Raw genomic sequence first — 117,101 nt, forward strand, 5'->3', positions numbered from 1 at the left:
TTTTTAAAATGATTGACTATACCAAGTGTGGGTGATGCTGTAATCCCACTAGAATTCCATGTGCCACTGATGAGGATGTAGACAAACAAAGCCATTGAACTAGTCAGGGTTCTTCTTAGAAACAAAACTAATGGGATGTGTATGTGTTGGATGGATGGATGGATGGATAATTATCTTAAGGAGCTGGCAAGTCCAAAATCTGCGGGGTGGTCCAGCAGGCTGGAGACCCAGGGAAGAGTGCATATTACAGCTCAAGTCCAAAGACAGTCCTGAGTCAGAATTCACTCTTTCTCTGGGTTCACAGTCTTTTTGCTTTTAAATCCTTCAACGGATTAGTTGAGGCTCATCCACATTATGAAAAGAATCCACTTTGCTCAAAGTCCACTGCTTTCAACGTCATCTAAAAATGTCAGTAGATTGGCTTTACTGTGTGGCCAAGTGGACCCAAGTTTGGCTCCGTAACAATTTCTTGTGGCCATTGAAGAGATTGAGAGTGAAAAGTGGAGGCCAGGACTCTCCCTGAGAGTCACTGAAGATGATGAACAACCATAAACTGTATACAGCAGTTTGAGTCTCTGAATGGATCAAAGTACAATGTGAGGCAGTCTTATGAGCCCCACTTGAGTGCCAGGGGGTCTCCGAGTGCCAGGGGGTCTCTGGATGCCAGGATCGATGCCAGGATGTGTGATCTCTGATAGCCTTGAATGGAGAGAATGGTAGGCAGCTCGAAGTCAAGCAGGGAGGGGGCTTTCCAAAGGGGATGGAGAAGGTGGGAAAGGGAGTAGCCTGGAGTGATCCCAGGGTGGTCAGGGGGCCTCCAGCAACCACACCTACCTCATTGGTGGAGCCTTCCCCAGGAGTGCCACAGGTTTTCCCCCTTTTTTTTTTTTTTGCCACTTTCATGGCATGTGGAAGTTCCCAGGCCAGGGATCGAACCCATGCCTCAGCAATGACCAGAGCCAATGTAGTGACAATACCAGATCCTTCACCCACTGAGCCACCAGGGAATTCCAATAGCTTCATTTTTTTCTTCTCTCTCTCTCTCTCTTTTATAATGTGGATTCAAACTTCTTTCTATAATCATGTGACACGCATCTCCTGCTTCTGATATGCACTCCTGAAAATGAGAGGAAGGGGTGGTGTAGCTAGAATCAGGGCAGTGTAGTGTGTGTGCCTGTGTGTAGACTCAAAAGACAAGACTGATGAGTTCCCAGTGTGGCCCAGTGAGTTAATGATCTGGCTTGTCTCCGTGGCCTTGCCAGTTTGATCCCTGACCCAGCACAGTGGGTTAAGGATCTGGCATTGCCACAGCTGTGGCACAGGTCACAGAGGAGGCTTGGGTTCAATTCACTCCCTGTCCCAGGAACTTCCATATGTAGGGGGTGCAGCCAAAAAAGGAAAAAAAGAAAAAAAAAAAAAAAGGCAAAGTTGAAAACTACTTAACACCTTAGGAAGCTCAGTGCTAGGTGGGGAGCAGGGCAGGGGCCTGGCACTCAGGACTGCACTGAGAGCTCTAGCGGTGAGATTCAATGACTGAGAAGCCACACAGACTGGAGTGGATACACCCAGGGCCCTGGAAGCAAAGAGCCCGCCCTTCCCCAGGGAGCCTCTGCCTGGGTCAGCCTGGGCCTGAGTGAGCTAATAGGCAAGGTCGGGGGTGCTGCTACAGCAGGGGGCTTATGAAACAGAATTACAACCTCATGCATTCACTCACTCATTCGTCCATTTTAGCAATGTGCTTGGCACTGATTTCTCTTGATTGCTGGTCTTGCAGCCAAACTTACTAGTGGTGAACCAGAAGAGAAATCTCCAGATTCAGCGTACACATACTTCATTAAAATATAAATCTTGCCTGGCATTAGGATGAAAATATAAAGGGGGACATTCCTGGCACAGTGGAGACAGTTTTAGGGAGGTTCTCAGAAAGCCTGCCTTCTCTGCTGATTCCTAGCTATGTGACCTCAGGAAATATGCTTTCCCTCTCTGAGTCTCAGTTTTCTCTCTGGTGAAATAGGAGAGGCAGACTTAGAAGGCACACTTACAAGTCTGCCCCACAGGTGGTTGGAAATGAGTAAGTCTTGATAAGCTGCTCAGGAGGTTTGGCATTTTATTCCAGACTTTGGAAATGTGAGTTTCTTTGAGTCTGTCTCTGTAGCTATAGTGAAAAACATCAACTAAAACCAGGGTCAAGAGTTTTTCCACTGGGTCTGTTTGGAAAAGGAGTCAAGTGAACAGTTTGATACATTTGATTAGTCCTATCTTGGCCCCTACATTTTTGTAAAAATAAAATTTTAGGAGTTCCCGTTTTTGGCGCAGCAGAAACGAATCTGACTAGGAACCATGAGTTTGCGGGTTTGATCCCTGGCCTCCCTCAGTGGATTACGGATCCGAGTTGCCATGAGCTATGGTGCAAATCGCAGATGCTGGCATAGGCCAGTGGCTACAACTCCAATTAGACCCCTAGCCTGGGAACCTCCATATGCCGCGAGTGTGGCCCTAAAAAAAAAATTAATAATAATAATAAAAACAAAACAAAATAAAATAAAATAAAATTTAAATAAATTTTGAATCCTGGAGTTCCCATTGTGGCGCAGCAGAAATGAACCCAACTAGTATCCTTGAGGACATGGGTTCAATCTCTGGCCTTGCTCAGTGGGTTAAGGATCTGTGACCTGTGGTATAGGGCACAGACGTGGCTTGGATCCCAAGTTGCTGTGGCTGTGGCTTGCCGGCAGCTGCAGCTCTGATTTGACCCCTGGCCTGGAAACTTCCATATGCCACTGGTGCAGCCTTAAAAAGAAAAAAAAAAAAATTGAATCCCACTTATCACAGCTAATTCTGCCCTTTCTCCAAACACCTGGGTTTCCTTGGGAAGCTTTTATACCAACCTTGGAACACAGCTCCCATCAGAGGCCTCCTTTCAGCAAAACTAGCCAAAGAAGGCTGGCAGACTCAGGAGTTCTAGAAAAGTTATTCAGTCAAAGATTTAGTTGAAATTTAACCAGATTGTCCAAAGGAGGAATTTAGCCAGAGCTGGACTTGTTATTTTAAATGCAACCCCCCCTCCCCACACACACACCAGCAGATGGGTGATTTGTCTCACTCCTGCTTTCAATGGATGTGTGCATTTGGTGAGCTCTGCCTGCATCATGGAACTCTTCCGGGGCTATTTTCTTTTTCTTTCTTTCTTTTTTTTTAGGGCCGCTCCCACAATACATGGAGGTTCCCAGGCTAGGGGTTGAATCAGAGCTGCAGCTGCCGGCCTACACCACAGCTCACAGCAATGCCAGATCCTTAACCCACTGAGTAAAGCCAGGGATCTCCTGGCATTCTCATGGATACTAGTCAGGTTTGCTACCACTGAGCCACAGTGGGAACTCCTATTTTCTTTTTTCTCTCTTTTTCTTTCTTTCCTTTTTTGGCCACACCCACAGCATGTGGAAGTTTCCAGGCCAGGGATCAAACCTGCACCACAGCAGCAACCCAAGCTGCTGCATTGGAAACTTTGGGTCCTTAACCCACTGCACCACAACACAACTCCTGAGGCTGTTTTTGAAGGTCAGTGGGCTTTAGAGTTTCTATGAAATACTTATAAGGATATTGCTAAACAGACTCTGGGCTCTTTCTCATAGAGTTCTAATTACTTTCTCATTGTCACTCTGTGCAAGGCATTGTTCCTCTGCGTAATCAAGGATCCTGCCAGGATGCAAATGCTAAAAAGAGTCATCATTTGCAGGCAAAATTTGTGGCATTTTTGGTTTTTTATCTTGTTTACTCAGCCATTCAGCAAGCATGTCCTGAGTGTCTTCTATGCTTGGCAATTTGCTAAGCTCCAAAGATACAAATAAAAATAATATAGTCCCTGCCCTCAATAAATTTATGTCATAAAACAAAAGAAAACAGAAATAGAAATGCCATTACAAACCCAAAGCTTAGTGTCTGATTTTCTCACTATATCTCTGATTTAATATTATAATTGTTATTTCCTAAAAGTTGAAATCCTCCCAATCATAGATCAATAGACTGAAAGCAAGCAGTAGAAATTTTGCTTTAAATTTTTTTTTAATTTTTATTTAAAGAAATTTTTTTTTGTGGCCACACTTGCAGCATGCAGAAGTTCCTGGGTCAGGGATAGAACTTGAGTCGCAGCTGTGAAAACGTGGAATCCTCAACCGCTAGGCCACCAGAGACTACCTAGACATTTTGCTTTTTATGTTTTGTGACAACTTGACTGCTTAATCAACAGTTCACAATATCCTGGAATTCCCTGGTGGCACACTGGGTTAAGGATCCTGAGTTGTCATTGCTGTGGCTCAGGTCGCTGCTCTGGTGTGGGTTCCATCCCTGGCCTGGGAATTTCCGCAGGCCAAGGTCCACAATCTTCAAAATTCTAACATTGCAACCAGAGTTTGAGCCACTAGGGGAGAGATAGGAATTCAGAGAAAACCTGCCCCCAAGATTTTCCCTTTAGCCTCAGACTGAATGGAGCCTTGAATATCCCTGTGTCTGCTGACTGTGCTAGAGAATAGCTCAGCGTTACGTTTTGGAAGCTACGGCTCTTTGAAATACTGGTAGCCTCAGAAACTCTACAGGGTGTTGGGTGAGGTACCATTTATTAGGAAGCAGTCCCAAATGTTTGGAGGGTTTGCACCTTTGTGGGAAATATCCTGAAGGAGTTAACAGTGGTCCCGCCTAAGTGGGGTCACGCCTGGGCCGAGCATTTATAAGGAGAGCATCAGAGCAGTTTCGGCATTCATGGAGCCACCTGCCCTGGTTTCCATACAAGTTGTCTCTGCATTTGGTGAGTATAAATCCCTGTGGAGAGAGTTCCCTAGTGGCTCAGTGGGTTAAGGATCCAGACTTGTCACTGCTGTGGCAAGGGTTCAATCCCTAGCCCAGGAACTTCCACATGCCACTGGGGCAGCCAAAAACTAACTAAATGAATGGATAAATGAATAGATAAATAAATAAATAAATCCCTGTGGATCTTTACACACCTGGGAAATCGGATCAATTCTGGTGTCTCATCTTGAATTGATGTCATTGGGTCCAGACTCAGCCATGTCACTGGCAGGAAGGGCTCCATGTATTTGAATCCTGGCTTCCCTATTTCTCACCTGGGAGAGTTTGACTAAATTTCTTTACTCGGCTGTTCCTCAGAGCCCTCATGTCTAAAATGGGTTTTAGGAGTTCCCGTTGTGGCACAGCGGAAACGAATCTGACTAGGAACCATGAGGTTGTGGGTTCCATCCCTGACCTATTCCAGTGGGTTAAGGATCCAGCGTTGCTGTGAGCTGTGGTGTACGTCGCAGATGCGGCTCGGATTTGGCATTGCTGTGGCTGTGGTGTAGACAGGCAGCTGTGGCTCCGATTGGACCCCTAGCCTGGGAACCTCCATATGCCACAGATGCGGCCCTGAAAAGACAAAAGACAAAAAATAAATTAATAAAATAAAATGGGTTTTAATATATTTGTGACAATGAAATAATTCATATAAATGTGCTCAGAGAACAGTGAGTGCTCGCTCGGTATTAGGCATGTATAGCTGTGGTGATGAGGTGGCCCTACAGCCGTGCAATTTCGGGTCCTATAAAAACAAGTGACTCTGGGTCACAGGACAAGGCAGCCTCAATGATTTCTGCCTAACCACTCTCATCTGCCTTTGGCTGTTTCTGTAGAGCTGTGGACATCGCCGCTGGATTTTGCCCTCAGGATTTTAAAGGCACCACGGACCTGTGATTATGTACAAACAATCTATTAGGAACAGCGGAAGGGTGGGGAGAAGGGGAGAAGAGGTGAAGGCATGGCATCCAGGCACAAAAGTATCAGTCATTATACTATTACCGCCATTGCCTCCATCATCAAACATTTACTGACCCTGAATCTGTGCCAGGGACCATGAAAGCCTGGTAGCAGACATAAGGATGAATGCCTGCACCCTGCTACCGAGCACCCTGCCATCCGAGGGAAAGGAAGACAGGAAACCTGGCGAGGCTGAAAGATAAGGGTGGTACAAGCAGTAAGGAAAGCATAGTGACTAGAGTTCAGAGTGAGGAGGAAGTACTTCCAGCCAGGAAGGCGAAAGGGAAGGGGCCAGGACGGCTAGCTTCTTTCTATATCTCCCACCTGTGTGGATGGCTGCGACATCACCATGGGAACTCAAGCTGGGGCTTCCCAGCACGTCTTCAACTCCCATTCCCTCCCTCCCACCTACCAATGGTTTCCCCCAATACTCCCAGTTACAATCACAGAATAGCTCTCCAGTCCATTCCCTCCCACCTCCTCCCAAGTTCAGATCCTCCTCCTCTCTTGCCAGAATTTTGGCAGAAGTCTCCTAACCTCCAGTTCTCTCTCCATGCAGCCCATCTTTCATGCTACCACGAGAGTAATCTTCCAAAATTACAAATTTGATTATCATTCCTCTGCTTAAGAAGGTTAGGATCACCCTTTGTGGTTTAGCGGTTAACAAACCCAACTAGTATCCGTAAGGATATGGGTTAGATCCCTGGCCTTGCTCAGTGGGGTAAGGATCCAGTGTTGCCATGGCTATGGCATAGGCCCGCAGCTGTAGCTTTGATTTGACCTCCAGCCTGGGAACTTCTATATGCCTTGGGTACAGCCCCAAAAAGCAAAAAATAAAAAAATAAAAAATGAAAATAAAAAGAATATTAGCTGACGTTCCATCACCTAGCATAGCAATGTCTAAAATTTTATCACTAGCATAGCAGCCTCCCTCTTCTATTTTTTTCAAATCTTTGTACGTCCTTGTGGCCATTTTTTTGCCCTCATCTCTCAGTCCCTGTGTTTGGAGAGCTGGAGTCTACACACTGTATTTTCTAAATTCTTTTGGAAGCTGCTCTTCTGTTGGGATCTAGTGCATGCCAATCACCCAGCCAGAGGGAAACTGGAAATTGGAAGAAGGAAAAAAAAATCTTCCTTCTGCAGCAGTTGCTGGAAATTCTAGTGGTTGTTGTTGTGGCGGCAGGAGTGCAAGTGTCCAGATTACAGCAGCCTGGCTAGGTGTGGTACCTTTTCCGTAGTTTAAGCCTTGGCCAAGGCAGATCAAGAACTGAAAGAACCAGCAACCTCCTACATAGAAGCAAGTGTAGACCTCTGGGTTCCAGCCCAGGGGCATCAGCAGTTTGGAATCCTCTTCTCCTTTCTGCCATTTCAGCTCTTCCAATACTCAGGTAACCAGTCTCCTGTATTTGATTATCTTATTTGCAATTCCTTGAATAACATTTCTTTCTCATACTGAACTCTTGTACTATGAGTTATGTACTATTTTTTCTCTAAATGACTCCTTTAAAAAAATGGACCTTGGGAGTTCCCATCGTGGCTCAGTGGTAATAAATCTGACTAGGATCCATGAGGACTTGGGTTCAATCCCTGGCCTTGCTCAGCGGGTTAAGGATCCAGCATTGCCATGAGCTGTGATATAGGTCACAGATGCAGCTCCAATTTGACCCCTAGCCTGGGAACTTACATATGCCGCAGGTACAGCCCTAAAACAAAACAAAACAAAACAAAAAATTGACTTTGTCCAAAGTAATAATATCCATGAGGTTGGTGTATTTTTTTTTTTTAATTTTCGTGGTTGCACCATGGCATATGAACATTCCCAGGCCAGGGGTGGAATCTGAGCCACAGTTGCAAACCATGTGGCAACTGTGGTTACACCAGATACTTTAACCCACTGCACTGGGCCAGGGATTGAACCCACGCCTCCGCAGTGACCTGAGCTGCTGTAGTCAGATTCTAAACCCACAGTGCCACAGCAGAAACTCTGGTGTGTATTTTTCTAATACATATTAGACTAAGTGCAAAACAAATAATATTAAAATGGTTCATCCATGTCCCATCTAAAATAATTCCTAACCCTGATATATGCACCATTCCAGGAAACTAAGGTCTATGGAATAGAGTCCAGCCTCCCCTTCTCCATCTGGTTGTGGCCTCCCTCTCCAGCTCCCATCTCTGGTTTCCTTACACAGACTCTTCCATCCTCCTCTCTATCCTCCCTCCTTGAACCACATGCCTTTCTTCTGCAACAGCAAATTTGTTCACACATTTGCATGCGTTTTTCTCTATTTATGATTCCTTCTCTGGCCAGAAAGTCCTCTAACTCTTAATTCCATCATTCCCTACATTTTGAAATATTCAAAAGCCAACTTTGGCTTCATTCATGCTCCCTACTAGACAGTGAGTTCCTTTGTAGATTCAATGTCACATAGTAGGTCAGTGTCACATAGTATGCTTACTGAGTGAACAATCATCTGATGCCTGTGGCTTAAGTGGGACCTGAGACTGGGGAAATGCTACGCTGGAGGAGGGAACAAAATGATGCACATGATCACCATGGAGCACATGTGTGCTTAGAGTGGCCCCAGTGGGATATTCCAGTTAAGTCCACTACAAGAAGAATGGCACACCCTGGCTTTAAAGAACTAGAATTCAGTAAAATACACCTTGCCCCACATCTCTGCGGAACATGAGGGCTCAGCAGCCACTCAGGACCTTTCATTTCTTTGAGATCTCTCTTCACGCACATGGACTGTCCATTCCCTTGATCTAGAGAAATAAGGCATTCCTGAACAGAGAGTAACCCAACTCAAGAGGTCAATGGCACTTGGACTATTCTCTTACCAACATTTTCTAGACACGTGATCCATGGAAAGGGCAATGCTAAGCTCTGGGTTAGAAGAACTTTCAGGAGAATAACCAAGACAGAGCCTTAAAAATTGTAATACGGAAATAATGAAAGTCAAAAACATAAGTTTTGGAATCCAACAGATGGAGTTTATACTTCTATTTGACCACTTCCTATTTGGGTAGCAATTACTAACTTCTTCTTCTTCTCCTTCTCCTTCTCCTTCTCCTTCTTCTTCTTCTTCTTTTGGCTCTGCCCATGACATGTGAAACTTCCTGGGCCAGGGATTGAACCCTTGCCACAGCAGGACAACTCCAGATCCTTATCCCTCTGAGCCACCAGGGAACTCCTAACCTCTTCTCACCTCAGTTTTCTCCTCTGAAAAGTGGGGATAATAATGCTTATCACAGAGTATTGTTTTGAGAATTCAGCAAGAATTCTCAGAGAAACACCTACTTAGTATTTATTCAACTAGTGGCAGCTGTATTTTATCACTCTAGTATAATGGAATTAATGGAATTGAATAGAAATCGCTATTGGGGATGTGGGTCTAGAGGAGAGGAGCCCTCAGGAGGGCTGTATGGAGAGAGGCTGTGAGGCTGAGCCTTAAGGGATGTCAGCAGAGTGGCCAGCCTGGCTTGAAAGGGCTGCTGGTTCACGGCTCTAAGGCAGAGAGGATGCAGGGCTACAGGGCAGGGTAGCGAGTTGGCCAAGGGTTACTTGGAAGCGATTTCTCTTTGAAGTATCAGGCTAACTTCAAAGGCAGCTGGAAGTTCTCAACCCGCAGAGGGCAAGGGACATAAGGACATGGTGACACAGGACAAGCAAACACTATTAGCTTTTTACAGCCAAGGCAGGAGCCTTGGGAACCAGCCTTGCAGATAAGTTTTGAGTTCTCTCTTGATTACATCAGTCTTCAAGTTGGTGCCACTGCCTGACACGTGATCCACAGGATTTTTAACTTTACTGGGTCACAGGGAAGGAGAACGCATTGGGGGCCCCAAAGCAAATCACTGGAAGGTCTTAATTCCTCACAATAAGGACATTCCTAAAAATCATTGTGCAAAGGGAAATTTCATTGAGTACATTTTTCAGTAGAGTCTGTGTAAAGGGGATTCCTCTTACAGGGCAAACCACCACCCACAGTTTTCCTTTGGCATCTTTGTACTTTTGCCTCCCCTGCACCCCCATGCCCCCTCCAGTGGCTTCTGTAAGCAGGCAGACTTTTAAAATGCCAAGGATGCTGAGTGATTTTGAGGCAGATCCAATTTTATGTTCTAGACAGTTTTTATAGAGGGGAGACTCTTTAAGGATTTATCAGTGGTTAAGGAGACAGAATAGGCATAAGAAAAGCAAGGCGAAAGAATATCTTTTAAACGTTTTTATTGAAGGATGTACATCCTGACATCCCAACCATTAGCTTTAAAATAGCACATAGGAGTTCCTGTTGGACTCAGCAGGTTAAAAACCCCACAGAGTGTCTGTGAGGATGCGGGTTCAGTCCTTGGCCTTGCTCAGTGGGTTAAGGATCTGGTGTTGCCACAAGTTGAGGCACAGGTCAAAGATGTGGCTTGGATCTGGCATTGCTGTGGTTGTGGCGAAGGCCAGCAGCTGCAGCTCAGATGCAGACCCTAGCCTGGGAACTTCCATATGCTTCAGGTGTGGCCATTAAAAAAAAATCAAAAATTGGAGTTCCTGTCGTGGCTCAGCAGTTAACAAATCTGACTAGCATCCATGAGGATGCAGGTTCGATCCCTGACATTTCTCAGTGGGTTAAGGATCCGGCGTTGCCCTAAGCTGTGGTGTAGGTTGAGGAGGTGGCTCTGTTTCCGCATTGCTGTGGCTGTGGTGTAGGCTGACAGCTATAGCTCCAATTGACCCCTGGCCTGGGAAGTTCCATTTGTCATGGGTGGGGTCCTAAATTAAAAAAAAAAAAAAAAATCCGAAGCCGAGCCCATGAAGTGGTATGGTAGTCGTTTTTTTTTTTTTTCCTTGAAAGCCACTTGAACTTTGTCATTGCAATTAAGATTATCTCTTCTTGTGTTTGCTTAGCTGGAGGGCGGGAGATGTCATTACCCTTTTCTAATTTGATGGAAAACTACATATGAGTGTAAAATTTTGAAATGGCCACTCACCTTTGTGGCTTCAACATACATGTGTTCGTGTGTGCGTGTGCACACGCGCACACGCGCGTGCGCGCACACACACACAATCTAACCAAGAGGAGGCCATTGAGGGCTGGCTAAGAATCTCCCGTTCTCAGATCTGAATTGAATGGGAGCCAAAACTTCCAGCCCATGCCACAGCCATGGCAACACCAGATCCGAGCCACATCTGTGACGTCGGATCCTTATCCCACTGAGCCGCAAGCCCAAGGATCAAACCCCCATCCTCACCAACACTATGTCGGGTTCTTAACCTGCTGAGCCACAGCGGGAACTCCAGGATGTGGATTTCATATGCCTGGTATCCCTTTGTCTGAGGAGGGTGGTCGGGCAGGCGGTGGTTGCATGAGAGAGCGTGGTGTGTCCAGGGGACCGCCAGTAGATCCTCCCCATCAGAGCACTTGATGGTGGGAAGGGTCTGTGTGGGGAGTGTCTTCAGTATAAGCTGAATTTAGTCCAGGGGTTAACCACCACACAGTCACGACACATGCCAGACACATGCCAGCTCTTAGCCTGTGGGGACGTAATCCAGATGCCATCAGGGATCGATGGTGCTCTGGGATTTGGGCAAAACAGCTTGAATTCCCCCTGCAAAGCCCTAAGATTTCTGGGGATCCCCATGGGGGATGTCTCCCAAGGTCACTCAGCAACCTGTTACTGTCTTGATTGTACTGTCTCGGCTCCATCACATTAACCTAGAAATGAAACTCAGCCCCTCATCATTTTCCACGTATACTGACTCACGAATTCTGATTTACTGAAGCACTGAAGGAAGTTGGGGAGAAGATTAAAGAAAGATGGATGGGGGGAACCCAACCCTAGGTGTCCATGAGGATGTGGGTTTGATCCCTGGCCTTGCTCAGTGGGTTAAGGATCCGTGTTGCTGTGAGCTGTGGTGTAGGTCGAAGACATGGCTCGGATCTGGGGTTGCTGTGGCTGTGGTGTAGGCCAGCAGCTGTAGCACCGATTCAACCCCTAGTCTGGGAACTTCCATATGCCAAGGGTATGGCCCTAAAAAGCAAAAAAAATAAGATGAGGCTTCCCTTGGAAGCAAATGAGTAGCTTCTATTTCAACAGCAGGCCTCCCAGAAGCTTCCCCAGCCTCACAGCTCCCGGGGTGCCTTAGTGACCATCACCCCACACCCTCTTCCTGGCCCCTCTCCTTTCTGCCAGCCACCCCGCTCTCTCTTCTCTCCCATCATCCAAGAGGAAGAAAGAAGACCAGGCCTCTTGTAGTTTTCTGCTCATCACAGCCCTGCTTCCTCATCGGTTCATTGGCTCGGTCTTGCTGAACACGGATTCCAGGCTCCCTCACCCCCTCTCTCTCCCAAGCAGCTTATCTGGTAACCTCCCCTTTCTCTCTCTCTCTTCCTCTTGTGCGCACTCTTGCATGCGACGTGCGTGCGCGCGCACACGCACACAGAATTTCCTAAGACAAATTCCATTGCTAATCCTTAAGATAATGGATTTTGCATTTCCTTACATATTCAAAAATAAAAACTTGTCTTTCCACCTGTAGGAGATGAAGCATCCTCAGCACAATGGGACATGTTAAAAGGGCCATAATCAAGGCTCAGAAAGACACAAGAAGAGACTAAGGCTGTGCCTGTCAACCTCTTTGCCACTTTTCCCACTCCTGTCCGGGTGCCAGGGCTTATGTGGTGACTAAAAATGACTGTGAGTTCTCAGCACACAAGCCTGTCCCACATTCTCCAGGGACAGTCCTGACCTGTGGCCTGGAAAGCCCTTGGTGTCCTGGGCAAGGTCAGAGGGGGGTGGGGCAGGGAGGGCAGAGCAGAGCAGAGGGAAAGGCTTTCGGGCACCAGTTCCTGCGGACAGCACATCCACTCTCCGCTGCCCTCCGCCCACACTGCTCAGAAGGTGGTGAGATTTTTGTGGCAGGGTTTATGCTAAGGCACCTGTCAGAGATGCCAGAGACGGGCTCAGGCTTTGAGTATGTGGACTTCTAAGGTGTTTGCTGGATCAACGTATTTAATTCTGGAAGTTCGGGGAGTTCCCATTGTGGTTCAGTAGTAATGAACCTAACTAGTATCCATGAGGATGCAGGTGCAATCCCTGGCCTTGCTCATTGGGTTAAGGACCTGTCTGTGGCTATTCTACAGATCAGCAGCTGCAGCTCCAATTAGACCCCTCTCCTGGGATCCTCCATAAGCCACGAGTGTGGCCCTAAAAAGAAAAGCTCTGGAACTTCTGGAGAGTATTTTGAGAGGGCTGAAGTTAACAGAACACACCACTACTGTGGACTGCACACTGTGTCAATCTCCTGCTTTTCTTTCTCTGGCATCAGTGTCCCCTAACATGAGTCCTCACCCACCCACATGCCCTCTGCCTCGCACACAACCTGAGGGCTTCTGAGCTTCCAGAGCAGAGGCACTGGCAGCCCAGGAGTTCCAGGGTACAGAGCCAGTTTGGCAGATAAGGAATCGAGCCTCTTGATGACTGTGTATCAGGAAGGACCAGACAGGATCCACCCCCAACCCCCTGCAGGGGAGAGCACAGTCCAGCAAACAGAGAGGGCTCCCACCACCCACTCAGACTCAGGCTGGGAGCAGCCGAGCAGGACTGCAGAGGAGGGAGAGGGCACCACTAGGGACGGGAAGACAGGAGCAGGCTCTCGGACCTGGGATCGGTGTGGCCAGCCTATTCACATGCTCCCTCACTGCACTCTCAGCCCAGAGCGATGTCCTGTCCTCTTCATGCTTAATGAAATGTGTGTCAATTTCTCCACACCTGATTTAAATGTACCCTTTAGGAGATCCCTGATGACACAGAAATTAAGGATCTGGCGCTGTCATTGCTGTGGCTCGGGTCGCTGTGGTGGCATGGGTTCAATCCCTGGCCCGAGGACTTTTGTATGCTGCAGATGTGGCCGAAAGTAAACAAACAAATAAATAAATGAGTAAACAAATAAATAAATAAACCCTTTACCACTTTCAAAAGAACTGATTTGTACGGTGGAAGTGGCCCACGGCATTCCCAGAATACAAAACAGCTCTAGGGGCTGATGACGACTTTGTGAAAATTAGGTTAGTCTGATGATAAAGATGGGAGGAGAGCATAGGATTTGGAGCTAAGGGGAAGTTTTGTGATTAAAGGGATTCTTTGGTATTTTTCTGTGTGTCTAGATCTAGATCCACACACACAGAGCTGTCTACATGTATATATGGACAGCACACATATTCACATGCAGGCAGGCACATATGTGTGTATGTGTGTAGAGGCATGAATGCGTACACATACCCACACCCTCGGTTCGTGGGAGAGCAGCTCCTTAAAGGCTGCAGGGCCCTAGAGCTTTGCACTTGATTGACACCCATCCATGTTTGCTGAATCGGAGCCAGCCACTACTGTGCCCATCTTATCACTGACCATTGCTCTTGGGAGTTAATGTTTGAACCTGGCCATAAAGGAGTTGACAGCTGCTGACCTTGACCCACATTCAAAGGGGAAGGAGCCCCCTATAAATGAGCCCACAGTGGCAGCCTGGCCAGCAGAGCTGCTTGATCAGCTGTGGGAGTAGCCTCATTGCCACCATGAACTTCTCCGGCAAATACCAAGTACAGAGCCAGGAAAACTTTGAGGCCTTCATGAAGGCAGTCGGTGAGTGCTGGGCCAAGGCTGGGGTCACGCCAACGGGGGTCTGGCCCGGCAGGTGGTGGTCGGGCAGGGTCTCGATGTTGGGTTGGGAGGACTGGGGTCCCTGTGCTTCCCGTTACTTTCTCAGCTCATGCTATTCCTCCCTGGACAAGGCCAGGCCACAGGCCAGTGCAAAGAGCACTGAACTAGGGTCTGATCTGGATGAACGCCACCTGTGCTGGTATCTCATTGTGTGACCCCATTCATTCACTCGTGTTTGTTCATTCTTTTTTTTTTCTTCTTTCTTTCTTTGTCTTTTGTCTTTTTAGGTTTGCACCCACAGCATATGGAGGTTCCCAAGCTAGGGGTCTAATCAGAGCTATAGCTGCTGGCCTACGCTACAGCCACGGCAACACTAGTTCCGAGCCACACCTGCAACCTACACCACAGCTCTCGGCAACACCGGATCCTTAACCCACTGAGGGAGGCCAGGGATGGAACCCTCAACCTCATGGTTCCTAGTCGGATTCATTTCTGCTGCGCCACAATGGGAACTCCTCATTCTTTTGACACACATGGATTCAAGGGCAGCCCCAATGCTCAGCTGAGCCCCGTGCTGGGCAGACACCGCGGAGACAGACAACAAACAACAAGCCACATTTTCAAGGTCCCAATTTAGAAAGAGAAAAAGGGAAGAAATAAATGCAACAGGGAAGAAATAAATGTAACAAAGTATCTCCTAAGGTGTGGTAACCACTGACTAGGTGACTCAGCACCTGGCACTGTGTTAAACCCTTTGGAGGCAACATTCTGCGGACTCCTGGCCAAACAACCAGTGGAGTACTATTATTCTTCCCATTTCACAGTTGGGTCAAGCAAGGCCTAGAAAGGTCAAGAAATCCCAACCGAGGTCACATAGGTCGTCATCCTAAACCAAGGTGGGATGGGAAGCAGGCACTAGTTCCCAGAGACCCCATTTTAAATCCCCGGAGCCCACCCAGAGTCACTTACAGGAGGACGAGGGAGGCCGGCTGGCAGGGAAGGCGGGCTTGGCTGAACCTTGGAAGATGGGCAGCTATCTGCCACGTGGTTGGAGGAGGGGAGTGCACGCCAGATAGAAAGAGCAAAGGGGCAGTGAGACAAGGAAGGATGCTGAGAGGGAGAGGATGAGGAAGACAGAAAGGCAGAGAGAGGAGGCCCGCTGAGAGCTGGGTGCTTCGGTGGCAGGGCAAGTCACTCCCCTGCTCTGTGCCTGGCAGCACTCGCCTGGGCTGCCAACCCTCCCCACCGCCATCAGTGCACGTGGCTTTCATGCACCTCAATTCATGCAACAGCTTAGACATGCACCGAAATCCATAAAAGTCTGCATCTGGGCAACAGATTCCTGGGACTTAAAGGAGAGCGAGCGAGAACCAGGTGCTCAGCAGAGAAAAGCTTCTTCAGGACAGCAGCATGTGGGTTTTTATAAACCAACAGGCAGGATGGTAGGCTTTCAAGGTCAGGCCAAGCCAGGCCACTGACCTTCCCTTTCAGAGGAGAAAGTCCTGCCCACAGGACTCCAGGAAGTGCAGAGGCCACAGGGAAGCACAGCATCTCCCCTCCCCTGCCCCCTCCCCACTCCTTGGAGTTTCCCTGGTGATCGTCTCCCGCCTTGCAGTTCCCACACCTGCCCGCCCCTCAGCCTCCAATGCCTTTCACCAGGTCTGCCCGACGAACTCATCCAGAAGGGGAAGGACATCAAGGGGACATCGGAAATCGTGCAGAATGGGAAGCACTTCAAGTTGACCATCACTACCGGGTCCAAGGTCGTCCAGAATGAGTTCACCTTGGGAGAGGAGTGTGAGATGGAGACCCTGACTGGGGAGAAGGTCAAGGTAGGAGGGGCTCCCTCCCCCACCTCAGGGCACCCTCTGCTTCCAGAACTGTCCCTGGAGCTTAGCCCCAGGGCTTCCTCCCTCAAGGCTCCCACCTCGCAATCCCCATGGGGGTGGATCCCTAATCTCTGAACCCACTGTGTGGTGAGAGGCAGAGAGACAGAAGCAGTTCTTAAGGAGGAAGGTCTTAGGGAAGCTCCCAGTTTCCTGGAACTGAGGAGCCATGGCTGGAGCTCTCCCATGTGGAGCATGTGGGGAACAGGGCCCAGAGCAGGAGCCTAAGATGCAGGCTCTCCCAGGCACAGCAACTGGCAAATGGGAGTCAGTGCAAAAACCCAAACAGAGCCCAGAGGTCCTCCTTGAGCCCAAGGAAATTGGCTTTTGCTGAGCCTAGAGCTGGCGGCCATGGGGAGAGACTTCCTGGAGGAGGTGATGGCAACACCAGAGGACCAAGGCCCCAGCCTTCCGGGGTGGTACCTGAGCTCCTGGCCTTTGCTTTCTCATCTATGAAATGGGCACAGTCACCCTTCCCAGCACTAAGGCAGTGGGCTGGGCAGCATACCTCCGCTGGGCTGTGGCTAAGGTGTTTGAGGACAGCTGGGTGTGGCTAAGGTGTGCAATGAGAACATACAGGTGGTGGCAGGGAGTTCCAGGCAGGGGGGTGCCCCTCCCGAAGGGTCTCTCTTCTTCCCTCCAAACCCCCCCATCCCCACCTTAGCGTCCCCAGGGCCACAGAGGCGCCATGCTCACTCCCCACCTCCCCAAGATAGCTTTGTGCACTGGGCTCAGAGGGTTGGTCTTTTACCCCTTCTGATTTCTGCTCTTGGTTTCTGCTTCCCCAGACAGAACATTACAGGTCAAGAAATCGGTGATGCATTTTAGGAGGGACATTTTCTTCCACGCCCACAGTAAGGGGCAGGCCATGATGGGTTTTACCACAGGCCTTTTCCAATGGCCCTTTATGGAGGCAAAGCTTTAAACTTGGCCAGTGTCTTCTCCCTGCTGGGTTTCCGTTATCTCTTGCTGGGTGCATGAATAAGAGACCACAATAAGGAAAGATAAAGATGGTGGAATGAATAATTCATACCAACCAAAAATATGTGTCCTCCCAGCTGGCCAGTATTTTGAATTTTGCTACTCCCTCCCTCCATTTGCTTGGAGAATTGCAAGGTTACTAGAGTTTATTCTAATGTTTGCTTTTGAGACCACTTAGCGGTCCTATGTGGATACCTAGATCACATCCCATAAATGAAAAGCCTGACAAAGGAACCACCGCCATTTTCTTTAGTTCTTTATTATTATTATTATTATTTTTTTTTTTTTAGTGCTGTACCCATGTCATATGGAAGTTCCCAGGCTAGGGGTCACATTGGAACTGTAGCTGCTGGCCTACACCACAGCCACACCCACTGAGCGAGGTCAGGAATTGAACTCATATCCTTATGGATACTAGTGGGGTTCGTTCCAGCTGCGCCACAATGGGAACTCCAGATTTTCTTTAGTTCTTAAGGCCCCTCATTTCTATTCAGAGCCAGAGCACAGGGAGGGGCCATGTCACACAAAGCCGAGAGGTTTGGTTGCCATCATCAGAGACCTACACAGGGAAGCCAACCTCACTGGTAAGAGGTTTACCCTCTTGCAGACCCTTCCTCACAGTTCCTTTCTTCTATCCCCTGCAGACAGTGGTTCAGTTGGAAGGTGACAATAAACTGGTGACAACTTTCAAAGGCATCAAGTCTGTGACTGAACTCAACGGTGACATAATCACCAGTGTAAGTTGGTGCCCAGAGCTTGTGACTCCTAGCGCTGGGGGTGGGGGGTGGGGTGAACGTGAGGGAAGCCAATGTCCTTTGATATGCCCATGGCTCCTAAGCCTCCCATCTCTTGCGTGGGAGGCAGGATGGGGGATTTCATTGGCAAGTTGACTTGTCCAAGGTCATCCAGCTAATGAGTTACAGAATCAGGGGTCAAACATAGATCTTTCCTTTCCATTTCATTGCTGTTGAGGTTAAGAGGCTGCTTTTTTACTCTGATGACACTACTCCCTCATCATTGCCACAGTCTTATTCCAGAGGATCAGCAGGAGAGAGGGGCTGGGGGATAAAGGAGCATCCTTCAAAAACTCCAAAACTTTATAAATCAACTAAATTTTTTTTTTAAATAATGGAAAAAACCTCCAAAATCTATGCATCCAATGCATCTAATGTTTCCATAGTCTTCGCAGCTTTGGGAGGCAAATTATGCACTACTTACTGTGTGTTAGCATATGAGGGGCTTAATTTTCCTTTACAATTCAACCTCAGGTGAACGTTTCATGATTTCTTTTCTTTCAGACCATGACACTGGGTGACATTGTCTTCAAGAGAATCAGCAAGAGAATTTAGACAAGTCCGCATTTCATAGTCTTATATCATGTAAAATTAATGCAATAAAGTGAACTTTCTTTTTCAAAAAGATGTCTTTTCTTCATGATGGCTTTTCATTGATGGTGCTATTTATTGAGCACCTATCACCTCTATTTTTGTGAACCTTGTTGATCTGCATGTTCCGTCCTGCTGGGTCAGGTCTGAAGGGTGATTCTCGTCTTGAAAGCAGATCCCAGGCTGTCCATTGGGTGACCCTATGAAGAACACATGATGTGGCTGGGTGTGTCTGTAGAGTAGCTGTGGAATGACCTTTGCCGGTCAGGCACATGGCAGGGAGCTGGAGCAAGAGGGTGTGCTGTGTGTTGGGTCACTCCCGGGCAAGAGGGGGCGGGGGGAGTAGGAACACTAGACAGGCAAAGGGGAGCTATGCTCACAGTGACCCCATTCTCCAGGGGACATGAACAAAAAGAACAGGCACTGACCCACCAAATGAACAAGTCTCTTTCCTAGAGGAGAGCTGGTAGGGGAGCTTAGCAGAAGGTGCCAGAAGTGGACAGAGGAAGCTTGGCTGGAAATTCCCCCCCATGTTGAACTTCAAGGCCCCTTCAAGGGGATGGAACACAAAGCCTCTGGCCAAGACAAGAATTACCAGGCTCTTATCATCGCCCCACCCATCTCATTGTAATGCACCCTCCCACCTTGAGCAACTTGTCCCACTCCTTCCTACCCCTACTAGGAAAGGTATGTGGCCCACTCCTCATCCTGCCCCTATAGGGCCCTTGAACCCCCCCCCCCCACCCCGCAGGTAAGCAGCAAGTGTATTGTAAGACCCCTCTTTCCCCAACCAGTCAGCAGGTCAGTGGGTGTGTCAGACCTCTCCTCTCCCTGGGTTATACAAACAGACATGACCACATGCTTGGCGTTGGTTCTCCCTGATTGACAGGAAGTCATCCTGCTATACTTGCAGCATTTCTATTCTCAATAAACTGTTCTTTCTTTTCACCCTATCTGAATCCAGAAATTCTTCTTCCAACCCATGTGCAGAGCCCACAGACTTCCATACTGTGGACAGAGGCCAAAGGTGGGAGAAGAAGGATTTCTCCAAACAGCACTTTGTGCTGGGCTCTGGGAGTTGCTATGGGCTGAACTGCATCTCCCCAAAACTCACATGTCAAAGTCCTAACCTTCACTACTTTGGATTGTGACCTTATTCAGAGTCATTGCAGATGTAACTAGTGAAGTTAAAATGAGGTCATACTGGAGTAGGGTGGGCCCCTAATCCAATGTGGCCGGTGGTCTTAGAAAACAGAGAAATGTATGGACACAGAGACATGCACACAGGGAGTTCACCATCTGGAGAATGGAGTCATAAGACCACAAGCCAAGGAGCTGGTGGAAGCCAGGAGAGAGCCCTGGGGCAGACCCTTCCCTGCCTCCTTCAGAGGGAGCATGGCCCTGTCTGCTTGGTCTCAGACATCTGACCTCCAGAATCCGAGACAATACATTTCTGTTGTTTGAACTACCCAGTCTGTGTGGAACTTGGTTGTGACATCCCTAGCAAACAAATACAGGGCTCATTTCCCAGATCCAAAGGGCTGCCCAGCTCAAGCATTTCACCTTCTCTCTCTCTCAGGTCTTAGAACGGTGCCCATGCCCAGAGAATTCCCGTTGTGCCTCAGGGCATTAAGAACCAACATAGTGTCTGTGAAGATGCAGGCTCGAGCCCTGGCCTCTTGCTACAAGGTACGGTATAAGTCACAGATGTGGCTCAGATACAGTGTTGCTGTGGCTGTGGTGTACGCCTCAGCTGCAGTTCTGATTCAACCCCTAGCCCAGGAACTTCCATATGCCACAGGGGCAGCCATTAAATAAATAAATAAACAAACAAACAAATAAATAAAACACTGCCCTGCCCGCAAAAAACTCGCAGCAAAGATGCCTAAATGAATGAATGACTCTGTCATTTTTCCCACCTCCTCTCTTCCCTCTTCTGGGATTGAAACCCCATTGCTTGTTCCTTTGGATTGTTTCATCAGCCACTGTACCATCCCCCTGCCTTTCTCTCTCTCTTACCTTGGAACCTCCAGCCCACTAACCATCTTCTTCCCAACAAACAACATTGATCATAGTGTGTCCTGCAGGGAGAACAGACTGTGGCTGCCAACAGGGAGGGGGTTGGGGGAGGGACAGAGTGGGAGGCTGGGATGAGCGAATGTCAGCTCTTATTCCCCCCGGGGGATAAACAAGGTCCTACTGCATAGCAGAGTGAGCTATATTCAATGCCCAATGATAAACCATAATGGAAAACAATATTCTTTTAAAAAGAGCATATGTACATGTATTACTGAATTTGCTATACGGCAAAAATTAACACAATGCTGTAAATGAACCATGCTTCAAAATAAATAAATAATAAAATGTGTCCCATTCCATCACCTCACACATAAGAATCAAACCACTAAGAAGGCATTCAACTCTTTGTAACAGAAGTCAGTAAACTTCTTCTGTAAAAACCCAGAGAATAAATATTTTCACTTGTGTGGGCTATCCAGTCTCTGCCACAATTCCCCAATCTGCTATTGCAGCATCAAAGCCCACCACAGGTAATACCCAAATAGATGATGTGGCTGTCTTCCCATAAAACTCTATTTATTGACAGTGCAACGTGAATGTCATATCTTTTTCATATGTCATCAAATAGTATTCTTCTTTTGACTTTTTCCAACCATTTAAACATGGAAAACTATTCATAGCCTGCATACCACTTAGAACAGGTGGCAACCGGATCAGACTCCTGGACCATAGGTGGCTAACATTTGCTCCATCAGAGCCAGTCCCACCTTATCTAGCTTCACACCCTTCCTATAATATACATCCAACCAAGCTCAACAGTCTGTCACTCATAATTTAAGTGCCACCTCCTAAATTGCACAGCTGAATGTACTCTCTCTGAATGCCTCTCTCTGGCATTCTATCTGCACAGTCTATTGGATGAAGTTCTTTCTGCCTTGTGCTAGAGTTTTCTCTATACATCAGTCCTCCTTCTCCCAAATGGAACAGGACTTTGGGGGGAAAAAAGGGGGAAACAGTTATTTCAGGAACTAAGACAGACTTAAGGAAAGAGCTTCAGAGCTTTAGTAAGAACTCAGAGTTGGGAGATACTAGGAAAAATACAGCCAATAGAACACTACAATATAGCCATTCACAAAAATAAATTCCAGAGGAACAAAAGAGCTAAATGAGTAAATGTGAAATATTAGAAATAGATTTGATGATAAATAGCTTTAAGTATAGAAGAACTTCTTAAACAAGGTGCAACATCCATGAAAGGAAATTCATTCTAATTCATTTTACTGCTGTATAAAATTAAAAGTTTGTATGATCTGACTGGGTCACTATGCTGTACAGCAGAAACTGTAAATCAGATATGCTCTAATAAAAATAAAATAAATAAAAATTTTAAAATAGGAGTTCCTGCTGTAGTGCAACGACGATGCAGGTTCTATACCTGGCCCAGCATAGTGGGTTAAGGACCCAGGATTTCCGCAGGTACGGCTTAGGTCGCACCTGTGGCTCTAATATGATTCCTGGCGCAGGAACTCCATACGCCTCAGGGCAGCCATGAAAAAAATAACAATAATAATAAATAAAGTTTACATTAAAATAATAACGTTTATATGAAAAAAAGATACTGTAAAACACAGTTTCCCGAAAAAAGCAAGAACTTGGGAGAAAATATTTGCGGCTTACATAACAGAGGTTAATAGACAGAATAGAAAAACATCCCCCAAAACAAGAAGAAGACCAACAAGTCAATGGAAAAGTGGGTTGAGGACATTTACAGGGAATTCACAATATGAAATGTGCTTGGTCTCATAGTAATCACAGAGGAGGGATGTAAGATGAGCTATCATTTTTCAAATCAAACCAGCAAAATGTAAAAAGAATGATGATGCAAAATGATGCCAGTGCCATGCAAACGAGACATGTCACCATTGCCACTTGGATTCCTAGGGAACAGCATTGGGTTGAACATTTAGACTGTTAGCAGAAGCTCTGTTACTGCCCAGAGAAAGTGGGAAACTGGGAGCAGACGAAGAGGCCCGGGAAGGGATCAAGGTCCGCTTAGCACCACGGAGCTGACAAATGGCAGAAGAGAGTTCCTTTGACTCTGAAGCCACGGGAGGAGGAAAGTGTTAGAAACAAGGTCGTCTTAGCACAGCCTCTAGGAGATGATAAAATGCCCCATGTCTCCTCCTCCTCAGAAACAGCTCTGGATTTAGGAGGGGAATGTTTGCGTGTTTTTGCCTGAAAAGGAGGTCTCATTTTAGAGGCTGCATTTGGACTTGCAGAGGTGCCCTGAGAACTTTGGGTCCAAAGCCTGTTTGAATAAAGGGCTGTTGATCGATCAGCTATTTTTACCTTGACCCCGGGTCCCTCCTGACCTCTCCCCCTTCTCTTCACCTGTCCTGTGAGCAGCCCAGTGTCGGAGAGCCCTCTTTCCCTGTGACAGCCAATCGATTTGTAAAGAACTAGTTTGGATGTCTCTATCCATACAAAAGTAGACATTTCTGAGGTTGTTGCTTGTTTTTTTCAACAGATTGAATAAAGAAAAGTGACTTTTAAAAAATTTGGCCTGCGGACCATCCCATGATTTTCTAGTGTTTCTTCCCAGAAAAACACAGAGATGAGGAATTACGCGTATCCTGTCTGCAACCTAGATTCATTCAGCCAGATCAGGGCTGGGCACCGCTAAGCTCTGAGGAGACAATGAATTCCTGAGAGATTTGCTGTCCAGCCAGAGATCAATCCATAATCCATATGGCGACAGTATGATCTGTGCCGCAGCACTGATTAGTATAAGCTCTAGACCCTGCCTGCCTTGGAAAAATGTCTCAGTGGAGGTGACATTTCAGCAGACTCTCAAAGCATCCTTTGCCTGGCAGAGGGGCTGTGGTATAAAGAAGTGCTTGGCAAGGGACGAGATGGACAAGGGCACAGAGTCTCTGCCATGAATTTGCTGGCAAGGAGTTTAGACTTGACCCTGGAGACAGTGGGGAAATCACTGAAGGGTTTGCAGCTACAAGAGTAACACTATACTAAATGCATTGTAGGAAAATTATTGTGGCCATGGTGCCAAGGGTCAACGAGAAGGTCAAGGCCGAATACAGAGAGACCATGAAGAGAGACCCTGGTCCAGGCGAGAGATGCCGGGGGCCTGAACCAAGGCAGTCCCGTGAAAATGGAAAAGTGAAAAGGCTCAAGAGCATATAGGCATTGGGGTCAATGTGCTCTAAGTGACTGGATGTGAGAAGTGATTAGAAAGATGCATGTCAGGGAAATGCTGTATAATGTCATTTATATATGTAATCTAAAAAAGGCAACAAACTATGAATATGACAAAAAAGGAGACTCGCAGATACAGAGAACAAACTAGTGGTTACCGGTGGGGAGGGGACAAGACAGGAGAGAGAAGTAAAAAGTACAAACTATTACATATAAAATAAAATACAAGGGGTGTTCCCGCTGTAGTATAGACGTTAAGGATCCAGTGTTGTCTCTGCAGCAGTGCCGGTTCATTCCCCAGCCCAGCATAGTGGGTTAAGGATCCTGCATTGTGACAGCTGTGGCGTAGGTTGCAGCTGTACCTCAGATTTGATCCCTGACCATATGCCACAGGTACAAACAAAAAAAGAAAAAAAAAAAGCTACAGGAGTATACTGTACAGCATGGGGCATATAGCCAATATTTTATAGTAAGTATAAATGGAGTATAACCCTTAAATATTGTGATCACTATATGGAACCCCTGTAACTTATATAATCTTATACATCAACTATCCTTCAATCTGAAAAAAAAAAGAAAGATATATGTCTGGGATGTGTCAATAGGAAATAAGCCTCACTCAAAAGGTTCTCTTGATGAGAATTTAATGGAAGCTCCATATGCAACAGTGTGAGTGGATCCAAAGCCTTACAACCATGTCATCAACACTCCTCTCTCTCGTCAACTCCTTTTTTCCCTTTCAGTACCAGCTAGATTCTCCTAGAACTTTCTAGTCAGCATGAGTCTGCCAGCATCCCCAAGGTCACAAACCAAGAGCTTACATTCTCAGAGAACAGCAGAGACTCCTCCAATTCGGAAGCACTCCAGCAAGGGTCTGATTGCCTGGCCTGGGTCCCATTGGTGCTGTGCCAGAGGCAGGATGACCAGCTCCTGACTCAACATACAGCTTGGGAGCTTGACATTGGTCATGGTGGGCATATTTACACCATGAAAATCAGCAAATGTTATCAATCAAGACTCCTCTCAACATTGTTTTTAAATATTTACCAGGGTACCACTGTGGGTTGGGAAATGCCCATCATAGGTTCAACCTAGGTCCTGAGCCAACCTGTCCAAAGTAGCCCCCAAGAACCTATGGTGCAGAGGAGGGTCTCTCTGAGTTACCTGGTGGCTCAGTGGGTCAAAGATCCAGCATTGCCACTACTGTGGCTCAGGTCACTGCTGTGGCGAGAGTTCAGTCCCTGGGCCAGGGACTTCCACATGCCATGGGTGCAGCCAAAAAAAGAGAAGAGAAAAAGAAGGCTGTCCATCTCTGGAGGAAGAGTTGGTCTTGTTATCAGAATTGGGAGATGTTGTCTGAAGACAAGCTACTGAAACCCATTATAGGGAAACGTCTAAGAAAATAGTCCCAGATCTTGGGGAACAGGTGGTTGGTGACCTGGAGAGAAATGATGAGGTCAGGGATAAACAAGTTGAGTAAGAAGCACCTGAACACCTACCATCTTGAGTAAGGCAGAAACCTTCTCCTGAAGAAACAGATACTCAAAAGAGAGAGACGGTGAATCAAGTACAAATGTAAGTGCCACGGAAGGACACAAACCACATCCACATCGCTGGAATTCTATCTACTGCTTCAAACTGTAGTGCCCTGCACTTCTCCAGCTCTTTGCTTTACCCAAGAAGATGCTGGGTCTACAAAGGGAATCCACACACACCACACCTGCCAGGACAGGTGAGGAGAAGAGAAGCAGTGAGATCTGAGGTTTGTGATTAGGGCTGTGATCTGAGAAGTGAGAACTGACAAAGCCTGCCTTGGTGAATGAGGACAAGAAAGAAGGCAGGTTGGACATGGCTGTCCATGTGATGGATGGGAAGGAAGTTTCGTTCTCCTGGAGCCCAGAGGATTCAAATCCCAAGTCTTCTGCTCAGAGACGTACAGCTGTGCCTGCATGACCAGTCTCAGGGCTTGATGGCAGGACTGCTGAGGCAGGCAGATGATGGCCCCCCAGACCTATGAAGACGATACCTTACCTGGCACAATGGGGTTTGCAGATGTGATTAAGGTGAAATTGCAGATGTGATTAAGGTGAAATTGGGAGATTCAGAGTTCCCATTGTGACTCAGCAGGTTAAGAAACTGACTAGTCTCCATGAGGATGTGAGTTCCATCCCTGGCCTCACTCAGTGGGTTAAGGATCTGGCATTGCCGTGAGCTGTGGTATAGGTTGCAGACACAGCTCAGATCTGGCATTGCTGTGGCTGTGTTGTAGGCTGGCAGCTGTAGCTCCTATTCAACCTCTAGCCTGGGAAATTTCATATGCTGCAGGTGTGGCCCTAAAGAGACAAGAAGGAAGGGAGGGAGGGATGGAGGGAGGGAAGGAAGGAAGGAAGGGAGGGAAGGAAGGAAGGGAGGAAGGAAGGAAGGAAGGAAGGAAGGAAGGAAGGAAGGAAGGAAGGAAGGAAGGAAGGAGATTCTCCGGGATTCTCCCAGTGAGCCCAATGGAATCACAAGCGTCCTCGTAAGTAGAGGAGGAAGGCAGGAGAGTCAGAGAAGTGACATACTGCTGACTTGGAGTCACACATCAAGGAAGGTTGGTGTTTTAGAAGAAGGCTTCAAAAGCTGGAAAAGAAGAGACAGTCTTCCCTGAGGGCCTCAGAAGGAACCTAGCTCTGCTGATGGCTCAATTTTAGCCCAGTGAGACCCATTTTGGACTTCCAACCTCCAGAACCATACCATAATAAATCTGTGTTGTTTTAAGTCACTATGTGTGTGGCAATTTGTTACAGCCACAACAGGCAACAAACACAACTCTTAAAGCCATCAGGACAACTATGGCACTAGACCACACTCTTCTCAGACCAGGCCATGTGAACTGAGGACAATGAAGAGAACCAAATTCCTGCTAGGGTTTGTGGACCCAGAGGGTGGCCTGTGGTGATGCTCCGTGGTGGGTTTCCATGAGATTGAGGAGGTACTCTGACCTGAGACTGGGTTATCAGTATGCTATGTTGGGCCAGGAGGGGGCGAGGGAGCTTCCAGAAGTGCTGTTTACCTTCATGCATGGGGTGTCAAATTCCACCACGGTGCATCCCTTGGTCCAGGAGCTTGCACATGGCCTTCAGAAACATTGCCCTTCTCTCTGTTGTGCTGTGCTGTGTTGTGCCCCAACTATGTTGATTCCCTTCTGCATCCTTTAGAGAAAAAAGCCCCAAGCAATTTTCCCAAGGCATGGCTGTATCTGGCCTTTCCTACACACATCTGTTGAGACATTGGTTGGGCAGTGGACAAATGGCTCAGTCTGAAGGGTAGTCATCAGAGGTCTTAGATGCGTTTGGCGTAGCCTTGTGGGATACAGGCTTCAGAATGCAAGGTTCACTCCAGTAGAAGAAAAGATTTCTTGAATGGTCTTATTTTTAATTTCTTTTTTTATTACTTAATGAATTTATTACATTTATAGTTGTACAATGATCATCACAATCCAATTTTATAGGATTTCCATCCTACAACCCCAGCGCATCCCCTCACCCCCAAACTGTCTCCTTTGGAAACCATAAGTTTTTCAAAGTCTGTAAGTCAGTATCTGTTCTGCAAAGAAGCTCATTGTGTCCTTTTTTCAGATTCCACATATCAGTGAAAGCACTGATGTTGGTGTCTCATTGTATGGCTGACTTCACTTAGCATGATAATTTCTAGATCCGTCCATGTTGCTAAAAATGCCAGTATTTCATTCCTTTTAATGGCTGAGTAATATTCCATTGTGTATATGTACCACATTTCTTGATCCACTCCTCTGTTGATGGACATTTAGGTTGTTTCCATGTCTTGGCTATTGAAAATAGTGCTGCAATGAACATTGGAGTACATGTATCTTTGCGAGTCATGGTTTTCTCTGGATAGATGCCCAGGAGTGGGATTGCTGGATCACATGATAGTTCTCTGTTTAGTTTTCTGAGGAATCTCCATACTGTTTTCCACAGTGGTTGCACCAATTTACAATCCCACCAACAGTGTACTAGGGTTTCTTTTTCTCCACACCCTCTCTAGCACTTACTATTTGTAGACTTTTTGATGATGGCCATTATGGCTGGTGTATGGTGGTACCTCATAGTGGTTTTGATTTACATTTCTCTAATAAAGAGTGATGTTGAACATCTTTTCATGTGTGTTTTGGCCATCTGTATGTCTTCTTTGGAGAATTGTCTATTTAGATCCTCTGCCCATTTTTTGATGGGGTTGTTTGTTTTTTTGGTATTGAGCTGCAGAAGGTATTTATAAATTTTGGAGATTAATCCCTTGTCGGTCGATTCATTTGCAAATATTTTCTCCCACTTTGTGGGTTGTCTTTTCATTTTGTTTAAGGTTTCCTTTGCTGTGCAGAAACATTTAAGTTTAATTAGGTCCCATTTGTTTATTTTTGTTTTTACTGTCATTACTCTAAGAGGTGGATCTGAGACGATGTTGCTGTCGTTTATGTCAGAGAGTGTTTGGCCTATGTTTTCCTCTAAGAGTTTTATAGTGTCTGGTTTGAATGGTCTTTCCACCTATCAGTTCTGCTACATCTAGGAAGTAAAAACTTTTTCATAGTGAAAGCTTTACAAATGAATGTGTTCTTCTAAAGTTAAACCGGTTACCATGATGTAAGTATTCCCACCATGACCAATATCGGACTATCAAGGTGATGCTGATGGATGCAGAGATGAGAAGAGATGTGTGTAGTCAGCTATCATGAGCTGGTTCCAGCAGGCACTTCTTTTTTTTTTTTTTGGTTTAATTTTATTTTTATTAGAGTATAGTTGATTTACAGTGTTGTGTCAATTTCTGCTATTTGGCATAGTGATCCAGTCACATATATATATACATTATTTTTATCATACCATCTTCCATCGTGTTCTATAACAAGAGATTGGATATAGTTCCCTGTGCTGTACAGCATACCACTTTTGTGTGTGTGTGTGTGTGTGTGTGCGTGCTATTTCAGGGCTGCACCCACAGCATACGGAAGTTCCCAGGCTGGGGTCAGCTGCCAGCCTATACCACAGCCATAGCAACACCAGATCCAAGCTGCATTCTGCGACCTACAGCAATGCCAGATCCCTGACCCACTGACTGAGGCCAGGGATCAAACCCATATCCTCATGGATACTAGTCAGATTGGTTCCCGCTCTGCCACAACAGGAACTCCCCCACTTCTTGAGTCTCCCACTTCTTGAGTCCCCCACTTCTTGAGTCCCACTTCTTGAGTCCCACTTCTTGAGTCCCACTTCTTGAGTCCCACTTCTTGAGTCTCCACTTTCTAGTTGGAGAAGGGACACCCCAAAAGAAGCATGGTTGGAATGCTCATGGAGCACTTGTTATGGGCCAGGCACTGTTTCAAAAGTCTTCTATTAAAAAAAATTAATTCTTGGGAGTTCCCTGGTGGTTCAGTGGGTCAAGGACCTGGCATTGTCATGGCAGTGGCTCTGGTTACTGCCATGGTTCAGGTTTGGTCCCCGGCCAGGACTGTCCATGTGCCACAGGTACAGTAAAAAAAAAAAAAAATGTAATTCTTATAGAAACACCATGTGGTGAGTAGAAATGAGGAAACTGGGTCATGGGTGAATGACCAATCCAAGGTCATCTAGCTAATATCAGGAGAGCTGAGATAGGAACTTAAACCATTTGTATCCGTGTCCAGAATCTTGAAAACTACACTGAAGTATTCTCTAAAAGTGCAGTGTCTAATCCAGCAGCCACTAGCCACATTAGCTATTTTAATTGAAAATTAATTACTAAAAGTTTGGTTCCTCGCTCATACTAGGCACATCTCAAACGCTCAATAGTCACATGTTGCTAGTGGCTGCTGTGTTGGACAACACAGAGTACATTTCTATCATGACAGGAAGTCTATTAGTGCTTCTCTAAATAAATTATCAAAAAGAAAGAAGCCACACATTATTTGCCTGGAAACATGGAAAATTTAATAGTCTCTGTGGACTGTTATAACATAAAAACTTAAGATCCACAGTTTTGTGTCTTTTCTGCTCTGATCTAAGCAAATTCATTCACTTGTTCATTCACTCATTTATTCAGTACATGTTAAGTGAGCACCTACTGTGTTCCAGGACCCGTGCTGGGTTCTGGGGATAGAAAGATGAATAAAGGGACAAATCTTCTGCCCACAATCTGATGGAGAAAACAGAAGTAAAAGGGCAATTATAAGACCATGAGGAGAGGATTATGATGGGAGAGTCAAGGGTAATATGACAGACTCAGGCAGCCAGCTGAATCTAAGGCTTTCCGTGAAGGCTTCCCAGAAGGGGTGATTTCCAAAGTGGGCGTTGAAAGATGAACAGAAGTTTGCAGCTTTCAGGTACTTTTGGATAGAATGTTTCAAAACACAAAGAGAGGCGTGGGAGAAACATGAGTCCGCCAGGACCCTGTGAGTGAGTGGGGCTGACTCAAGTCCAGGATGCAGTAGACACTCAGAAAGAGACTAGACCAGAAGTCAAGTGTTCTCCTTGGGGATGGGGTGGTTCTGAGAAGGAACAGGTGAGGGAGGGTGAAGAAAGGAAAAAGAAAGAGCTTCCTTTTGGGTATACCGAGTGTCATGTGTCTGCAGAACGTTCAAGAGGGAGTGTGGGGCTGGAGTTGAAGAGCAAGGTCAAGAGACCAGTCTCAAGGCTGTGATTAAACAAAGGATCTCATGGGGGAGGGCGTGCAGAAGGAGATGAGGATGAACCGAGAGTGACCAGAATGAATAAAACCAATTCCAGAAGATGCCGGCTTCTCTGGGGCAGGAGAGACACAGGACCAGGGGAGAAATGCCATCAGAAGACCATCACAAGGCTGTGGTATCCAGCAATTAAGGGCAGCAACACCAATTGAGGCAGAAAACCCAGTCACACGAGGGCTGAGAAGTACCCACGTGACTCGGTCTTGGGAAGAGCCATGTTCGTGGACTCAGGAAGAAGTATATTCATGAAGAAATGGAAAGTGAAGAATGACAGGTAATAACACTGGGAATCAAAGATTTTAAAAAACCCAGCTGTGATTATGATCAAAGATTCCCCAGTGTGTCTAGTGACTGCTTTTTGTCTTTCTTTTTTTTTTTTTTTTTTGCCTTTTCTAGGGCCGCTCCCGTGGCATATGGAGGTTCCCAGGCTAGGGGTCGAATCGGAGCTGTAACCACCAGCCTACGCCAGAGCCACAACAACGCAGGATCCGAGCTGCGTCTGAGACCTACACCACAGCTCACAGCAACGCTGCAACCTTAACCCAGTGAGCAAGGCCAGGGATCAAACCTGCAACCTTATGGTTCTTAGTCAGATTCATTAACCACTGTACCACGACGGGAACTCCTCTAGCGACTGCTTTTTAAAGTTATTATTATTGGCCCAGCCTGCAGCAGGCAGAAGTTCCCAGTGCCAGGGATTGAACCAGGCCACAGCAGCAACCTGAGTGACAAGGTGACAACATTAGATCCTTAACTGCTGGGCCACCAGGGAACTCCATCTATTGACTGCTTTGAAGAAACCAGTGGACAATGTGAGAAATTCAAGGTGAGAAGGAATATTGGGAAGTGGGGCCTAGAGGACCTAGGAGGGGGTGGGGTCCAAAGCACAGGTGAAGAGTTATACTTTGGAGGAGAGATGGGGCTCCTGCTCCCCAGGTGTGAGGAGGAGGGGAGGGACAGAGGGGACATTTGTGATGGGCGTCAATGCAAGAAGTGGAAATTGAGGGAATCCCAGCTGCTGACCTCTCCATGAAGCAGGAGATGAGGTTCTGCTGAAGGCGGGGGTCTCAAGGATATGATCAAAGGCCTGAAGTAGCTACTGGGTAAAGGGAGAGCCAATGAGAGCACAGGAAGCACATCTGCACTGCACCCCAAGGCCAGCTGTGGTTGGAGAGGAGTCTGTGGAGCCACCTGTGCTGGGAGGCACTGTTTTCCTGGCCGTGCTCATCACCTCCAGGTTCAGCAGAGGGATCACAAGACAGCTGAATTAAGCCAGGCAGCAACTCTGCTAGGCAGAAAGGGAGGACGGGCAAGAAGGAAGACAGACTGATGCCCTTGCTCATCTGGAAGGAAGAGAAGACAGAAGGAGAGTGACACACTAGAGGACACAGGATATCATGTAGTAACATGGGATGGAGAAAAGGGAGAGAGGTGAACAGGTAGGAAGCAATGATCAGAAAGCTAGACATCAAAAGTGGAGAAATTAGGGGGATGACAGTGTCTGGGCATAGCCAAGACGGAGTTTTAATGGAGAAAATGGAAAGACACCAGGAATTGAGTAAATAGAGATTCTATGAAGCAAGAGGTTTCCATGGTTTGTGAAAGTGGACATTGAAGACACCAAATTTGAGGAAGAGAGGAAGAAAAACAAGACCATGAATTGGAGGCGGGGAGTGACCAGTGGCTTGGCAGATGACAGTGACACAGAAGGGAAGAGGTTTGGGGAAGCCTTTATAGGAGGGGAGAAGAGTGACCATTGGAACTGGCACAGTGGGGTCTTGGGACAAGGCTGGTGCCATCTCTAGATGTGTAGTACCTGGGCTTGGAAGAACTGTCAGTCTCCCTGCGAAAGTTGTAGAGAAGTGGGCATCCTCAAAGAAGAGCCAAATGCAAGGTAGGAGTATTCTGAAATAGGTGGCCCCTTTGCAGCATTTTTGGCCAGAGTCTTTGGCACATTGGCAGAGCTGTTGGTCAGGTTACGAGGGAGGCAGTGAGTCCTTCTGAGGATGAAAGTGTAGGGATGGAGGAACCAACACTGCAGACACAGATGGCAAATATGAAGCCTCATGGGGTCACTTGAGTTCAAGACATGAGCTAGAGCTTTGGGGTCAAGGGTAGCCCCAGATGGTACAGAAGACTTGGTGACATTCTTAAATAGAGGACTTTAGTCTAGCATCCCCCAAAACACTGGTGAGACGTTTGGGATCCCAGAATATAACAGGACAATGGGACAACTGGTTTCGTTGACCCCCAACACTCTCACACTTGGGCGGAGCCCAGAGCAGATTCCCAGGAGATAAGGGCAAGTTGGTCACCTTCTCCTCAAAAAAGTCCAAACCTAGGTGTTCAGAGTCCAGGTGAGACATTCCTTCTGGTAAGAAAAGCAGTGTCCCCAGGGCATGGATGATGAGAGAAATTAAGCAAGGGAAGTCATAATTATGCATTACTAAGAAGAGAGATTTACTGGGGGCTGGTGATGAGGTCTAAGAGGGTAAAGACCACCCAGAGACGTGGAACCAAAGGAAACACCCAAAAGCCGATTCCGCTGGACCCACGGTTATCAGGTAGGTGTGTTGCCAAGCGTCTCCCTCAACTTCACCTTGAAAAGACTTCTCCTGTCCTAGGAGGCCAATGGCCAGGTAAAAATCTCAGGTATTGTCCAAGCAGCCCCTTATCACAGGAATCACAAGGCTTGGCAGTGAGGGTGGGGTTGGAGATCCTCTCTCTCTGTGTTCTGGAAGTAGTTTCAGAATAATGTTCGGAATTTAGAGTGAAACCTGAGACCTCAAGTGGTTTGGGCAAAGCCCCCACCTCTTTCTGTATAGTTACCCATCTGAAAATGTTTCAGTTCTATGAGTAGGACCTTAAAGGCCCAAATACAGCCCCTTCTTCATAAGTCCATGCTCACCTGAGGAAGTTGGATGTCACCCATGCCAGTCAGCCAAACCCTGGGACACCTGCATGGATGGATGAACAGCCACCTGAGCCTCCAGGCACCTGTCACCCTTAGCTCAGATGTCACTCCTCCATGACACCCCCACCACTAATCCCCCTACACACACCAGACACATGCCCATCACTGTCCCTTTCTCTCCATACAGTTTCCACTGCATCTATTATCACACTGTGCTTAAATTGTCTAACATTTTGCCTCATCAGCAACATCTAGGGTTCTTTATCCCTAGGCCCTAGCACCTAATATATTTGTAGGATGAGTTGGGCTGGGCTGGGTTTGGATAGAGTTCAATCGGGTTGAAATGAGTTGAAATGAACCAAAATGACACTGGGGAAAACGGAGCAGTCTCTTCCCACAGCAACAAGGTTGAGCTTGTCAAGTTACCCTGACTTCTTCATCAAGGGGCTCCCCAGATACCCATCCCCTCCAGAACATCTCCCCAGTTCCCAAGCGACGGCGCCCCTTCCCCACCAGGCAGGTCCTCATTGCTTCTTATGAAACAGAGCAGGCGCCGGCTCATTGCTGGGCTCGGCCATGACCTGCATGGGCTGGTTGTTCAGGGCTGCCTCGCGCATCTTGTGATACATGAACTCGTTCTGGCGGAACATGCGCAGCTCCATCTCTGTCTGCATCCTCATGCCCTGTGGGATGAGGGTACACTGTCAGCAGTGATCACAAGCGCCCCAGAGCATGCTGATCGCTGACCTACCTTGGCCCTTTTGGAAACAACAGGCAATGGGGTAAATGGCTCCCAGCCACCAAGATTCAACAGAACCCCTGAGAGGACCCAGACACACACACACACACACACACACACACACACACACACACACACTGGGGGCCTAATGTCCTGGTACCTGGCTCTGGTATCTGTTAGAGAGAGGGAGTCAGACCCCTGAGACAGCAGCTTGAAGGACTGTTCTCAGCAGAGAGTGTTTGTTCCTAGGAAGTGCCAGGTGGGGACCTGGATTTGAACCCTGGTTCCTGCATTTAAGTCCCAACCAAGGTGGTGGGACATTAGGCAAGTGACTTAATCCCACCATCCATCAGTTTCCTCATACATATACAGTGGGCTGGGAAGACTACAGCATGTGATACACAGAAAAATCATCATTCTCCCACATATTCACTCAACAAACATTCATCAAGGCCCAGGCTTCATTAAGGGGCTGAGGTAACATCAGTGAATAAGACGATAAAGCTTGTCTTTCTTGACAAGCTTAACATACTGACATAAAGTTAGTTTTCTTGTACATTCTATGACAAGTCTGCCCTCTTTCCCTGTGCTACTGCCTGGGGACAGTTCTTTGAACCCTATGACTTTCAAATAAACTAGCCCTCAGAAGTTCCCACTGTAGCTCAGTGCGTTAAGAACACAAGGATGCAGGTTCAATCCCTGGCCTTGCTCAGTGGGTTAAGTATCCGACATTGCAGACGAAGCTCAGATCTGGTGTTGCCGTGGCTGTGGCAGAGGATGGCAGCTGCAGCTCTGATTCAACCTCTAGTCTGGGAACTTGATATGCCCAGGTATGGCCCTATAAAGAAAAAAATAAAGTAGCCCTCAGAGCACAAAGGAAACCAGCAGCTGTGAAGAGGGTACCATTCACGAGATACTGTTCTAAGAGTTTTTCACACCTTAACTCATGGAACCCTTGTCACAACCCTATTTCACTTCACTGAGGAGAAGACGAAATTTGCTGTCACATGGCGGGAAAGTGGTGTGGCTGGAATTCCAGGGCCTGTGCTCCCTGACTCCATGCCATGCGGCCCCACATCTGCTAACCCACCTGCCGCACACACAGACACACATGCACACCATCATTTAGGTTTTCTCAGTCCAGGCTGGGAGCATCCAAGGTTCAAGTCTCAGCTTCCCTGTCCACTAACCTAATGACTAGGGACAGATCACTCCCCTTCCCTGGGCCTTGGTTTTCTCAAATATAAAACAAAAGGAGTACATTAAGCATTTCTGAATTCCCTTCAGGTCGAGCAGGCAGTCTCTGGTCTTTCCAAAAGCAGAGTCTAGAACTCAGCCTCCCTCTTCAGAGAGCCCAGAGCAACCCCAAGATGCCACTTGCCTCCAAGTCCTTGGTGATGGGGTGGGAGGGTCCGTGTGTCACCAGGAGAATGGCGTAGGCTTTGCAGATCATGCTGTGGCCCACCTCGATGTTGCCAGCATGCCAGTTGGTCAGCCCTGCCCGCATGATGGCCATGCCCAGCTGGGCATTGTTGGGGTGGTAGAGTTTCCTGTCAGGGCATTGCAAAGAATCATAAAATGTATTCCCAACCTGCCTTGTCTCTGCACAGCCTTTGATGGCTTCTAACGTTACCTCCCTGGAGTTCCTGCTGTGGCTCAATGGGATCAGCAGCTTCTCTGCAGTGTCAGAAGGCAGATCTGATCCCTGGCCCAGGAACTCCATATGCCATGGAGAAGCAGAAAAATAATTAAAGTGACATCACTGATCAAGTCCATCAGCTCTTTCACCAGTGCCATGAAGCACCCACCATGAAGGATAGACTGAAGCACACAGAGATGCAGCGAGATGCCAAACACCCCACATTCCAAGGCTGTAAGATCTGAGACTCTGACCTGAGCCACCGAGCCAAGCTCTCATGGGGAAACAGGGTCAGGATTGTGATCTGTACTGGAGTACGGGAAGCTGGGAGCCTTCAGAAGCATGCCAGTCCTCTTCTTGGAAAGAGGTAGGAAGTTCATGGGGGGGAAATAATTTGAATGTCCTTCTGGGACAAAGTTTTATTTTCAGTTCCTTGGCACCCTTTGAACAGGGCTTCCTCTTAGCATCTTGTACAGCTTTCCCAGATTTTGTTTCTAACCTCCACTCAAACAAAACAAAACAAAACAAAACAAAACAAAACAAAAAACAGCTTTCTTGTGCCATCTTATTCATTTGGCCATAAATACCAATTCACATACCACTGTGGACACAAGACACAAAATAGGACATTAGTGGAGGGCAGGCAAGGGAGTTGCATTTTGATAATTTACAAGCAAGGATGGCTGACACCACTTTTTTTCTTTTCTTTTTTTTTTTTTAAATTAAATCTAAACCTGACGAGATTGTCTCTGTTGATCCTTAGGAGGGGGACAAAAAAACCTTTCCAAGCACTTAAAAATCAAGCCAGATTTAGCCTCAAAGAAATCAAAAGTAGAAGATGCCACCCAAGCAATAGATGAGCTGGAGGAGTTGAGAAATGGGGATAACAAACAGCTTTCATCTCAGGTATCAAATCTGAATATTTGGTTATTATTGCCCAGAACATCATGATAAAAAGGCTCAGTAGTAAAGAGGATGGTGATTGATTACTAATGCCTGCTGTGGGCACAGGAGGGAGAGGTGGTAACATGTAAGCCATCTCTTCGCCATTCCTGGAACAGACCCATTTCCAAGAGACTAGCTGAGACCCAGGGGTGTCACCTACATATAGCCATCCACCATCCTCCTGGCGTAGTGTGAGGCCTCCTCAAAGGCCTGCAGGTAGGAGAGGACCTCGGAAACAATGCTCAGCAAGCGCAGCGTGTAAATGTTGGTGTCGGCAAACACTGGCTCCTGCTTCTCCAGGCACTCTCGGCATAATTTCACAACCTAGGAGACACAGGACCAGAGCATAGGCTTAATTCACATAGGGAAGATTCACAATGGTGTTGGACACTGGGTCTTTTCTTTTCTTTTTTTTTTTTTTTTTTTTAAGGGCCGCACCTGCAGCTTATGGAGATTCCCAGGCTAGGAGTCAAATCGGAGCTACAGCTGCCAGCCTACACCACAGCCACAGCACCACAGGAGCCGAGCCGTGTCTGTGACCTATACCACAGCTCCCAGCAACACCGGATTCTTAACCCACTGATCAAGGCCAGGGATCGAACCCGCATCCTCATGGTTCCTAGTTGGGTTCATTAACCGCTGAGCCACGAAGGGAACTCTGGACACTCATTCTTTGAAGATTGAGGAAAAGGCTGACGGAGATGGGAGAGAGCCAGTTTGTGGTCTGAACAGCAAAATGGTCCTGTTTGGCTAAGATACAGGGATGGAGAGGGTAACAGTGGGAGACCCAGCTGACATGGCAGAATGAGGAGTTCTCATATGTCACTGCGTGGCAGGGGGTTACGAAAGCCATATTCATATCTATATATTTCCTTCCCCTCACAACAATGCAAGGATATACTAATATTCCCATTTCACCAGATGAGGAAACTGAAACACAGAAAGGGTACGTGCTTTGCAAGTTACACAGGGAACAATGGAGCAAGGGGTCAAATCCAGCAGCAGAGCTTTATATTAACCATCACTCCCATGATTCTCCATCATGGCTGTGCTTAGAAATCACCTGGAGAGATTTTGATTTTGATTTGTTTTGATTTGATTTGATTTTAGGTCTTCTTAGGACCACACCTGCGGCATATAGAATTTTCCAGGCTAAGGGTAGAATCTGAGCCATAGCCAATGGCCTACACCACGGCCATAGCAATGCCAGATTCCAGCCACGTCTGCAACCTACAGCGAATCCTTTAACCCACTGAGTGACTCCAGGGATCGAACCTGCATCCTCATGGGTACAAGTCAGTTTCTTAACCCGCTGAATCAAAATAGGAACTCCTGGAGAGCTTTTTAAAATCCCGATGTCTGAGTCCTACCCGAGGCCAACTGAAACTGAATGGGGAAGGGACCTGGCATCTGCCGTTCATATATGCCCCAGGGTGGGCCTTAGACACAGTGAGGCCAGACAGTCAGGCCCTGCTAGAAGTGTACAGGATGGACCTGCAGAAAGAGAGGCAGGAGGCCCACCAGGAAGATGCCACATTGGTCCTGGTGAGGAAGAAGAAGGGCCTGACCCCAAGTTGCTTGGAGTCATCCTTCTCCTACCGACTCAGGTGTAGACATAGCTTGGTTGCACCCTACAAAGTCAGGTGGTCTCTAGATTTTAGTGGTTTATAGCCCTCCTCTCTTTCCCTTGCTGCTCTCAGGAGAGAAATGTCACACAATTCTTTCTATTTCAAGTTGAGTGGAGGACAATTTTCTCCAAGAGTCTCCCAGAGGCCTGTGAGACAACTGGCAGCGGGGGGATGAAATGGGAGCTGGCAATCGATCCATCCTGAACACAATTCTCTTGAGCCCATGGGAGGCATCCAGCCCTACTCCCAGCCCTGCCAAGCTTGAATGAAGAAGAGGAGAAAGGACGAGGAAGAGAGGACAGAGGATTGGAACTAGCCAGGGCCCCCTGCTCGCTCCAGCTCCAGCCTTGAGCCTCTGCCATAGGTTTTCCATATTGTTCAGCAACGCTTTGTCCATGGGACCCTCTTCCCCACCTGACAGAACTCCTGGGAGGCAAGGAGCATGTCTTGTGTTGGTCACCCCAGCAAGAGTTCAAAAATGGACAATGAAGGGGCAGGGGAGGAGACTAATGATAAGGGAAAAACAGATTGCAATGAACAGAAATTCGTCTCCCATACTGGAGTTCCTGCCATGGTGCCGTGGGTTATGAATCCGACTGCAGCAGCTCGGGTCACAGCAGAGGAGCTCATTCGATCCCCGGCCTGATATAGTGGGTTAGAGGATCTGGCCTTGCCACAGGCATAGCTCTGATTTAGTCCCTGGCCTGGGCACTTCCATTAAACAAAACAAAACAAAACCAAAAAACCTCCCACATTGCCATGTCGTGGTGGCAACCAAACCCAGCTATCCAAATTGTTTAAAGAACTTGGGGAAAAAAATACTGGCTGATGGAACTTTCAGTGGCCTCGTGGTTATCAGGACTCAGCGCTTTTATGGCTGTGGCCTGAGTTCAATCTTTGGTCTGGGAACTGAGATCCCACAACAAGCCACTGCACGCGGCAGTGAAGGAAGGAAGGAGGGAAGGAAGAAAGAGAGGGAGGGAGGAAATGGAAGGAAGGAAGGAAGAGAGAAGGAACGAAGGAGGAAAGAAACTGATTCAGGGTCCCTGTGTTCTGTTGCATCCTGGATGGCTCACATCTTAGCGGGAGAGCAGAGGAACCTGCATACCGAGCAGGCTGGCTGGGTGAATTCAAGGTAAGCCCCTGCTCACGGGCCAGGGCTGGCAGTGGGCCTCCACCTTAGCAGCTGAAATCACTTGGCAGTTTTAAAAACTGTGATGTCTGGGTTCCACCCCAAGAGATTCTGGTAAAATTGCCCCTGGTCAAGGTCTGAGCATCAGGAGTTTTCAGTGATGCTAGTGTAGAGAACTCCTGGAGCTTCGAGAGCCAGGGTTGAGGCACAGTTCACAGAGACTGGAAACTGTAGCCAGGACATGCATTTGATTACAGGAAAGCAGGTCGCCCACTGTCATCTCTGTTCCTCCATCCCTGATGCCAAGCTGAGGTATCACAGCCCCCTGCCTGTGCTCTCCTCAAACCCGGTTTCTGTGAGTTGAAGAGTCACTGAGAACACACCCCTAAAAGGTCCTAAATGCTTCAGGGCAAGAAGAGTCCTGGTCTCAACCAGGGAACATCTTCCAAAAAAACAATCTGCTCAGTAGCCTCTGTATCTTCACCCCCATCCCCTCCCTCACTAGAGACCATTTCTGCCCTCCTCCCAGACCCCATCCCCTATAAAAATGGATTTTTACCTCATGGTACAAACCCTCAGAGCGAGCCTTGTCAATTTTTTCCAGTGTATCCTTGGAGAACTGTATCATTTCCTTTACCACCTCCTGAGAAGGCTGGAAAACAGAGGGACGTTGAGTTGGAAAGCCCTTCATGAGGCAACCCATTGCATCTCTGAACAGCTGCCATCTTTGATATTCACTGAAGTACAAGATGAATGCCTCCCTCACAGGGAATGCTTCATTTCTGTAAATGCAGCTCAAACGCCCATAGCTTTTTCAGTTCCTTCATCATGCTTCTGACTCGTGTGGCCTTTCCCATTGGCCAAGCCCCAGAGCCTTGCTGCTGGGCACTTGTCCCCACCCCATGCTCAGGCTTGGGCTTTTGGGTCCCAGTGCAGAATCTGACAGGAATCCCTGTTGTGTTTTCTCTGGTGTTCTGGATTCTCATTCTATTCTGTCATCCCAAGTATTTGCCACTCTTCCTCTTTGTTTCAAGGCAACTACGTAGTCCACAGATATGCACTTGAATTGTTGCCTTCATCCAAAGCATTGACTTTAATACTGGCCAGCACGAGGCTGAGGGCAGAGGCCAAGGGCTTGACCAAAAAAATCATACTCCAGTTCGGCACTGGAGCTCATTAAAGAGGACCTATGGCTATGGGCTGTCAACTTGTCCAAGAGTCTAGAGCAAGGAAATATGAACTTGTCAGCTGTTTCTGTGAAATCTATACCCACTAGGCTTCCTACATTTGCCTAAGCAGTCTGGTGATCTTGTTTTAAAAAAAATGTGGTTTTGATATTTGAGGTACCATAATTAAGAAGCCAGCTGCAGACTTCCCATCATGGCTCAGCAGAAATTAACCTGACTAGTATCCATGAGGATGCAGTTCGATCCCTGGCCTCGCTCAGTGGGTTAAGGATCCAGCATTGCCCTGAGCTATGGCGTAGGTTGCAGAGGTGGCTCGGATCTGGCATGGCTGTGTCTGTGGCGTAGGCCAGTGGCGACAGCTCCAATTCGACCCTTAGCCTGGGAACCTCCATATGCCAAGGGTGCGGCCCTAAAAAGACCAAAAAAAAAAAAAAAAAAAAAAAAAGCCAGTTGCCATAAGGACATTATAATTTTGAAGACAAAGAACCAATGAAAAGTTTGCTTGCTATGCTTACCCATATCAGAAGCTCTTTTCTGAAAAAATATTTGTCTTGCTTAGGCAAATCTAACTTTGCTCCAAAATAAAAATAACTATATTATTTATTCTGACTGTATAATTAACACATCCAAGCTTCACAAAACTAAACATATGAAAAAAAGGTATGGAGAAAAAATTAGAAATCCCCAGAACCCACTTAAAGATGGACACAGCATGTTGAGGAGTATTTTCTAATACAGATAACCAGGAAAAATATTAAAATATTTAACAACTGGTACAGGAAAAGCACTGACAGATCAAAGGTACAAACACAGCAATAGTGTGTCTATATGACCGTATCAGTGTATGCTGCCTAAATTGCTGTCCAGTATGTACACACATGCATAAGTGTGTATATGTCAATAGCATCGATTTTTTTTTTTGCTTTTTTTTTTTTTTAGGGCCACACCCATGGCATATGGAAGTTTCCAGGCTAGGAGTCGAATTGGAGCTATAGCTGACAGCCTATACCATAGCCACAGCAATGCCAGATCTGAGCTGCATCTGTGACCTATACCACAGCTCACGGCAACACCACATCCTTAACCCATTGAGCAAGGCCAGGGATCGAACCCACATCCTCAAGGATCCTAGTCAGATTTGTTTCAGCTGAGCCACGACAGGAACTCCCCAATTTTTTTCTAACTGGAATAATACTGTATTTCTGTCTATTGCATGTTTCTTTTCACTCAGTAGATTGTGAATATTTTTCCACATAATTATTAAAATACCTATACTGCCTCTTTAATAACTGTAGAGTTTTCCACTGTATGAAGTGAGAATAACTAAATTTATCAAATCTCCAGTTGTCCAATTTTTCCACCATAAGGAACTGGGACCATTAGTTCTGTTCAGACTTGCTGCTTACATTGTTTTTTGGGCTCACCTTCACTAAACTACCAAAAATAGCAGAAGAATGGGCATATGTTCCCTAAAAATACACCCTCATGAATGTAAACTATTCCAACCACTATTGAAAACAGTATGGGAAGGTTTCCTCAGAAAAATAAAACTACAGTTGCCATATGATCCAGCAATCCCACTCCTGGGCAAATATATCCAGACAAAAACTGTAATTCGAAAAGATAAATGCACCCCTATATTCATAGCAGTACTATTTACAATAGCCAAGACATGGAAATAAACTAAATATCCACTGACAGATGAATGGATAAAGGAGATGTGGTACATATATACAAATGGAATACTACTCAGTCATAAAAAAAGAATAATGCCATTTGCAGCAATGTGGATGGACTTAGAGATTCTCCTACTACGTCAGAGAGCAAAGGACAAAAACCGTATGATACCACTTACACATAGACTCTAAAATGACACAAATGAACTTGTCTATGAAACAGAAACAGACTCAGAGAACAGACTTGTGGTTGCCAAGGGTGGGGGGAGGGAAGAATTGGGAGCTTGGGGTTAGCAGATGCAAGCTATTATATCTATATCACTTTTTTTTTGTCTTTTTGCCATTTCTTGGGCCGCTCCCATAGCATATGGAGGTTCCCAGGCTAGGGGTCTAATCGGAGCTGTAGCTGCCGGCCTACACCACGGCCACAGCAATGCAGATCTGAGCCGAGTCTGCGACCTACACCACAGCTCACCACAACACCGGATCCTTAACCCGCTGAGCAAGGCCAGGGATCAAACCCACAACCTCATGGTTCATAGTGGGATTTGTTAACCACTGAGCCATGATGGGAACTCCCCGCTATTATATCTATATCACTTTGAATCACATTGTACACCAGAAATTAACACATTTTAATTCAACTATCCTTTAATAAAATAAATTTTAAAATATATATATATTTCCCCTCCCCCCCGCCTTTTACAGATGGAGATAAGGCTCTTCCCTCAGGTTCCCAGCTGTCTTGAGCCAGCTCTGCAGTATTGTAATAGCAGAGCCCCTGGCCAGGAAAGCTTACTTCGGGGTCAGGATCCCTTAAGGACGTAGGATTATATTTATTCTCCTCCCACCTCACCTACTTCAGCTTCTGCAGTGTTCTTGATTATCCCTACAATTCTGATTACCTTCCTTTCCATATCCTCCTGTACCTGGGCCTCCCTGCCATCCTTTTGCATGTCTGCCTGCACTTGTCTCAGAGCCTGACCCCAACAACTGATGCATCCATCTGTGCTGACTTCTCCTGGCCACCTTCACCTTGACATTTGATTTGGCTGAGATTTCTGGCTTCTGGCTGCCAACCCAAGTATTACTCAGCCCTCCCTTATTTAAAAGATCATGTCTTGGTTCCAGACTAGTCATTTCCATGCATATCTGCTTTCCTAAGCCCCTTGGAATCAAGCTCATTAGGGAGAAAGGTCCATGTCTTGACTGGTTGTATGGAGTTCTGCAACTGCTGGTCCGGGGCTGTGTCTCCAATCTCTCAAACCTTTATTTTTAGTTTCATGCATTTGCTGCCCAAGTGTTGGCTCATAAATCACATCTAGTTTAGGACTACTGGTGTCGAATCTACTGTAAATTCCATCATCTTTAAAACTCAGACTTCTTAGTGAATCTTCTGGAGTAATCAATAGTTTGCAGGCTAGGTTCAGAGAATACCAAGCTGTTAGGTATTAATAAAGGTCTTGCCCAATTTGATGTTGTAAGGAATAGTGTAACTTTAACCTCTGGGAGCAAAACAAATTTTTTTAAGGAGGCAACGGCCAAGGATCCCCAAACAACCTGGCTGAAAGGTTGTTAATTGACGCAGGCAACATGTGATAAAGCTCTTCTGAGAAGGGAAGTGGGCTATTCCACATGGCTGTCTTTTCAGAGTAAAGGCAGGAAAACCTGATCTGCAAACAGGATTGGAGGAACTCTGCAGAAAGAGGCTCCCCTCTCCAGGAGCATCACCAAAAAAAGGGAGAGGAAGAGAGAAGGAGGAGCCTGAGGGAAAGGGGGAGGGGCCTGAGGGGAAATGGGAGGAGCCTGAGGGAAAGGGAGAGGAGCCTGAGGGAAAGAGGGAGGAGCCAAAAGAGAATGGGGAGGTGAGAGAGAGAGGTTGGCTCCCCAACCTTGAAAAATTAGCATATTCCTATTGTGAAAACCATGGGTAAGGGCTGGAGAGAGAGGGAAAAAAAGTACCCGAGCAGCCTAAACAAGGAGGGTCCAAAGCTACAGCTGAGGAAAATTGGTGTTATTTGCTCATTCTTAAGACATTTGGCTTTTATTTTTATCCAGGCATATAATATATATATATATACGTATATGTGTATATATATGTATATGTATATATATGTATATGTGTGTGTATATATATATATATATATATGGGATAAAGCAATATTTGTAAGAGAAAGAAAAGCAACTGTGATGACATCACAGATAGAAAAGCTTGAAGGAACTGATAATAAGTTAGTCCAATGCCCCATTTTACAGATAAGGAAACTGAGGCCCACATGGAAGAGACTTGTCCAAGCTCAAACATTCAGGGTCACAGCCAGAACTGTGACCTTTCTCCAGGATTCTTTCCATTACATCATAATGGCCTTTTATTATGCCTTCAGGTACAGTTGCGTTTAAAAAGTTATACTCAATTTTTTTTCTGCTCAGTTGTTTTGGTTATTTTTATTTTGAGTTAGTTCTTTAATAGAGAAACTCAATTTAATATAAAAATCATAAAAAGTTTTTCAGTGTTCCCATTATGGTTTAGTGGTAATGAATCTGACTAGTACCCATGAGGACTTGGGCTCAGTCCCTGGCCTTACTCAGTGGGTTAAGGATCTGGTGTTGCCGTGAGCTGTGGTGTAGGTCACAGACTTGGCTCAGATCCCATGTTGCTGTGGCTGTGGTGTAGGCGGGCAGTTGCAGATCCAATTGGACCCCTTGCCTGGGAACTTCCATATGCCAGGGGTGTGGCCCTAGAAAGACAAAAATAAAATAAAGTGAAGGGATAGGAACTAACAGCCACACATCACTTACTTAACTGTAGGAATTTTCAGGAAACCATCAAGAGATATAGAAAAATGACTACCCAAGTGCTTCATGTAATTCAGAAGGGAGGAAAGAGGGTCTGGCCCCTTGACAAAAAAAAACTAGGTAGTGGTAGAAGCAAGTTACCAAACAAATACTCAGGGCCATGCAGCAAGAGGGAAGGCTGGCTGGTTTGCCTACAAGACACCTGTTATCCGCAGGTTCTGGAAGGTCAGGGTGAGGGCAGACCTGGTCGCTTATTCTTTTCTGTAGTTTCTATGGTCCTGTGCTCAGTGCCTCCCACAACCTTGCCAGTATACATTTCCTGGAGTAGAGAGCCTTTGGTTCTTAAAAAGAGGTTGTTTTCCGGGAGTTCCTGTCATGGCGCAGTGGTTAATGAATCTGACTAGGAACCATATGCAGGTTCCATCCCTGGCCTTGCTCAGTGGGTTAAGGATCCGGCGTTGCCCTGAGCTTATCCATACCAGTCACCATTGATCCATTGGTTACGGCTTCCTCCTCCTTCCATCCGTCTAGAGACCCACTCTGCTGGCACATTCATGTGGACACTTGCCTCTGTGTGTGTGAGTGTGACTGCATGTGTCCCTTTGAATTTTCATAAACGGGAGCCTACCTGATGTTATGAGTAGAACTGCATGCCCCCCAAATTCAATTCATGTGTTGCCATCCTAACTCCCAGCACCTCGGAATGTCACCTGATTTGGAGATAGGGTTATTGCAAATGTAATTAGTTAAGACAAGGTCGTTACTGGTGTTCAGAAAGTGCTTAGAAAGAAAAATTCCCCAAAGAGACTCCTGGTGAGTAGCCCTGTCTTGAAGAATTAAAACATCCAAGATATTAAAAAAAAAAAGAAAGAAAAAGAACACCGGATGAAGAGACAGAGACATGCCTGAGGGGAAGACAATGCAAGAAGCCCAGGGCCATCCACCAGTCAAGGAAAGGTCTAGAACAGATACCCCCTTCTCAGCCCTCAGGAGGAACTGACCCCGCCAGGACCCTGATTTCAAATTTTAGCCTCCAGGATTTCCGTAGTGGCCTAGAGGTTAAGGATCTGGCGTTGCCACTGCTGTGGCTTGGTGTTTTGTTTTTGTTTTGTTTTTCAGGGCCGTACTCTCGGCACATGGAGGTTCCCAGGCTAGGGATCAAATCAGAGCTGCATCTGCCAGCCTACACCACAGCCACAGCAATGAGGATCTGAGCCGAGTCTGCACCCTACACCACAGTTCATGACAATGCTGGCTCCCTGACCCACAGAGCAAGACCAGAGGTTGAACCTGAATCCTCATGGATACTAGTCGGGTTCGTTTCCACCACACCACAGTGGGAACTCCTGGCTCGGGTTTGATTCCTGGCCCTGGAACTTCCATATGTTGCGGGTATGGACACACACACAAAAAGAATAAAAATAAGTTAGTGGCGAAAAAAAACCGTCTAGAATAGCCAGGGGATGAAAGAGAGAGATGAGACGGGTGGGGGAATAGTTACGGAGCAGTAGCACTGACACCACGGAGGAATGACATCACTGAGAAGAGTCCCACCATCTGAATCCAGAAGTCAGTTTTGCTTGTAGCTTTTGCTCTAAACAGAGACAAGTTTCTGTTCACACATAGGAACCTAGAAGTCAGTTTTGCTTGTAGGCTTTGCTCTAAACAGAGACAAGTTTCTGCTCACACATAGGAACCTAGAACTCAGTTTTGCTTGTAGGCTTTGCTCTAAACAGAGACAAGTTTCTGCTCACACATAGGATGCAGAACTTAAATTCATTCAGAAGTATATTTGTATCTTAAATGCACTGGTGGACTTTGAAATATATAGAAGTGCTGGGCGAGCCCCTGAGGAGTATGGTTCACTGTTAAAAACCCAAGTGTGGGAGTTCTCGCTGTGGCCACGTGGGTTAAAAAACCCCCAAGTGGGTCACTGAGGGGGTGCAGGTTCAATCCCTGGCCCTGCAGCTAGTTAAAGGATCTGGCATTGCCACAGCTATAGTTTAGACCGAAGCTTTGGCTTGGATTTAGTTCCTGGCCTGGGAACTTCCATATGCCTCAGGTGCAGCCTTTAAAAACAAACAAACAAAAAACTATGTGTGGAGTGCCCTCGTGGCTCACAGGTTGAGGAGCTGGCATTGTCACTGATGTGGCTCTGGTTACAGCTGTAGCGAAGGTTCGATCCCCACCCGGGAACTTCCATATGCCATAGGCACAGCCAAACAAAGAATCAAAAAACCTATATGTTATTTTTTCAGAGCTGACCAAAGGCAATCACAAAGGCTCTACCTGGCTGGCCTCACAGGCTGGGGGAAAGCTGCCCTCCCCACTCCAGACTAGGTCCAGGGTTACTGAGCGGCAGCCTATGAAGCAAACTGCAGCCAAGGATTCAGGTCATGCTCTTGGCATATTTGCATTCCTGGCCTAGGTGGTTTCATTTCTAGGTTTCTCTCTATCTCTCTTCTTTTTATTTTATTTTATTTTATTTATTTATTTTTTTTTTTTTTGTCTTTTGTTGTTGTTGTTGTTGCTATCTCTTGGGCCGCTTCCGCGGCATATGGAGGTTCCCAGGCTAGGGGTCGAATCGGAGCTGTAGCCACTGGCCTACGCCAGAGCCACAGCAACGCGGGATCCGAGCCGCGTCTGCAACCTACACCACAGCTCACGGCAACGCCGGATTGTTAACCCACTGAGCAAGGGCAGGGACCGAACCCGCAACCTCATGGTTCCTAGTCGGATTCGTTAACCACTGCGCCACGACGGGAACTCCTCTCTTCTTTTTAAATTGAAGTATATAGTTGATCATCTGAGGTCTTGAGCTGAGGTCTTCTTCGGGCGCCTCTACAGAAGCCTCCTTATTGGGAAGGGGGGGAAGGTTGGGGGGAAATTTGAAGATACTTTTCCCCACTCTGACTCAGTACCCTGCACTTTTCCACTCCCAGCCCTTTCCCCAACTCTCTCTCTTGCCCACCTCCCCCACCCCAAACACACCTCTGGGTCCATAAAACTTCTGGAGCCTTTTGTTATGGATCCCTTAGCAGTGAAGAGACCCCCACATCTATGCTAATCTATCTATCTGACTGTGTGCCTTTGCACGGGGGAGGGGGGGGGGACGGACAAGGGGGAGTTGGTGCCCACTCCAGTCTCAGCTTCTTCCTTATACCATCATAGGGAGTGATTAAGGCTTGCTGCTCTAATTGGCTACTCTGAGATCTGGCAGCCTAGCCTCTCCAAATTCAGCTGAGCTCCTGACATCCCCCTCAGTAAGTTTTCTGATGCTCAGTGGTTTTGCCATAAACTAGGCAACAGCTACTCAGGAATTTATGCATATTAACTGATCTAAACATTGCCCCATCTCCACAATGCCCATTTCCATGCGACAAGGAATATCTTTGTGATAACCTGACAGTAAATCTCTTTGCCCCACTGGTCTCTCTATATGAAATTCTCAGCATCACTTAACCTGCAAAGGGGCAAGAAGAGGAACTACTATTTACTGAGTGTCTACTCTCTATGTTGCTCCCTTTATACATATCATCTTGTTTAACCCTCCTAACAACCCCTTGGAGTGGGTGCCATCACTCCTATTTTACAGATAAGAAAATTGAATAACTTTCCCAAATTCAAATACCTGACAAGCGGTGGAACCAAGACCCTAGCTGGTGGAATTCCCTGGTGGCCTAGTGTTTAGGATTCAGTGCTTTCACCACTGTGGCCCAGGTTTAATCCCGGGTCTAGGAACTGAGATCCCATCCATATTAAGCTGATGCACACCATGCCCCCCCCCCCGAAAAAAAAACCCAAAAACCCTAGCTGGGACCTCTCTGCAGTGCTCTGTCCACCACCCATAATGGCAAGCGTGCCATTGAACTGTGGCGTCTACCCTTGCCCAGCTCCTGGGGAAGATGGCCACAAGCACCCCAGTACTGGGACTGTGTGTACCTTTGGGTTGTCTTTCACCCCCAGGAAGAGGTCGTCCTTCAGCCCTTTCTGGCAGTGTTCACATGTGCAGTCAAAGTAGTACTGCTTCTTCAGCTGCTTCTTGCGCTCTTCGCTGAAGTTAAGGAAGTCGATGTAGGACACAGTCAGCTCCTCTCCTTCTGAGATCTTGCCCAGGGCCCGGAGCTCAATTCTGGAGCAGGGCAAAGGAAAAGAGTCAATCAAAGCCAGGCTGGTATATATGCTCTTCAAGATTTCAAGGAGTTGAGTCTCAAAGACAATGACTTCCACTAACACTCTGAGAAAACTCCATTTCCCCCAAAAGGGGGAAATGTGATACATAGCACAGTTTTCTGAATAGTTTTGCTCAACTCATTGTAACAAACAAATCTCCTCCATTCAGTTAATTGCTCTGGAATCAGCTCAAATAGACCCCCAGTAGAGGACTGGGCTTGGTCATAAGAGCATATAAAGCTTGCACATCTGTAAAATTATCCCTGTGCATTTAGCAACTGATTGTCTGTAACACAGGAAGGGAGAAATAACAAAGCAAAAACTTCAAAGCAGAGAAGACTTAATAGTCATTTCTGGTTAGTCTGGGACTGCTTCTCTCAGAAACACACACATTCAGTTACCCACAATCTTGCCCAGTCCGAGTCTAACTCTAAGCCCTCTCTTACCTTAACCTTTAGCCCAATGGTTCAGGCCTACATTATGTGACATGCCTGGAGAGCTCTGAAGGCAAATAAAGGCCAGCTCTTTATTAGTCCACTAATAAATCCTGGGGGATACGGCTTTTGGGTTGAAAGTAGTTAGCAAGAGTGGGTAACATTTCAACCCCCTTCCAGCCTAGACCTGACTCTCCAATTACTAACATCACTACACACCTTACCATGTAATAGATGCAGACTGTGCTGAAGACAAAACCCCACTGCACACCTGACATCCAGCTAAGCCAGACAGATGGAGACAAGCCTGTGGGCTTCTCAGTCATGCATCTTCCATCCATGAGGCCAGAAGCTACAGAAAAGTGGTGAGCCTAGCAAGATGGATCCTAAGCTATACAAGATACTCCTGTATCTCCCCAGGATCCAGGGGCCTCAATGCCCAGAGGGAACTCATCACCCAGAGAATGAGCGGTAGGATGCAGAGGGCTGGGAAAGCATCTGCAGAAAGGTCCATGGTCATGTCCTTTACCTCCCAGAAAGGCTGATTCAGACACTATTGAAAGGCAGGACAAGATTCTGGCATCACTGAAAGGTCCCAGTCAGAGGCAGCCCCTTTCATGGGCTCTGGGGTGACAACAAATCAAGGAACAGCTAAATGGCAGTGACATGCATGTCCAGGCATCTGAGGTGACCACTTAAGGTTAAAGAACCTTCTCTCAAAGTGGGGTACACAGATGTGCCAAATAAATGTGATATACAACTATATATACTCTATATACACAACTATATCGAGCCTGGCAAAATCTAAGTGCCCATTCATCTTTTTTTGTTCCTTCTTTCCTTTTGTTCATCTTTTTTTGTTCCTTCTTTCCTTTTGTTCATCTTTTTTTGTTCCTTCTTTCCTTTTGTTCATTTTTTTTTGTTCCTTCTTTCCTTTCTTTTCCATCCCAAATTTTTGTCATTGTTGCTGTTTTGGCTGCACCTGTGGCATATGGAAGTTCCCAGGCCAGGGACTGAATCCAAGCCACAGCTGTGATCTAAACCCAGTTGCAGCAATGGTGGATCCTTTAACCCGCTGTGCTGGGCCAGGGATCAAACCTGCACCTCTGCAGCAACCCGAGCCATTGCAGTTGGATTCTTAAGCCACTGCACCACCCAGGGAACTCCACCCCAATTTTTAGCAACATCTGTTACTGAAGGGTTGAAAGGCAAGAAGAGGAGGGCAAAGGGATCCTACTCCCAGCTCCACTTAGAATCTTAGTAGGTCCCAGCCACAGGGGATCAACTGCCTCATTTCAAAAATGAGGATGCTGAGGCCCAGAGAGGTGAAGCAACTTCTCCCAAAGTCCCAAAGCATTTCAACATTAAAACTCAAGAGCTATTCACACTTCGCCACATCATACTGGCCTCTCCTGATGGTCTTCAGTCTGCCTCCCGGGTCTGCAACACACAGGAAATGGGATGCACTGATGCCCTTGAGTTTAGGATTTGCATGGGAGAAACTCCTGGGCCACTGTTGAGTGTGATCTCTGCTGTTTGGTTCTGGTGGGAGAAGTAAGTAATTCTGCCCCTACATCCCTTTCACAGAGGCAGTTCACTCCAGTGACACATCCTCATTCAACAGGGAATCAGTGGCCAATTGAGTTGTCCAGTAGCTTTGCTTCTCATCATAGTTAACTCAATTCCTATAGTCTCAGAGTATCTCAAATTATTTCAATATTAAAGTTTTCAAAAGCAAATGAATTTAACATCACTTAGGTCTGAAAAATCCACATAGATATGCCCCAAATTACCTAAACTGGAATTGGGACTGTGGGGATAAATGATGATCAGCACTCCATTCTGGATCCCAGACCCTGCCCAGCTCTAATGCTTGGCAATTCTGTAGCTCAGCCAATTGAGCCACAAGTAGGCAACTTGTTTAAGTATTCCTTGTAGAGACTATGGGCAAAGCCCAGAGCCACAGAGTTGGGAAGGTCCCTAGAGACACTCTCATCTTGACCTTTATTCTACAAATGTGAAACCAAACCCAGGAGATCATGGGAATCACTCAAAGTCAGGTGCAATGCACATTAACATAGATTCAGATGCACCAAACTCTTACGTAGCATTTTGTTGTTAATCCAAAGAGCATTTCAAGTACTTTCAAGCCTGGCCTGAGAAAAAGACCCATCTAGGGCCATGATGTTGCCATTAAGAAAAGTCAAGTAGTTCCCATCATGGCTCAGTGGTAACAAACCCAAGTAGTATCCATGAGGACACAGGTTCAATCCCTGGCCCTGCTCCGTGGATTAAGGATCCTGCATTGCTGTAGCTGTGGTGTAGGCTGGCGGCTACAGCTCCCATTCAACCCATAGCCTGGGAACTTCCATATGCCATGGGTGCAGCTCTAAAAAGAGAAAAAAAAAGAAAGAAAGAAAAGTCAAAAGTAAAATACAACCTAAACCCCTAATTCATAGTTGGCCAGAAGCAATAAAGAGAACGCTATCCATCAATATATATCAACAGTATCACAGTTTATGGGTACTATTTTCAGAACCAGTCAGCATGAGAACTTGGAGGTTATAAACACACACTCGGTCCTTAAGTAGGTCTTTAACATCAACAATCCTCATTTCACGGTAAACAGGGTTTAGAGGGACAATGTGGGGTTTTGCTAAGATGAGGTGGATTAGAGGGGACTGTCATGCTTTGAGGTTGGAGGAGAGAGAGAAAGGAGGAGGAAAAGAGAGAAAAAAAGGAAGCAAAATAAAGCACAGGCAAGGCAAGTCATGGGGCGGGGGTGGGTGAGGAACAAAATGATTACATACAAATCACACAAAATGATTATGTAAATGCATTAAAAATAGAGAATTGGGCAAAGATGAGACTCTTGGGGCGGGGGGAGGACAGACAGCAGCCAAGGCATCTCGGGAAGGGGCAGCCCAGCAAACCAGGCACGTGAGGGAGATGGGTCAGAGGAGCAGGGACATTTCCAAAGACTGACCCACCTCATCTGGGTGTGAAACATGGATTTCACTGCCTCATGACTGAAAAACAAAACAGACACCCAAATGGAAGTCATTACCATGGGCTCCTCCCATACGGCTAGCAAGGATGCACAGCATTCCAGGCCATGCAATCAAAGCCTTGGACACCGCAACAACCTCCAACCCAGCCTCTCCTAGCTGGGCTCCCTCGGCCAGATGCCTGGTTTAGTGGAAAGTGCACTGGCTTTGGACTGAGAAGTTACGGGTTCAAAGTAACCTGGACAGGTTACTTCCCTTCACTGGGCCTCAGCGTTCTCATCTGTAACCTGCATTTAAAAGGAGAGTGCTGGAGGAGTTCCCGTCGTGGTGCAGTGGGAATGAATCCAACTAGGAACCATGAGGTTGTGGGTTCAATCCTTGGCCTCACTCAGTGGGTTAAGGATCCAGTGTTGTAGTGAGCTATGGTGTAGTTTGCAGACGCGGCTCGGATCTGGTGTTGCTGTGGCTGTGGTGTAGGCCGGCAGAAATGGCTCCAATTAGACCCCTAGCCTGGGAACCTCCATATGCCGCAGGCGCAGCCCTAAAAGGACTAAAGACCAAAAAATTTTAAAAATTAAAAAATAAAAGGAGAGTGCTGGAGTTCTTGTTGGGGCTCAGCAGGTTAAGAACCCAACTTGGTGTCCGTGAGGATGAGGGTTCGATCCCTGGCCTCACTCAGTGGGTTAAGGATCTGGTGTTGCTTGCAAACTGCAGTGTAGGTTGCAGATGGGGCTCCAATTCGACCCAGGAATTTCCATATGTTGCAGGTGTGGCCATAAAAAAAGAAAAATATAAAAATAAAAAAATAATAAATGTAGAGTGCTAAGGAGTTTTCTTATAGTGCAGTGGGTTAAGGAGCCGGCATTGTTACTGCAGCAGCTTGGGTCACTGCCATGGCACAAGTTCGATCCCTGGTCTGAAACTTCCACATGCCATGGGTTTGGCAAAACACACACACACACACACACACACACACACACACACACACACACACACACACACAAAACCTACCAAAAAACCCATAAAAGTAGAGTGCTAAAGGGAATTCCCATTATGGCTCAGAGGTAACGAATCTGACTAGTATTCATGAGGATAAGGATCCAATCCCTGGCCTTGCTCAATGGGTTACAGATCCTGTGTTGCTGTGGCTGTGACATAGGCCTGCAGCTACAGTACCAATTCCACCCGTAGCCTGGGAACTTCCACATGCCTCGGGTGCAGCCCTAAAAAGACAAAAACAAAAACAAAACAAAAGAAGTAGAATGCTAAAAAATAAATAAATAAATGTGGGCGCTCCCGTTGTGGTGAAGTGGTTAACGAATCCGACTAGGAACCATGTCCCTGCCCTTGCTCAGTGGGTTAAGGATCTGGAGTTGCCATGAGCTGTGGTGTAGGTGGCAGACACTGCTCGGATCCCTTGTTGCTGTGGCTCTGGCATAGGCTGGGGGGCTACAGCTCCGATTAGACCCCTAGCCTGGGAACCTCCATATGCCGTGGGAGCGGCCCTAGAAAAGGCAAAAAGCCAAAATAATAATAATAATAATAATAATAAAGTGGGATGCTATTATTATCCTATTAAAAACCATCCTGGACAATTTAAGTGTGGCGTCTTTTGCTATCTAACTTGGGAAGCATTTGAACTGTGTCAGGAGACGGGCCGCTCAGGTCAGACAGACAAATTGCTGGGGTTAAAACTGGGCTCCTAACACCATGTCCACTGTTCTTTCCACTATAGCAGGCAGCTAGACAGTGACTGCAAAATCATCTCTTCTTGCAGGACAGCCAAGAAGCTTGGGTAAAATGTGGCTGCTGGAAATTAGTGGATGCACAGAAGCCAGAGCGGGCACTGGCGATGATTTGAAGAAAGAACCCCCAGGCTCCTAGAGCTGTTACATGAAGTGACAAGAGGGCTCTGGGTCGTGACTGCTTAGGAGAGGGTATCCAGAAAGAGCTGCCCCTTCATGTGGCTGAATTTGATCCTCTTTGCCAAGCAGGCAAAGAGCCTCTGGGCACCAGTGCCTCTGGAAAGGATTCACGAGGTCCAGGTCAGTGACCCCCAAGAGGCTTGGGGGGAACGCAACTGCAAAAGGGTTATCATCTAGGTCCAAAATAAACTTTCCAGGCTAGAATGACTTTCCCAAGTGCTTAAAAGCCCTTGTTTCCAGAAACAGGAAGGTAAAGGGAAATCAGAGTCCCCGCTCTGTTGTAGCTTAGGCTTAATTCTTGGATGAGACAAAACATTATCTTCAGCTTCCATTTGGGGGAAGACCTGCTGGCTGTTGATGGCTTAGAGTCGACTTGCCACTGTCATAAGCACTTATTTCCAGAGTTCCTGTTGTGGCTCAGCAGTAACGAACCCGTCTAGTAATCATGAGCATGTGGATTTGACCCCTGGCCTCCCTCAGTAGGTTAAGGATCTGGCATTGCTTGAGCTGTGGTGTAGCTTGCAGATGTAGCTTGGATCCCATGTTGCTGTGGCTGTGGTGTAGGCCAGCAGCTGTGGCTCCAGTTCAATCCCTAGCCTGCGAACTTCCATAAGCCAGGGGTGTGGCCCTAAAAAGCAAAAAAAAAAAAAAAAAAAAAAAAAAAAAAAAAAAAAGCTTGTCCTTTGTCTCTAAGAGCAGAAGGAATATTGCTTATGCCTCATTCCCCCAAAGCCCCCAGCACCCCCCCCAGCCTGAGCCACAGACCAGTGAGGGGCTCATCCTGTTTGCTGACTCTTCTCCACCTGTGCCCCACCCTAAATATCTTTCTTTCATTCTTTGTCCCTGATGTGTGCCTTCCAGGGGTGGGGGACTGGCTGCTGAGGGCTTCATCCACCAGGCTCCTTTGCCCTCTGGCTTCTGGTTGGGGGGTCAATGTCAGAACAGAAGGTGGGAGGAGAGAGAGATTGGGTGTGTAGACTGCTAGCTCATCCTCTGCCTTGCTAGGGTTCTGCTGGTTTTTCAACAGGCACAGCCAGGCTATTGGGTTGGTGGAGGGGACGCCCTTCCATGGCTCCGGCTCTCATCAGCTGCAGAACAGTATCTCCTCCATTGTCCTCTGAGTCTAGCAGTGATAACAGTTTTGTGATGTTGCTAAACCCTGGACATCTCACCATTCTTCGTCAGGGTCTAGCAACATCATCTACCCACACTTCTGTCCATTGTCCTTTTATTAAATTCTCTCAGGGTAGCCCCTGAACATGCCTTCTGATTTCTGCTGGGAAGTTGACAAAGGCATGCTCCTGCCAAGCATCTTCTCACTGTCTGATGTTCTGCAATGACCTCTAGATAGAAAATCTCAGCCTTCAGCTTCTAAAATATGTAACTGTTACAAGTTCATCTCATACATCTAACTTCAAGAAACACACAAAGACTCAGAAATTATTTATGTGGGATTCTCTGTTGGCTTCCTCATTACTTGTCTCCTATTCACAATTATTCCAGAACACAATGTCTAGTTTCTGTCCCTTCAAAATCCATGCTAGGTCAGGTTCAACAGTTGATTTGGGGTTTAAGTCAAGTGGCGAGACAGTGCCATAAGGTCTCTCCATCCTCATCACACCCACCCAAGCTAAAGACATACTCACTTGCCATTGTTAAAGATGACGGTGCAGTTGGGCCAACAGTTGTGGTTCACCAGGCCCAGGTTGGGGAAGATGCCCACACCTACTGCCTGAAGGCCTCTCTGATCACTGAGCGTGAAACCATTGCAGTTAATCTGTCCAGAGAAAAAGATGAGAGTCACCTCACAGACATAGACTTGGCACAGAACACAATTCAGCTGTTGAAAAACAGAAAACCTGGTCTCATCCTGGAAATACTTAAAGAGTCTGGAAGCAAAACAGTCTCCCGTTCTCTGTGTGACGCCTAATGACCCTGAGGTTAGTACCATGGGAAAGTCTTGTATTTGCTAAAATGCATCACCACTCTAAAAGTCTTGAATAGCTGGGTTCTAAAAAGGCCCAAGATGGAAATATTGGTTCCGAAAAGCCTTTCCCTTTTCCTATATCTGGGTCTCACTTAAGTCTTCCCCAGTATCTATTTTGGTTTCTCTCTCTTCCCAGCCATGTCTGGTGGAGCTCTTGTACTCCCTGTCCACAATTTTAAAATCTGAGAGATGCATCATTTATCTCTGAAGGCAAGGCAAGTCAAATTGTTTACTATCTATATGGCATTTGATTTAGTTCCTTTTCCTTAAAAAAAGTTATTTGTAGAAACAGATTCCAAATATCAGTTCTCCAGATACTGAAAAAAAAAAAAAAACCATGTATAAGAATAAGGAATTCCCATTGTGGCTCAGCAGGTTAAGAACCCAACTAGTATCCATGTGGATGCCCGTTTGATCCCTGGCCTCACTCAGTGGATTAAAGGATACGGCATTGCCAAGAGCTGCAATAGAGGTCAAAGATGCAGCTGGGATCTGGAGTTGCTGTGGCTGTGGTGTAGGCTGGTGGCTACTGCTCCAATTCGACCCCTAGCCTGGGAAACTCCATATGCCATGGGTGCAGCCCTAAAAAGACAAAAGAATGTATGAGAATAAATATAACCTGGAATACATTAATAACTGCACACATATTTATGCTATATGTATAAAATAATATATATAGGCACGCTATCAATAATGATAATATAAGACGTGTAATGATATGTAGAGCACATGGCTATTCATTATTGATACTGGAGGAAAGTCACTTTCTCCATTCAATCTCATCAGTCATTCAGTAAGTACGTGAAGTTAAGCCTGTTGGTATTGCTAATAAGCCACAAGACCTTGGGTGCATTTCTTCTCTGAGCCCCATTTACTCATCTGCAGATTGAAAAAGTTGGACTAAATGATCTCTTTGGGTCCTTTCAGCTCTACCCTGGTGAATACACCATCCTGTGGCTATAGTGCTCGGTCCCCCTTAAGGATACCCAGGATCAGTCTATAACACCCACTCACCCTGAGGCCATGGAGCCTAACTGCTAAGGGTAAGAACTCTGGCATCAGACAGTTTCTAGTCCTTCCTTGGATACCAGCTTACTGTGTGATCTTTAGCAGGTGCATAACCTCTCTGGGTCTAGGCTTTCTGTTCTATAAAATAGGAACGTTAAATCACAGGGTTCATCTTATGTTGTAAAAATTGCATAAAATAATATCTGGGAAGTTGTGAAGGTTAATTTTATGTGCCAAAGCAGCTGGACGGTGGTTACCAGATGTTTAGTCGAATATTGATCTGAGAAGGTATTTTTTTTTAATGAGATTAGCGTTTAAATTGGTGGACTTTGAGTAAAGCAGATCAGCCAGCACAAGGTAGGTGGGCCTCGAACAATCAGTTGAAGGTCTTCAGAGACCAGAGACTGACTTCTCTTAAGCAAGGAATTCTGCCAGCGGACTGCCTTTGAACTTGAACCACAATTCTTCTTTGGAACTTCAGCCTGCCGGCCTACCAGCAGCCCTCACAATCACAAGAGCCAATTCATGGAAATAAATTTCCTTCTCTAGATAGATAGATAGATAGATAGATAGATAGATAGATAGATAGATAGATAGATAGATAGATAGGCAGGCAGGCAGGCAGGCAGGCAGGCAGATAGACATATACATTGATGTGGTTCTGCCTCTCTGGAGAACTCTATTGCAGAAGCACTGGCACTAGTGAGGACTGGAGAGATATTAAGTGTGATCATGTGTTGTCACTACAATAACCCTCTCCCAGGACCCCAGAAGAGGCCAAGCCTGCTGGACGGGAGACATGCCTCCACAGATCATGGCTTGAGCGTGCTGATCCACTGGGCTCCCACCCCCATCTCCTGGACTCATGACTGCAAGAGGTCTGGATTTGCTGCTCAAGGCAGAGTCAGTCCACATCCCCACCCCGCACCTCCCCACCCACCCCACCCGGAAAGCCTCTACTTTACCCTCCCTGGTTTCCCTTGATTGGCCCATCAGATCTGGGGAAAGGAAGAGTCTTATTTCCAAAGAGACTGATGAGCAAGAAGGGATAGCGATTGAGTCTTTGGTTTCATTTTGGAGAAGAGAAAATACTGGAAGTGCAGATGAACAAAGTAAATCAATCAAATTGACTGCTGGGAGATAACGTGTAGTTTGTGTGTGGGATGCTGACTTCAGACACTGGCAGGTATGACCTCACAGTAAAGCAAGACCAGAAAGGCAACCAGGTGGGTTCCTTATTTGAGGCCTCTGATCCCTTCCAGCGCACCCCCTGGCCTCTCCCTCCCCCCTCTGACCCCGCAGCATCAGGAAACCTCAGTCGGACGCTCCCAGCAGCCACCCCAACCACCCAGCCCGACTTCGGGAGAAATCTTACCACGCCGAAGATGTGCGAGATATACTGCATGCTGAACTGCTGGCTCTGGGGCGGCCAATACTGCAGGAAAGTGTCCACGTCCATGCGCAGCTCCTTCTGCTCCTCCTCCCCAAAGTGCTCCACGTGGTTCTGCAGGTCGTCCACGGAGACCAGGCAGCCCTCGGTGAGCCCAGTTCCCTCTCTCTCCACTCGCCACATGATGCGCGCCGCCAGCCTGTGCGGAGGGGCAGGGTTATAGGGAGCGCACATTCCAAGGATAGGGGAGTGGGGACAAGGAGCTGCTGATTGCCCCGGGGGTGGGGCTCATGGGTCAGCGGGGGGTCAAGCGTCCTCTCAAAGACCTTCCAACACAAAGGCGCTGAGAAAACTAAATGAGGTAGTGGATTCCACATCATGTGTGACTTGACTTTTTTTTTTTTTTTTTTTTTTGGTTTTTACAACCGCACCTGCAGCATATGGACATTCCCAGGCTGGGGGTTGAATGGGAGCTGCATCTGCAACCTATACCCAGAGCTTGTAGCAACACCAGATCCTTAACCCACTAATCAAGGCCAGGGATCAAACCCACATCCTCATGGATACTAGTTGAGTTCATAACATGCTGAGCCACAAAGGGACTCCCTGAACTTACATGCTTAATGATCAGAGAGAGAGAAGACAATCTAGGAGGAGAAACAGAAAAAGCAAAGGCCAGAGGCTGCCCCAGATGTGGTATGCAGGGAGCAGGGAGTGCCTGGCCCGAGTGAAGGATTCTGGGGGAGAAGGTGAGGTAAGCTGGGACAAGAAGGGACCCCTGGAAAGCACAGAACTTTGAGTGTGATTCAGAGGGATTTACTTCACCCTGAGGACAGAGACGTCCCCCTTGTTACCTGTCAGGCAGCCCATGCCCACAAGATGAAGCCTGTGACCAGCCGACACTCTAGTGACTCTAGTGACTCCCTGCCACTGGCTGCAGGCTGGCCAGATGCCTGGGAGGGGCTGGTGGCCTAGGCTGACCCTGTTCTGAAGAGGGACCCCCCCTTGGCAAAGCACCAGCCCTTTTCACCTCCCTTTTGAGTCAGTTATTTCTGCAGAGACTGTACTGGGGACCCTAGGTGCTGGGAAATCAAGGTGTCCCCCTGTGGGGACCCGGGATAGCCCTGGAAAAAGTAGGATTCTGGCTCAGGTATGTGCTGCCTCCAAATAATGAGGAAATGGTCACAAAGCTTAGAGACTAGACACTGTTGGATGATATGTTTCGACTCAGTATCAGAAGAAACTACCAACTGGGACTGTGCCCGTGGAGGGAGGGAGTTCCCATCACAGGCGGTAACGTTTAACTTTGGGCCTCAAATACTAAGCAGAATATCAGAGAGATGTCTGCACACCCGTGTTCGTGACAGCCTTGTTCACAATAACGAAGATGTGGAAACAAGCCAAGTGTCCATCGAGAGATGAATGGACAAGATGTGGTGTATACAAATGATGGGGCATACTCAGCCTGGAGAAAGAAAGACATCCTGTCACTTGCTACAACGTGGATGGACCTTGAAGGCGTTACACTAAACAAAGCAAGCCAGACAGAGAAAGATAAATACTGTAGGGTATTGCTTATACATAATACTGTACAGTATTACTCATGCATGGAATCTAAAAAAATAATAATCAGATAATAATAATCAAACTCATAGAATCAGAGAGTAGAAAAGTGGTTGCCTGGGGCTGGAGTATGGGAGAAACAGGGAGAGGTTGGTCAAAGGGTCCAAACTTTCAGTTTTAAGATGCATAAAATCTGAGGATCTAAGGTATATTATGGTGACTATACTTGATAGCACTGTGCTGTATGTCGTTGCAATTTGACAGAGCAGTAGAACATAAATGTTCTCACCCAAAAGAAAAATATATATAAATACATCAGGTGATCGAGGTATTAACCAGATGGAGGGAATCCTTTCACAATAGACATGGATATCAAGTCACCAATGTATGTTGTAGATACTTACAATTTTACATGTCAATGACACCTCAATAAAAAGGAAATGTATGTATAAATAAATAAATAAACAGGAGTCCCATTGTAGCTCGGTGGAAACGAATCCGACTAGGAACCATGAGGCTGTGGGTTTGATCCCTGGCTTTGCTCAGTGGATTAAGGATCCGGCATTGCTGTAAGCTGTGGTGTTAGGTCACAGATGTGGCTCAGATCCGATGTTGCTGTGGCTGTGGTGTAGGCCAGCAGCATAGCTCTGATTCAACCCCGAGCCCAGGAACCTCCATATACCACGGGTATGGCCCTAAAAAGCAAAATAAATAAATACATAAATAAATAAATAAAATGCAAGTGAAATTATAAAAAAAAGGAGGAGGAGGGGAAGGAGAAGTAGGATTTCAATAGATGGAACTAAGGGACATGGGGAGGCTGATGGAACCATTTCAGTTTGCAGTTTCCTTAAAATTACCAGATCCAGTGATTCCCATCTGTCCTTTAACTGCATTCTCTACACATAGCGATAATGCTCCCCACATCACCGTCCCCATCTCCACTGTTCTCCACTGCCAGCCTCCTAAGCACCCACCTGCAGAGTATCAGGCACTACCCCAGCAGAGCTCAAGGACCTGGGAGCTCTGGGATTGAGGCTCCCCGGGGATTGGCACTGAGATTTTCAGTGATGGCCTCAGGGAGGGTGGGGAGGCAGTAACTGATGCAAATGCAAATGCCTTTCCTACCTTTCGGGTGTAATGAGTGCAGAGGTCTAGTGTCAACCACAGGGACTAGTGGGGTTGTGGTCACTTAACAAGTACTGTATTTTTTTAAAGGGGTTCATTGCTATTGAGCTCAAGCTCATTTTGCCAGATTTTCACCTGTTTTTAAAAAGTCAGAAACCCTAATTTTTTTAATATGGAATTTCCTAATTTTTGGCATGAACAGATCTATTTTAAAAAATTAAGCATTGGGGGAGTTCCGTTGTGGGGCAGTGGGTTAAGGATCCAGCACTGTCACAGCTGTGTCTTGGGTGGCTGCTGTGGCGTGGGTTTGATCCCCAGCCCAGGGAACTTCCACATGATGCAGGCACAACAGCAAAAAAAAAATATATATATATACACGCATTGAGGAACCATACAGAGCAAATCTGTAGCCAGCTCCAGCAAGTACATATCCCCTTATAAATGGGCTTTCCGGACCAGGAATAAGGAACCATATCCTGATTCTTTGCGGTTTGTTCCCAGTTTGCGCTCAGCCCCGTTTGCTTGGACCTGGGAATGCTATCCCTGCCTCCCTCCCCCGCTTGACATTTGGGAATCCCAAGCCCAACCCCCGGGGCGCAGCTCTGACCTGATGTTCTCATTGGGCACCTTCCCATATCTCTTGATGGCCGAACACTCGTTCTTGTGGTTCAGCCAAGCATCCTTCTGGCAGGTGCGGTCACAGTAATGGGCAAACTTGCACTGCCCACAGCGATGGAGCTTCTCCTGCCTCTTGAAGCAGGTGTGGCACACGAAGTTCACAAGGCTGGAAATGGAGGGAGAAAACATGGGACCGGGGGCACCACACTGGCCATTGAGGGGCTGGGGTTCAGGTCCCTGGGTCAGCGGGCCATCCTTGTCTTTCTACACTTGAGATGCCCACTTTTCAAAAGCAGGGGCTTGGGTTTCCAAAGGTCCCCTCTAGCTATAACTGATTTTCTTTTTTTTTTTGATAACTATTCTTTTAGCAGGTATTTTTAAGTAAAACCAATGTAGGAGACACTACCCTTTAATTCGATACATGTAGATTTACAGTCTATATGCATTAGGCACTGGGAATACCACAAGCTGCTGGAGGAACAACTGAACCTGGGATCATCATACAGTGTAAGGAGCACTGTGACTGGGGGACAGGGGCCCATAGGGTATTCCTGGGTCACAACAGAGGAGACTCTTGAGGAACCAGGGAAGTCTTCTAGGCCAAGGGAGAGGGTGGAAATTCCTGACAGTCCTCTTGTCAAAAGTCACAAGTCATTGGCACCCTGGCCTAGGAGAGGGCATTCTGTGTGGCATGTTCTTCTCATTGTTGAAATGGAATATCCTTTTCCCCAAAAAACAAAAAAATCCTAACTCTTTACCATATGATGGGACATGTAACATGGTGTCTCTTACCCAAGATGAAGTCTACCCGTGAAATGTCATAGCTTTGTGTGTTTTGAAAGTGTAAGAATGACAGGGTTACTGAGGTCACTGATGTCACCTGCTGTATTCTCCTGGCTCCCAGAGAGAGTGGGGGTGATGGGTAGCCAATTCCACAATCTCCTGTGTGGCCATCTGCTGTGAGGCACCATGTTAGTAATGGTGAAGTACACACGAGCATGAAAGGCTAGTGCTTCTTTACAAGTTAGGGCAGATTCAAGGTTATTGCCGTAATAATATCTTCCTCTCTCCCTTGCACTCGCTTAAGCTTTCCTAATGAGAGAGGAAGGGTAGAATTACGCTGGCATATTTACAATTGCCCAGAAGCGGCAACCCAACCTAACTATGCCCCAAGATACTCCAGTGTAGACTTAACCCTTGACTGGTTGATGGAGAGGTCTTTACAATCATGCGTATAATCCCTTATCGGGCCTTAACTTGATTCAACCACCAGTTCAATAGCTCCCCTTCATATTGTCTTATGAGAAGTTTTACAATCACTTTGCTGCAATAAACACTTAATTACTTTTCATAAAAAGGAAACGTGAACAAATTGTGAGGACATATGTATATAGTTTCACTGTTTTTTAACCAATTTATGCATTTTATATTTTACTTATTTTCAGAGGGTATATTATTTTTGTTATTCTTACCAGTTAAGTTATTCTTTTTATTATGCTATATAAAATATTTAACGGTATATAAGGCTTTCTTCTTTATAAATTTTAGTTGCATAATATAACAATTTTAATATAATGCTAATTTTTAAAGAAAATTGAAATGTCGGAGTTCCCGTCATGGTGCAGTGGTTAACGAATCCGACTAGGAACCATGAGGTCGAGGGTTCGATCCCTGCCCTTGCTCAGTGGGTTAACGATCCGGCGTTGCCGTGAGCTGTGGTGTGGGTCGCAGATGCGGCTCGGATCCTGCATTGCTGTGGCTCTGTTGTAGGCTGGCGGCTACAGCTCCAATTCGACCCCTAGCCTGGGAACCTCCATATGCCGCAGAAGCGGCCCAAGAAATGGCAAAAGGACAAAAGAAAAAAAAAAAGAAAAAGAAAATTGAAATGTAATAGATAATACTAAATAGTAAGAATGAAAGCTATACAAAATGGGATAAAGTATAGAATAAATTTCCTATTTGTCTCAGCATATTTTCCATTCCATTTCTCCAGAGGGAGTCACTTAATCTGTTTCTTGAGATCCATGATATAATAATCTGTGTGAATGTAATTGTGTTTAAATGTAAGTATTTCATTCTGTAAAAAAAAAATTAAAGATAAAATTTCAAAAAAATGTTATGAAGATTATGTAGGGAAAAAAATCTATTGTTCAATAAATCTAGTGTTTAAAAAAAAAAAAAAAAAGGAAACATGATCAGGGAGTTCCTGCTGTGGCTTAGTGGTAACAACACCCAACTAGCATCCATGAGGACAAGGGTTCAACCCCTGGCTCCCCTCAATGGGTTGAGGATTTGGCGTTCACTGTGAGTTGTGGTGTAGGTCACAGATGCGGCAGCTCGGATCTGGTGCTGATGTGGCTGTGGCATAGGCCAGCAGCTGCAGCTCCGATTTGACAAATTTCCATATGCCATGGGTGCAGCTCTAAAAAAAGACAAAAGGAAATGTGATCAATGATTTTTCTCCTAGTGAACTCACAGTAGGTTCCCTGCCCTTGCTCAGTGGGTTAACGATCCGGCGTTGCCGTGAGCTGTGGTGTAGGTTGCAGACGCGGCTCGGATCCCGCGTTGCTGTGGCTCTGGCGTAGGCCGGTGGCTACAGCTCCGATTCGACCCCTAGCCTGGGAACCTCCATATGCCGCGGGAGCGGCCCAAGAAATAGCAACAACAACAACAACAACAAAAGACAAAAAAATAAAATAAATAAATAAATAAATAAATAAAATAAAAAAATAAAAACTGGTGAAATCCCCAGAAAGTATTGCAAGTTATCCCCTAATGAGATATCCTTGAGACGAAGCTGACTTTTCTCTCCATCACCCCACTGGCCATTAAGGTTTAACCACAAGGCTGGAACTAGAAACAAAGAAAGGGGTAGATTTGATGCAGAGAAGGGCTTCTCAAATGTTAGTGTGCATGCACATATCAGAGATCATGTTAAAATTCAGGTTCCAATTCAGCAGGTCTGGGGTAGGGTCTGAGAGTCTGCATTTCTAACTAGATCCAAGGTGCTACTGATGCTGCAATGTTAAGTGTCATGAAATGGATGTAGAGATGAGAGAAAAACTAAATTCTGCCCTTTCTTGTTGCGGGGGGTGGGTGCAGGGTTATGCATAGAAGTGTCAGGAAGCCTTCTTGCTTAAAAAAAATAAAGCTTGTCCTACTGGTTTCCAACTCCTTTATGCTGGTGGTAAGATGGGTATTATAGAAAGTCAGATCTGGAGTGAGTCAGAGCTGGGTTCAACACTTAATTCCACTGTCTATGTGCTATGTAACCTCAAGGAAATATGCCAACCTCTCTGAGCCTTCCTTTCTTTATGTGAAAATGAAAATAGCAACACCTAGATCTTGATATCTTTTAGACTGATTACTATTACCTTTTAATAAAATATACTTGGTATTTTTAAAAAGTCAAGCAAGAGGAGTTCCCATTATGGTGAAGCGGAAATGAACTCAACTAATATCCACGAGGACATGGGTTCAATCCCTGGCCACAATCAGTGGGTCCGGGATCCAGTGTTGCCATGAGCTCTGGTGTAGGTCGAATATGTGACTCAGATTCCGTGTTGCTGTGGCTGTGGTATAGGCCAGCAGCTGCAGCTGCTATTCGACCCCTAGCCTGGAAACTTCCATATGTCACAGGTATAGCCCTAAAAAGGAAAAAAAAAAAAAAAAGTCAAGCAAGAAGAAAATTACAAAGAGGTTCCAAAATTCTACCACTTTCAGAGTGATTTGAAGATTAAATGAAACACCATGTGAAGGAGCAGCCCAGAGCCTGGCACTGAATGAGGACCCAGTAGATGTCAGTCTGGTCCACCATCCATCAGTCACGTGGGGAGGTTGAGCCGGGTGATGTCTGAGCCCCTGCTCTCCTCCAGCCCCATTAATTGCCAGGCAGCCGCCAGAGAGGAAGACATCCCAGCTGGAAAGAGACCTACAGGTAGAGGGCCAAGGACACCCCCCCTTGATGGGAATACCTCCTCTTCTTTATTCCCCCCGTGAGAGGCTCTAAAAGATATGAAGTCTTGGAGGTCGTCATGCTAAGCAAAATAAGTCACACAGAGAAAGACAAATGCTGGAGTTCCCATCATAGCTCAGTGGCTAACAAACCCGACTAGCATCCATGAGGATGAGGGTTTGATCCCTGGGTTAAGGATCCAGTGTTGCCTTGAGCTGTGGTGTAGGTTGCAGATGCGGCTCAGATCCCACGTTGCCGTGGCTGTAGTGTAGGCCGAAGCTACAGCTCCAATTCAACCCCTAGCCTGGGAATCTCCATGTGCCAAGGGTGTGGCCCTAAAAAGACCAAAAAAAAAAAAAGAAGAAGAAGAAAGAAAGAAAGACGTATGCTATATGATATCACTTATATGGATGTCTAAAAAATAGACTCTAAAAAATGCAATAAATACCAAAAAAGGAGTTCCCATTGTGCCTCAGTGGGGTGGACCACATAGTGTCCATGAGGATGCAGATTCAGTTCTTCTGTGGGTTAAGGATCCGGCATTGCCTCGACTGTGCCATAGGTTGCAGATTCGGCTCAGATCCCGAGTTGCTGCGGCTGTGGTGTAGGCCGGCAACTGCAGCTCTGATTTGACCCCTAGCCTGGGAACTTCCATTTGCCACAGGTACAGCCATGAAAAGAAAAAATAAATAAATAAGGTTAAAAAAAAAAAAAAAGCAGATTCACAGATATAGAGAACCAACTAGTGGTTACCAGTGCAGAGAAGGGAAAGGGGTGGGGCAGTATGGGGGGTCAGGGAGAGTAAGAGGAACAAACTTTTAGGTGTAAAATAAGCTACAAGGATACCCTGAACAAACAGGGAATATAACCAATATTTTATTATAACTATGAACAGAGTATAACCTTTAAAAATTATGAGTCACTATATTATACATCTGTAACTTATCATACATCAACTATACTTCAATAATTTAAAAAATTTCAGGTGTACAGCAAAGTGATTCAGCTCTCTCTATATAGAGATTTTTTTCATATTTTTTCCTTTATAGGTTATTATAAGATATTGAAATAGTTCTCTGTGCTATACAGTAGGTCTTTGTTGTCTATTTTATATATGGCCGTGTGTATCTGTTAATCTCAAATTCCCAATTTAGTGTGTGTTGGTGGTAAACTGGTGAGAATAGCTGTTTTCCAAATTTCCCATTTCTCCCTCCCTCACTTAAAACCACTTTTTAGCTTCCAGGAGAAAGAGTGCTTCTTTCAGCCAGCTTAGTGAGTGATCTTCAGCAAGCCTCATTTCTCCTCCTAGTCTCATATTTCCAACCCCCACAAGAGTCCCATTTACACAGAACTTGGCCGTTTTCAAAGAGGTGATCTGTTTGTTTGGTTGGTTTGCTTTTTAGGGCCACACCTATGGCATATGGAAGTTCCCAAGCTTGGAATCAAATTGGAGCTGCAGCTGCCAGCCTACACCAGAGCCACAGCAACGTAGGATCCGAGCCACATCTGTGACCTACACCACAGCTCATGGCAACACCAGATCCTTAACCCACTGAGCAAGGCCAGGGAGCAAACCTGAATTCTCATGGATACTAGGTTTGTTACCAATGAGCCACGACAGGAACTCCCAAAAAGATGTTTTCAGCAATTCTTTTTTGCCAAACCTTCGCCACCACCCTTTAGAGTATAGGCCATCACTATCATCAGTGGGGTAATATCCCCATAGAAGTCCCTGATGCCTGCCACTGCGCCCAGCACAGAAGGCAGCAGAAGCCACCAAGCCCACCTGCTTTGCCTGCAGCCCTGAGTGTGCCCTACCCTAGCCAGTGAGTCCCTGCTCACTCTTTGCTCGGCAGCGCTGGGTTATGTCATCTGTCAGAGTCAAGAGGGATGGAAGGGCAGCTGCTGCTCAGCTCCTTGTATGGAAATAACCAGTTACTGGAGAGATAAAGGCAAAGAGATGGTGCCTGCAAGGTGGACGAGTCCTTCATGAGCACAGCCAGAGAGTACTGGACCAACAGTTCTGGCTTTCTGGGCTACTTAAAAACTCTCAGCCTACTGGAAGGTCTCTTCTCAAAAATTGAGAGAGAGGGCACCTATCAAGAGTATCACATGTCCCAAGTACCCAGAGAACTTTACAATATTCTAAACTCTTCTTTCCTTGTTCCTACCCCTCTTTCTTCTCCCACAGGTACTTATTGGGCATCCTTTGCAACAACGTGGATGGACGTGGAGTATTATGCTTATAAAATAAATTAGACAAAACCCAGTGCTGTTTGTTATCATTTATATGTGGCATCTAAAAAAGAAAACAGAATTTCCCTGGTAGCTCAGTGAGTTGAGGATCTGACATTGTCACTGCAGTGGCCTGGGTTGCTGCTATGGTACGGGTGTGATCCCTTGGCCTGGGAACTTCCACATGCTGGAGGCGCATCCAATTAATTAATGAATGAAATAGATGAGTATAACAAAAACAGAAACCGACTCCCAGTGGGGAGAGGGAAGGGCTGAAGGGAAGATAGGAGCAAGGGATTAAGTGGTAAGAACTACTATGCAGGAGTTCCCGACGTGGCTCAGTGGAAACAAATCTGACTAGCATCCACGAGGACGCAGGTTTAGTCCCTGGCCTCGCTCAGTGAGCTGTGGTGTAGGTCACAGACATGGCTTGGATCCCACATTGCCAGGCTGTGGTGTAGGCCAGCAGTTGCAGCTCCGATTAGACCCCTAGCCTAGGAACCTCCATATGCTGCAGGTGCAGTACTAAAAAGCCAAAAAAAGAAAGAGTATTTATTCAGCCTCTATTATGTGCCGTGCATCAAGCTAGGCGATAGAGGGCCTTCAAGACAACAAAGATACAAACTTTACCTTCCAGCAGTCCCCAGGCTAGGCTGGGGCATAAACACAAGTTAGCAAAGTGAGGTGTTCGGTCCAGGAACACCCTGAGAATCTGCTGCAGGGTTTGAGGAGGGGAGACCCAGCTTCCACGGAGGTGGGGAGGGGAGGCCTCCACCAAGGCAGTCACCAAGGGGGCAAGCAAGTATTGTTCTGACCCTCTAAAGATGAGCCGAGTTTGTACTGAGAATGTCAAGTTCTTCTACACAGAGAGGTACTGGCAAGAGCCAAAGGCTTCCATGGGGTTGGGGGAGCCGGGAGGCCAGGCGTGTATAGGAGACAGAAGAGCTGTTTGACGAGAGCAGAGGACCGCCGTATCAGAAAATAGTTTTCAGAAGATGACCAGACTATGGAGCCCCTGGAATGCAGCCCTTGGTAGCAAGTCCTTTTTCCGCAGGCAAAGGGGAGTCACTAGAGGCTTCTATAGAGAGAAACACCACCAGTTGCTACACTCACTTTCTTTTCCCCACGGCATCTACTTAGTATTGTTTTTAAATGACCCATGTCAACCTTTATGGGCCATGTCTGGATTCATGCCTGCGCAATTATTTAGCTTAGCAGAAGTTAGGTGGTACTGCTTCCCTAGGCCAGACCTAGAGATTGCCTATTTATTTTTAACATCTCTTTTATTAAAATGGAAATTCTCTTCAGTGGATTAATTTGATGGACCTCTTTTTTTAATTAAAATATTATGAATCCATAATAGAAAAATACCTTGGAGTTCCCATTGTGGCTCAGTGGTTAACAACCCCAACTTACATCCATGAAGGCTCGGGTTCCATCCCTGGCCTTGCTCAGTGGGTTAGGGACCCGGTGTTGCCATGAGCTGTGGTGCAGGTCACAGACATGGCTCAGATCTGGCATTGCTGTGGCTGTGGTATAGGCTGTCAACTATAAGCTCCAATTTGACCCCTAGCCTGGAAACCTCTATGTGCCTCCAGTGCAGCCTTAAAAAAAACTAAAGACAAAAAAAAAGAAAGAAAGAAAGAAAAAGGAAAAAGAAAAATACCTTCAGGCTTTCTCCAAGTTATGCATTTTCCCTGTAACTAACTAGTGTTTCTTACATGCTAAACTGTGCCCCTACACCCCAAATTGATATTCTGAAGCTCAATCCAGTACCTCAGACTATAAGTGTATTTGGAGACAGGCCCTTTAAGGAGGCAATTAAGTTAAAAGAGGATCCTTAGGATGGCCCCTAATCCAGTATGACTGGTGTCCTTACAAGAAGAAGCAATTAGGACACAGGCAGAGGGAAGACCTTGAGAGGACGAGGAGGAGGTCACACCTACACATCAAGGAGAGAGGCCTCAGAAGAAACAACCCTGCAGACAACTGATCTTGTACTTCTAACATCCAGAATTGTGAGAGAATAAATTTCTGTTGTTTAAGGGGGAAAAAAAAAAGCAATTCTCAAGATTTTCTCTGCTGCAACTTATAGGACAAGACTTACACACCTGCTACTAAGATCTACATTAACTTCCTGCCCTCCAGCTGCCACCAAACCCCTCTTCCCCAGACTCAGAGTACAATGCAAATGAGTGAAGGCGACATGGTGATGGGGACAATCTAACATTTGACCTAAACTATGTTTAAAAACTAATTCTTGGAGTTTCCATCGTGGTTCAGCAGAATCAAATCTGAGTAGTTACCCTGAGGACCCAGGTGCAATCCCTGGCCTTGCTCAGTTGGTTAAGGATGCAGCGTTGCCGTGAGCTATGGTGTAGGTCAAAGACGAGGCTTGGATCTGGCGTTGCTAAGGCTGTGGCTGTGGGTGTGGTGTAGGCCGGTGGCTACAGCTCCAATTGGACCCCTAGCCTTGGAACCTCCATATGCCTCGGGTGTGGCCCTAAAAAGACCAAAAAAAAAAAAAAAAAAAAAAAAAAAAAAAAAGACAATTATTTCCCAACTTCTGCATTTGAGAATTATTTAATGAAATTTAGTAATTCATCTCTTAACTGACATGTCAACACATCTTATCTTCACAGCTAAATTAAAGTGCCAAATTAGAGACATATTTCTAAATCTACTGTGGTAGATTTATCTTTAAGGTCAAGTGCAAATGTCTAAGGCTGTAACCTGAATACTTTCACAAAGTTATTCACTCATTTTCTGAACTCACTGTTCAGGAATTCCTCTGATCCCTTTATTAAATTATTTCCATTTATAGAATCATTTATCCCCATCACCTATCCACCAGCTGTTACCAGATTAAAAGCTACACGTGTATTTGTACATATGCCATGGTTACTTCTGGTGTTCCATGGGCCCACATAGAATTACCCGGGCTAACAGCCCACATCTCTCCACTGGTCCTGAAGAAGCTCATAATTGGTTTGATTTTCGAAAAAAACCTCCTGACATTAATCTCATTTAAAATACCCTTCTTTTTCTCATGTTTTCATCTTTGTTTTTTATTACATGTATACATATATTTATTCTCTTAGGCACTTTCAACTCTTTTTTTTCTGCCATGAGGAAGTTCCTGGGGCAAGGATCGAACCTAAGCTATAGCAGTAATGATGCTGGATCCTTAGCCCACTGAGCCACCAGAGAACTCCTCACCTCTTTAAACAATAATTTAGGAACTGGTCAAGAAGATTAAAAAAAAAATTCACTATCCTTTCCACCTTTTAACATCTTTTGTGATAAACTGGATTAATAGGAAACTCCTATCATTGAATGTCCTAATCCTGGAGCCTAAGAATGTGTTACCTTATGTGGCAAAAGGGACTTTGCTGATGTGATTAAGGTCAAGGACCTTGGAGTTTCTATTGTGTCTCAGCAGCTTAAGAACCTGGCATAGTATCCATGAGGATGTCAGTTCGATCCCTGGTCTCACTCAGTGGGTTAAGGACCCAGTGCTGCCACAAGCTGCAGTGCATGTCACAGATGTGGCTTGGATCCAGTGTTGCCACAGCTGTGGTATAAGCTGGCAGCTGCAGCTCCAATTCAATCCCTAGCCTGGGGCCTTCCATATGCTGCAGGTGTGGTCATTAAAAAAAAAGATCGAGGACCTTGAGATGGAGATATGATCCTGAATCATCTAGGAGGGCCTAACATAATCATAAGGGTCCTTATATGAAGTCAGAGGAGAAGATGCTTTGCCAGTGCTTTGAAGATAAAGCCCAGGGAGGCAGGCAGGCTGTAAAAGCTAGAAAAGTCTAGGCAATATAACCCTGTGCACCAATTTCAGATCTCTGGCTTCCAGCATTACATAATAAATTTCTGGCAATTTTTTACACCAACAGTAAAAAACTAATATGTCGGCTTGTTATCATGAGCACTTTTTTCCCCTATATAATCACATGTAGATTTCCATTTCTTACCTATGATTTTCTGAATCTAACAATTCTCAGGCCCCAGAAGCAGATTTGTATCCTTCTGAAATTCATGGGTACTTACTCTTTCTTTGATTAAGGCTAAATATATTCGTTGGACAGACAAGAACAAAAGAAAATTAAGTAGGCAATGCTGGGTCCGCTTGTATATTGGGTTGGGCAGTAAAAAATGATGATAGACAAGACCATGGGAGATTCATACTTGCCCTATGCCTCACCCCTCTGTGATCTTGGGAGGGCCTCACTAAGCCTCAAGTTTCCCCATCTGTAAGAGAGTTTTGCATGTGTTCTATGGGTATCAACCTACTTCTGGATTGAGAGAAATTTCAAAAGGGATAACATTCTCCCCAGAGATAAAAACATGCATGCACATCTGCATAAATACTGATCCTCCAATTATAGGTGTTTCCTTAGCTAAGGATGAATGGACTCAGGTTAAGAACCTATAGGCTAGCTATACTCTAAATTCAAGGTGTTTGCAACTCTTAAAAAAAAAAAGAATGATCAAATAGTATTTGGGGGAGTTCCTGCTGTGCCACAATGGGATTGGAGGCATCTTGGGAGTGCTGCAATGCGGGTTCGATCCCAGCCCGGCACAGTGGGTTAAGGATCCAGCATTGCTAAAGCTGCAGTTTAGGTAGCAACTGTGGCTCGGATCTGATCCCTGGCCTGGGAACTCCATATGCCTAGGGGTCGCCAAAAAAGAAAAAAAAAAGTATTTCTGGCTTCTAGAACTGCCCACAAGCACCGTTCCTGTGCCATTTCTTGTATTTAATGCTAAAATAAGATAATTATCAGGACAGGCTTTATTCCTATATCAGCCTTGCATCCCTCTCTTGCTGCATTGGAGTCTTTTGTGTGTATTGAATAAATGGTGCAACCCAGCAAATCTCAGGCTGGGAGAGATTCTCAGGGTCACGTGACCCAATTCCCTTCTGTGGCCTGACTCTTCATGCACATCATTTGACCAGGTTGGCACCAAGAAATACACAATCTTGGAGACAGTCCTTTCCATCTCCAGAGAGTGCCATCAGCCCTGTTCTACCTATAAGGCAATAGAAGCTCCGTGTCAAGGGCCAAAAAACTTGCAGGTCCTCCAGAAAATGTTTGAGACAGACAACACCTTTCAATAGCTCCAAAAAACATTTAAACAAAAATGCAAAATGGAAATTACTAATCGTTTCAAAAGCAACGATATAAAAGCCCACTCGGAGTGGTCAAACAAAAACTACACTGCCATATTGTGAGCTGGTGCCTCTAAAGGTAAGGCTGTCCAGGACCTACTTAATTCTTAAAATCTCTGACCAAGACATTTTATCTCCCTCATTTTTACCTGAAATATGACTCTTGTCAAGAATACCCAGTTCTCACTCTTCTGTCAATTAAAAAACTTCAGAACTCTCTTTCTTTCAAATGACATTTCATTATTGGTAGATGATTATTAAGAGAAGTTCTTCAATGTTACTGTAAAAAGGTGCTTCCAATTCTTGCACCTGGTCAATTCTTCGGAATCTACTTGATGTCGGCCAGGTATCTTTTGGTTGAAGGTGATGGCGATGGTGTGATTTTATGTACATTTGTAATAAACTGTGCCCCTGGACCTTGGTCTGTGGATCAGCTGGGTTAACCAACTACTTGATTTTATAGTTTGGAAGAGATGGAGGCTGTACTTCAAAGGACTGGAAGAGTCCTTCCAAGACTAAGCAAAGATGATGATCTAATCTCCTTGCTGAAGGCCTGAGTCACACTTAAAATTAAAACCATTTATCTTCTCACTCCATTTGATATAAAATGAATGAAATAAGCTTAAAAAGGAAGGATGCAATGACAATAAGTAACTGGAATAAAAATAAACTAAAAGGAAAAAGAAAATAAAAGCTTAGACATCATTTTAAGATACATGTAAGATAGGGAAAAAAGGGATAGTTTTAAAACTAAGATGGATGACATGAAAAATTAAAGAAAGTCAAAACTAATTGAGGTCTATAAAAGAATTGAAACCCAAAGAGATAAGAAAGCAAAGGATACAAAGGAGTTCCAATAATTTAGAAGTCCTAAACATTAAGGGATAAAAAACAAATGAGCTACAATATAATTTTTAAATGAAGGCATCAATAGAAAATCGGCAATTTACAAAAGAAGTGTAATGACCCATAAACATCTTTTTAAAAAAACCTCTCACCTCCAAAATAATAAAAAAAAAATTCTAAAAATAATACCAAAATATAAGTTGTATAGGTTGAGTTTGAAAAGACTAAAGTAAAAGATAACTTTCTGTGTTGACCTGCACTGGGACAGGATTGCAAACGCTATATGGTTCATGAGGAAAATTGATTTGATCCCCTTTGGGTGGGGTGATTTGGAAATCGATATTAAGAACCTTAAAAATGTCTTTTGAATCCAAAATGAATACTTCTAGGAGTTAATCATTAATAAATAATCAGAGCGAGTTTCCATTGTGTGCATTGGAAACGAATTCGACTAGGAACCACGAGGATGTGGGTTTGATCCCTGGCCTCACTCAGTGGGTTAAGGATCCGAAATTACCCTGAGCTGTGGTGTAGGTTGCAGATGCGGCTCAGAACTGGTCTGGCTGTGGCTATTGTGTAGGCTAGCAGCTGTAGCTTCAATTAGACCCCTGGCCTGGAAACCTCCATATGCCACAGGTGTGGCCCTAAAAAGCAAAAAATAAATAAATAAATAGTCAGAGATGTAAGGAAAGATCTACTAGGAAAAGTGGAAAGCAAACTTGATATCCAATATATAGCACTTGTTAAATTGATGGACAACAGTGAACAAAAGGAATATTGTATAGTCACTAAAAATGGTGTGGAAGGATAATCATGGTTTAGAAAGATGTTCACAACATAAGCAAAGAAAACAAGTGGCACAGTAATTCCACTTTTGTGTTAAGAAAAAATGTATATATTAATTACATAAATGCATCATTTTTTCTACCATTAAGAAACAACATCAAAATTCTACCAATTAAACCATAATGAGTCATAGACTATAGGATACATCATGATTTCAGAGATGTTAAAATGAAATATGTCCTGAGGGTTTGGGATTGGCACATGCACACTGAGGTATATGGAATGATTGGCCAGTAGGGACCTGCTGTATAGCACAAAGAACTCTACCCAATATTCTGTGATAATCTATGTGGGAAAAGAATGTGAAAGAGAATGGATGTGTGTACATGTATAACTGAATCTCTTTGTTGTATAGCAGAAATTATCACAACCTTGTAAATCAACTATACTTCAATAAATTTTTTTTAAAAAATGAAATCTATATTCTAGAGCTGGTAAAATATTATATCGTGTCACATTCCTTTCATTGTAAAATAACCCTCCAGATATTTTAATATCTTGAATTTAGGGAAGCATTTTATAATAGAGGTATGCATTTAATATAGTGTTTCTCTGGAGTTCTGTTGTGGCTCAACAGTAATGAACCCAACTAGTATCCATGAAGACACAGGTTCGATCCCTGGCCCCACTCAGTGGGTTAAGGATGTGGCCTTGCCATGAGCTTTGGTGTAGGTTGAAGATGAAGCTTGGATCTGGCATTGCTGTGGCAGTGGTGTAGGCTGGCAGCTGCAGCTCCCATTCAACCCCAGCTTGAGAATTTCCAGATGCCACCCCTGTGGCCCTAAAAAAAAAGAAAAAAATACATATAGTGTTTCTCCCATTACCACCTGCCACCTACAAATCATTAGGATCAGGAAAATATTTATGGAGTACCCATTGTGGCTTGGTGATTTAAGAACTTGACATCGTTTCTGTGAGGATTCGGGTTTGATCCCTGGCCTTCCTCAGTGGGTTAAGGATCCGCCATTGCTGTGGGCTGTGGCACAGGTCACAGATGCAGCTCAGATCCCTTGTTGCTATGGTATAGGCTGCAGCTGCAGCTCTGATTCAACCCCTGGCCCAGGAACTCCCATATGCCACTGGGGCAACCATGAAAAAAAAAAGAAAATATTTATATGCATCACATTTGCATAAAACAATTGTAAGAAGTCCCTTATACCTCAATTTTTGAAAAAAGAAAAAAATAGATTATTAAGGGTAAATGTCAGAAGGTTAACGTAGTTTCCTCTAAATGTTGAGGTTGCAGAGAATTTTATTTTCTTACATTGGTTTTTCTGTCATTTATAAATTTTTATTATTTTTATTTTTAATAAAATAATTTCATTATTACTTAGTAATAATTTTAATTATTTAATAAGCTTTTTAAAAATCAGAATACAGCATCATGCATTCCCAGATTAGCCCTGCCTCATGCAGAAACAAGCAGGATCACTCAGGCTAAGGAACCATGGAGCTGTTGTTCTCTGTCCTCCCTAAAACTGGGAACCCTCAAAGTTAAGAGCTCGAGGGACAGGAAGCAACCTTTAACAGCTCACCCACTTTATAAGGCCATATCCATGATAGACCGTTCCTTGGCAAATTAGCCTTACTCACCAATTTGTCCTTCATCCCTTTCCAGCATCCAATCCAAAAATACCTAAAAGGGATGGCAAATAGGCTTCCTTCTAAAGGCCAGATTGGTTGATGGGCGGTGACTGCCTGGAGTACCCTGCTGAAAAGAACTCAGGCCAAGCTGAAGTTCTGGAGGAAGGGGTTGCCTGATTGATTAGCCATGTCTGCCAGGGATCATGGTAGTCCACATGCTATACATTTGTCAGGTCTGAAAGAATTATCTCTGTTTTAGTCTTGCTCCTTGACCATTAAGCCGACCACCTGTCTTTCCAACCAGCAAAAGTAAAGAAATCGTAACCAGACTAAGGACTATGTTATAAGGCGTTGGATACACACCTCATGTATCTGTCACCAAAAGTTATAAACAAAAATGTCCATAGCAACCACTCCCAGGAAAATGAAAAAATAAACTGTGGTACATATGCACACAGAGCTTATTAGTTATGCAAAAATATACAGATGAATAATAGAACTACTTTGAGTAAAGAAGCAAGTGGCAGAAAACCACACGTATTATGCCTTTGTTTAAAAGATCAAAAACAAAGTGTAAAAGCAAAATTATGTATTGTTTATGAATATGTACATATGTGATAAACTATCATTTAAAGAATAAATAACACAAAATTCAGGATACTGCTGTAGTTACCTTTGGGACAAACATAGGACAGGATAGGGAAAGATAAGAACAATGCATGTATTGGAATATTCTAGTTGAATTGGATGGTGGTTTCATGGGAGTTCATTTACTGTAACACTTCATAATACACATATATATACATATATACATATATATGTCATGTATTGCTCGAAAGAAGAGATTTTCATTTAATAAAGTACCTCAACTAAAGATAAAATCTTTCTTCATGTTTGTGTATGGAGGGTAAGGCAGAAAATCTGGCTTGCAATAACAGATTAGAACACGTCTCTTTCTCTATTTTTGCGGCCTCACCTGCAGCATGCAGAAGTTCCCTGGCCAGGGATCAAACCCCCCACCACAGCAGTGACAACATTGGATCCTTAACACGGGAACTCCTTTTTTAAAAAATTTTCTTGAAATATAATTGATTTACTATGTTGTATTCATTTCTGATGTACAGGAAAGCTATTCCATTATAGGTATATATGTATTCTTTTTCATCCATTATGCATATATATGTACTCTTTTTCATTTATCCCAAGATACTGAATATAGTTCCCTGTGCTATATAGTACGACCTTGTTTATCCATCGTATATGTAACGGTTTGCTTCTGCTAATTTCAAACTCTCAATTCTTCCCTGTCCTACCCACCTCCCTCTCGGAAACCACAAGTCTGTTCTTTCCATCTCTGAGTCTGTTTCTGTTTCATAGATATGTCTATTTGTCTCGTATTTTAGATTACACATATAAACAATTTGTCTTTCTCTGTCAGACTTAGTTCACTTAGTATGATGATCTCTAGGTCCATCCATGTTGCTGCAAATGGCACTATTCCATTCTTTTTTACAGTTGAATAATATTAGAAATGCTCCTTTTATAGAGTGGCTTTTTTTTTTTTTAACCACACCCACAGCATGTGGAATTTCCAGGCCAGGGATCAAACCCACCCCATGGTAGTAACCAGAGCCACAGCAGTGACAACACCAGACCTTCAACCCACTGTGCCACCAGGGAACTTCCTCCCTAGGTGACTTTTGTGGGTCATCTGGTCCTATCTCCCAAGTCAGGTTTCTCCTCTGCAGTGGATGAGTCTTACCAGGGTCCTAAAATGCGAATGAGGGCAGGATGGGCCGAGCTTCCATCAGATGCCTCTCTGGGCTGTCTCAGGTATATCTGAGCAGCCTCTTCATCTTGGCAGCCACAAGTGCAGGTAAATCACTTTTAAAAACCATCTCTTTTAGATTTTTTTTCAATCATTTTAAATATCATTTACTCCAACCATCCTAATTTTTATTACTATTGTAACAATATGATTTTTTTTTTTTTGTCTTTTTGCTTTTTCTAGGACTGCTCCCACGGCATATGGAGGTTCCCAGGCTAGGGGTCAAATTGGAGCTGTAGCCACCGGCCTACGCCACAGCCACAGCAACAGGGGATCTGAGCCATGTCTGCGACCTACACCACAGCTCACAGCAACGCCAGATCCTTAACCCATTGAGCAAGGGCAAGGATCGAACCCGCAACCTCATAGTTCTTAGTCGGATTTGTTAACCACTGCGCCACAACAGGAACTCCCTGTAACAATATGATTTTATTAGCATTTTATCTGCAATGTACACTAAAGTTGTTTTGTAGTTATTATTTCATGTGAATGATGAATTCTTTATAGTAAGAAAAACATGTAAACAAAATGTACAGTCACAAAGGAGTGGTCGGAGAACTTGCAGCTGTTAAGTACTACATTCATGAAGAGAGTGTAGTGACACAGAAGACATCTAAATCATTAAATGAAAAACCCATGATAGTTTGGAGTTCTCACTGTGGCACAGTCAGTTAGGAATCCAACTGCAGTGGCTCTAGTCTCTGGGGAAGCACAGGTTTGATCCCTGGCCTGGGTAACTTCCATATACTGCAGGTGCAGCCATTAAAAAAATGGTAGTTTATATATAATAATATACAAGCCTGTAGTACAAACAAATGAACCCTGTGTTGTAAAATAAGCAGGAGACAATCAACAAGGTTGAGTTATCTTGGTGTGAAGATACCTTTTTTTCTTCCTAAATTTGACTTTTATAATGAAGGGAAAACCCACTCAACTCCAAACCGTCGTGAAGGAGAAACTGATTGGCCATATTGGCTTTTAGGGAATTGCAGAAACCCATGGAGGTTCTTTAAAAGGCAAGGTGGCAACTCAGTGGCAGCACCAAGATTATTCAGGGTTCCTGTGTTTCTAGATTTTTTTTTCCTTTTCCTTTTTAGGGCCATGTGGCACATGGAAGTTCCCAGACCAGGGGTCAAATCGGAGCTGCAGCTGCCAGGCTACACCACAGCCACAACAACACCAGACCCGAGCCACATCTGCAACTTACACCACAGTTCACAGCAACACCGGATCCTTTACCCACTGAGTGAGGCCAGAGATAGAACCCGAATCCTCATGGCATTAGGCAGGTTCCTTACTACTGAGCCACAATGGGAACTACCCTGTGTTTCCAGCTTTTTATGTCTTAATTTTGGATGCCACTAACTCCTCATCCACCCCCAACAGACACACGCACACACACACACATACACACACACACAATTACATTAACAAAGTAAGACCCAGAGTTCCCATTGCGTCTCAGTGGTAAAAAAAAAAAAAAAAAAAATCTGACTAAGATTCATGAGGATGCAGGGTCAATCCCTGGCCCTGCTCAGTGGGTTAAGGATCCAGCATTGCTGTGAGCTGCACTGTAGATTCGCAGATGCTGCTCTGATCTGGCGTTGCTGTGGCTGTGGCTATAGGCTGGCAGCTGCAGCTCCGATTGGACCCCTGGTCTGGGAACTTCCATATGCCATGGGTGCAGCCCTAAAAAGATGAAAATAAATAAATAAATAAGGTAAGACCCACTCCCCCAAGAGGTATTACTGTCCTCTCAGCTGCTTTATATTCCTCAGCTGGTATCAGCTGCCTTCTCCCTGAAGGTCTTCATAGGTAGGAAGAAATGAGAATTCAAATGCTGCTCAAATTATCTCTGAAAACCTTTGCCCATTCTCAGGATGGTCACGAAGCCAAGATCAGAGGCCATCTTTATTGAGACTACATCAATGTCAGGCAGGCCACCCCAACTTTTGAGAATACTGTTATAATTTCATCACAGTATAAGGTTTTTTCTAAAAAAAAAAAAAAGAAAAATAGAGATTTAGTACTAATTTGAAAGTTTGGGTCAAGGATGGACAGGATTGTGAGGAAATGAGAATGTAAATTTAACAGACCCACTAAGGAGATCCTATTAAAATGGAAAAAAGTACACCCTATGGCAGAGTGATTCCTCTTTTAGCCATTCATCCTAGAGAATTATCACGCATGAGTACAAGTGGACATGATCGAGGATTTTAACTGCAGAAATATTTGTTTTTATGAAAAAAAATGGAGACCACCAAATGTTTCTCAATAGGGCAACAGATTTCTTAAAGACCATATATTTACAGGGAAGAATATCTACAGAAGTTAAAATTTGTGATCCATAGAGCGTATGGATCAACATGGATAGATCTACACGTGGGAGGAAAAAACAGATCTTTGACGATTTAAAAGAAGTGTCTATAAACTTACAGTTTCCACACGGATAAGTATCAAAACATGCTTAGTGAAAACAGTATGTTTCAGAATGATGTCTGAAGTATGATAACATTTCTGTTAAAAAAAGACAAATTACAGCTATATATTTGGTAAGTACAGATATAGACAGATAGATGCAATAGAACAAGAATATTCTAGAAAGAATCATTAAAATCACAAGAAGGATTACCTCTGAGGAAAGACAGAGGGGACTGGGTTTCTGGGTGGGAAAGGTAAAAGAGGATTCCCGTTCATGGGTGATACTCCTATTTTTCAAAAGCAAATGGACTCCAGGAGTACTTGCATATTTACATGTTTTTAAAATCCCAGGACTCACTTACTTCTCTAATATGTTTATTTTATCTCAGAAGCTAAAAAACATGGAGCCCTCTGGAAAAGATTTCAAGGCACCACACCCACCTCTCCCTTTCTCTCCAACCTCACCACACACAGCACTCCCACTCAGCCAAGTTCACCAGTGCTCTGAGCACTTGCCCCCAAGCCTTTGATCACCTTTGCAACCCCACCCCAGGCACCAGAGCAAATCCCACTGGCAGTGACTCTTTGCAGGAAAAGTTACACAAGAAAACAGTTAGCTGTTGGAATGCCATTCCTTATCAATGGCCCCATGGATTTTATCCCTTGCTCTGATGATTTTGAGAGCAAAATATTTGAGAATGTGGCAACAGCCAAACCAACAGGAGAAAAGAGGGCAACCACCCACATTCTGTACCTGTCAAAAACCACGGCAGAGTAAGCCCGCTCGGCGAAGATGACATCAGCAGCCCAGAACTCCTTGGTGGCCTTCAGACCTCTGCCTTTGCCCTCAGAAGTAATGACCTCCACATTCTCCATTCTCTCTATTGTCATCTCAGAATCTTAGGGCAGCTCGGCAGATATTTAACACTGAGCCAAGTCCCTTGTCCTCGCTGCTATTTCAGCACCTTCAGCATCCCAAAGAGCAAGCCTATAAATGGACAAGCACCTCCCCTTCCCTACCCCCTCTCAGCCACTGGGTCCCCACCTCCCCCTCTGCCTCTATTCTTGGAGACAGGGATGGGGCAAGCCAGAGGCCAGTGATCTGGGAAGGGTCCCTCGCACCGCCCAATGTAACCGACAACATAGAAAATGATTATGGGTTGGTGTGCTTCTCATATTGGGTCTGAAAACTTTTGAAAAGTTCTTTTGCAAGGGTAGTTAAGTCCTGGATGGCAGTCATGCTCAGCTTGAGTTGGAATAGGCGGCACTTGGTCAGTCGGGTATTTTTAGCAGCCAGATGCCTGTGTCAATCCAAAGCAGACAGCTGAAGTGGTCCAAGAGAAGAGGCGAGGTGATGCTTACTGTTCTGGGACCCTTCAGCTGTCAGGCTTGGACTTTCTCAAGTGAGACGGGCCCCTTGTTCCCCCCCCCCCCGCCCGCCCCCGCCCCAGGCACCAGAGCAAATCCACATGGGTGGACTGTTTGCAGAAAGCAGCAGATGCAAAAGTGGCCTCTGGGCTATGTGCATAACAGTACGTTTAGGTTCTAATGGGCATCCCTCTTCCCCAGTATAACCTGGGCCTCCCACAGCACCTCCATCCAGGGCCTGGAGGACTGAGAATTCCCTGATAACACGTATGTGCTAGATGAAAGCTATATTATGAGAGCAGGCAGGCCTTGACAATGAACACTCTCCTGTCTCTCAGGCTATCAAATCTCCCTTAAACATGTGTTTGTTGCCAGAAAAATAGTAATTGGATATTGGATGGATTATTGCAAAATCTCCCTTGAACTAAAAGCCACTTGTCTTGAAGGCCAGGCAGCTCTCACTGAGGTTGAAAAGAAAGACTCTTGCAGATCTGGAGCTGTGGCTTACCTTTCAGGTAATATTTTTAGTTTCTGGGATGCATCTATTTACAGATTTCTGTGCTCTGGATTTCTGTGAGTGTAGTAGCTTGTAAGTGCTGGCTTCTGTGTCAGCTAAATCTGCATTTAAATTTTGAGCCTACAGGGACAACTTTGATATCCTAGTTACAAAACAAGGGGGATAGTTTCACTGGTAAATGAAGTAATAGGCACCAAGGAAGTAGCATACCTTTCGGCACTTTGAATGGGACTTTTTCCATATTTTATGTATTCAGTCACTTTATCTTCCCTAAACCATCCAGATACACTAGCGATTCTAATGTGCCTTCAACCAAATTGCATCTCCTGAAACTGCCTTGACTTCTGGAAGCAGCTGCAGAATCTTCTGCATATCCTGATTTTTTTGTTTTTTTTTTTTTGTCTTTTTGCCTTTTCTAGGGCCACTCCCGCAGCATATGGACGTTCCCAGGCTAGGAGTCCAATTGGAGCTGCAGCCTCCAGCCTACGCCAGAGCTACAGCAACGAGGGATCCGAGCCATGTCTGCAACCTACACCACAGCTCACGGCAACACCGGATCCTTGACCCACTGAGCAAGGCCAGGGATCGAACCCGCAACTTCATGGTTCCTAGTCAGATTCGTTAACCACTGCGCCATGACGGGAACTCCCTTGATTTTTATGTCATAACATTTAGTCCCTGAAGATAAAAAAATAACTCAATGGGAGTTCCCGTTATGGCTCAAGGGTTAACAAATCCGACCAGGATCCATGAGGATTCAGGCTCCATCCCTGGCCTTGCTCAGTGGGTCAAAGATCCAGCGTTGCTGTGAGCTGTGGTATAGGTTGCAGACACAGCTCAGATCTGGCGTTGTTGAGGCTGTGGTGTGGGCCAGCAGCTGCAGCTCTGATTCAACCCCTAGCCCAGGAACTTCCATATGCCCAGGGTGTGACCCTAAAAAACTAAAATAAAATATAAAATAAAATAAAATAAAAAACTCAGTGATTTCTGATGTATCCCAAAAAAGCAAAACAAATTAAGACATTTAAAGCAGGTGCCCCCCATGGAGTTCCCTGATGGTCTAGGAGTTAAGGATCCAGCATTGTCACTGCTATGACTTGGGTTTGATCCCCTGGCCTGGGAAATTCCCCATGCCATAGGCACAGCATAAAAAAATAATAGTAATAAAATAGAATTGCTGCCCCCCAAAGTAAACATCACATGGTCTCAAGGGGTTAAAAGGTAATGATAAAGAAGTTCTGAAAGTTCCTTTGTGGCTCAGCAGATTAAGGATCCAACATTGCCACAGCTATGGCTCAGGATTAATTCCCTGGCCTGGGAACTTCCACATGCCATAGGCACAGCCAAAAATAAATACATAGAAATAAAAATAAGAGTTCCCTTGTGGCAAAGCAGGTTAAGGATCCAGCACTGTCACTCCAGCAGCTCGGATTGCTGCGGTGGCACAAGTTCAGTCCCTGGCCCAGGAACTTCCACATGCTGCTGTTACAGCCAAAAAGAAAAAATAATAATCAAAAATTTTGACAAATGAGTTCCCAGCATGGCTCAGCAGTAATGAACCCTACTACTATCCATGAGAACCAGGGTTTGATCCCTGGCCTTGCTTGGTGGGTCAAGGATCTGGTGTTGCCATGAGCTGCAGTGGAGGTTGCAGACATGGCTCGGCTCTGGTGCTGATGTGGCTGTGATGTAGGCCAGCAGCTACAGCTCCAGTTCGACCCCTAACCTGGGAACTTCTATATGCCACAGGTGGGGCTCTAAAGAGACCAAAAAAAAAAAACTTTATGAAAAAATAAAAATAAAAAGAAGTACTTCAGGTTAGCTTCAAATGAATGTCTGTACCCACATGGCCTGGCAACAGCCAGCATCCTGCCTTGGGAGCCAGAGGCTCAGCCTGGTAGGGATTACATTGTTCTTCTCTAGACATGGTACCCTTGGGACAAGTTCATCCCAGGCCAACATCAAGGAAGAAGTCTACCTGCCCCAAGTCAGAAAGAGAGTCAGAGCATCAAGCCTGTGCTTTAGTTTTAACTGTGAGTCCCAACCTTATCAAAACAACAGGAATTATATTTTATTATTTTTATTAGAGTGTAGTTGATTTAAAATGTTGCACCAATTTCTGCGGTACAGCAAAGCGACCCAGTCTTACAGATGTATATGTGTGTATTCTTTTTCTCATATGATCTTCCAGCATTTTCCATCACAAGTGATTGGATATAGTTCCTGGTGCTCTACAGCAGGACCTCATTGCTTATCCATTCTAGATGCATTTAGTGCCCTCTAAAAGAGGGTCGAGGGAGTTCCCATTGTGGCTGAGTGGGTTAAGAACCCAACATAGTATCCGTGAGGATTTGGGTTTGATCCCTGGCCTTGCTCAGTGGGTTAACGCTGCAGCATTGCTGCAAGCTGCGGTGTAGGTCCCAGAAGTGTCTTGGATCCCATACTGTTACCGCTGTGGTGTAGGCCAGCAGCCGTAGCTCTGATTTGACCCCTAACCCGGGAACTGCCATATGCCACAGGCACAGCCAAAAAATAAATAAATAAAAGAGGTTCCAGGAGTTTCCTGGTGTCGCAGCCAGTTAAGAATCCAGCATTGTCACTGCTGTGGCTAGGGTTGCCACTGTGGCATGGGTTTGATCCCTGGCCCAGGAACATTTGCATGCCACAGGTGCAGCCAAAAAAATAAGTTAAAAAATATTAAAACAGGAACTCCCATCTTGGCTCAGCAGAAATGAATCTGACTAGTATCCTTGTGGACGCAGATTCAATCCCTGGCCTCGCTCACTGGGTTAAGGATCCGGCGTTGCCTTGAGCTGTGGCAAAGATCACAGACTTGGCTCGGATCTGGCATTGCTGTGGCTGTGGTATAGGCCAGCAGCTTCAGCTCCCATTCAGCCCCTAGCCTGGGAACCTCCATATGCTGCGAGTCTGACCCTAAAACACAAAATAATAATAATAACAACAATAATAATAAAATAGAAGGGGCTCTAGAGAGATTCCCTGGTCCCTGCTTTTCTGCCATGTGAGGACACAAAGAGAATTCTGTGACCTGGGAAGGAACCCTTTCCCCAACATGCTGGCAGCCTGATCTGGGACTTCCAGCTTCCAAAACCATGAGAAATAAATTTCTGCTGTTTATCAACTCCCCAGTCTGTGGTATTTTGTTATTGCCACCCAAACAGATTAAGACACTGGCCTAACCTAATAAGGGAGAAGTAAAATGAACGTTACCTTATACCAAAGTAATATATAATCCCTGTAATTTAAGTATATCAATGTGCTCACAGGAACAAATGCTTGGAAACAACTACACTAGAAAATATGAATAAGTGATCAGATGTTTGCACTTCTAATAGAATCACTGTGACAGTAAGAGCTAAAAATGTAGATTGCGAAATTCCCTGTTTGCTCAGAGGGTTAAGGAGCTGGTGTTGTCACAGCTATGACTCGGGTTTAATCTGCAGCCTCCGAATTTCCACATGCCACAGGCATGGCCAAAAAAATGTAGGTTGAGTTTGGGGACATGAATACCGTCGGTGACATGATTTTCTGAAATGGCGAAGGACGTATTCAAGTCCTGAATGAAAGAAAGTAGAATCCTCAGTTAACAAGAATTTGCATTGCATTCCTGGGAGTTCCCCATCATGGTGCAATGGAAACGAATTTGACTAGGAACCACGAGGTTGTGGGTTCGGTCCCTGGCCACGCTCAGTGGGTTAAGGCTCCGGCATTGCCGTGAGCTGTGGTGTAGGTCACAGACACGACTTGGATCCCACGTTGCCGTGGCTGTGGTGTAGGCTGGCAGCTGCAGCTACAATCAGACCCCTATCCTGGGAACTTCCATATGCTGCAGGTGCGGCCCTAAAAAGACGAAAGACAAAAAAAAAAAAAAAAAAAAAAAAAGGAATTCGCATTCCTGGAAAGTTTAGTGTATATTAAAACTTTACAGAAACTACTCTATAATTACATAAAACAGAGTTCTAGACTCAGATAATTTTTTTTTAATGGCCATACCCACAGTATATGGAGTTCATGGGTCAAGGATTGAATTCAAGCCACAGCTGCCAACCTATGTCACAGCTGTGGCAATGCTGGATCCTTTAACCCACTGCACCAGGGTAGGGATGGAAACCTCACCTCTGTAGCAACCCAAGCCGCTGCAGTTGGATTCCTAACCCACTGTGCCAAGGGGAAACTCCTAGACTCAGACAAAAATCAGCAAGATTTGGGAGTTCCTATTGTGGCTCAGTGGGTTAAGAACACAACTAGTATCCATGAGGATGCAGGTTGGATCCCTGGCCTCACTCAGTGGGTTAAGGATCTGGCACTGCCAAACTGTAGCATAGGTCACAGACTCAGCTCAGATCTGGCGTTGCTGTGGCTATTGCATAGACTGGCAGCTGCAGCTCCAATTGGACCCCTAGCTTGGGAACTTCCAAATACCATAGGCGAGGCCCTAAAAGTAAATTAATTAATAAATAAAATACTAACATGTTAATATATTTTTTTAAAAAGAAGAAGAAGGGTGGAGTCCCTGTCATGGTGTAGCAGGGACGAATCCAACTAGGAACCATGAGGTTGCAGGTTCAATCCCTGGCCTCACTCAGTGGGTTAAGGATCCAGTGTTGCTGTGAGCTGTGGTATAGGTCACAGACACGGCTTGGAGCTGGCATTGCTATGGCTGTGGTATAGCCCGGCGGCTGTAGCTCCAATTAGACCTCTAGCCTGGGAACCTCCATATGCTGCAGGTAAGGCCCTAAAAAGACAAAAAAGAAAAAGAAGGGTGTTGATAAATGAAGAAAAATAAGATTGCTCAAGTCAAAGGAACTCTGATCCAGTAGAGCAGTCTGAGCTGAGCTATTCCAGACTTCCAGACAAGGGCATGACAAGAACGAGCACTATGTTTCCATTTACCTCTATTTCAGCTGAACGCCCTCCCCCTTAGGCCACAGACACACACATATCAAGGACATTACCATGGCTACCTACCAAGTACTCCTATACCCTAAAGAAGGTGGTGGAGGGAAACTATTGCATCCTATGTTGAGCAAGGGTAATGCTGGATCGCCAGTCATGCACCTGAAGGGTGGAAGGTGACACGAAGAGGCCAGGAGTGGGTGAGGTTTTGGAGAGTTATCGGTATATCCTTACAAGACTAGTCATGGGCTTCCAGTATCCTCTTACTTGGCTCCACTGGTTAACTTTCATCTTGGGTGGAATCTGCTCCCAAATTCCACATGACAGCCCCCAAATCTTTAGCCATATTCTGTATTCATGTCATTGTCCTAAGCCTTCAAGCAAATAATCTCAGAGGCCTTTTGAGAGTGACTGCCTTCCCTTCAGTTGGGTATGTTGCAATTCAAGGAGTATGTACAAATCAGTGTGAAGGTGGAGATGGAAAAGAAACCCAGAGTGGTGGTTTTGAATCACTGAGACAGTCCTGAGCCTGTGTTAACATCGCTGTGGCTGATGTACCTACCCTACTCTGGAAAAACCCCATCATACCTCCTGTGGAGAGAACCCATGGACTGAGACACACACCTGCAGAGACTACCATCTAGTGGCAAGTCAAGGGAGCTCTGCAACATTTAAAATCTTTTTCTAAGGCTTTTTTTAGTTTAAAAAAAAAAAAAAAAAAAAAAAGCCCTATAGCATTGAAATTGACCTTCTTTTGTACCCAGAACTAAGATTCATTTAGGCCAGGGATGAGCAAGCTTCCTTTGAACCTGTGAATTAAGGCTGGTTTGGACCTTATTTAATGAGGGGGAAAGTCAGAAGAACATTTGAGATACATGAAAAGTATATAAAACTCAAATTTCAGTGACAATAAATTAAATTGTACCAGAAAACAGCCATACTCATTTGTTTACATATTTTCTATGCCTGCTCTCACACTACAGCAGCAGAGTTGAATATCTGCAACAAAAACCATATGGCCCACAAAGTCCACAATGTTTACTGTTTGGCCTTTTACAGAAAATGTTTGCCAGTCCTGCTTTAAACTAATAATAGCATAATGCCTAGCAGTTTAAACAAGCTAGGGGATGTTCACTGTTTTCAAGTGCATTCTTTCATTTCATAACCACTGCAAGTGACACGATCAAGTAAGTTCTTAGGCACCCCTAGCACTCACATTCCAGAATGACAGGAGCACTTTCCCTCCTGAACAGTCCATTATATCCTGTATAATTACATCATTGACAAAACTTCACACTCTTCTTGGTCTCTGTGTTCTTACTAAGATAGCACGCTTGCCTCCATCTTGCTTCCTTTGGCTCCTAGAAACCCTTAGCTGCAGCTTTCTTTCCCCCCAAAAATTCCTAAATTCTCTCATTCCACATGCATTTATCAGCACGTGTATCAGGCACTATGCTCAGTGTCCCAATACAAAGATGATTAAAATGTTGGAGTTCCTGTTGCAGCTCAGGGGGTTAAGAACCTGACACAGTGTGCATGAGGGATGTGGGTTCGATCCCTGGCCTTGCTCAGTTGGTTAAGGATCCAGCATTGCTGCAAGCTGCAGTGTAAGTGGCAGATACAGCTCAGATCCAGTGTTGCTGTGGTTGTGGTGTAGGCTGACAGCTGCAGCTCCCATTCGACCCAGGAACCTCTATTTGTCACAGACGAGAAAGAAAGAAAGAAAGAAAGAAAGAAAGAAAGAAAGAAAGAAAGAAAGAGAGAGAAAGAAGAAAGAGAGGGAGGGAGGGAAAGAGAGGAAGGAAGAAGATTCAAGACACTGGCCATTTAGAAAGGATTATAGAAAAGCATAGAAGATGGCAAGAGAGATATGAAAGCATATTCAGGGAAACCTAAGGAGTCAGGGAAATCTTCAGAGGGTATTCTGTGAGTTACATAAGCAAACGTATTATACTTTATCATTCTGGCACCAGACTATTGCCCTTTATGTCCCAGTGCTTCATATTCATTTGAGAGATATTCCAAAAGCAAGAATAAATATCTGAATGCTTAAAATTATGCTTTATTTGCATTACTTGTGTTTTCACAACACCCTTTGAGGTGGGTATTATTGATGCATCAGCCTCCTAGTTAAAAAGCAGCAGCATCTCCTAAGTATAAACCCTGGAGAAACTCTCACATATGTGCACAAGGAAACTGCATGAGAAGGTTAAAGGTAAAAGTTACTGTCTGTAAAAGAAAAATGGGAAATAAGTTCAAAGTCTCATGAAAGGAGAACAGATAGCTCATGTGCATTCATATAACGGACATTAAGAGAGATGAGAAAGGGAATGAATCAGAACCTCACATCTCAGCAGAGGTTAAAATCAAAAACTAATGTTGAGTTGAAAAAAAACAAAGTGCAGGAGAAAAAACAGTATGCATATTAACATTTATGTAAAGTTTTATATCATGCAAAACAATACTTCATGTTACTTAGAGATACATACATATGTAGTAAAAATATAAAGAAAGACATGAAAATGAGAAATGCTGAATTCAGGATAGGATTTACTTCTGAGGGGAGGAGGAGTTCATTAGGCAGTAGGAAGAGGGTGTTTCAGGAAGAAGTAGCAGATACAATAAACTGAGTTATGTAATAGCAGGGTATTTACAAGAATCAATAAAAGTTTAATGTTGTTGAATCACAAAGTGAAAGGGTGGGGAAGTGAGAACACTAGGAAGATAATGAGATCAGGGAGGTGCACAGAAGCCCAGAAGTAGTATTCATGTGGGACTTTCTCCAACAGACAACTGGAGCCAGAAATGACTTCCACATAGAACCCTTTGGTAGACTGGAACGGTGAAATCAGGAAGAATGGTAAATTAGGTAGCTATTGCCATGGTTCTAACAAAAGATGATGGGAACCTGAAATTAGTCAGCGGTTGTATTACAGGAAAGGAGAGCTTACCCAAGAGAAACTTTTGCACAATGCACAGGGGACATGCCCATCAACAGGAAAAGGGGTGTAACACTGTATAGCAGTGAAATGAATAAATAACATTTATGTGCAACAGCTTGGATGAGTCTCAAAACATTGAGTGAAAGAAGCCCCTGCTAGAGAAAGACATAAATCTTATAAAATTAAAAAACAATCTAAAAATTTTCCCCAAGCAGGAGTTCCCATCGTGGCTCAGTGGTTAATGAATCTGACTAGGAACCATGAGGTTTCAGGTTTGATCCCTGGCCCTGCTCAGTGGGTTAAGGATCTGGCATCGTTGCTGTGGCTGTAGTGTAGGCCAGCAGCTACAGCTGCTATTCGACCCCTAGCCTGGGAACCTTCATATGCCGCGGGAGCGGCCCAAGAAATGGCAAAATGACCAAAAAAAGAAAAAAATTTCCCCAAGCATACATGTGATAAAGATATATACATATGTAAAGAAATGATGACTACAAACCAGGGTAGTGATTTCTTTGGGAGACAGGGAACAAGAGGATGAGATGAACGTGTGTATGTATATACACGTATACTGAGAGAGCCAAGGGAGAGAAAAAGGTCATTTATGCTGCAATGATGACAGCATATCACCACCAAAGATTTTGCTTAATCTACTGTGTATCAAAGACTCTTAACAAACTTTAAAAAGGTAAAGCAGGAAATCATGATTTTTCAGATATTCTGGAGGTAGAAACCGCAGATTTCCAAACTTTTTTCTTTGTTGGTTTTAGATTTCCCCCCGCCACCGCCCGAAGTGAGTAGCAGTGAGGAGAGCTTCGGCCAGGTTAAAACAGAGTCCCGGAAGAAGGGGACCGAGGGGGCGGAGCAAACAAGAAGGCGGGGCTAAAAAGGCTCTCTGAGAGTAGGGTGACTGCGCAAGCGCAGTGGCACGCCCCGCCGCCGCCATGGCGCGGGCGCTGTCCAGTCAGTCGCTGGTGGTGGTGGTGGCTACTTCCCTTCAGGAAGCCCGGTCTCCGCCCCCTCCTCCCACCCCGTCTGCTCCGCGGCGGAGGCGGCGGTGGCGGCAGCGGTTGTCCCTGCCTCTCCGCCACCTCCACCTCAGCCTATCCCCCGACCGGTGGCGTTGGCGGGGAGGGGGGCCGTAGTTGTAGACGGCCGCCCCTGCCTCAGAGAAGGTGAGTTCCCGCCCGGCAGCGGGAGCGGCCTCGGCCTTCAGCCGCTCGATCCCCCAGCCCGGTAGAGGCCGGGCGCGCCCAGAGAGTGCGAGATGGCCGACCCGGACAGGGCTACGCTCCCCTCCCCACTCGCAGCCCCGGGAAAGGGCCGCCGGGGCCCCAGCACGGAGCGCGGCGGGAGCGGGGACGCCTCCGCTGCCGGGAAGTTGAAGTTGGAGTGGGAGAGAGGCGGCCAGGTCGAGGCCGTGGATCTGGAGTGTCAGGGAGAGGGAAGGGGGTTGAGGAGGACACCCCGAGATCAAGGGGACAGAGACACGGAGAGAAAAGGCTCCAGACGTGGAAGGGCGTAGACCTGCGCTGGGCGAAATTCAGCATCCTACAAAGTAGAGCCCTCACGCGGAGGGAGAAGTGAAATTTGGCCACAGTAGGAAGTAAACACGGGAGCTTCAAGTTGCGGAGGCCCTGGAGGAAGGGAAGAGGGGGTGAGGTATTTGAGGGATTACTTTGCAGAGTTTTCCTTAGCTTTTGAGGATAACACCCTGTAAAACAAGCTTCTAAGATTTACGGGCCTATTGTAGTAGTCGTCTGAATTTAAATTTGTATCTACCAGAGTCAAAGATAATACAGCAGGACATCAGAGAGGCAAAAACAGCTTTTATTCAGTAACTGCAGTAGGGAAAGAGCTGAGCTCCATTCCGATTTGCGCAGAGGTGACGGGGTTTTAGAGGGAAAATGAAGGAAGGGGTTCAGTAGAGTCAGGAAAGCGCAAAATTACCTAGGTTTGGGCAGTGTCCGTGCACTTAGGCGAGCTGTGTCATCTTGTGGAAGTGAGGATTCACTTTTCCCACAGACTGGGAGACCCCAGGCCCTGCCTTTTCTGATAATTACACTTTAAAAGGATGGCTTTCAGATCTTTGAGAAAGACATTCCTGAGTTGTGGGGGGTACACATATATCTCAAAGGGACAGAGGAAGAATTAACAAACAATTGTAAACCCTTTTTAGTAACTACTCTAAAAAAGAGAGGTCAGGGCCTTATATTCAGGTGTTGGCTAGAACAAACAATAAATGCCTTTTGACAGCCCTGAGCTTTCCCAGCCTGAGCTCAAAATGGGACTGGGTCCGAATTTCCATTGTGGCTCAGCGGTAATGAACCCGACTGGGATCCATGAGGACTCAGGTTCCGTCGCTGGCCCAGCTCAGTGGGTTAAGGATGCATTTCCGGGAGCTGGGGTGTAGGTCACAGATTAACCTCAGTCCCGCATTGCTGTGGCTGTAGTGCAGCTGCAGCTCCCATTCCACCCCCAGCCTGGGAACTTCCATATGCTGTAGGTGTGACCCTAAAAGACAAAAAAAGAAAAAAAGTGGGACTGGGTCATCCAGGGATGCAGCCATAAAATGCTAGAGGTCATGTTAAAGTTTGGTCAAGTCTCTGTACAGAAGTTCGGAAGGAGTATACCTGCCTGGAGTTTTTACAGTTGTCACCAACCCATTTTCCTTAACACAAAAAGCTATTTTTTAATCATCTCAATCTGAGATGTGTTTGAGTTCTTATAAATACTGTATACCTGCAAACAAATTGCTGGTTCCAAACTGACTTTAGGCTTTAAGGCAGCTTTGGAAATGATTTTAGATGGTGGAGCTTGAGCAGAACTATTAAAGTATTCAGCCATACTCAATTTTGTAATTTTTAGTATTTGCTGTGTTGCCTTAGGTTGTTTTTTGTCTCCAGAGTGAAAAATGGTGGAAGCCAGAACATTGTTGGATAGTTTAATTTCCTTTCTCCTGAGGGACACTTCACTTCTCCTGAAGTTAAATATAATAACTTCATTGAAACAATTGTTATTTCCATCCTCTTCCACAGCATATTCTTGTTGTGTGTGCTATTCGATAATCTTTTATACCTTTCACTTGGAGAAATGGCAAAATAGTAAAGTATTATAAATTTCTTAAAACATTTTGTAAGCACTTTATGTAAATTCCATTCACTAAAAGGGAAATTAAAAATTCATTGCAACCAAGTGATGTTCCCCTAAGTCCCTTAGTAAAGGCATGATCTAGTAAAGTCTTCCAAAGAAGACTAGATTTAGTATCTTGTCAACCTGGGTTAGTATCATTGTTCTGAAATAAAATAAAATCTGGAGTTCCCTTCATGGCTCAGGAGAAACGAATCTGATTAGTATCCATGAGGATGCAGATTCCATCCCTGCCCTCGCTCAGTGGGTTAAGGATCTGGAGTTGCCATGAGCTGTGGTCTAGGTCACATATGAGGCTCGGATCCAGTGTTGCTATGGCTGTGGCATAGGCCAGCCGCTACAGCTCTGATTCAACCCCTACCTTGGGAACCTCCATATGCCACAGGTGCAGCCCTAAAAAGACAAAAATAAATAAATAAAATCTCCTGAATTTTCCGCTTTTATACCAAACTTCCTGCCTTCTCACTAATAAGTAAGTCTGAGTAAAAGGTGTCAATACTATAATTCACTTTAGCTTCCATAGATTACAAGAAGACTTGGAAGTGGTTTTCCTAGGGGGGGAAAAAAAAAACAGCTTTTTGTCAGAGTTTTTGGTTTTTGCCATGACTTTGAATGTGTGTGATTACTAAAGACTTTAAATAGAGTCAGTTCACAAGATGCCAGCAGTTACCTTTCTGTACTGCTTCAAGGTGATAGAATACTGGAGTAGGAGTCTTGACTATTAATAGGTTCTAGTACTGGTTTTTCAACTAACTGTATGACCTAAGTCCCAGACTTCCTCCACCTGAGTTTTATCATCTCTAGGGGAGTAGAGTTGGACTAGTCCAGTTGAGTGGTTCTTAACCTGGGGTGCTTTTGCTCCACCCCAATCCCAGAGGACATTTAATAATGTTTGGATACTTTGCTTTTTCTTGATTTTTATTCCACTGGACAAGAAAAGGCTTGGTGAGCACAGGTGCTACCAAGCCTTTTGGTATAGGCCAGAGATGCCACAAACAACCTAAAACTCACAGAGCACCAACACACAAACACATAACAAAAAGATAATCCCACTCAGACATCAGTAGTGTCCATGTTGAACTCTGCACTAACCAAACTGAGATTCTTTACAACCCTAACACTGTGAATTGATTTCAGTTTCATATTGATATTCTTTTCATGGCTTGAGCTGTGTGGTAGAATAGCAATTCATAAAACATGATATTGTGACCTACAGTAGCCCTCAAGTGACATTTAAAGAGTAGTGAGATCTCCGTTGAGTTACAATTGAGACTATTCACTAGAATTTGAAAAATATAATTTGTTAACCTAAAAATGACCACTTGTCACTTTAAGTAAATATCCTTCATTAACTGTTCGGTTAACTGCTACTTTACATGGCAAATATTTGAAATGCTATTTAAAACAGTAGTAGAACTCAGTGTATTTTTAGTTTAGATATTTATAAAAGCTGAATGTAATTGTCAATTATGATAGTACATGAAGAAGAGGAAAAAAGTATTTTTGGTATTCAACCAGTATCTTCTTTTTTCTAAAAAGACTTAAGAGATTCCTCAAAAAAAATTGTCATACTTCCAGTTATTGAAATTCCACTCTCACTTTGAAGATCTTCCTAGGACCGTTAAAACTGCTGATAATTCTCACCCTTATTAGAAGCTGCTCTGTATTGAGCTTAATAATAAACAAGGTCAATAAGTATTAAAAATTAGCAAGTAGGGAATATATAAGAGGTGTGAGATTACAAATAGGAAGTTGAGACAGTAAACTCAATCTCAGAAACCCAAAGATACACCAAATTATCAGATTTATATGAAATTTATTTTCATATAAATATGTGAAAATATATATGAAATATACATACATATATTGCACCTATTAAGATTCTTCAGGACATTTTGTAATTCATTGAATGAAGTTTCTCAAGTATTTTTGACAGTTAAAAAAATGTTTTTAACTGGGTAATAATATTCCCAAGAAATCAGTAAAAACAAAACCACATCAAACAATTTTTATCTACTTCTTTTTAAGAGGAAAACAAAAGTAGACTCATTTTAAGAATGCAGGGTGGAGTTCCCATTGTGGCTTAGCAGGTTCTGACATATTTCCTGTGAGGGTGCAGATCCCTGGCCTCACTCACCGGGTTAAGGATCCAGCTTTGCCACAAGCTGCTGCATAGGTCACAGATGTAGCTCAGATTCTATGTTGCTGTGGCTGTGGTATAGGCCAGTAACTGCAGCTCCAATTCAACCCTTAGCCCAGGAGTTTCCACATGCCACAGCACAGGTGTGGCTGTAAAAAGAAAAAAAAAAAAAGAATGAAGGACATTTCTGGGAGTTCCCTGTTAGGATTTGGTGCTTTCACCTTGCAGCCAGGGTTCAGTCCCACAAATCGCTGCATGCCATGGCCAAAAAATAAAAAAGAATGAAGGACACTTCTGACTTAATCGTAAATCCATACATAGCAATTGCCAAAAATGTTCCTTTGTTATCCTCATAGTAAGCAGAGATTCTAGTCAAATGACGGAAAATCTAGCTAATAGCCCTTATATTTATGCAGAAAACATTAGCGCTTCTACTGTGGACAAGGTACTATGTTCAGTACTAAGGATATACAGATCAATAGTCACATCTCTTTTGAAGAGCTTGATGGTAATATTTGTTAGTGAAATTGGTGTGGTGGAGAGAAAAGAGTGTAAATGGAGAAAATACAGTTTTAAATATGCTTTAGTTCCTGAAATATATCATTTTAGATGTGTAACTAGTGCTCCCAATTAATGATTTTGTTAATTCCTTTGTATTTTGTCATTGGAAATATGCCACAGTAAATTTTTGTGATTGTTGTTTAGTGCAAAATAGCTAAAACTTGGCAAACTCATAGGTCACATACTAATCTCATTTCCTGAAAAGGCAACTAATACAGTTAGGAACATTCATGATGCTGACAGATATAGGCCGCATCTCTCAAAACTTCTTAAATGAAATTTGACCCTCAAGAATGAAAAGGAATAATACAGCATGTTTTGGTTAAGTTAAGAGAATCAGTTACCTAGTCTCCTAAAACTTAGTACTGTGCTCTACTTAGTCTTTGCTAAGATTATAATGGTATTAAAAGATTGCAAAACAGGAATCTTATCAGAAACAAGGCAGGAGTTCCGGTCGTGGCGCAGTGGTTAACGAATCCGACTAGGAACCATGAGGTTGCGGGTTCGGTCCCTGCCCTTGCTAGTGGGTTAATGATCCGGCGTTGCCGTGAGCTGTGATGTAGGTCGCAGACTCAGCTCGGATCCACGTTGCTGTGGCTCTGGTGTAGGCCGGTGGCTACAGCTCCGATTCGACCCCTAGCCTAGGAACCTCCATATGCCGCGGGAGTGGCCCAAGAAATAGCAAAAAAAAAAAAGAAAGAAAGAAAGAAAAAGAAACAAGGCAAGTTGTCCATTCTCACTTCTTTTCAGTAATGTACTGGAGGTCCTAACCGGTATAGTCAGGCAAGAAAAAAAAAGTTTACAGATTGATTGGAAAGGAAGAAATAACACTGTCTTTATTTGCAGATGAGATGATCATCTATGCAGAAAATCCCAAGGAATTTTTGAAAAAGCTACTAGAATAATTGAGTTTAGTAAGGACACAAATTATAAGGTCAATTCACAAAAATCAGTATTATTTCTAAATGTTAGCAACAAGCAATTAGAAATTGAGATTTTAAAAAATACTATTTACTATTGTGTCAAAAACCAAAATACAGATTTCCCATTGTGGCTTAGTGGGTTAAGAACCTAACATAGTGTCCATGAGGGTGCAGTTTCAATCTCTGGTCTCAATGGGTAAGGATCCAGCGTTGCTGTGAGCTGTGGCGTGGCTCACAGATGTGGCTCGGATCCAGTCTTGCTGTGTCTGGCACAGGCCGAAAGCTGCAGCTCCAATTCAGCTCCTAGACCAGGAACTTATGTATATTGAGGGCGCAGTCATAAAATGAAAAAGAAAAACTTTTCCATAACTTTACAAAAATACAGTGAATGCAGCACAACATTGCTGAGAGAAGATGCAAATAATGGAAAGATATAAATGTCTTCTAATGCTTCTTAGTGAATTAGATTTAAAAGTATAGGACCATGTCATAAAGCTGGTATGTTTATTAAAGAAGAAGCTAATTACACCTAAAACTGACCAAATTAACATCCTAATTTTGCTCAGAGATTTTTTTCAAAGATTAAAGATATTTAATAAATATTTTAAAAACCATTATGCTGTATTATGTCTAAATGCCATGGTATAACACAAATCAAATAATATGCAGTGGGCATGAAAAATTTTAAATTTTCACTCAAATTGAGTTGATTTAGGGAGTTTCCACTGTGGCACAGTGGGTTAAGAATCCAACTGCAGTGGCTTGGGTTGCTGCAGAGGTGCAGGTTTGATCACTGGCCCAGAGCAGTGGGTTAAAGGATCCCCAGTTTGCTGCAGCTGCATCATACATCAGCTGTGGCTCAGATTCAATGCCTGGCCTGGGAACTTTCATATGCTGGGGGTGTGGCCATTTAATAAAAAAGAGAGAGAGGAAATTGAGTTAATTTACTCATCAAACCTCTTAAACATATTGAGATGTATTAAAAACATGTCATAGAGTGCAAAAGTTCAGGTTTTATGATTTCTGAAGGAGTGATTGGAATGGAACTAATTCTCTATCAGGTCTAGAATTAGGAAAAGTGGAATGATTCTTAGTATTTTATGAAAAAAATGAAGCTCCTTCAGACAGTTTTGAATTATGAGTAATTCATGCTACTCATGTGTTTCATATATAACTAAATAATTGGTGTGCAGTGTTTTTATTACTTTACCTTTTGCAATGGCTTTATATACTAACAAATTTAAAAGCCAAGCCTTGTATAGCTACTGAATAACAGCCTGCATAATCTCATTTCTCCAAAATAAAAGATTCCATATTCTTTCTCTTTCCCTATGCTATCTTTCCTGGAAGTAAATGAATAGGTAAATGGCACTATGGGTGTTTATCTATAACTAGGCTTGTGGTGTACAAATAGAAACATCAAGTTTTCAGAATTTTGCTAGATTTTATCCAAACATTTTAGAAGGTACATCTGAAAAAATACTACAGGTGAGTTTCAGTCGAGACAAACTATTTCTTGCTTGAGAGTTAATACCAGCCTTTAAATAGCTTGAGTGTTTCTGCTTGCCATTCCATATTCAGTGGACATTAACACAAGACAAAAACTGAAATCCTCAAAAGAGTTGGTTTAAAATCAGAGCCATCAGAAAAGATAATAGGTATGAATTGAACTTTCAGATTTCATTAAAAAGTCCCTCTGAAACATGAGTTAGCTTGAACTACAAAGAATCATGTACTCCTGTGAGACTCTCTTACCCTGTTTACACATAACTTTATTTGGCTTTTTGTAGTTACTAGAATAATTGGTTGGAAGAACATTTCATTATATCAGTTAAATAGATGAAATCCTGAATAACAATAAAACCTCGGTTACACAGCACTCACTATGTGCCATACACTCTTCTAAGCACTTTACATATATTAATTTCCTTAAGACTCAGAATAACTCTAAGGTATACGTTACATCCTGTTTTAGAGGTTGAGAAAGGTGACCAAGCTTACACACCTAAGAAGCGCCAGAACTGACTCCAGAGTCCCTGTGTCTGGCTCCTAGAAGCAGTGAATAATTAACATAATATGACAACCAGTAGTTCTGCACAGTTGAGTTGACCTTTGTTAGGTGGATGGTCTTTCAGGAAACAAAGCCAACATTTAAAAACTCAGTTTAACAAATGAAGGTATATTTTTTTCCCAAAATATTCATTATAGATCTTTAAGCTCCTCTAATACACTTTATTGAGGTATAGTTACAATAAATGGCCTTAAAGTGTAAAATTCAGTGAGTTTTTGACAAGTGTGTACTCCCATGAAACCACCATCATAAGCAAAATGCCAAATATTTCTACCAATCCTAACAGTTTCCTCCTGTCCCTGGTCAATTCCTCCCTCTCCCCCTGTCCCAGGCAACCACTAATCTGCTTTCTGTCACTGTAGATTAGTTTGCATTTCTAGAATTTTGTTTTGTTTTGTTTTGTTTTGTCTTTTTGCTATTTCTTTGGGCTGCTCCCGCGGCATATGGAGATTCCCAGGCTAGGGGTCAAATCGGAGCTGCAGCCACCTGCCTACGCCAGAGCCACAGCAACGCGGGATCCAAGCCGCGTCTGCAACCTACACCACAGCTCACGGCAACGCCGGATCCTTAACCCACTGAGCAAGGGCAGGGACCAAACCTGCAACCTCATGGTTCCTAGTCGGATTCGTTAACCACTGCGCCACGACGGGAACTCCTAGAATAATTTTTTTTTTTTTGGTCTTTTTTTTAGGGCAGCCCTTGGGGCATATGGAAGTTCCCAGGCTAGGGGTTGAATCAAAGTTTGGGTTGCCAGCCTACACCACAGACACAACGCCAGATCCGAGCTGCATTTGAGACCTAGGTCGCAGCTTGTGGCAACGAATAGAATCATAGTAGGTGTTTTTGTGTGTGTATCTTTTGCTCAGCATGATGATGTGGTGACTCATCCAGAATAGCATATATGTGTGTATACATATATGCTATTTTTTTCCTTTTGATGCCTGAATAATTCTGTTGCATGGTATACCACATTTTGTTACCCATTTGCCTGTTGATAGATGTTAGGGTTTCAATTTTTGGCTATTACAAATACAGCTATGAATATTTGTGCACAGGTCTTTGCAAGGACATATGTGTTCATTTCTCTGGGCAAATGCGTATGAGTGAAATGACTGGGCCATGTAGTAGATGTTTAACTTTTAAAGAAATTGTCCAATTGTAAAGTTGTACCATTTTAAATTCTAACTAGCAGTGTTTGGGAATGCCAATTGTTAGTGTCCTTGTCAACAGTTGGTATTTTCAGTCCTTTTATTTATTTATTTTTCCAGTCCTTTTAATTTAGTCATTCTAATGATGGTGTAGTATTATCTCATTGTGTTTTTAATTCACATTTACTTAGCTGTTTATGTATTTTTTTCTTTTTCTTTTTTTTTTTTTTTTTTTTTTTTTTCTTTTTAGAGCTGCACCTGCAGCATATGAAAGTTCCCAGCCTAGGGGTCGAATTGGAGCTGCAGCTGCCAGGGATCAAACACAAGTTCTCATGGCTACTAGTCGGGTTCATAACCTGCTGAGCCAGGACAGGAACTTCCTGTTTTTGGTTTTTCTTTTTTTTCCCTAAAATATCTGTTCAAATCCTTTGACCATCTTATTTTATTTTATTTTATTTTTGCCTTTAGTCTTTTTAGGTCCTCACCTGCAGCATATGGAGGTTCCCAGGCTAGGGATCAAATCGGAGCTACAGCTGCCGGCCTACACCACAGCTTACGGCAATACTGGATCCTTAACCCACTGAGTGAGGCCAGGGATCGAACCCACATCCTCATGGATACTAGTCGGTTTTGTTAACCGCTGAGCCACTGTGGGAACTCCCTTTGCCCTTTTTAAATTGAGCTTGTCCTTGAGTCATAAGGGTTCTTTATTTATTCTAGATGTAAGTTCTTTATTGTCTGAGGTGGGGATACATTCTCTCATTTTGTGGTTTACTTTTCATTTTTTTTAAATAGATGTCTAAAGAGAAAATAGTTCAGGTTTTTCTTTTTCTTTGTTTTTTTTTTTTTTTTTTTTTTTTTTTTTTTAAGGCCGCCCCTTTGGCAAGTGGAAGTTCCCAGGCTAGGGATCAAATTGGAGCTACAGCTACTGGTCTGCCTGCACCACAGCCACAGCCACAGCAACACAGGAGCCGAGCCGCGTCTGCGACCTACACCACAGCTCAGCACAAGGCCAGATCCCCAACCCACTGAGCAAGGTCAGGGATAGAACCTGCGTCCTCGTGGATACTAGCCAGATTCGTTTTCCACTGTACCACAGTGGGAACTCCCGGGTTCGTTTTTTGTTTTTTTGTTTTTTGTTTTTTTTAAAGAAGGGGATTCTAGAACGTGGACTGAGAAGTTCTACATCAGTTGGGAAGGCAGCCAAGCATATCAGTTAATAATAGATTCTGGTCTCAGACTGTCCCTGTCATTTACTAATTGCAATCAGAGACATGTTCCTTTTCTATGCCTCCTCCGTTTCCTCATCTATGAACTATAGAAGATAATACTGCTTAGCCCATAGGCTTCTTAGGAGGATAAAATTAGTTACTGTTTCTAAGTGCTTACCTAATACTTGGTACATTGTAAGGGCAGTGCTGGTTAAGTGTTGCAGAACAATTTTTTTTTTTTTCCTCTTTTATGGCCATACTCCTAGCATATGGAGGTTCCCAGGCTAGGGGTTAAATCAGAGCTGTAGCTGCCAGCCTACACTACAGCCAGCCACAGCAACCTACACCACAACTCATGGCAACGCTGCATCCCTGACCCACTGAGGGAGGCCAGGGGTCAAACCCACATCCTAGTAGATACTAGTCGCAGAACAAATTATTAATGGTGGCTTTTAAACATAATGCTTTGAAATGACATAAAAGGCAATTTCAGGTTTACTAAAAGTACAAGTGATGTCATGCTGCATTTTCTATTATGAACCATCTGGTAGATCAGAGGAATGTTGTGAGATCCTATCTTCAATGAGGATACTCAGTTTTCCCTGAGGTTTTGGGATATTCAGTAGTGTGCCAAGAGGTACTTGAAGATTAAATGGCACATGTTGTTTAAATTAAAACTTTTGAGTTCCATCGTGGCACAATGGAAACAAATCTGACTAGCATCCATGAGGCATGAGTTTCCAGGTTCAATCCCTGGCCTCGTTCAGTGGGTTAAGGATCTGGCATTGCTGTGAGCTGTGAGGTAGGTTGCAGACACAGCTCGGATCTGGCATTGCTGTGGCTGTGGTGTAGGCTGGCAGCTACCGCTCCAATTTGACCCCTAGCCTGGGAACCTCCATATGCTGCAGGTGTGGCCCCGAAAAGCAAAAAAAAAAAAAAAAGAAATTAAAACTTTATATAAAATAAATGTTTTAAGGCTAGAGGTCAAGAAGTTCATGACTTGTTAAGGTAAACCAAAAAAATATATTTTTTTGGTTACTGATCTCTAGTCTGTGTACTCCCTAGACCTCCAGGCAATAAGGGTTCACTTGTCTGCCTGTATAGAATACTTTTGTCAAAATGATCAAGATCAAGAACCATTGCTTTAAAAAGAATAGTTACAACTTAGGAAGACATGGCATGTATTTTTCAAATATTGATAAAATGGAAAAATAAGACTGCACTATCATTCAAATAGGTTTGAATAATCAGACCCATAAGAAGGAGGATAGTGGCGAGTGAAGTGGAGAAACATGGGTATTTCAAAAGATGCCAAATTTAATTTTGGAATAAACTCAGATTCTGTGAAATTCTTAATGTCTTCCTTTTTGCGTGGAGGTGGGTGGGCCCACATCAATTTCATATGAAGTTCCCAGGCCAGGAATAGAATCCAAGCCAAAGCTGCAGCTATGCTAGTTCCTTAACCCACTGTTCCACAGCAAGAACTCCCTTAATGTCTTCCTTATTAGGAATAAGTAGATCAATCCTAGATAAAGGGTGGGTTCTTCGTAGTGTGCCATAGGTATTATCTTGCTCTCTTCCTACTTAAAGTCTTCACCAGCAACATGGATAAAGACATAGAAAGCATATGTCAAGATTAAAAAAATTTGAAATTTAAGGAGTTCTTGTGGCTCAGTGGTTAATGAATCCAACTAGGAACCATGAGGTTTCGGGTTCGATCCCTGGCCTTGCTCAGTGGGTTAAGGATCTGGCATAGCCGTGAGCTGTGGTGTAGGTCACAGACCCCATTCGGATCCCATGCTGCTGTGACTGTGGTGTAGGCCGGCGGCTAGAGCTCCGATTCAACCCCTAGCCTGGGAACCTCTATATGCCGTGGGAGCAGCCCTAGAAAAGATAAAAAGACAAAAAAAAAAAAAAAAAAAAAAAAGAATTTGAATTTTAAAGATCCTCATAGGTAGGAATGGTGGCCTACACCCATAACAAAATGAAGTGTAAAATTCTGAATTTAGAAAAATAAATCAAGGGAGTTCCCGTCGTGGTGCAGCGGAAATGAATCCGACTAGGAAACGTGAGGTTTCAGGTTCGATCCCTGGCCTCACTCAGTGGGTTAAGGATCCGGCGTTGCTGTGGCTCTGGTGTAGGCCAGCAGCTGTAGCTCTGATTAGACCCCTAGTCTGGGAACCTCCATATGCCACGGGTGCGGCCTTAAAAAGACCGAAAAAGAAAAAGAAATATAAATCAATTTCATAAGTACCAGGTGGGAGAAGATGGCCAGTATGGGGAGAGAGTTGCTCTGGGATTTTGGCAACTGCAAAGGTCAGTAGACGTCAGTAATATGTCTGCTGTAAGATACAAAGTACTAAGGCTGGATGCTCCAGATCATGTCCATAAAGTCCAGAATCCTGCTGGCACCCCAATAACTTCTCCTTAAGAATGGTATTTTCTGGACTAAAAAATACATTACCATGTACCATATTAAATAGCAGAGGCTTGGAGTTCCAGTTGTGACTCAGCGAGTTAGAAATCTGACTAGTATCCATAAGGATGCAGATTTGATCCCTGGTCTTACTCAGAGGGTTAAGGATCCAGCATTGCCATGAGCTGTGGTGCAGGTCATAGACACAGCTCAGATCTGGCATTGCTGTGGCTGTGGTGTAGGCTGGCAGCTGCAACTCCAATTTGACCCCTAGCCTGGGAACTTCCACATGCTGTGGATGTGGCCCTAAAAAGAAAAAAGAAAATAAATAAATAAATATCACAGGTTTAGTAAACGTTTTCATACTAAAATTGCCATTCTAGTAAGCAAAATGCTAGTGCTTTAGCCTTGCAAGCACTCAAGAAATTAAGATTTGAGATCGAATATGAAATGATATCCAGTTGAAGACTGAAAATATTACCTTGGGAGTTCCCGTTATGGCACAGAGAAACAAATCTGACTAGTATCCATGAGGATGCAAGTTCGATCCCTGGTCTCACTCAATGGGTCAGGGATCTGGCGTTGCCGTGAGCTGTGTTGTTGGTCGCAGACATGGCTTGGATCCTGAGTTGCTGTGGCTGTGGTGTAGGAGGCAGCTGTAGCCCCAATTCGACCCCTAGCCTGAGAACTTCCATATGCTGCAGGTGCGGCCCTAAAAAGCAAAAAAAAAAAAAAAAAAATATATATATATATATATATATATATATATATATATAAATGTCTTACCTCCCTTTATTTTATTCATAGATACGACGTCGAATGAACAAAGACTGAACTTTTTACAGATACCTTTTGGAAAAGGCTTGTAAGGAGTAGTGCCATAGTTTGAATCACAGTGGATTCCACGTTATGAGGTAGGTTGAAAATAAAGAGCTTCTAAATTGTTAGCATTATTTATTTATTCTAAACTGATACTTTGACTTGAAAGCAAGTGAAACTCTAAAACTCTTAGTTCATGCTAAATACATTAAAATTTATGAGTGGTATCTTCAAATTCAGAGGTGCAAATTTGGGGTCACTTTTTCTAATAAGAAAATACATACCGAAAAAGTTAGCTTGATTTTCAGATTTACAAGAAACCGCGTAAGGAACTGAAGATGGATTTTGTGAGTTTTCAGATGATTGATCTAGGTTAATGTAATTCTAAACCTCAAACTATTTAATCATTATAACAAGATTGTGCTTGGTTTCAGGTGAATGGGAGAGGAGTATTGAACAAAAATAGATTTTTAAATCTCTGCATCATGGTTTTTAGCTCCTCAGTGGTTGCACAGTCTCTCTATTTGGGGAAAGTTCATGCTAAAAAACTGAAGCAATTAATGGGTGAATATGATCAAATTTCTCCACCAAGTTCTCAACCTGACAAGGGTAAGGTTTCATTCACCTCTTCATCGATCTCTGCACCATCTGTGATCTTTTGGGACTGGCTTCTTTTACCCAGCATGTCTTCAAGTTTCATCCATGTTGTACCACTTATTAGTATTTCATTGCCTTTTATTGCTGAATAATATCCCATTGTGTAAATTGCCACATTTATCCATTCATCGGTTGATGAACATTGAGTTATTTCTATTTTTAGCTGTTAGGAATACTGCTGCTGTGAACATTTTTGGTATAAGTTTTTGTGTGGACATAAGATTTTCAGTTCTCCTGGTTATACGCCTAGGAGTGAAATTGCTGGGGTTGTATGGGAACTCTTTTTTTTTTTTTTTTTTTTTTTGTCTTTTTTTCTAGGGCTGCACCCGCAGCATATGGAGGTTCCCAGGCTAGGGGTCTAATCAGAGCTGTAGCCGCCTGCCTATGCCACAGTCACAGTAACACATGATCCAAGCCACGACCACAGCTCACGGCAACTCCAGATCCTTAACCCACTGAGCGAGGCCAGGGATTGAACCTGCAACTTCATGGTTCCTAGTCGGATTTGTTAACCACTGAGCCATGACAGGAACTCCTGTATGGGAACTCTTATGTTCGTCATTTTGAGGAACTGCCAAACTGTTTTCCAAAGTAGCTGAATGGTTTTACATTCCCAGTAAGAATGAATGAACTTTCCTTGATGACTAAGGAGATGGAGCATTTTTTCACGTGCCTGTTATCCATTTGTATATATTCCTTTTGGAAGTGTCCAAAGTTTTTGCCCATATTTAATCAATTCTTTGTAATATTATTTTATTTCACTTGGAAATGTTATACTATTTAAGTTGAATAGGAGCTAATTTTTCTGACTCACCAAATTAGGCTTCATTTAGACTTGCTTTTTAATTTCAAACTTCCATTAAAGCTAGCTGATTATTGGTTACTATACATTGCTGTCAGGTTTATTTCTTTTCTTTTCTTTTTTTTTTTTTTTTTTTTTTTTTGCTCTTTAGGGCTGCATCCGAGGCTATGGAAGTTCCCAGGCTAGGGGTGCCATTGGAGCTGTAGCCACTGGCCTACACCACAGCCACAGCAACACGGGATCCTCACCTCATCTGCAACCTACACCACAGTTGAGGGCAGCACCGGACCCTTAACCCACTGAGCGAGGCCAGGGATTGAACCCGCGTGCTCGTGGATCCTAGTAGGGTTCATTAACCACTGAGCCATGAAGGGAACTCCAGGCTTATTTCTATTAAAGGGAAGAAATGTTTGATTCTACATACATTATGCTGCCTCCTAATTTTGGAGATAAGATACATCCCCCAAAATATCTAGGGCATTACCATCTCATAGTAAGCACATTTTCTGCTATATTCGTAATGCAGGATTTGAGGTGGGGGGAAGACAGAGAAATCATAGTTGTGCTGTCCCCACCCCATTTCCCTCCAAAAAAAAAAAAAAAAGAATTAAACAGGCAAACAAAGACTCGCATATCGACTTTAAATTTCTTCTGAAACTTTTCTCTACATAAATCCTGCTCCCTTTCAGCATTCTCCTCCATTTTCTACCCTTAACCCTCCCACCAGGACTTTAATAGAGCACAAACCAGAAGGCATTCTAGAATGCTTTTTTCACCAATCAGAGGTAGTGGAATGAAGTTCAAGGCCCTATTCAGAAGATACGGAACTCTGTTCCCTCATTTTTCCTCGGGCCCTATACCTGAGAGCAGTTTTGTCTCATAGCTGAATTTCTCATTTCCAGCATCCCCAAACCATTTTACAAACGTCCTGTTATTATTAAGTCTGACAATACTCTAGTCAGGTGAGTATGTATGTTTATTTCATTTTGAGTAAACAAGTATTTTAAAGATCAAATTACTTCTCTGTAGTTTATTACCTCTCTTAGAAAACAATAGACAAGAAACTAATTAATCTGATCCTTAGAAGTTATCTGAACATTCAGATCAGGCCACTCACCATGGATATGTAAGTCTTTATAGCCATACATTCCCATATGCCTTACATTTTTAGCTCTACCAAAGAATTCTGCAGTTCTTGTTGTGGTTCAGAGGTAGCAAAACCGACTGGTAGCTATGATGATGCAGGTTAGATCCCTGGCCTCGCTCAGTGGGTTAAGGATCTGGCGTTGCCATGGGCTGCCGTGTAGGTCTAAAATACAGCTAGAACCCCGCGTTGCTGAGGTTATGAGTGTGGCCTGCAGCTATAGCTCTCATTTGACCCCCAGCCTGGGAACTTCCATATGCCTCGGTGTGGCCCTAAAAAAAAAAAAAGAGAGAAAGAAAAAAAAATTCTGTATGTCAGCACCTTCTTGCCCTCTTCATCCCACTTCTAGAAGGATAAAATTATTTATGAGTGGCCTAGGCAATATTTGACCTTCCTGATGTTCCTTGTTGGCATATAATATCATGATATTTCACTTTTATGCCAGAGAAAGTTTTAATTTGTTTGGGCTTTGTTTTGTACCACTTTTTAAGAATAAAGGAAATATCCAGAATAATCTAGTAAGAAGAACTTTCTCCCATCTTCTCTACAGAGAATCCCTTATTGTCAACCTAATGAAGCACTCAAAGAAGACATATGACTCTTTTCAAGATGAACTTGAAGATTATATTAAAGTGCAGAAAGCCAGAGGCTTAGAGCCAAAGACTTGTTTCAGAAAGATGAGAGAGGATTATTTGGAAACCTGTGGGTACAAAGAAGAGGTTGATTCTAGACCCAGGTGCAGAATGTTTGATCAGAGGCTCCCTTATGAAAGCATCCAGACCTACCCGAGATCATGTAGGGTTTCACAGACAGTGGAAAAGCAGTTACCTCACTGGCTGCCAGCTCGTGACAATAGGCTGAGACTAGGCTCCCTGAGCTACCCTCAGTTCCCCAGGGACTGCTTCTTGGGAGAACCAGTACCCCTGAACCTTAGTCAGCACGAGTATAATCATAGCTCCTACAGTGTGGAATCTGGAGTCCACAAGCCCCTCTCCTCAGAGAACAGTACCCGTGCCCATCACGCTAGTGCCCATCACATCCATCAGAGGAGGAAGAGGCACCTCGAGGAAGGCAGAGAAAAACCAGAGGAGGAGCGGCCCAGGCATAAGAGGAAAAAAGCTTGTGAGGAAGTAGATTTAGACAAACACAAGCGCATCCAGAGAAACAGAACAGAGGTGGAAACAGTCGGAGTCAGCACAGAAAAGCCTACCAACCGAAAGGAGAAAAAAAGCCGAGATGCAGCCTCTAAGAAAGAGGAACGTAAGCGTAGAAAAGAGAAAAAGGAACAAGGCGAAGAAAGGACAGACGAGGAGATGCTTTGGGACCAGTCTATCCTTGGGTTTTGAAGCTCTTGGGTTGGTTCTCCCGAGGTTAGGTTGAAAGATTAGTTGAGGAGCCTGGTTTTATGATGTTCGTGCTCATATCGCTCTTCCCACGTGAACAGGTGCAAAGGTTAAGTGGACAGAAAACATTTAGTGTGTTTGCTCTCCAACATGGAAATTGCTTTTCCTCATTTTCTAAAATCATTACTGTATTTTTCTCATACACAGTGTAATTTCCCTTAACAAGAGTAGCTCTGCCTTTATTCATCAAGTTGCTATGATGGTGGAAGTATTTTTCCCTTGGGAGGTCATTTATTTTAAATTGGAGGATCAAAAGGCTTTGCAGAATCTACTTCTTGATTGGGTTTTAGTTTGGAGTGGCGTATTTTTATATTCATTAGTTTTCTCTATGAACCAATTTAGATTGATTTTTCTTTCCCTTGTTAGATCTCATTTACAGTATATTTTCTAAGATGAAAAGTGGAAAATGAAATACCTTATAATAAGTTTATGTTATATACAGTTTTAAATGTTTCAAAGAGTCTTGATATAAAATCAGTTTATATTCTGGAAATGTTTATAATATAATAAAATGTTCTAATTTCTACATTTTTTTGTCCTGTGTCCGTGATCTTTTCCTTTGCAATGATGATTTCCTTCTGGAAGAGCAATGACTGAGCTTTTTTTTTTTTTTTTTTTTGCTTGCAGCATATGGAGGTTCCCGGGCTAGGGGTCTAATCGGAGCTACAACTGACGGCCTACACCACAGCTCATGGCAATGCCGGATCCTTAACCCACTAAGCAAGGCCAGAGATCAAACTTGTGTCCTCATGGATGCTAGTCAGATTCATTAACCACTGAGCCAGGATGGGAACTCTGACTGAGCATATTTAAACCCACTTTTAGGATAGAAATCTATGAATGACCACAATTTTTCAAAATATTGGAAGAGGGGGTAATTTATAAGACATAAAATGTCATTAGAGCATTTGTTCCTGACCAGCATTTTTGTTTTAATAATCCCCTTTTTTATGATCAGCTTATCAAGTATTTGAGCACTGCTAATTTGTTGTAGAAAGAGTGATGGCCTGGGAATCTGAATCCCAGGATTCTAGTCACAGCTATGCCATCAAGTTGTTATATGACTTTGGGGAAGTCACTTTATTTTCCCTGTTGTCAGACATAACTAGCAGGACTGGCATTTAAAATGCCTTGGATAACAGGAAGATTCTATGCTATGAATCTGCCATCTACAGTATGATTCTTACAAATTATAAAATTGACTTTAAAATTATTTTACTAAAATCATTTTAATTATATATATTCCCTTCCCCACCTCAATGCTCCCACATGTAACCAGTCTCCCAACCTTTGCTAGGCTGCTGTCTTTCTCAGTCCTGACCCCCTCTGCGTAATCACCTTGCCCAGCCTCCTACCTCCGTGCCCCAAATAGGGAAGAAGAAAGCAAGGGGAGGAGGGAGAGAGGGTATTAGGTGACCCATTTTATTTATTTTTATTTTATTTTATTGTCTTTTTAGGGCCGCACCTGCAGCATATGGAGGTTCTCCGGCTAGAGGTTGAATCGGAGCTGCAGCTGCTGGTCTACACCACAACCACCACAACACAGGATCCATGCTGAGTCTGCACCCTACACTATAGCTCACGGCCACGCTGGATCCTTACCCCACTGAGCGAGGATGTGGATCGAACCCGCCATCCTCATGGCTACTAGTCGGGTTCATTAACTGCTGAGCCACGACGGGAACACCCCATTTTATTTTAAACTAATAACCACAAATCTCCAATCCATCAGGGTTCCCTAGTAAACTCCCCACTCTCAGATGTCTCCTATTCTCCCCTCTCCTCAATCCTTTCCTCCCTGGTGCCTCCATGCAGGCCCCCTTTCAGCTGATGACTCACCTTCTGCCAGAAGCCTTCAGAGAAGCTTACGATTGTCCTACCACTAGATCTATAAACTTCCCTCAGGCATTCTGTTCTCTGTCATCCTCCTGTTACAGTAACAGTGTCCTTACTAAAGACACATCCTTCCCCTCGTGCCCTGGGTCCTACAACTTTTTACCTGCTCAAGGAGTTCATCTCTCCTGCACCTTGACTCGCTTCTCCCTTACTGGCTATACCATATAGGCAGACCTGCTTCTGTTTCCCTTCTTCAGAAAACTAAACAAAAACTCCCTTGATACCCTGCATTCTCTTTCAACTATCTCCTTTCTCTTTCACATCAAACTTGTCTACACCAGCTGCCTACTCTCTTTCACCTCTCATTCTCTCCCCCACCCTAGAGGGTCTGTCCCTACCATTCCGCTGACACTGCTCTTACCAAAGTCCCCAGTGACTTCCATGTTCTCAAATCCAATAGATGTTTTTTTTTAATTTCTATTCTGTTCAACCTCACAGAGCTTCCATCTGGTTCATCAGTCCCTCTTCCATAGCTTCCATCGAGGCACATAGCTCCTCCTCAAGGTCTCCTCTACTGGTTCCCCCTCCACCCAACTCTAAATGCATCATGTCTATTACATCAAGGGCCAGTCCTAGACCACCACTCTTTTTTTTGTTGTTGTTTTGTCTTTTTGTCTTTTTCTAGGGCCCCACCCGCAGCATATGGAGGTTCCCAGGCTAGGGGTCTAATCGCAGCTGTAGCCGCTGGCCTATGCCACAGCCACAGCAACTCGGGATCCAAGCCGAGTCTGGGACCTACACCACAGCTCATGGCAATGCCGGATCCTTAACCCACTGAGCGAGGCCAGGGATCAAACCCGCAACCTCATGGTTCCTAGTCCGATTTGTTAACCACTGAGCCACGACGGGAACTCCACCACTCTTTCTTTTTTCTTAGTTTGTTTGTTTGTTTGTTTGCTTTTTAGGGCCACACCTGCAGAAGTTCCCAGGCTAGGGGTCGAATCGGAGCTGCATCTTCTGGCCTACACCACAGACCCAGCAACGCTGGATCCAAGCCACATCTGAGACCTACACCACAGCTCACGGCAACGCCAGATCCATAACCCACTGAGCGAGGCCAGGGATCACACCTGCGTCCTCGTGGATACTAGTCCAATTTGTTTCTGCTGAGCCACGACAGGAACTCCCTGTGGTGGATTCTTTATAGGAGAAAATGACAGTAATAACATCCCTTTCCTGTATCCGCCCCTTGTGTCCCATCCAATAAGGCTGGGCTTAGCCATGTAACCTGCTTTGGCCAATGGGAGAACAACAAATATGCAAGCTAGATTTGGAAAGTGCCTGGTTTGCCTTCCTGCTACATTTGGATCACAGCCACCTTGTACAAGCCCTGCTGAATAATGAGATACTTGTGGCTACACCCCATCACCCAACTGCCATTGAACTTTCCTCACCAGACCCAAGGCACCTCGGCCATCCAGCCGGCACTAAGTCAACCCAACCAACTCACAAAATTGAGAGAAATAAATGTCTGATGGATTTTTTTTTTTAGGGCCAAACCCAAGGCATAGGGAAGTTCCCAGGCTAGGGGCCAAATCAAGCTGTAGCCTCTGGCCTACACCACAGCCACAGCAACACCAGATCTGAGCCTGCATCTGCAACCTACACCACAGTTCATGGCAATGCCGGAACCTTAACCCACTGAACAAGGCCAGGGATTGAACCCGAATCCTCAGGGATACTAGTCCAGTTCGTTTCCGCTGAGCCACAAAAGGAATTCCTGTTCGCTGTTTTAAATCATAAGTTTTATAGCAGTTTAAAATGCAACAAGAACTATATCCTACATGATTTTAGGTGAGATTCTTAATCTGAGTGTCAGCGTTCTCATCTCTAATGTGGAGAAAAGACCAATAACCCTTGGTGGGCTACTCAACATAATAAAAGCAAACAACCTCTGCAGGCTGGATTGGCGGCACCCCTCAGGCTGGGTGCACTGTTGCAGTACATTGTAAATGGTCCTCAAATCTAGAATGCCAGGAGAGCATGTGAAAGCACTGGAAGGATGGAGCAGCAGAGGCCAAGATAGAAGATGTGTGCCTGGGGCCCCAGCACAAGCCATTGGGGGTGGAGGGGTGCACTCTAGGCTATTCCCTGCCACCCCTCCCACCACCGCCACCCCACAGGCCCAGCCTTGGATGCCGGGACACTCGGTGACTCAGCTGGCTTCTCCAGGAGCATAAAATATGGACCTCCGCGGACAAGAGCAAACCAAAGAGAAGGGCAACAAGTCCCTGGCAGACACAGAACATGCCCACAGCCATCACGAAGGGACCTGCCATTACTCCCGCCAGTTCACATGGAAGAAGTAGAAGAAAGCTTGAGGCAGGAGAGAGATGGGCTCCAGGATAGACAGTTACAACTAGCCCTTTGTTTACACTTCCTGAGGCAGGAGACAGGGGGGCTCCGGGAGAAACATTTCCAACCAGCCACCTATTTATACTTCAGACCCAAGGCAAATAATTGGTATTCCTCTTCTGTGAACTTGTTAAACAATGGTAAAGACAGGATCAAAAGAGGGGCTAAGCTTTGCTTGGGCAAAAGACCAAGAGGTCACATACTTCCCATCCTCAAGGTCAGGGAGACCCCAACTACACATGCGCAGAGAGATCCTTCTGGGTCAGAAAGGGAGGGAATGCCAGACCATAATAAGCCTATATAACCTTCCCACTGCACCTCGCTTTGGAATCTGTCTTGGCCAAAAGATGCACAAGCACGTGCGGGAGGGCCCTGGGTCTGGTCAGGTGTCAAAGATAAAAACAAAATAATTGGCCGAAGGCAAACAAAGACCCAGAAGAAGTGTCCTGCATAATTTAAACCACCTTTCTGGTGCACTTCTCATTCAAGGGCACACTCACAGCCGTGCTCCACTGAGTGTGTATTACTGCTTTGCTTCTGCCTTAGATGAATAGACTCTGTGTGCTCTCCCACAGGTTGTGCTGTGTTTCTTTCTTTCTTTCTTTCTTTCTTTTTTTTTTTTTTTTGTCTTTTTGTCTTTTTAGGGCCTCAGCTGCGGCATATGGAGGTTTCCAGGCTAGGGGTCCAATCGGAGCTACAGCTGCCGGCCTACTCCAGAGCCACAACAACACCAGATCCAAGCCACATCTTCGACCTACACCACAGCTCACGGCAACGCTGGATCCTTAACCCACTGAGCAAGGCCAGGGATTGAACCCGAAACCTCATGGTTTTTAGTCAGATTCGTTTCTGATGAGCCACGACAGGAAATCCCTGTGTTTCTAATAATAAACTTCATACCTGTTTTCACAGTCTTTGCCTCCTTGAAACTTTCTTGCCTTCAGCAAAAGACAAGAATCAGGGCAATTCTACTTTCAGCCTCTAGCTAGTCTAGCAGCTGAGATTCCTGGTTTTCACCAGGCTGCCCAGGTCCAATTCCTGAGCAGGGAATTAAGATCTCGCTTCAAGCCATTACTCACTGCTATCTCTCCGAGATCAAGCTGAGGCTCAGAGGGATACATTTGTCCAGGGTTACTCTGGAACCCAGCCCTGTCTCCTTCCAGGTCTGAAGTTTGAACCCCCCACTTTAGTGAGCTATGACAGAATCCAGGAGGTGGGGGCACCTGGCAGATAGGTGCTGCCTTCCCCAGAGGCTATAGGTCGAAAGGGGTTTATTTACCCTTGACCTTGAAGGGAAGCAAGGAGTTGCCTGCCTCAGGTGTACGAGCAAATATTCTGAGGATGGTGGGCAACAGGCCTGGAGGGACTTAAAAAGAGAGGTTATAGTCTTGGTTAGATTGGAAAGGGGGTAACTGTCGGTTTCTATACAGAAAAGAAGGGCGTTGGACTGGATGGTCTACAAGGTTCTGCTCCAACTGGGGAGAATGGAGTTCAGCAGCTGCTTCCACCACTTAGGGACCTCATCTCTGCCTCTGGAGTGGCCTGAGCCCAGCATCTGTGAGATCCTCCCCAGGTTTGGACTCTCTCCCAGGTTCCCTGCCACATTTCATTTTCCGCCCAAGGTCACTGGTAAGAGAAGAGCCAACATGACTTGGTGCTGCCCCGTGGCCTAGGTTTCTGCTGCGCTGCCGTCTTTGCTCCCAGACGGAGGGATTGTCCTCCATCACTAAGTCATGTCAGCAGCATGGATGTCTGTAGGCACAGTATCTCTGCTAAGATGAGCAAGAGGAAAGCGGTGGTCGTCACGCCCCCAGGGCGGAGAGTGGGCGGGACATGCAAATTAACTGGCCCTTCAGCCCAGGGAGATGAGTAGCCCCAGCAACCTGGATTCTAGCTGCATGTGCCACCAGCCCAGAATCAGTGCTGGATCTTTAACCCACTGACGGGGGCTAGTGATCAAACCCGCACACTCACGGATGCTAGTCAGAACCAGAACTACAACTGCCAGCCTACACCACAGCCACAGCAACGCCAGATCCTTAACCCACTGAGCAAGGCCAGGGATCGAACCCACAACCTCATGGTTCCTAGTCAGCTTCGTTAACCACTGAGCTACGATGGCAACTCCCAGGAGCGATTTTTAAACCCTCTCGTGTATAACTGCATAGAGGACAACCTGGACGTGTAATTGGCATCTGAAGGAGGTGGGGACCACCAGGGAGACTTCGGGACTAAGCCTTTAGCCTGTGGGATCAGTTACTATCTCTCAGTAGATAAGGAGAATTGAGTGAATTGCTTAATGGAATTGGAATCAGAATCAGACCCACCTTAACTTCCTTTCTCCCATTACTTACATAGCAAACATGCTTCGAATAAAATTCTTATCTTTGTGAGTTGCCTCAAAGCTATTTACAAGTGAAGCCTGATATAAATGAGTATGCAAACTCACAAATGACACAAGTATCACACATAGCATTGGGCCCAGGGCTTAAAAGTTCTGACTTTCATTTATTCTGTGATCAGGAGAGGTTTGGTGAACAAAGTCTGTCCACAGGGAATACAAAATAATAAGGAACACCCAAATAAATAGACATAAACCACATCCATACACTGAAAGATTCAGCAAATCCTAAGAAAAATTGCAAGTGGGTTTTTTTTGGAAATTAATGCACCAAATTTAAAATTTATATGGAAAACAAAATGACAAGAATAATCAAGACATATTCAAACATGGAAAAGATAGAGGACTTGCTCTAGAAACTATAAAGACTTATTATGGGAGTTCCCCTTGTGGTTCAGTGGGTTAAGAACCTGACTAGTAACCATGAGGTTGCAGAATTCCTAGCTTTGCTAAGTGGATTAGGGATCCCGTGTAGTGGCTAGGTTGAAGATGTAGCTTGGATCCTGTGTTGCTGTGGCTGTAGTGTAGGCAGGCAACTATAGCTTCCTAGCCTGGGAACTTCCAACTTTTTAGGTGCAGCCCTAAAAAGAAGAAAAAAAAAAAGACTTGTCATGAAACTATGATAATTCAGTCAGAGTGGTACTCATGCAAAGATACTGCAGAACCCAGAAGCAGAACAGTAAACAGATGGACATATGGCCAATAATTGTTAAAAAGAAACAAGAAACTCAAAATAGGGTCACTTGCCCTAAGCCCCACAAAGACTTAATACCTAACCTGATCATAATTTCAGCTTCTCCCAGGGGGTATTTTTTTTTTTTTTTGCTAG

General features: G+C 44.8%; 3 protein-coding genes across 8 annotated transcripts; 2 read left to right on the forward strand and 1 right to left on the reverse strand.

Moving 5' to 3' along the window:
• Window positions 1-14,369: 14,369 nt before the first annotated feature.
• FABP1 (fatty acid binding protein 1) lies at window positions 14,370-18,706 on the forward strand. Its single transcript, NM_001004046.2, has 4 exons — window positions 14,370-14,436; window positions 16,114-16,286; window positions 17,966-18,058; window positions 18,620-18,706. The coding sequence occupies exons 1-4, from the start codon at window positions 14,370-14,372 to the stop codon at window positions 18,668-18,670; spliced, it is 384 nt and encodes a 127-aa protein (NP_001004046.1). The 3' UTR covers window positions 18,671-18,706.
• An 11,166-nt stretch (window positions 18,707-29,872) lies between these two features.
• On the reverse strand, window positions 29,873-82,368 carry SMYD1 (SET and MYND domain containing 1). 2 transcript variants are annotated; one of them, NM_001160089.1, is given in 10 exon segments: window positions 33,995-34,247; window positions 35,685-35,853; window positions 37,048-37,211; window positions 40,207-40,299; window positions 49,249-49,438; window positions 52,904-52,942; window positions 56,493-56,623; window positions 59,217-59,430; window positions 62,530-62,706; window positions 82,189-82,363. In NM_001160089.1, coding segments are annotated over 10 exon segments (1,473 nt in total). In that variant the 5' UTR covers window positions 82,326-82,363; the 3' UTR covers window positions 33,995-34,088.
• Window positions 82,369-92,098: 9,730 nt separating this feature from the next.
• On the forward strand, window positions 92,099-110,148 carry KRCC1 (lysine rich coiled-coil 1). Of its 5 annotated transcripts, XM_021085679.2 has the most exons (5): window positions 92,199-92,350; window positions 105,603-105,709; window positions 106,111-106,223; window positions 107,976-108,035; window positions 108,768-110,148. In XM_021085679.2, the coding sequence occupies exon 5, from the start codon at window positions 108,790-108,792 to the stop codon at window positions 109,561-109,563; it is 774 nt and encodes a 257-aa protein (XP_020941338.2). In that variant the 5' UTR covers window positions 92,199-92,350; window positions 105,603-105,709; window positions 106,111-106,223; window positions 107,976-108,035; window positions 108,768-108,789; the 3' UTR covers window positions 109,564-110,148.
• Window positions 110,149-117,101: the final 6,953 nt, after the last annotated feature.

Source organism: Sus scrofa, chromosome 3 (genome assembly GCF_054392235.1).
Source record: "Sus scrofa isolate SSC_HxYL_T2T_F1_AM1 chromosome 3, Sscrofa_HxYL_maternal_Yorkshire_Landrace_v2.0, whole genome shotgun sequence".
In the NCBI taxonomy this organism is placed as follows: domain Eukaryota; kingdom Metazoa; phylum Chordata; class Mammalia; order Artiodactyla; family Suidae; genus Sus; species Sus scrofa.

Coding starts and splice junctions, on each gene's coding strand:
- FABP1 (NM_001004046.2), top strand. CDS start 14,370: ATGAACTTCTCCGGCAAATACCAAGTACAGAGCCAGGAAAACTTTGAG. Junction 14,437..16,113: donor GGCCTTCATGAAGGCAGTCG/GTGAGTGCTGGG, acceptor GCCTTTCACCAG/GTCTGCCCGACGAACTCATC. Junction 18,059..18,619: donor ACGGTGACATAATCACCAGT/GTAAGTTGGTGC, acceptor CTTTTCTTTCAG/ACCATGACACTGGGTGACAT.
- SMYD1 (XM_021085617.2), bottom strand. CDS start 82,325: ATGACAATAGAGAGAATGGAGAATGTGGAGGTCATTACTTCTGAGGGC. Junction 56,624..59,216: donor TCTCGCACATCTTCGGCGTG/GTAAGATTTCTC, acceptor TTCTCTGGACAG/ATTAACTGCAATGGTTTCAC. Junction 34,248..35,684: donor CCATCACCAAGGACTTGGAG/GCAAGTGGCATC, acceptor CTCATCCCACAG/GGCATGAGGATGCAGACAGA.